General features: G+C 42.0%; 7 protein-coding genes, 1 long non-coding RNA gene and 1 other non-coding gene across 18 annotated transcripts in view; 5 read left to right on the forward strand and 4 right to left on the reverse strand.

Moving 5' to 3' along the window:
• The first annotated feature begins 3186 nt into the window (after positions 1-3186).
• Positions 3187-15777, forward strand: fgfr4 (fibroblast growth factor receptor 4). The gene is made up of 21 exons (XM_027000102.2): positions 3187-3888; positions 5024-5193; positions 7160-7341; positions 7463-7601; positions 7759-7812; positions 8284-8547; positions 8646-8729; positions 8839-9005; positions 9165-9288; positions 10110-10300; positions 10451-10589; positions 10701-10894; positions 11001-11146; positions 11235-11356; positions 11468-11578; positions 11794-11984; positions 12667-12789; positions 13097-13167; positions 13451-13588; positions 13705-13810; positions 13913-15777. The coding sequence occupies exons 2-21, from the start codon at positions 5124-5126 to the stop codon at positions 14084-14086; spliced, it is 2790 nt and encodes a 929-aa protein (XP_026855903.1). The 5' UTR covers positions 3187-3888; positions 5024-5123; the 3' UTR covers positions 14087-15777.
• Positions 15778-32685: 16908 nt separating this feature from the next.
• znf346 (zinc finger protein 346) lies at positions 32686-37046 on the reverse strand. The gene is made up of 7 exons (XM_027000090.2): positions 36911-37046; positions 36329-36432; positions 36066-36161; positions 35823-35970; positions 35412-35627; positions 35169-35268; positions 32686-35066 (listed from the first exon to the last, which is right to left on the reverse strand). The coding sequence occupies exons 1-7, from the start codon at positions 36966-36968 to the stop codon at positions 34934-34936; spliced, it is 855 nt and encodes a 284-aa protein (XP_026855891.2). The 5' UTR covers positions 36969-37046; the 3' UTR covers positions 32686-34933.
• A 506-nt stretch (positions 37047-37552) lies between these two features.
• uimc1 (ubiquitin interaction motif containing 1) lies at positions 37553-45552 on the forward strand. 3 transcript variants are annotated; one of them, XM_035527040.1, is made up of 18 exons: positions 37553-37954; positions 38111-38186; positions 38384-38508; positions 39527-39820; positions 40069-40536; positions 40970-41036; positions 41475-41581; positions 41718-42182; positions 42465-42716; positions 43062-43117; positions 43310-43407; positions 43621-43676; positions 43837-44074; positions 44201-44264; positions 44350-44458; positions 44729-44777; positions 45007-45052; positions 45135-45552. In XM_035527040.1, exons 1-18 carry the CDS (start codon positions 37847-37849, stop codon positions 45331-45333), a joined length of 2877 nt encoding a protein of 958 aa, XP_035382933.1. In that variant the 5' UTR covers positions 37553-37846; the 3' UTR covers positions 45334-45552. The 3 variants fall into 3 exon arrangements, with proteins under 3 accessions (XP_035382933.1, XP_035382932.1, XP_035382934.1); XM_035527039.1 differs by having other exon boundaries at positions 37554-37954; positions 43304-43407; XM_035527041.1 differs by lacking the exons at positions 37553-37954; positions 38111-38186; positions 38384-38508 and adding an exon at positions 38515-39150 and having other exon boundaries at positions 43304-43407.
• LOC113571317 lies at positions 41121-41250 on the forward strand. Its single transcript, XR_003409991.1, has one exon.
• A 4705-nt stretch (positions 45553-50257) lies between the features above and the next one.
• Positions 50258-59631, forward strand: zgc:77151 (uncharacterized protein LOC337153 homolog). The gene is made up of 10 exons (XM_027000075.2): positions 50258-50341; positions 52840-53100; positions 54254-54422; positions 54561-54797; positions 55112-55224; positions 55427-55574; positions 55760-55812; positions 55942-56039; positions 56143-56293; positions 56629-59631. Exons 1-10 carry the CDS (start codon positions 50321-50323, stop codon positions 57958-57960), a joined length of 2583 nt encoding a protein of 860 aa, XP_026855876.2. The 5' UTR covers positions 50258-50320; the 3' UTR covers positions 57961-59631.
• On the reverse strand, positions 55825-56806 carry LOC113571248. Its single transcript, XR_003409975.2, has 3 exons — positions 56732-56806; positions 56134-56266; positions 55825-56015 (listed from the first exon to the last, which is right to left on the reverse strand). It is a non-coding gene; the product is annotated as an uncharacterized LOC113571248 (long non-coding RNA).
• A 2782-nt stretch (positions 59632-62413) lies between the features above and the next one.
• dbn1 (drebrin 1) lies at positions 62414-111831 on the forward strand. 5 transcript variants are annotated; one of them, XR_004776171.1, is made up of 16 exons: positions 62414-63006; positions 95794-95849; positions 97013-97125; positions 98004-98078; positions 99237-99383; positions 100094-100171; positions 100655-100806; positions 100898-100961; positions 102841-102906; positions 104224-104338; positions 105249-105353; positions 107330-107422; positions 108464-108939; positions 109423-109528; positions 109699-109802; positions 110066-111831. XR_004776171.1 is itself a non-coding variant. In XM_027000097.2 (15 exons), the coding sequence occupies exons 1-15, from the start codon at positions 62924-62926 to the stop codon at positions 109749-109751; spliced, it is 1782 nt and encodes a 593-aa protein (XP_026855898.2). In that variant the 5' UTR covers positions 62414-62923; the 3' UTR covers positions 109752-111831. The 5 variants fall into 5 exon arrangements, 4 of the variants coding, with proteins under 4 accessions (XP_026855898.2, XP_035383058.1, XP_026855900.2 ...); XM_027000097.2 differs by having other exon boundaries at positions 109699-111831; XM_035527165.1 differs by having other exon boundaries at positions 102841-102894; positions 109699-111831.
• A 996-nt stretch (positions 111832-112827) lies between these two features.
• Positions 112828-120821, reverse strand: LOC113571251 (proline-rich protein 7). Of its 2 annotated transcripts, none has more exons than XM_027000078.2 (3): positions 120699-120821; positions 118141-119060; positions 112828-115644 (listed from the first exon to the last, which is right to left on the reverse strand). In XM_027000078.2, exons 2-3 carry the CDS (start codon positions 118595-118597, stop codon positions 115205-115207), a joined length of 897 nt encoding a protein of 298 aa, XP_026855879.1. In that variant the 5' UTR covers positions 118598-119060; positions 120699-120821; the 3' UTR covers positions 112828-115204. The 2 variants fall into 2 exon arrangements, with proteins under 2 accessions (XP_026855879.1, XP_026855880.1); XM_027000079.2 differs by lacking the exon at positions 120699-120821 and adding an exon at positions 119745-119824.
• A 7076-nt stretch (positions 120822-127897) lies between these two features.
• grk6 (G protein-coupled receptor kinase 6) overlaps positions 127898-133575 on the reverse strand; it is a 22555-nt gene continuing 16877 nt past the window's right edge. For all 3 annotated transcript variants that reach the window (XM_027000083.2, XM_027000084.2, XM_027000086.2), the window contains 6 exons: positions 133037-133126; positions 132360-132568; positions 131711-131845; positions 131316-131453; positions 130422-130556; positions 127898-129677 (listed from right to left, as the gene is read on the reverse strand). In XM_027000083.2, the coding sequence (XP_026855884.2) occupies positions 129627-129677; positions 130422-130556; positions 131316-131453; positions 131711-131845; positions 132360-132568; positions 133037-133126 (758 nt within the window). In that variant the 3' untranslated portion in view covers positions 127898-129626. The remainder of the gene's footprint in view (positions 129678-130421; positions 130557-131315; positions 131454-131710; positions 131846-132359; positions 132569-133036; positions 133127-133575) is intronic.

A 133575-nucleotide genomic window follows, 5' to 3' on the forward strand; every position in this document is an offset into this window, starting at 1 on the left:
TGCGAAGTATTGCCTCCAGTCTTACTGTGCATACCAAGCGGTTTTCCTGTTTTGACCATTTGTGTACCAGATCTTATTTTGCGTCTTCTACCTACCTACTTGCCTGCCCCTTCAGTTTAGTCTGCCTGTTTTTTGGATTACTTTTTGGTTTTCGACTTGGACTGTATTTTCTCTATGATTGTGCTTATCCCTGAACTTGTTTTTCTGGCTCTGACTAGGACTTTAGATCACAATAAAACCCAAACCTTTTATCCACAAGCATCTGACTTTGTCTGCCCCGTTACAGCTATGGCATGTCTTATTCCATATAATCTGTATATCATACCACATAATCAAATTATAGTGGAAACAGTGGGTGTATTTCTGATTTCAAAACCCAATGGTAAAGGCGTACGTGCTAGTGTATAGCATGTTAAAATTCTATCTGTGAAATACCTCCTTTGCCTCTTTTTACCACAACAATGTAAAATAAGGCCAGCCCATCACACAACCACCTGCTTATATGTGCCGCCTGTTGCCCCAGTCCTGCAACACTGCATTGCTGTTTCATCTTATGAGAGCCCCAGCTGCGTCCCATTAACCCAAATGACTAGGTAGAATAACCTTATATCAGCTACACTATTTGCAAAATCAACATCTGCAAGACCAGGTAGCTACGAGCAAGCACACAGAATAGTGCACAGTTTCTTCTGAGGTAACAGTGAATATTGGACTTCGGGAACATTGCTTTCTCAAACGGTGAATTCCTCACATAGTTGACAGCGATGTCAAATTATCAATGGCCAAAGGCTTGGGTGTTTATCCTAGCATGTTGTTCTATTGGCTGTCAGCGTACGCCCATCTATCAGAGCCTTATCTTCTTTTACAACTTCCATTTTCCCCTCATTTATTTGCGTACTTTGACTTGGGCTAAGGATGCTGTAAACTCTGACCCGGATGATTATAAAACTCTCCTTTCAGAAAACCAGCAGGGAAAAAATAATTTGTGTTACATGATGCATAGCAACCCTGTCGCCTCAGTAAACCACTGACGTGGTCTGAAATAACCCACCTGACATGGCTGAAGTCATCCCACTGTACACACTGAAAGGCTGCTAAAATCACTCTTCTGTCCTTTTCAGCAAAATTGCTCCATTTTCTGTGGTTGCTATAAGTTTGCCTGGAGAGAGAAAAAAGTGGGAAAGAATGCCAAAATAATATGTGTACCTGATTAGGCAGACCAAGCAAAGCTTTGGGTACAGAGTTCTTTTGAGAGGGGCGGTTAGGAGAGGATCTGCAGGGCAACAGAGGAGCTTCAGATAATAGGCTTTAATGGGGCATTCGCATTCAGCTGGCCTCAACAAAGGCCAGGCGGAGGGATTTGCGAGGGCCGATTGTTGCTCCAGTGTGCTTTAATGCCAGGCCCCGGAGACTGAGGCTGAGGATGACCATGGGGGGGAAATCTGCCATTGTCGAGCGGAATGTCACCGGTTTTCAAGGAGGCCAAAGAGGACCGGAGAGAGGCAAAAAAGAAAAAAGAGTGTGTGGGTATAGAGAGATATATAGAGAGATAGAGTGAAGTGGACAGGAGCAGGAGAGGAAGAGCGGGGATAGGAGTGGAGGGGAGAGAGTGCTTCACTGCCTCAAACATTGCCCCTCTCTCTCTCTCTCTCTCTCTCTCTCTCTATCTCTCTCTGTGTGATGTACAGAGTAATGTCAAGATGCACTCAAGCTGCCGTTGAGAGAGAACCACAGTGTGGAGTGCCTAAGTGTATTCATAGAGAACAAGGAGAGGTGGGCACTGTCTGGGCAATGAGTAACATGACAGCAGGGCACTTGCTGTTGGCTGGCACTAACACTGGCACTGTCTGCAAAAGGTCACTGATGTGCAGAATTTGACTTTTAGACACAGCATACAAATGTATTCCTATTGACTTTCTTTACTCACACCGATGTTCTAGACTGGGGTTTGTTGTAAAAAGGATTTTGACTAAAATTCCATGCTGGCCTTTTTGACCTGGTGAAGTTACAACTTCAGATAAGACTGAATGACGTGTTGTTACAGAATCTGTGTCTTTATTATATTTATGCCTCTTGACAGCTACATGTGTGCAAGCGTTGGCGGTTTCTCCCACCATTGTCTTCCACATGAAAAGTGTAACGCCCCATACCCACCTCCAATCCCCCGCCACAGGAGAAAAGCAGTAGAGCGCTGCTTCAGTCGTAGATGCTGAACTGGACATAAAAGCAGAAATCGTGCTACTGCAAAACTGGGGCGGAAGAAATATTTCTCTAAGATAACTTCCAATGTTGCGTTTCTTTGTCATCTGCGTTAAGGTATTTTGTTCTCCTTGGCAATAAGTAGCTTTCTGAAGTGTCTAGCAAAAAAAATAAATAAATACGAACGTTTAAGCCTCCGCTAATAAATCAATTAGGGGACGATGTGACGCCTCACAACCTAAAAGGATTATTGGGAGTATGCAGTCCGCCAATGATGTAATTACGGAAGGAGCAATTCACAGCTATTGAATACAGTACACAAGTACCCCACAAGTGCGCGCGATTCAATAGAACTTTATGCCTTATTTATTTCCCCTCTAATTTACCATGTAAATTCTAAGCATGTATAATGGAAGACGCCTAATGTTAAGTAAACTGTTTATTTGGGATCAATTAATTAGCGTGTGGTGTAACAATGTAATTACTCCCTTTTAGGATTATAACCCTAATACTTTATTAAATACTAGCTGCTGTGGAATGCCTTTTTTCATCTTCACATTTTATAGTTAAATTGTCTACTTACAAATTGTCTACTTAGAAATACAGTGGCTTGTATTTGTCTTTATATTAAATGTATGCCTAAAACTATTATGTTATATGCCTATCGCAATAAAATTCTCAGTAACAATCTAGACAAGATTTGAATGAAACTACGCAATATTTGGAAATGCATTCGTTGTCGGGGTCTACCTCGAGGAATTTGATGTTAAACTTTGCCTATTATGCCTAGAATCCTCAGTCATATAGTCATCGTAAACAAAGTACTCAGTAACAGCTTTAAGTGAGGAAAGCTATGCAATATCTTTAAATATATTGGTTGCTGGGGGTCTACCTCAGGGCATTTGTTTTGGGGGTGGGGGATTCAGAATCTCACCCCTCCTCCGCCTTTCTCTCCCTCGTTTTAGTCCATTGTTGTGAACCTTCCACTCAGAGTAGTATCCACGGCTGCTATAGACACGCTGCTCCTTCAGTGTAACCAGAGACTTAAGAGATTTTTGGGTCGCTCGCTTGAAACTCATCTGGGTTTGCGTGGAGCGAATCATTCATGAGCGCAATGCTGGCGTGAGTGGAACACGGCGCGTGAAGCTTTCACAGCTGTTTCGTTGTCAGCGCACAGAAACTGAATTATTGAGTCACAGCGAACGAAAAGGAGATGAACGTTACAATGACTCCACTGCTCTTGCTGGACACTGTCTCCTTTTAAAACTGAAGACTGGATTTTTTCTCCAAGGGAAGTAAAGTGAATTGTTAAAACTTGTCCCCGTGGTGCCTTTTCTGTGGATTTAGTGGTTTTGGCTTCGCAAGGGACCGCATCACAACTCGAACACTCTGCGAAGCACTGAGAATCTAATCAGGACAGCTGGACTTTGTGCATTGTATCGAGCAAGGAGAGCCTCTTACTCAGAGGTCATCGTACAGCCAAACATGTTTTATTTTTGATGGATTTCTAAGGCTATCGCCTAAATCATTACTTAGTAGCCATAGAAAGGTGGCTAAGGAGCGCTTTTGGGATATTTAGATATACGCACGACTAATGCGAACTTCTAAGACCAACTCATTCGAAGGAAACTAAATACCACTGGTTCCTTATCGCCCAATTCGGGGATTGGACAAAGTGCACGGGAAAAGGTAAATTATGTGGAATACAAGCCAAAGGGTATTTTATCGCTTATATTTTAGTATGTTATGGGAGTTTTATTTAAGCTTTATATATTACTGTCACCACTCTTATTTATCCTCGTATATGTTTAATTGCATGTTGCCCTGGGTATTTTGCCTAGGGAAATGCACTGCTCACGTTTGTTAATCCATATAGTATATCCATAAGCAGTGACATGGCTGTGTGCAGAAATGAAAGGTGCAAAGCAAGTGTAATTAATTTGCCTCAAACGCAATTCTATGAAGGTGTTGCCAGCGTTGTCTGTTTATTTTCCCCTCTCTAATTTAGTCTATCAAGTGCTTTCACACTTGTAAATGGATTTATTTATCCTAAAACAATTTCTCACTCTGATGCGAAAACCTCACCATATTTGAAGCGAAGTATGGCCATCCCTTCGCCTTAGTTTATCTTGTAATAGAAGGCTACTTTCTGTGTGGTACAGGTTTTATTCTGAGTAGAAGTGATTGAAATACTGTACTGGCACATGTCCTTCTATGGACACAAGGATCGTGGCGCTGCGAATTGTATCAGTTATGTGCACGGAAAGTTTAATCTAATCTATGCCAACGATTTCACTTTCTCGTCTTTGTTGTCAAGTGTAAAATATAAAATAAATAAATCTTTTAAATAAATCGTTTAAATAAATCAGAATATACATAAGAAGCAAACGGCTTGTGCAGAAATGAAACGTGTGGACAATCTAGTGTATGACCAATAAACACAAACGTTTCATTATTATCAGTATGTCCATACTGAGAGTATTTTATATATAACTATTACGCGTGCAATTATACCTCTATGTACGTTTCAAATGTATTTGTGCAGGGGAGCCACTTTGCGTGTTGTGTCTTTTCTGTTTACAAATAGCACCCCATAACTGCTCTGTTTTGTACGTCTAATTATTCATGTCATGGAGAGTGGTGCACAGTGTCCAGCGATGCTGACAGTGTCAGTGCGTCTGTTACTTAGCACCAGTGAACTGCTGAGCATTGATACACAAATGTGCTTTTGAGGGTAAAGTAATTTTTAGATTGTAACGTTAGCGTGTGCATTAGGTTCTGTTTTAAAAATTCACTAATTCCATCATTCTTGTCTTTTTTCCAGGTTTGCAACAACAGAGGAACACACAGAGGTTGCCAATGCCTAGAGTCAGCATTTGAAGCTATCACTCTCTCCCTCACACAAGACATATTACCTCAGCAAAATGTCAAGCATCTATAAGGTCTTCATTATCCTGTGCCTGGCAGAATTAGCAATATCAAGAGGCTCTAAAGGTAGAGAAACCAAACTGGATAAAGTACTTTAATTTCTATAATTTTCATATCTAAACTAACTTTTTAAAAAAAGCTACCAATCCTATTGTATACTTTACAAGGTCCTGCAACAGACAATCTCCTCTTTCAATCTTAATGTGTTCTTTTAGAATAAACACTTGTCAGGGAAAGAGTACAACCTTTAAGAGTTTAACTTTCCCTGTGTATGTCAACTCAAAAATGATACATTTCTGACTGTTTACCATATGGTTCTGTCAGTCCGGTGTATGATTCGCTCTTTGGTCTGATTGTGTGGTCACTGCATGTTGTAGAAGCTTTATTCACAAATGTAGAGAAGCATGTTCTTGGGGAGCTTAAGTCCAAAGTAACCAGAGCAGGATGTAATCGTGTGGAGGGTAAAAGAATCCCAGTATTTTCTTGAGTTGTAAACAATGCTACCTGATCCTGCCAAAGCCCTGAGGCTCGGAAGTGTAAATCTGCCTGGCCCGGTGCCAGTGACAGGGGATTGTAGGGCGGTCTGGGGAGGGGTGTGGGTCTGCTATTGATCCTTTACAAATGTAGGGCTGTCTTGGTTTTGTACCTGCCAGAAAGGTATTTGATTATCTTCAAGTGCTATTATGATATTCACTAAGTACTTGCTGTCTCAGGTAATCTAAGCAGCCTAAAGTGCACCATTCACTTGCATGAACGCTCATTGTCAGAGCCTTATTGTAGTGTAAACCAGGGAACTATTTAGCCTTGTAGGCAGCAGCATTGGTGCTATACTTGAAACAGCAGTCTTACCCTGTTTATGCTCATCACATCCCTTGTGTTTCACTGCCATTGTATGTATATGAATTGTTGTTAGACCAAACATGAACGAGGCAAGGATTGTTTGTTAAAAACAGTGGTGTACATTTCATATCAACTTGGGGGGGAGGGGGGGGCACTGTTCACACCACCCAACCTAACACATTATATGAGTAGTATGAGCAGGAATTATTGTGGGGGGATTATACCCCCCCACACACAAACCTACACCTAAGGTTAAAAACTACCTTCATGAGCTAAGTCCCATGCTGAGGAAGTGGTGAAGGTTGACACGCCCTCTGGTGCAACCATTAACTTCTTGCCAAAGTGATTCGACAACTGTAATAGTGTAATTTACAAAACTGCTCAGGCAAGCTACTGTTACCAGCAAAAAAAAAATACTGGAAATAGGGTTGACAATAATAATATTAATATAATGATAATATTTTCAATGAGTAGTTTCAATTCAGAAGAGGCCAAGGAACACCAGCATAGAAAGTGACCCAGATCCGCTTCACAGAAGAGACGTCAGGGCTTCTGTGGCTGTAGAAATGTTTTAGTTACTACACAGTTGGCAGATCATAACTGGAGATAGTCAGTCTCAGAATTTTCTCCATCAAGAGCACACCACATCAGCCATCGAGCCTATTTTTAGTATGTTTGTGTATAGGTGTTTGTGTGGGTGTGTGTATTTTGTTTAGCATGCCTTTTATTTTTATGCTGACCATTCACACCCTCTCTTAGGGTCAGATACAGGCCAGGCTCCAGCTTCATTCAATGAAGTTCATTAGTGGTGTGGTGGGGAGAATGCTGGAACATTAGAGGTGACATCATTGGGTTGGGGGTTCTTTACACAAATGCTTATCACCCTCATGGCTATGTTAGCAGGAACACTGCTGTGAAGTCAAACCTAGGTCATCTTTCAATGAAAACCATTTTCTCACTTGTATTGGTTGCCTAGCCTGCGATTCACCCGAAAAGCAGGTCAGATTAATGAGAGAAGGGGCTCTTGATATGAATGCACTGTTCAGTAAATAGGGGCGAGTTCTGCTCTGAACAATCGCAGCAGTCTTGCTGTGAGGAAATGCAGCCACACTCTCAGAAATAGATGGGGGAGGTAAACACCTGTGGCTCAGATACAGGTCCCGTTTCAGTTTCTACTCTACTGTACACCCAGATCCCAGAGTGTCCCGGCCTGCTTTCCAGCCAGGCTTCCCCATGAACACCACCGTACCGGTCGGGGGGCAGGTGAAGCTGGTGTGCAAAGTCCACAGGCCAGCCAAGACATGTCTCCAGTGGCTGAAGAAGGAGAGTGATCGGCTGGGTCCCAATGGCTCTCCGCATCTTAAGGCCCTCACGGTAAGGAAGTAAAAGCTGCACTAGATAAGAACATCTGCTAAATGCTATAAACATTAGGAACTCCTCTGGAAGATGTCATACCATGAGAGCAGGAGTAATTGTAGATTTTTTCCCTCCATAGCCTCTACAAAAGAACATCAGCAAAGTCAACACTCTTGCCCTAGTGAATGTCTCCTTGGAGGATGCAGGAGAGTATATATGTATGGCAGAGAACGCTGCTGGACAGACGTCTCGCTCAGCCTGGGTGGAGGTCTTATCAGGTGAGTCACTCCTGCCAATATTTTACAACTAGTATATGTTCTTATTGATATGTTAAATTACTGTCTACTGTGTAAGTTTGGGGAAAAAATTGATTCTGATGCTGAATTTTATCAGAAAAAAAGGTTGGTCATTGTTAGTGTGCACTTCTCTTTGTAGAAACCCTTCCCGTTAATCCAATGGCTCCACTTACTGCGCCAGAAACAGCATCAGGTAAGGTAGAAACTCTCTCTCTCTCTCTGTGTCTGTGTGTGTGTGTGTCTGTGGGTGTGTATGTGTGTGTGTGTGTGTGTGTGTGTGTGTGTGTGCGTATATATGTGGGTGTGGGTGTGTGTGTGTGTGTGTGTGTGGGTGTATCAGAAATACGCATATGGATGGCCATCATACCAAAATAACTTCATTAACTGGAGTCTTTGTTGAGTTCAACATCAAGATCAGCTCTAGTGCCCTCACTGATATCTACTAACCAAACTAGAAACTGCATGGGGAAAGAGGGAGGGCACCACATTGTCATGAGAACTGCTTTGTGCGTGGCTGGGGAGGGACAATTCTAGGGGCAAAAGTCATAATATTGGAACTGCGCTCTGAGCTTCCTCTTTTAGTGCCATTATAATGAAGGGATAAATGAAGGAAACATTCATTGGTTTTATTTGGTTTTTATTCTTTTGATTGCTTCTTTCCTAGACATATCTGAAGAGCTAAGTGAAGAGAAATCAGAACACCTTCACCTAGAGCCAGGCGAAGTGCTGAAGCTGCGCTGTGACACAAATTGCCCTGGAGCTGTCCACTGGTACAAAGGCGGCATGCGGGTGCAGCATACCTCTCGTATCCAGATTAGAGCAAGAGTCATGGAGATCGCAGATGTTACGTATGATGACTCTGGGGTATATGTGTGCATGCTCCATGCTACCCAGGAGGCTCTGCACAACTTCACCATCACAGTGACAGGTATGTTCATGTATATAACACCAAGGAATGGTTAGCATGTGTGAATATATTGAGTTGTCACTAATAAAGGTGTAATCGCATTACTGTTAACCTTGCAGATGCCCCGGGATCTGGAGATGATGATGAGGACAATGGTTTAGAAGACTCTGTTACTGAGATAGAAAATGACCAGGTCTATTTAGGTTTGTGTTGTGTTCATTGTATCTGCACAAAAGAAATCAGATTGAACGTGTGTCAGTGTCTTGTGACTTGGAAATTGCCTTCAGTTTCATGACTGTGCTCCACCTTTAGGGCCCTACTGGACTCACACTCAACGGATGGACAAAAAGCTCTATGCAGTCCCTGCTGGAAACACAGTTAAATTTCGCTGTCCTGCTACAGGAAGCCCTATTCCCACAATCAGCTGGCTAAAGAATGGTAGAGAATTCCGAGGGGAGCACAGGATTGGGGGGATCAAGGTGAGATGTCGAAAGCTGTGCTCTTATAGCAGTAATCAGTCAAGTAAGATGTCAGTCTTACCAATGGAAGCAGTCCACTGACAAAACGATTATATTATTCTGCTTACCATTTATAAGTATGTTTTCCCATTTTGCTTATATGTAATTTTTTGTCTACAGCTCCGACAACAGCACTGGAGCCTGGTCATGGAGAGCGTGGTACCATCAGACCGTGGGAACTACACTTGCGTGGTGGAGAACAAATATGGCTCCATCTCTCACAGCTACCTCCTGGACGTGCTGGGTAAGAAGGCTGGCATACGTCAGAGCATACGTCAAAGAGAGTAGGCATATGTCAGAGAGAGTAGGCATGAAACAGGGGAGATCTGGTGCTGGCAGCTCGATGGCATCTCGAAGGCACCAAGTGTACCTAGGAGAGAGCCACTGAGCTCAGGTGTCTGCTGAGATGTGGAAGAGCTGCGCAGGAAAGGCGCAAACGAATAATAAGCACAAAAGGGGAAGAAGGGTGTTTGTGTGTATGAATACAGGGGAAGTGGGGTCAGGGGATGTGCTGGCATTGTATTGTATAGTATCTGCCTCACAGTGCAGTGGGCCAGGCATCCAAAATAGTTTTCTACCTTAGCTGTGACAGACTCATGTGTTCAGAATCCGGCATAGGGTCAACTTCTGTCTCAGAGCAAGGAGAGGGGGAAAAAAGCAGGCATGGGGGGACTCAATCCAGGGGGCTGGCTCTGAAATCCTCTAATGGAACCAATTAGTTCATGTTTGGCGAGCTTTTGGAAGCACCACTTATCTATTTCCCTGCTTTGGACTATATTATCAGATTAGCACTTGTAATGAATATGTTTAGTTGTATACTTTGTAAATAATTATGTGACGTTATATGACATGTTTAAGCCAACAGCAAACAGCAGTAAGCACCGTTTGTACTTTAAAACTTTATCAGTGGAACACCTGTCTGTGTAACCAGTGGATGGCTAGAGGTTGGGAAAGGTGCTGGGAGGTGCTAAAAAAGATTTTTGGACTCGTTTTACAGAACAGTCAATCTGTTGTTTTGGTACATGAACTACATATATGAACACCTTCCTAATCTTTCCTTTTCAGAGCGCTCCCCACATAGGCCTATTCTGCAGGCTGGGTTACCAACCAATGCTACAGCAGTAGTGGGAGGCGATGCCCAGTTCCATTGTAAGGTCTACAGTGATGCCCAGCCTCATATTCAGTGGCTGAAGCACATTGAGATGAATGGCAGTCGTTATGGTCCTGATGGCTTTCCCTACGTCAAGGTCATCAAGGTACCATACACTAGATTGTAACACCTCCTCAATGGAGACAAAAGTCATACTACTAGGCAAGAGCTGAAACCACATTTACAACTAATGGCAAGGTGCTGAGTGTAAAAGATTATGTGACACTTATGTGACATTTTGTTTTTAACTGCACAGACAGGCAGCCTGAATATGTCTGAGGTGGAGGTCCTGTATCTGACAAATATCACAATGGAGGATGCTGGGGAGTACACCTGTTTGGCTGGAAACTCTATTGGCATCTCTTACCAGTCTGCATGGCTTACTGTCTTAACAGGTAGATTTAAAAGTGCTTTAAGGATAAAAGAATTGCCACTTGGTGAGAGAACTTTGACATTTTGGTCCTTCATTATATAGAAAAATTAAAAACTCAGTTGTGTATTTACAGAAGAAGAAGTGGCCAAAGAGATGGATCTTATGGAGACCAAGTACACCGACATCATCATCTATGCCTCAGGATTCATCGCATTGGTGATGGCCATTGTGATTGTGGTCTTGTGCCGAATGCAGGTTCACCCCAGCCGAGAACCCTTTGATGCCCTCCCAGTGCAGAAACTTTCTAAGTTTCCTCTGCGCAGACAGGTGAGAAGTAACTCATGTTAGAACAGACTCACAATAGTGCCTCTACAATACATATTTATTATGAATATATGGATACTGATGATGTGTGTCTTGGAAACATTCACAGTATTCTGTGGAGTCCAACTCCTCTGGGAAGTCCAGCGCTTCTCTAATGAGGGTGGCCCGTCTGTCCTCCAGCTGTTCGCCAATGCTTGCTGGAGTCATGGAGTTCGAACTGCCCTATGATCCTGACTGGGAGTTCCCAAGAGAGAAGTACATACCATTTTCAAGCCAAGTCATACAGTCCTCCCTGATCATATTATTTGATAATGAACTGATAATTTTTTACCTCTTTCTCTAGTCTGACTTTGGGGAAACCTCTCGGAGAAGGCTGTTTCGGTCAGGTTGTAAGAGCAGAGGCTTATGGGATAAACAAAGACAATTCAGATCAATTAACCACCGTGGCAGTCAAAATGCTGAAAGGTAGATTTTTCCAAAACTGATTGATATGGCATTGTAGAATATATTTCATATAAACCTAAAATAGATTTACTTGACTTGAGCTGAATGAACATGGCGTGTCTTTTTTTTCAGATGATGCAACTGACAAAGACTTGGCTGACCTTATCTCTGAGATGGAGCTTATGAAAGGCATGGACAAACACAAGAACATTATAAATCTTCTTGGTGTTTGCACTCAAGATGGTGAGTTCACCTTAGAGGCATCTCCTGGTTGGTCGTGCACAGTCAGCTTTCACTTTTTGAGCAAGAGCTATTTTAACCGCAAGAGCCTGTCAGTAGTGAGCTATATAATGGTAGATAATGACTGCATGATCTGAGATTCAGATACTTTGTAAAAAGCCCCATCCTTCCCCCAGTGAGTCACGCTGATTTGAACATGAGTCTGTGTGGTTCTTCAGGTCCACTCTATGTCCTGGTTGAGTATGCATCCAAAGGCAGCCTGCGGGAGTACCTGCGAGCACGTCGTCCTCCCGGCATGGACTACACCTTCGACGTGACCAAGGTTCCAGAAGAACAGCTCACATTTAAGGACCTGCTCTCCTGCGCCTACCAAGTGGCACGTGGCATGGAGTACCTGGCCTCTAAAAGGGTGAGCTGTTGGCCCTTGAGTGGCAACGCAGCTCATTTATCTGCCTGCTAAAGACCAGGCCTCCTTCGTTTTCTTATCAACACGTCCCTTTGTCTGACACATGATGCCAGGCATTCCGCAGTGAAGTGGTGGTGTGCTGTGTTTACCGCTGCGTCCCATCCCGTCTCTGTGGGCTTTGTCCTTTTTAGCACTGCCATAAATCTGTTAGCAAGCAGGCGCACAGAGCCGCCTGTGCACAGGATCATATTACTAGGTCTTTGTGGTCTGCAAAGAATGCAGCTGTCTGAAACCCTTCCATTAAGGGCCACAAACCAGGGGCCTTTTCGGCCCCTTTTTCAGTCCCCAAATACCACTTCTATTTAAAATGAAAACCAAAATAAACTTAATAACATGCGTTCAATTCGACAAACAGATTGGTGGTGTTTTTCCATGAACCCCACGTCTATTTCAAGTGATGTTTGCTTTTGAATGCATGATAAATGTTCTTACTGCATGTTGATTCAGAATGTACTTCATATAGAAAAATACAAATAATCTCTTGTGGTTTATGGAGCGAAAAATATAGAGAAATAATAATGTGATAACCAGATACACCAAAATGACCCCAACATTGTATTTTTTTGCCATGTTACCTTTTATTGCCATTTCACATGACTAAGCCTCACTTTCTGTTTTTCAACAGTGCATTCACAGAGATTTAGCAGCAAGGAATGTTCTTGTGACAGAGGACAATGTCATGAAAATAGCAGATTTTGGCCTAGCCAGAGGAGTGCATCAGATCGACTACTACAAGAAAACCACCAATGTAAGCAGCTAACAAAATCTACATTTTGCCACCTTCCCATTGATTTAAAGCAGTTTTTGAATGTGTGTGGTTTAATCAATGAGCAGTATCATAATCATGTAATGATCTGGACTGTCAGCTTCTTATATAGAGCCTGGGCCTGTTTGCAGCCGTTCACAGTGTTTATAAAGACCGATGTTTCATGTGTCCCGGCTAACTGGCAGGCTACTTAATGGGACATAATTGGACAGTGGGGGGAGGATTAGGGAAGGAGCGACCGTGTTTCAGCCGACTGTCTCACTCACTGCCCCATTGTGTCTGCTTTTAGGGACGTCTACCAGTGAAATGGATGGCACCAGAGGCCTTGTTTGACAGAGTCTATACACACCAGAGTGATGTGTAAGTCTATCTAATCATTCCAGCTATGCCATAGTATCAGCTGATCAGTGATCCCCCAAGGCAGGACTGCTGGCTTGTTCAAATTAATTCTTTGGACTCAGGAAAATACCAGTAAAATGTAACCCTGATTTGTCTAAGGACATTTTGTTATGACTGACAATAAGTATTAATGAATGGAATTCTGTTCTGCATAAAGATTAAATTAGCACACTGCAAACCTGTGGTGATCCCTAATTCCTTTTAAATGTTGTGTTGACTTACCTTTGGTTTCCTGCTTGCACAGTTGGTCCTTTGGTGTCTTGATGTGGGAGATTTTCACATTGGGAGGTTCACCATACCCTGGAATCCCAGTAGAGGAGCTCTTTAAGCTGCTGAAGGAAGGCCATCGTATGGACAAACCCTCAAACTGCACACATGAACTGTAAGTATTGCCTCATTCCTTGCCATGTTTCCTGGCCTAGTAAGGCATGTAAGTTCTACTCAGCCTATGAGCTCAAATAAAGTTATTAATTTTATTCCATTTATCTAATTTTTCAGCTACATGAAGATGAGAGAATGCTGGCATGCAGTTCCGACACAAAGGCCAACCTTCAAACAGCTGGTGGAGGAGTTGGACAGAGTGCTGCTTTCCATTTCAGATGAGGTAAGTCCCTGATCACAGTATTCATTTGGGTTATGTAGCTTAAAAGCAAGCTAGTAGGTGTTGTTAAGGTCATTTACTAAAAGATTTTACTTTAATTTTCAGTACCTGGACCTGTCTACCCCCTTTGAACAGTACTCCCCATCTTGTGAGGACACTTCCAGCTCTTGCTCCTCAGACAATGATTCAGTGTTTACCCATGATGCTTTGTCAACCGATCCATGTTTGCTTGGTTATGACGTGCGTTCCCGGATAGACATGAAGACAACACTACGGTAGAGTCTTAGCCAGCGTTGGACTTCAGCTTGTGGATATCATTGGGAAGTGGTACAGGGACTTGTCCTTCGATTCTCTGCCCAAGAACATTGTAACAATGCTTGGCACTACAAAACCTGGTGAAGACAAAGGCAGCCTCAAATAATCAGGTTCCTAATACAGTAACTGGACTGCTTGGTCATAAAGCTATTTAGTCTCAGTTTCCATTGAGGAGGATGGATGCTGCTTATTATGTATAAAGTCCTGAGTATCTGAGCGGCATAGAAACTGGAATGTTCTGAAACCAGATTTTTTTAAAAGAGAGAACATTTATTTTGATATAAAAGCTAATATCATTGGTAAATATAAAATTTTCTCTATATAAAATTATTGTACTTTTTCTATTTAAAGAGTTGTCTTAAATCTCAGGATCTCGCAAGGTAAAGTTGCTGTAGTTGCAGCAAGGTGCCTGAATTTTGATTTCCTGTGAATATCTAAAAATATTTTATGTACATATCATTAAATAAGACAATTACATTTTATAAATTATTCTAAAACATATGAAGTGAAGGTGCTGGGTGCAGAACTTATGTAAATCTGCATTGGACTCCAAAAAGAATCTATTCCTGATTTTTTTTTCTTCCTGTGCAGCACAATTGCAATAGCTTTTGTACACTGCTCAGGCCATTGTATGCATTCACGGACTGGTCAGGATCCAATTCACTATGGTTTAGTTTATATGTAGATGGTTTGCAAGCACGGTGTGGTGAGACTGCTCCCACCACAAAGCTGAGTACTATTCACACTAAGAGGCTGTAGGGACCAGGAACGCTGCCACTGTCAGTACTGTACAGAGAGAAAAGGTTTGGGTTGAATGTGAAAACTACCCTTGAGATTGATTGATTTAAAATGGGTGAATCCTCTTTTGTTTCACCGTAACCTTTTACCTAGCACAGTTTGTTTGCGGGGTCCAAGCACAGGCCATGGGTGGACAATGGACCCATGCAGCTGTAATGGGTGTGACTTGTGGGGCAGGGTGATTTGGGGGCTGTCTCAGCCTGTGTGCAAATGAGGGAGTCCCTTATTATGGTAATGATTCCAGCTGCCCATCTTTCTCCTGCACCGTCTTTTTAATATACAAATGCTAATGCTGGCCTTTCTCAGTAAACTCTGCTATGTTCTTCAGGCTTCATCCATAAGCTGATAAGGGTGCTTTTTTATATATATATTGGGTCACCCTACTGCTTCTTTGCATTCGCTGCCAGGGATGCTCCTGCAATCCCCCGCCCCTGGCCTGGCGACACTTTGGCCCAGCATATGCGTGATAACTGACCAGAGGGTCCCTGTTTTGTCACGAGGGTGAAATTTACCCGGTGTGTCACCATTTCAGAAGTGGAACATTTCAATACCTACCGCTAGAACTCAAACTTATACTTATCTAATAAGACAACTACAGCAAGGTTTGGCCTGACCACACACCAAACTCTTCCGCTCAGTGTGTTTCTTCATACAGCCCTACAAAGTCCAAAGTTATTTTCCTAAGATGAAGAAAGCAGAAAAAAACTTGTGCTGCATGACATTCCATTTATGTATTCCTCATTGAATCTGTAACAATCAATGTTCTTATGCATTTTCCCTTGAGAGAATTATTTTAGAAATATCTAATTTATTTGTTTATTGTGTTGTTTTTATTAAATAAAATATAATTTAAACTACTGACAGGTACATGTGTGTTCTATCTTTATTATGAGAAATACACCTGTACTGAATAAATTATTTAAATAACCAGTTTATGAGCACAGACATCCTAACCTTTGATGACTTGATATATTCAAACCCTAACTTTAATACAAAACAATCAAAACAACAACATCCACATACTTGAAAATACATGAAAACCATTTGTTAAATGTGTTGCTAGCACTAACACATGCTTATTCAGTGCAATTACTGCCCTTATGCTGGAAGTCATCATTTAAGTATATACTTATCAGCAACACCTAATATAAAGAATGACTCAGTATCTGTGAATATATTTGTATTGAAAACAGACAGAGACCTATCTTGGACTTAGCAGGCCTGATCACACTTAAATGTTACCTTCTAAATCTTAGGTATGTCCCGCACATCCCTGACTTATCTCTCATGTGCAACAAATCACAGTGGGGTTGGCTGACTCTCATTGGAGCCTGATAAGTGTCTCTGTGTTAGAAGCGACTTCAACAACCAGCTGGACAAAAAGTGATAAGAGCAGGTCCTCCATGGCTGGGTTTTTCTCATCTTCACAGTCCCTGCATGTCTGGCCAGGGTGAAAGGGCCAAGCTAGCTTACCAAATGGCTCACCGCATGCCCCTAGCTAGATCCCTCCCTCTCTGCCTCTCAGATGATAATGCTGAGACCTGATCTTATCTGTGACTGAAAGGTCATTTTTACTTTTAAGGTACTTCAAAAGGATATTTGGTTTGTCTCAATTGCATGGAAAGTACAAAATAGTAAAATGTCTATGTAAATGAGCCATTGTCTTCTATAATGTGCTATAAATAATTGAATTTAAAAATGAATTTCACATAATCAAATGATTCAAATATTAAATTTCACAACATTTTGTTTTGGCACTGTAGGTTTGTCAAAAGGGCCATTATGCAAACATTCTATTTTAAGGCACTGCACTGATGTAAGAAGTATCCATTATGCAACACTGGAAGAATGATTTTTTGTATTAATTGTTTTGCTGAAGTATATAAGCAGAGGAAGCACAGAACTGTATTTACTAATCATTGGTGTCCTCTGTAAGTCTCAAACCAGAAACCTAATAGTTCATCTTGTGAAAGTTCTTGCCCACAGAAACTAATTTCCTCGCATATTCAGCATTTTTCCCTCTTTTGATATAAACCAACTTTCAGAATTTTACCCATCAGCGTCCTCTGAGAAACAGTCTGGTCAACCTCTCACAGACCACCAATTATTTCACCATTATTAAGAAGCCAGTAATGGCTGATAAAGTGGTTAGCGTTTAGCATCTGAGGTTGACTCAGATTTATCTTCCTCTGGCCGGTTTTCTGAGAACAGGCAGGTTTTGGCTTTAGCAACGCGTTTTTTTCAGTGATCTGGCATCTCTGGTCACAGGGAATGGGTGAGTGGAGCTGTGGCCACAGTTAACTCACTGGTCCACATGTGCTGATCGGGCTCCTGGCTCAGGACTGCTCATGCTGATTGAGGTTTACATTTTCAGCACTGCCTCCCAAAAAGGATAGGCCATATTAGCATTAGCACAGGCTTAACTTAATATGGTGTGTTTTTGAGGTGCTAGGACAATGATGAATGACTTGCTATAGCAAACCTGAGCATGTTTAATAATAGAGGATTGCAGTCCCCTATGCAATCTGCTATTCGGTTTAAGAAGTCACTCTCATTTTGGTTCGTTTATGGCTCATGTACTGTAAATTGTGCCACAATTGCTGCAGTTCTGGTGCCACAACTGCTGCAACCAATATCAAATGATATGATATTTCTAAGTACAGAATCTGTGCAACAAACAGTTCCTAATATCCACATTTCTCTTACCCTTACCCTGCACTTACCCTGTTTGAGGAGAAAAGGTTATCTGAATTACATCAACTGTTGACTTTCCTATTCCTTTGCATGATTAGTTATGATCTAGTCTTACTCTGTGAGCTCCTAAAGCAGGAAGAATTATAACATACACACACACACACACACACACACACACACACACACACACACACACACACACACACACTGCAGAAGATTCGCACTTCATCATCTGCCTGTGCTGAGACAGTTGAGTCATGCCAACTGCTCAGCAGTTTATCACGGTTAATGTTCAACTGCTTAGCCTTCGGACCCCCTGCTCCGGATGAGAGCACAATGGCTTATCTGTGTGTGTTTTCTCTTTCTCTCTATCTGCTGATCACGGGAAGTATTTGAACACTTGTCTATACACAGAACCTTTGTGGATAATGTCTGTGGGCCCAGGAAGTGTGAAGGGTAAACACCCCAAAGAAAAATTGAACTATTTTATTATGACTTATTCCCACCCACAGGTGTGTGACTACATATCCCAGACCTGTTCCCTATTACACTGGATGGCTGAGCTTACTACACCTCCTCTGTCAAGCTTCTGAAGTTGTCACACTATGAACAATATGATAAAATAAAAAAAATATTTTAAATTAATTGTTAAATTGCTATACTACTTAATTTATTTTCTGTCTTAACATGCTTATAAACATTAACAAAGGAAGCTGTAACGAGCTGGGATAACATACTGCAAGAAAAAAGTTTTATTTACAGTATAATTCCTTGAATAACAGATCTTCACTAGATCATTAGAAAGAAAGAATCAAACAATAGATGTATTTGAACTATGTCAATCACAGACCTGTAGCAAATGAAAAAGCCAAATACGCAGACAGACACACGATTTAAGAGAAAGGAGATGAATATGTGGCTTTGCCACTGGAGAGGCAGGGAGCCTGCTACACATTGGATCGCATATCCAGAGGCTAGGCCCAGGGTCATGGACAATAGCGCACACTGAAACCAGAGAGCAGGGAAGAAAGCAAGCCGCAGGAGAGAGGGCGGTGGAGGAGGGATCCTTCGCCCTCGGCAGGCCCTTGTAAGTCCTTCACAGTGTTCATGGAGGTTATTTACTGCTCCGTAATTTCAGAGGTGTCAGGCAGCTGTAATTGATTAGGCTCGGATTTCAGCACAAGAGGAGTGGGAAGGACCCGTGCAGTGGGAGCGTGGAATCTGGGCCTCTCTTGACTGCCTCTCTCCCCTCTGCCATGTTTTCCCTGCAGCCACCACTTCATTGGGGTTCACACGGAACGATACAGTTCCTCCACTGGCCCTCCCGAGCAAAGCGAATGGTGAGGAGGTTTTCTTTTTTCTTTTAATGGCCTTGTTTTCTAATGAGGTGTCCAAAAGGAGCAGTGGAGTGCAGCATTGTTTGTGAAATGAGGCTGAGCTGCTCTGATATGATCTCACACGCAGGCAATCTTGATAGAGGGGAGGGGCTCTGCATATGATGAAGGAATGGAGGCAGAATCCAGCCTAAGTCTTTGGAAACTTTGGAAAATGGCTACTTCCAGCCTGGAGTCAATGGTGGCCCGTGAGTGAATGTACTGAGGAGTGTTTATGGGTAAATGTTTTTACAAAGGCAAATGCAAAAAAAAAAAAAAAAAAAAAAAAAAAAACCACTCTCATTATCTTGAAATGCATATGAAACGGATATGGTGTTATCAAGAGTTTTTAGTCTGGAGCCAGACTGCCGCAAATGTGTTTAGGCATGAAAAAAAGAGAAAGAGTAAAAGACAAGGCCAGAATATACAGCATCAATATCACCTTAACCGTTTTAAAGCATCTAGCCTAATCCCGACATTGGGCATGGGGTCACTTAGACTGGTAACTGTGCTCAGACCATAGCCCTGAGTAGGTGAGGGGGAGGGATACCAAAACTAGAGACACCTCACCCCTGAATGCCATTTAGCCAAGGTGTTGAGACAAAACAAACAGCAAATGTCAGGCTGCTACTGAGTTCCTCTTGAACAGCTGACAGTACATAACTTCCTCTACAGAGTAATTTAGCTGAGTGCAAATTCAGCTGAGTGAAATATATGTGTTTATTGTCTAACAAAAACTCCGTCTGACTGTGTGGAATTTCTCACCCTCCATGCTAGGCTGCTTAAGTAGAACGGCCCTAAACTTCACACTTTCACACATTGTGACCTAGATGTTCTTCTCTTTCTAAAATTAGAAAAAATCAAACATACCTTAAAAACTCTGCAGAAAAAACACAAGGACAGCATGCTCTTTATACCCTATATCAGTGAACATGTTCTGCTGTCTGGCTCATAAAAATGCATTATTTGTTAGCTCCAACCTTATTTATTTATCCATGTTTTATTTAATACACCATATATAAGACTACCTGTCCTTACATTTAAGTAACATAAAAGACAAATAGGCTACAGAACTTGTTGTCAGTGGGTAATCAAAGTTTGAACATACTGTGTCAATTATTGTTGTTCTGTCTGTTTATATAATAAAAAATGTTAATTTATTAAAATTCTATATATTAAAAAGATGCTTGCACAGCTGATGACCTCTGTCTGAAACATTCTGTTTCTCTGGAAACTGTGTAGTTCACTGCAATTTTTAATATCACTACTATCTTACTACAGTACACTGCACTTACTCACCTGCATATATATATAGAGGTTATCAAAACATATGAAGTACATGGTTTCCAGAGAAACAGAACATTTTAGACAGAGGTCCTTCATCAGCTGTGCAAGCAAAGTGCTTCTGCACATGGGTAAATATTTATGGGTAAATGTTTTTACAAAGGCAAATGCAAAAAAAAAAACAAAAAAACACCTTTATTATCTTGAAGTGAATATGAATCAGATATGGTATTATCAAGAGTTTTTAGTCTGGAGGCAGACTGCACATATGTGTTTAGGTATTCTATTTTAATTAGGTATTAGGAAACCTTGCGTACTTCACTACAATGTTTTATTTTTTACAATTTCTCTCTCTCTCTCTCTCTCTCTCTCTCTCTCGCTCTCATATATATGATGACAATGTAGATCCTGTAGATTTCAATGCAGAACCTCAGTGCATTAATGTAAAAACTGTTTTTCCACTGGAAGAAGTGTGTAGTAAATGTGTGTACATGATTGTGTAGTAAATGTGTCCCTTCACAGTCTAAAAGGTCTTTCTGTGGTCTGCATGTGGAAGCAGAGGCCCAGTGCTGACACCAGTCTGTGAGGCAGGTTTCTGCTCCCTGCTCATCTGTGCCTATAGTGAAGGTAAGGGAAGGCTGGAATCATGGGGGCACTATCGTGGAGAACTCTGTGCAGCATTCTGAAGCCACAATCTCTTCCAGACTCCAGCGCTGTTTTGTGGACAGCATTCCAGTAGATGTCTAATTAATTTCCAGACACAATGGCAGTGTTAGTCCAGCGGCGAAGGTTGCAGCACTCTACCTCAAAGCCAGCACTCTCAGGCTGCACTGGTGAGATTAGGCTTTGCAAAATGAGGATTCACCCATAAACACACATCACTTTCAGGGCATATAGGCATACAGGCTCATGTACACAGACTCACATTCAAACATACATTCATACATACACATGGAGCCAACCCACTCAGTATAAGTGCGCGTGCACACACCCACACAAACACACACACATACACACCTACACACTTACACACACACAAATACACAAGTACACACACACACACACACAAACACACACACATGCACACATGCACACATACACACACACACACACACACACACACACACACACACACACACACACACACACACACACACATACATACATACACAAATACACAAGTATACACCCCCCCACACACACACACGCAGACACACACACACAGACACACACACAAACACGCTTACACTCACTTCCCCTCCTTTCACCATCTCAGGTAATTGGCTGTAAGGTATTATCTGCCTAATTATCAAATAAATCCCGCTCTTCCTTTGCAGGCCTGCATTTACACAGAGCAGGAAGAGGGGATTAGTGAGACGTGCTGTGCTCAGATCCGGAGTCCTGCAACTCACTGCAGGAAATCTACTCAGCATTCAGCACACCAGACACACACACACACACACATGCCTGCCAGCACACGCACACACACACAGACCATTTCTGATATAGCTGGAGTGATTCAGAAGTCCAGAGAAAAGATCTTAACCACAATTATAATCTTGTCTGTACTTACAACTAAGAACCAAACATTTCACCCAGTTTTACTCATTTCTTATTTTGCAAAAATATAAATGTTGGTCTATACATCAGCAGAGCCAAAATGTTGAACATCCCACCTCACAACACCCAAATATCACACAAACGTTTACTGTTGTGCCAGGAAGAGTCAACATGGGTCATGAGACCAGTGAAGCGTTTATAGAGTGTAGCTATATAGGTTCAGAGCAAAGAAAATAAGTGCCACGTCAAGCATACCAAAAATAGTTATAGCACACAAACTTTATACATGGTAATATGTGAGCATGCACCTTTTAAAGATCTTTTCTTTCACCCAATATGGGCTTGAAGCACCATAGTGATGTGCATAATCACATCCTGAGCAAGGTGATTAGAAGAATATTGTTTAGTATTTTGGTTAATATTAATAATATTGATTAGAATTATATTGATCTTTGGATAGGATTAGCTTTAATACAGAACAGAAGGTTTAGAAATGATTAATTAATTGGATGCATTTTTTTAGTTGCTATAGGACCTCATCTGTCCCATCAAACCATCTGCAAAAATCGAAGCTAAAATACCCTTCCCATGAAGTGTCTATTTGACATGGACTTGGTGATGGACAGGAGCACAGCTTTCTAAAGATATTGACCTTGCTGGTGAATGAGAGGATGTCGAACATCTGTTGGAAATTGCACAGGGTTAACAGCAGTAAAAGGGGGTTGTTCATGGGCCGGGGAGAAGGAGGCTCAGTGGCTGGGGTGGGGTGGAGGGGTTTACCCTGGCTCTCTTTCCTCTCCCAGGCATTATCTCATCCCCAGAACAATCCCGCTCCATCCTCGCCAGCCGACTGCACGCACAGAAGCATTACTCACATCTGTCACCCATTAATCGGCAAATTACGCAAGAATTGTGCGTCAAAAGCCATTACTAGGGCTGCATCCCCAGGGCTCTGCCTTTTCTCTTCTGCTCCCACAAGCTCCCTATCGCAGTGGCCCCGTTGTCTTCTCACTACGAAAAAGAAAACCCCCGCTTGCTCCCGGTTAAAAATAATGAACAACTGTATATGGGTCAGTATAAAAACCTAACCCTTCCACTCCCATTTTTATTAAGGTTTCTCCTATTTTTGGTAAAGGAATACATTTAAACAGCTTCAGTGAGAGGCGAGCTGTGTATAGCAGATCTAGGTTATAGGAAAACTGTACCAGGTTCCAACCTAAAGGCCCTTCCAGGGATGAGGACACACAGTGTGCTCCACCAGTACACCTTTCTACACTTCCATGTTAGAGTACATAGACATTCTGGATATTGTGTACTTTTGTTCATTTACTTTTTACTTTTAACTCCATTACAGGGTATTTAGCAATCTTTACTCTGGAGAGTTCATAAACTCTTTAATATTTAAACTTTGTTTAACATTTCCTTACATATATTTAAACCATAGAGCATTTAGTGATTCTTAAGTACACTTAACAACAGTTGTTGGGGATTTGATTTTAACAGGAAAAATCAATGCTTCCTCAAATTTCATTTACATAAATGTACTGTATCTTACATATATTACATTTCAGCTTACTTTTTACTTTTAACACTAGCTTCTATTATGAGTCATCAGTCGACAAGCAAACATCCAAAACAGAGAAAATATTATATTACAAATGTTTAAAACAGGTAAGAAGTAAATAGATTTACCCTTTGGTAACAGAACCCACCTGAAATATGGAAAACTCCCAAAACCCCTATATATCATACGGGAATAAGAGAAATGTTTATACCAGTTAAGACATAAGTATGACACTGTGTGAGGCTGAAAACTCTTATATTGTGGATTTAAATTTAATATCAGCTAAATTAAGCATTCTCATGGACTTCTGAATCAGAATATAGCACTCCAAAATACATCATTCCATACATAATCCCTTATACAGTATGTTCTTATGACCAAAGAACTCCAAACAGTATAATGCTTTTTACCTTTACAATGAAGTTCAGCAGGACACAAAAGATACAAGACACAAAGAACTGTTTTTGAACCCCAGCCTTCTGAAACCAAGAATACTTTTGTGCGCAGCATAGCTCTGAGAGGGATATTTTCTGTCATTAATAAATCAGTGTGGTCCTAAGTCTAAGCACTAAATCTCCTGGGTTTCATTCATTGGAGTGCCTTTATTCTTAATGTTGTACAGCAGTGACTGTGTCTTACACTGTCTCAGAATTTGTGAGATTTACTCAGAAATTTACTTTCCTTGACAGCATTTGAAAGAAATGCTTATCCAGAATGACTAACATGTTCATGAGTATAACTGTATATGTGCTCCCTAGAAACAAACTTGGCATTATTAACACTAGACTACTGCTTTATCAGATAAACTATTCATGTAAAAATAACTAGCTATGACTTGGGACACATTACACACTAACACTAATAGTTTTCACACTAATAGTTTTCTTGCCACAAATATTACAGCTCTTATAGCTGACATTACTTTTTTGAAGACTTGTTAAACAGACTGGTTGTACTATTTGTTTTTGAAAGTAAAGTGGTAAAGTTTGTGACAAAATGACCTAGCAAAGCAGGTTATCTAATTTGTGGTATTTGTTCATTCACTGCATATGCAGCTGTTGTAGATACATACCCTCAGCTCTAAAATCTTTCATTCTATATTTCACTGTCCTGGGAGAGGCACTCTAAAATGTACTGCTTACAGTTTTGCTTACAATTCATGTAGTGCACTGAGAGCAGAAACATTGTAACATGCATGTTGACTAAAGTAAAAGACAACTAAAAAACAAAGTTTCAGATGCTTGAAGTACCAAACTGAAACTGAAATGGCAAGGTGATTATGTTTTACCACTGTCCATGTAATTCTGGTGGGAATACTTGAACAAAACGAAAGAAAAAAAGTGCGTTGATGAACACTCCTAGATAAGGACACACCATGAGGAACATAGAGACTAAACCTCATTTCTGCAGCCTGTACTTCTGCACAGTAATGTAGTCCCAGTGAGAAGCAGGCCAGCCATAAATGGTCCCTTGACAAGAGGCAGCAGAGACTTAAATAGTGCTTGCACTGCCATATCACCATAAGACCGGGGGGGGGGGGGGGGGGGGGGGGGTACTTTGCCGCTTCACTCTCTCAAGTGCTGTGTTGACAGGGAAAACAGTCTCCCGGAATACATGCCGGAGGAACTTTGAGATCTAGTTGCAGGCCTCCCTCTGTGTGCTGGTGAGGTAGTGGAACCTAGCAACGGCCAAGGATTCAGGTAGGGGAGAGTGAGGTGCACATGTCACTGCACAGTAGGACTGGGAGGGAGCAGGATGGAAAGGCCAGCAGGGGGTGGCTCAAGTTGGCCCTTCACGGTACCCAGGGAACAAAGGCCCACTTATACTGCCAGTGCTGACAGCTGAAAACATCTTTAAGCCTAGGCTACGGCAATGACTGTCTCCATGTGTGTGCGAGAGAGTGGGAAAGGAAGAGAAGAAAAACAAGATAACAGTTAACTTTAAGATTGACCTTTCTGTTGGGAATCAGGCCATTATTCAAAAATGATCAAACCAAACCATTATCCTATGTCATCAAATATTAGTCGCTGCTGAAACATAATTGTCCCTATTTGTAACTTAGTGCAGATGCATGCAGATGCAATCAATTACTAAAACAAATTCATGCATATTTTATTAGAGACACGAGAGTAAATACGTTCACAAACAAATACTCCAGAGCTTCTTATGACCAACTCTTAACAAGCCAGCCGTCACCTCCTGTTGCAAGTGGACGGCCGTGACCAGCCTGCCTGAGGAGCGGTAGGCCCCCCCAGGCCTATGCGTGGCCTGCGGCCCGGGCTTTACCCCTCCTCCAGCGCAGCTGTTGTTTTCCAGGCTCGAGGCTGCGCAAGACAGAGACGAGTGCCAAACTCAATGCAGCCCTTTGTCTCGTTCACAGGGCCGACGGCAAGGTGCGCCTTTCAGCCTAACACCCTGGATGGTGAAGAAGGGAGCCCCACACTGTGATGGTCTGCAGGCATTTTGAAAGAAGATTTCCTCTATGATCCAGATGGGGGTTTACATAAGGATACCTAGATTTTGCATAAACAAGTCATAAGCAATATATTGGCAATCCATCACATTTTTGGATTGCTATTAACAAATCATCACTTTTCTATTTTATTCTGAAACACTGTCTTTTGCTTAAACCGAAGAATTTAATCATGCATACTTGGAGATAAATGAATTTACAGAAAATATGTGGGATCAGATAAATTAGCTAATTTGTCTGCCTTATTGTAATGGCCTTTGTTTTTTTAAACAGTACTCAGAGAAACCAGCTGGCTGAAGACACTGGATTCTCTGAATGCTTTCTTGAACAGACAGAGGCATTCTAAAACCACATTTTCTTTTTTGGCCTCTGCCATTTCTTAGACTTTTTGTAAAGCTGATCTGTACGTTTAGAAAACTAGATCATCCTGCCAGCTCTTTTTCTCTCTCCTGGCTTGTGCAAGATAAAGATTATGTGGCAAATCACTTCCTGAGGAAACGTCCTCACCACCGACGGCACTCCAGGAGTGCCTGTTATGCTAATCTGGCTGTGTTTAACACCGCAGAATGTCTGTGGCCCAAGCAGGCAAATTCACCATGAAATGCAATAGCTCTGAGCGGGAAGCCAGGATCCAGCAGAGGAAGTGGGAGGAAGCAATCATGGCAAACACAGCACAGCTCTGGTCCCCATGCCTCCACCACCTATGCCTACACCTTTGGCTGGGCCTGACTCAAACGAATGGGGCAGTATTTTTGTTTTTTGGAGGGGGTCTCGTCCCTACCCAATTTTACAGCTGGATGGAGCGGTTCAATGGAGTCAGTGAAGCCAGGGCTAGACAAAAGACTTTTAGCCAAGTGAGCACGTCAACCCAGGATTTCCTGGCTTATGGCACATAAAAAAGACTTCCAGGGACAATTGTTACACCATGGAATGAAACTCTGGAGCTGGAAAGTAGCACATCAATGGCAGGATCGCAGTCCACGTCCAAGTTCGGAATTTCACTATGGCTTTGTATATTGGCATTTATGTTGGCGCATACAAATTCAGGGCTTTCTCTCTGATGTAGCCAGTCACTGGAATCCAGCAGAGTCCCATCACTGCACATAACGGGACATGAAAAGCAAACAGAGGTGCGTGGGTGGGTAGTTCAAACACAGCTCTCAAGATCAAACACACAGGCAAAGCGGGCCAGTAAAGCTCACCCACCATATGGTGCTCAACAGTACTGGGCTTGCATGGTAGCTGCCGGACCTTGTTAATGACATTGTGCCAGCCTGCCATACTGACCTCCCTTTTTGGTGTTCGTTGCCAGCCCTTTCCCCAGATTAAGTACCTATTTCAAAGCAGAATCCCAACGGTTTGCCTCTGTGAAAGGGAATACTCTTGTATTCATCTGTGTGGAGCTATTCATCCTCCCAATCTCATCCATCTATTGAATGAGATCTTATTTAATAGACCCACTCCCCGGCTCTGTACTAATGTAGACAGCACTTCCTCCTGAATTACTAGCAATAATGGCATATTTTACTGCCAAATACCCTGAGAGCATAGTTCATTATAAAAAGAATCTGAACATAACCTATTACCTACAAATGCATAATAGCTCAGCTTGACACCAGCAGCATTCTGCTATTTTGTAGTGTATTTCACCACCAGTAATTGGGTGCTGCATTAAAACTCCAAAATCTCTGCCAAATAGTCAGACTGAGGGGAGTATGAATGAGTTTATGATATTTACCAGCAGAGCAACAGGGGGGGTGTGGATGGGAAAAGGCTCATTTGCATGTGCACTTCATTTGGCTCTATTCCTTATCCCTCTCTCTGTCCATTAGAATTTTGATTTGATTTTTCCTTTCCGGTCACTCCTTAGCTCTTCTGATCTCAGCAGTAACGGTTGGTTGGGCTGCTGCCCTCATCCTTCCTGCCCCTCCCACGACGTCGTCCAATTCATCCAGCGCTTCCTACCGGCCCTAGAAGAGGACATAAGCCTCTTAAAAGCAGAGCCGGAGCTGAAAGGCAGCAGCGGAGGGTGGCTCTGTTTGTCTTGTGCCTGGTGTCTGGGTGGCTAAGCAAATGCTCTGGAGGAGCTGCTGAACCAGACAGGCTCAGCGCCTTCAGAAAGAGCCCAACAGAGTGGCCATTGTGTGAGCAGAACAGGAGAAGCCACTGATTACAAGCACCAAAGTGAAAGATCCCTTCCTCCTTAAATCTTGAGGCTGGCTAAGAAGTCAAAGGCAGCTCAATTATTTTACCTTATTCCACATACAAAGGCACTACATGATCGCAACATGCAGCTGAGGTGTTGTGTAAGGTGGCTAAGAGGCAAAGGTTTAATGACCACTGACTCCACTAATATGAAAAGTGTGATTGACTTCAGTCATGAATTCTGAACCATTTCATAATAACATCATGCAGTTAGCTATAGGCTTATCTAAACAGTCATCTGTTACTTTCTCAGTTCCTTCGCTGCCGTATATATATATATATATATATATATATATATATATATATATATATATATATATATATATATATATATATATATATATATATATATATATATATGCCAGATATGCCATTGCACTTACATATACAAGTGACCCTTAACCCAACCTTAAGCTCAAATCAGTGTTTTCTTAGTCATCCTTAACTCACTGTGCTATGCCAAATGGCAAATAAGCCAACTGAAGGTGCTGGACCACTCACGCAGCTGTAGTGCAAGTACCTAGCAGATTCTGCCAGCACCCTGAAAGAAGGTTATTGTCCCAAACTGCGGTAGGACCAGCTCTCTCTATGCCCTTCTCCTAGTCAGCCTGCTTTCATTAGCTCCCCTGTTCATGCCACAGCCACAGATCTGCTTCACATTCAGTGGATCAAAGCACAGGGAAAGGGTTCTGTAATGCAATAATGGGTGTCCACGGGGGAGCCCCTCTCTGGGAAAGTGCAATAGGTTAGAATATCAGTGATATTTGCCGTCCAACCGTAACCGTTCACCTGTTGTCTGGTCTGGCAGGCCACTCAGAGAAGCACTATGATTCCACTTCCTTGGACACTTAAATGCTGGAAATGATATCCATCTGTTGGCTGGCAGTGTATGTAAGACACTTCCTCTTCAGGGCAAAGTTGAAAAATTGTGTCTTCTCAAGCAACCTGGTGTGTTATCAGAGATGTGTTGGGTTTCAAATATTATAAGCGTTAGCTAGTACTAGGGGGAGTTTTAATACACATGAAATTAATCTCAAACCCCATACTGTAAAAACTTAAATTAAATTAATATTGGAAAATTCATTAAAGAATTCAGAAAATGATTTTCCAGCAATTTGCTTTAACAAACCTTATTTGTTTATATTTCATGGCTTTTTGGTCTTGTTTATGGCTTTATTTTTATTTTTATTTATTTAAACTAATCAAAAAAGAATCTGAACTTGTTTTTCTTTAAAAGTCTGGTTGTGGTGCTTTGCGTATCATGTGACAGAGGTCCTGACAGGTGGCTGTCCAAACTGCACGTTCACAGGTTGTAGCACTTACTCCCAGTTTGACTGCTGCAGATTAAGTGTGTCCATCTGTCAGAAGAATTAGATGTAATCTGTAGGAATTTTCAGATTGTGGCAGGGTTTGCTCTGGTAGGGAAACGGGAGTAATCTGAACCCTATAGCCACCTGCACTGGACTCGGAGCTCTCAGGAAATGCAGAGCATGAGGTTTTCTTTCTGCCCTCAGAGTGGGCGAGTCCCCAGTTGAGAGTTATGCAGACATATATACTGGCATATTATGGGAGCCATGCAATGCATGATTTGATTATAAGAAATATTAAATGAACTCTAGGAACTAGTGCATTTGCATCTATGGCATTTAGCAGATACCCTTATCCAGAGCGACTTACAAAAGTGCTTTTGTTGTCTACTCAGAAAAGTATCCTTTTCTAGCACAAACAGGTTAGAGTCCAAAAATACCCCTAAACTGAGATACCACCAGTGCTGAAACCTAGACTGAGAGATACAGTAGAATACAATACAATGCAATACATGACAAGACAATTCAAGGGCTACTAGACAAGGCAGTTTGAGTGCACAACTCTTCTTACAAGGGTATGATTAGATTAACTTAAGTGCTGTATGGAACTAGCATGCTTTTCAAGGCTCATTTAGTTCCAGTGATTTGGGGCAAAGGAAGTTGGGAGATATACTTGGATGGTTGTTTGTGCTGAACTGAAGTCAAATCTTGAATATAAAAAAAAAAAAGCAATTTTACTTATTGAATCCTGCTTTTGAGCTTGTATCCTCAATGTACACTTCACAAGCTGCTTCATAAAGCAACAAAAGGCCTTACACTTACACGGTAATTGAATTTGCATTGGATACATGATTGTCCAACCACCTGTGGAACACTAGCATTCATGTAATAACATTAGTTTCCCGCGGTACAATGCCACTCTTCTGTCTCTGCCACATCATTCCATGCACCTAGTTGAAAGAATGGCACAGTCCATTCAGAAATGGGCTCCTTTTACTCCCTGTTCCCCCAGCCCACTGCTGGCAGTTCCTGTGGTTTCATCGACAGGGTGAAGTAGACCTCGGCCACCAGGCAAACAAGCGTTTGACCTTCCCTTATCTCTGGTTCGAAGTTCTTCCCCATGCTTGTTGGATTAGGTCAGCCCAACATCCGATTTGGGTTATGAAACAGGATTGCTGCAACCGCCGCCAAACAACCCCCCCCCCCCCCCCCCCAAAAAAAAAAGGTTTGGCAATGTTAAATCTTAGAATAACACTTTAGAGGACACATATGTTTAATCTGAAACTGAACATGCAGGCCACAGCGTGTTTGTTTTTGAAGGATAGGTTTTTCAAAGATATTGCAAAACCTCAAGAGAAAGGTTTGTTCCTTTTGGAGGCAGAATCATGGCTAGCACAGCCACAGAGGAAAACATGGACAAACAGCTGTGTTGTTCTTTTGATACCCTTGCATATCTAATGAGACTCTGAAAAGGGAACTTTCTAGACAGTTTGGTGACAGAAACATATTTCATGGAAATCCCCAAGGTTAAACATTTATTCATCCCACCCAAGGAAACTATAATTTACATCTATTGTACTGTCTCTGCACACATACTTGAGTTAACGCTGACTTTTAATGCTGTTCAAAGCAAAGTTAGTTAATCAGCTATGTAAATTACATCATTAAATAAATCTAGAGGCTTTTCTGGTTACTGACAACCTGAAATTCATTTTCAAGCATCCAACAGTGAAAAGACTATTAAACTGGTACAGCTGCAAATGACAATGAGCTCAGTCAGTTCATTTCCATGTGGCCCAATCTTACCACCTGTGATTCCCATTTGGTCTGTGTTCACATAGGCTTTGAGGCATTGACTTAAGAATGTCTCCTTCCCAGAATCTGTCCAAAGGAAAACAGCGAATGCTCTTCTCCCACTTCCTATCATATCTCCAGTTTCTCGCTCATTGTGTACTGAAGGATAATGCAGGCTTGCGCATATAGGACCCCATGCTTTTCATGGCGCAGCCAGTCAGTTATAATAGAAGCTTGTGTGGAACATCCTTGTTTCCTATAAGACTGTTTACATTAGGTCTGCACTCAATCGGACCATGTGGCTAAGAATATAATCACTGAATTAGCGATGCCATTTAAGGGAAACTTCCACATAAACATGGAAGGAAAAGTATAAAAAAAAAAAAAAAAACTGCACACAACAGAACTTTTTTGTATATGCTCCAATCTAAGAATTATGTACCCTCACAGAAAAAAAGCAACATTTTTCAAAATGGTGTTGGAGTAAAGGTTTTGTATAGTGAGTTCACTCCAGATAGGACATCTAGCAGGAGAGTAAACAAACAAAAAGGACATGGACCAAACATGTGTTTAGTAAACAGCTTAATCAATTGCCCAAGTGGAGATCCAGAAGTGAGGGCACGATGCATAAGAGGAGTCTGAATCAAAATAAGTGTGCCAGGAACCAAGAGTCATTTATTATGAGTGTTATTAAACCTGGCAAAATGCTATTGGCAAAAAAAAAGGCAAATTATTTAATACAAAACAACAAAAGTTTAAATTAAACGCTAGCCTATTATTAAATATTGATTGCCTCCTGTACACATCCTATTTACCTACTGTACAAATTTTATTTTATGTATCTTACTAAATTATATGTTAACAACAGGTTTCCTCAGTTATCATGGCAACAATGGGTCAGCAGCAAAATTATTCCTAGATATTAGTCATTTCATGAAGACCTATAGAAAATTTACTATTGGATGAATAGCAGCAAAACATATATGACAGTATTCAAGTTACTGTACTATTACTATAATATTTCTGTTATTTTATTAAAGTTGCATTTTCAACTGAGGAGCTACCTAAATCATTTTTCCAATATGAATAAAGTAAGAACAGGGATTGTGTGAGACTATATTCAGGAGCACATTAAACCTCTACATTTGGAGCAACTTATGGCCTCTGTAGTCAGTTAACGATTTTTTTCAATCATGACAAGTCACTGGAGAGAGCTACTCAACAAGGCTAATCTCTCAGCAGCGAACATGCATGCTTATGGAAAAACTAATGAGAGTGCATTTGGCTGGTTGGAGGCACACAGGAGGAATCTGTGTGCCGTCTGCATATGGAGCAGGGCTGTTTATACACCATGGCGCCTCAGCAGAGGGGGCAGCGTGCCTCATGCACTGTGAATGGAGGGGCCTGGGACGCCTCCCCTCACTGAGTAAATAGATCTTATCAATGAAAACAGTGAACACTCCACCTACTTCCCGTTTTTTTTATGAATGGAAGACCACCTATGCCAAAACTAGGCCTCATTCACCTTTATTGCTTAAAAGGAATGTACCAGTGGGCCGTAGAATAGGGAAAAACATAAACAAATTAATAATGACGGCATTGCTATCTAGCTGGGGAGCTGGTCAATTTAATAAGCATTTAGACACAAGTGTTTATTACCAGTTCAGTGTCAAATGCAAGGTAAGCTTCATGGTAATGATTCTAAATGGGTTTCATATTTTCAACGGCAGTGACCTTTTATGTGCAGCACTCTAAGTTTGAAAAGCCATGTTTCTGCAATACCACCGCAGCAACTTGAGCAATATACAATATGGCCAATATATGGTAAAGAGTATATGATAAGGGCGCCATCTAGAGGACAGTAGGTAAAACTGGAATGACAAGAAAAAACTGCCAGTCACATATTTGATCTAGTTTCCTAACAAGCATTTTCAGATAAGTATGTCTTTCATAACCTAACAAACATTTTATAATAAATAACCCCCCACCCCGCCAAAAAAAAAAAAACTTTACTAAATGAAAATCAATGTGTATAATTGAGGCCCACATTGTCTAGTTTAAAAAAAGAAATGAATCATTCACATCACAAAAGCTACTATGCTACTAATTAGGTTAAGTCAGTAGACCACATTTCAGCATTTCTATTTTTACACTGCTTTAAAGCACCAATATTTTATGAGTATACTTCATAAGTTGTGAAAAAAACAAAACAAAAAAAAAACAGCTTTGAGAGCTCAGCAAAAAGAACAATACTGAAATTAAGTATTCAACTTGCTATACATGACTCCATTTTACAGTGTAACAGTTTCATGACTATAATTTTGCTTTTATCATTTGCTGGAGTGTGCAATAGCAAAAATTAAAAAACTGTCATTTTGTAATGGATCGACTGCCAAGACTACACACACGTTTCATAAAAAATACGCAACAGCTGATGTAATTAGTTGCTACATCTAATGATTTCAAATGACATTCAATACCCAACTGTTCATTATGCAATTACCCTTCTAGTTGGCTTAAGCATTTTAGTCAGCAACAACTACTAACTTGGGGCCTACAGTAATGCACTTCAGCATTAATAAAGTCATACCAAAAGTAAGTCTTACTAGATCTGTCCCCAGGAATCCCCCATTGTATTCTTTAATTCAAAAGGTTATTGCATGATTGGTCAATGCAGGCATTACAACAGTTTAGAGCTGGAATTTAAGACAATGCGACTCTCACAATTTATGCTTAAGATTAGGTTCTTATAAACTCATATTACTGACATTGCACATTCTACATCTGAAGTTTTTTTCCATGTTTTTTGTGTGCGCGTTTTTATAGGGTTAATTAATAGGATTTAGCTGGGCACCCATACTCTAATATTTACTTTAAATATGTCCAAGTGCAGTGATCTGTTTAAGCATTTTGCTTACTGGCAGGTGGCGAGGCCGTAGTCACCGAAAATAGACCATGCTGCTCAACAGGGAGAATTAGTCAATTTGAATCATGTCCGACAAAATATAATTTAGCAGACAGATGTAAACGTCACCCAGCGCAAAATGGTTCCTTCTTTAACATCAGGTTGATGTGCCATCATGGTTTCTTAGCCAGGCAGGTGCAATGGTGAAACACGAAAACAGAAATGCAGAATTTTAAAATGATTCCTACTGCCCTCCAATGGCCAAATGAAGTAACTGGTGTAATGAATTCACATTAAATACAATTCAGCCATGAAAATTAAAATATAAAACAATCATGACCTGTATTTAACTAAAAACATACATTTATAGCAACAAACATCGCTCCTGAAATTACTCCAAAATGTCACTCATATTGACAATCCTTTCAGAAAAAAAGTCAGAAAACAAATCTATGTAAACAAAATTTCGAACTAAAATACAAACTTGGACTAAATAGAACCAGGAACCTATGTAGTGTTGCTCTATTAATGTAATATATTGTGAAATTACAGACTGAATTACTTAAACTGCAATGAAATGAGAGACATGGTACAAATGCCCTATATGTGGAAAAAAACAGCACTCCGTTAATGTGTTTTGCCTTCCTTCATGTTTCAACAGGATGAATACAGTATGGAGGTTAGATGTCACCACTCGCCTATGCCCGAGTGAGAAAGATACACCAAACAGAAAGAGGAGCTGGGAAGAGCAGAAGCTGGCATTAGGAGGTGCGCAGACCAGACGCTGTGTGCGCCTCAACACAAGCAGCTTGCCCCAAATGCGCGAAAGGGCAGTGACAGCTAAAAGAATCCCCTCACTCATAGTCCTGCTTAAAACTGCCCCAGTCCTCTTGTGCTGGCTCCTCTTGGTTAGAGCCATACTGGTACTCTGGCTGGTCATTCTCTGAGGGGCTGACAAGTGAGTTGTCCCCTCTCTTGAGTTTAACACTGACAAAGGAATGGAATATGCCATCAGAAACAGCACAATTCTGAGACAGACATGACATCATCAAGATCGTCTATGTGGATGAGAACTGATGCAATACTTACTGATTCTTGTGTTTAGAGCCGCTGATATGAGCCTGGTATTGTTCCACTGAATTGAGCTCAAGATTGCACACAGTGCACGGATAGCCCTTTACTGTAGAGGCTTATGGGAAGATGTTAATGATCATTTCTGTTGTATCTGAGCAATATCATGCACAGAATGAATTAATTTTTAAAAAATAAATAAATAAATACCAGAAGAAAAAAAAAAATCTCACATACACAACAGCTGTGTTACTTTCTCACCTGGGGCAGGAGAAGGCCCATAGGTCTCCATGAGTTTCTGCTTAGTCAACTGTTTTCTGTGCTTCTTGCCAACATAGTGCTGCTGGGCCATCAGAGGGTTATTGAAAGAGGCTTGGCAGATGGAGCAGAAGCGGTTAGGGTCTTGGTCTGCGGGATCCTGTTCTCCTGCAGCCTGCCCATCCTCCCTCTTCGCCTGAGCTTTGGGCTGAGGTAAAGCTGTCATAAGTGCCAAAAAGAAAAAAAAAAAAGTTTAAAAAAATTTCACACACCAAGAAACCATGGCTGACTGTTTTGCATATATCACATAAAGCAAGCAATAACCTAATAATACACAATGAAACATACTAAGCAAAAATTATTGCATTATGATTCATCTACTTTACAGGAGTCAAACCAAGGGGAATGGCATACCTTGTGTATGTGGACCAATGTTTTTTAACCTAAGATTCTTGGCATGAACCTTGCCTTGGTAGTGGGACTCTGCCACTACTGCAGAGGAGAAAGTCATGTTGCAGACGTGGCAAGCTTTGTATTTGTCGTCTTGACTGACCTCACTAGTCTGCAATAAATAAGATGCAGGCTAAACATGAACAGAATCATACAGGTGGCGTCTTAAACTTTGACGCCCTGTTTAATTGCTAGTATCTTACTTACAGAATAATCTGACGACGCTTTAAATCTCTTGGCAATGGGCTCATCATTTCCGTGGACGGTCATATATCGTCGTACTTTATTTGCATGCTTTTTGCTCTGTAATAAGCGAAATCGCATCATAATTATATAACAATGTTAGCTACAAAGTTGGAGAAGATGCGTTAATGTGGTGGATACACATTGTATTTAGCGACGTATTTCCACGTTCAGAGTAGTTAGCTAGCTGGCTAGCTACTCTCAACAAATACACAAAGCCAACTAACCTGGTAATGAGCTAGTTTTTGAGATTCTGAAATTAGGACAGCACTGCACACTTTACACTGCGAGTCTGAAAACATGTCGCCATGTTCCTGGATCATTCGGTTAACTGTAAAGAGAAAAAAAATATTTAGCAGGTCAGCTCGCTACTTGTGAAGCTCAATATACCTGGATATGAGGTACATTTCACATTAGTGAAAACAAAAGCCCGTTTTGCCTTGTAGTATGCAGAGGTAGCGGTTAGAGGCAGAATTTCAGCGTTAAATCAGTGAGGCTTAGCTTAGTCAGTTAGGACAGGTAGCTAGCTCGTTCAGTTAGATGCCCTCTTCACAGCCACAAATCGACCTTGGGATACACAATCTCGATGAGACCAGCTAGTGTTAGCATTAGCATCCTGCAGCTACAGGAACATTGCTGCCAATGTGCTAACGCTAGCTAGGTTTTTGTTGTGGATAGACGGTTGGTTAGCTAGCAACACCAGAACGTTTGGCCTACATTTCCTTTAGCTAGTTTACATTTTACTTTGGTATATGTAGTGCCTGGAGCTCAGCGTAATTTCTTGCGGACGATCGAACGTGTGCGCTTACCCTCCGCTGTCCCCGAAGGTAAATATGGAAAATCTCCATTCGGTTCTTCGGACGCCATGTTTGCAGAAGGCGGTGCGCTCAGGCGCAGACACGAGTACCGTTTCAACCAGCAGGCTGTACTGAACGAACTGAGAGTCCCAAGTTGCAGCCCTAGAGTGAACACGTTTCATTGCATAAACCCCCACTTTCCGTAGTTTTGAAATGAAACCTAGGGCACATCGTGCTACCTAGCTGTTTGTTTTAAACAGAAGAATCACCTGGTAAAGACTTGTCACGCCTAAGTGCTAACTACGAAACTAGCTAGTTGCTTGTTCAGACAGCGACTAATCGTAACTTATTTTGTTTCATTGTCTGATTAGTTAACCGTCTGTCTAACGTAGCTTGTTCACTTCAGGAAAATGTATTTTGTCAGTTCGCTATTTCTATGTAATCAACCTGTCCATTTACCTGTGCTTTAATATATTTGATGTAGAGCAAAAATGTTTGCGTACTGTAAAACAAATAATACATTATTTTACGACTTTATCTGATTTGTGGGTGTGATTGCTTGCAAGCTAAAACATTTTACGCGCGGATGTTGTTAAACTCTTTCCCATCGGTCTCGCGCGAGTTGTAGATGTTTTGAGCTCGGGGTAGCTCGTGCACTCCCTGATATCCGCCAGGTCTGTTCTGATAGCAGTTAGCTAGTTAGCTAGCTAATTTAGCTAGATAATCAACACCATAATTTTAGATAGGTGCGGTGCATATGAAAATAATATAGCTAGCAGCTTAGCTAATGCACCTTGGCTAGAATTTCCGCGTAGCTTTTAGGTTGTCTCGTAGGCTCATCTCTTAACAGCTAACTAGCCAGCGTTTGCTAACTAGGCACGTCTGTGAATGTAAACTAGCGAGCTAGCTTGTTAGCTAGGCAGCTAGTTGGCGAGCCGTTCTCGCAGTATGCCTCGGAGGAAACGAACCACAGCTCAAAATGAAAGACAGAGAAAAGTTCGCCGCACAGATAATAATGAGGATGCATTGGTCATCTCTGATTCCGAAAACGAGGAGGTACGTGCTAGTCAGCTAGCTAACTTCTCCGAAGTCAGTGAAATCCAACTAATCCTACATGTATTTAGGTTAGAACTCAAAATGCATCTTAAAACGTATGTTTTCATTTTATTGTTGTTGTTGTTCGTGTTGTAATAACGAGCTGAACTTCAACAGGAAGAAGACTGTGCCATCAAGCTGTCACCAAGGGCCGCTCGTTGGCGAGAGAGGGGAAACAAAGTACAGATACAAGGTAAGTGATACGGCCACCACTGACAGGGCAATGTCAGAATATCTTTTGCAAAGACATCTAATTATGACAGAAGACGTTGGGCGCATAAGAAGTAAACTAAACGGACGCATAAACTAAACGGACGTTGGCGATCTTTTCATGAATATTAAAGGAAATAAACAGTGATCATGTATGAAATGACGTTTGTGTGCAACAAGATATGACAGAGGAAGAAATGCTGGACCTGGCTATGAGACTCAGTAAACAAGAGGCAAACACTGCTGCTCACAGACAACAGCTGGAGGATGACGACATGAAAAAAGCCATTGCGGAAAGTCTTCATGTAAGGTTAAATATCTATGTAAGGCTATGTTTAGACAGCAGGACAAAGTGTTAAAGTCAGTTTTATGCACTTTTCAAATATGTTACATCATTTGTATAAATCTGGCTCAAATAGAACTTTAACTGACCAAATATCTGGTTTGAGATGTGACTGACTATACAAAAAACTAGTCCTGCCTTGTTCTGTTTCGTATTGATTCTAGCGTCTTTGATTACACATATTTAGTAAAGCTGGTTTTCTAATGATACAGGTAGGGTTTGCAGGCTTACTTTAAAAATGTATTCCGTTACAGATTTCTGATTAATTACTTATTAAAATTGTATTTTTAGCCTAATCCAATGGATTACATTATTTATGTAATGTAGGATTACTTTAATTTGGATTGCTTTAACTCGTTAACTGCCAAAGAGTTTCAGAACACTCCCCTACCATGTCAGGTAGTATGGATATCAGCAAGCTCCAATGAGCTGTTGGATTTCTCATTGCAGATTCATTAACACCTTGGTAGATGTGTAAAAGTTGTCAATATTAACATTTCCCTTCCCCAGCAGTCTGGCATTGGTGAGAAGGCACTTTGCTGCAGAATGTTCAATCTCTACAACCCTGTCAAATTTGGTCCACCAGTGTAAACATCCTAGATAGGTATAGAATGTTTTGTCATTGGTGAAAACAAAGCTCTTTGTACCAAATCTGTGTTTGGAATATATCTTGTTGGAATAGACATCTTAATATCACTCTTTCACAGCAGGTGATCATGCACTCATTAGAGGACAGTATTTCAGTTAGAAACAGTATAGCGCTTGGTTTAGGGAGTTTATAGAAGAAAAAGATTAACAAGCAATCCATGTTAAATTGTAATGTAATCTTTTTGGTAATCACTATAATTTAAAAACATACCAGTGATGTAACTGGCTTTTTCTGTAACTGTAATGGAATAGTTAGGACCCTTAATTTGTTTTGGTGTGCTGAATATGTAATATTGTTACATGTATTTCTTACTATGCAACGCTGATTATAGGTCAGCCAATGCCAAGATACAGAAGGAGACTCGGAGCCAATCAGCCTTACACCAAAGCCTTGTCAAGACCCACACATTGTGATGGGACCTTTGAGGCGCAAGCTTTCTTTCCCCAACAAGAATGAGATGCACAGTGCAAACAGTGGTGATGCTGTTGCTGTAGCAGTGAGCAGCGTAGACAGTATGCAAGAGGTCAGCCCACTGCCGCCCATGCCTGACCTGTCACAGAGGACCTTGTCTCAGCTCCCACCTCTGTCCCCCTCTCTGCCCTCGGTGCCTTCTACATCTTCTCAAGTGTGTTTCTCTGCATGAAATTGACTTTTCCTGCATTTATTTATAAGTTCTGCATATCTTATTTAACGTTTATTGACCATAACACTGGCATCAGACTAAAAAGGGTTTCAGTAGTGCTTTTAATTGTTCTTTACTTGAATAATGTTGTTTGTTTGGTTTGGTTTTCTGCATGATGAGTGTGGCAGGGAAGTGGCTTTTCAGTGGTAGCATCGGTGTTTTCTAAACAACATTAATATCCCTCCTCACAGTGGAAGGATGAAGTCCTTGATGCGGGCTCTCCAGAACAGAAGCCTTCCCAGAACAATTCTCAGCTTCGGTGTTCACCTGCCTTCCTTCGGCAATGCAGTGTCCGACTGGGCCAGGATGTGCTGAGAGCCTCACAGAATGCCCAGAGTACACATGACTGCTCTACCAACTTAACCAGCAGCTTCCAGCTTGACCTGCCACAAAGCCCACTCAAAAGCCCTGTCTTTGCAAAGACAGATCCTAAAGGAGGCACTGAATTGTCTGGTATCAAAGACGGTGACAGTTTTACAGACAGTGTATGTTCACCAAATGAAGAAGAAAACTTTCAGAAATCTTCAAGCCATAAAAATCTACTTTCTGAGAGAACGGATTGCCCAAAACGCCTTTCACTCTGCAGAAAAGCTCAGCCGTTAAACCGCGTTACAGTGCCTGATGGGGAAGATGGTGGCGGGGACATCTGTCTGAAACAGGTTTGTGCTGTTGTAATACCTGTAAGCGCTGGTCATATTTTTTTGTTTACAGTGGCATCATTAGCTGTCACTTTTGCATATGTAATTAAGACTATAGTTGTAAATTGTGATTCGATTGTAATTTGATAACTTTAACGTCTTTTAAATATTTGTAGAAATGTTACTTATGAGTACTTCTCATACTTCTTTTCCTAGTATGAGATGGCCTAAAAAATCATTAGTTAATCATCATTTTGGCCTTTGTCACACTGAAACTGTGTACACCTTAAATATGGAAATAATCCAGCAATCTATTTTGGTCAAAATCTTTCAAACTAGTCTATGAATTGGGGTTAGGGATGCAATATTGTATGTTTAATATACTGCAAGGCTTACTGTAATTGAAAAATGTAACAGTTTAATTCAAAACAATTTCTAACGTCTCCTCTAACAGGAACCTCTCGAGCCAAATCAGATGAAGGATGAATATACTCACGGAACCAGCTTAACCTCTGTGTTTGGTAGGACCTTACCTGCTACCATAATGCTTTGTAAATTTACACTACTATATATTTTTCTCTTTTGACTAGGCTGTGTGTGCACACGTGGTGTTTCCACTGAGGCTGCAGAACTGAGCAGTGTGCTGCAGTCTATGGCACCACGCAGAGTGACACTGGTTCCTGCCGACAGGGCCTGACAAGTTATTAGGTTCCCTGTGCGATGGTTCCATACAAACGAGCTTCTGCTTTCAGCTGTCAAAGTTTGATATGCCATACACTGAAAGCATGTGATATTTTATCAACATTAAACCTCAGCAATGTATTTGCTTTTTCTTTACGTAAAATTGTAAACTTTTTAATATTATTTGAAGTTAGAAATCATGTGATGTTGGGTGAAGGGTGAGCCTGAATCATCAGTGCTGAGTACTAACAGAGCTTTGTTGTCTTTGGCCATTGCAGAGAAATCAGCAAAATCAGAGAAAACGCCATTGGCTGAAGAGACTTTTAAGGAGTTCACCAGTCACATGCTTCTACACTTGTCAGATGAAGAGGAAGAGGAAGAGAAAGTATACATTTTTTTTTTTTTTGTTCACATGTTTTTCAGTGCACTGTTTTAAAGCTCCTTTCCCTGGGGTGTAAAAACATTCAACATGCAAGTGTATGTGCATCTGCTTGTCTTGAGTGTTTTACTGTATTTTCCAGGTGGCTGTTCAAAGCCCTGTATTCCACCAAGAGTCTGTTTCACGTGCTCGCCACCTGAGCCTCTTCCCTACACAGCCCTGCTGCTCTCTCCGTGCTGCCGCCACCACCACCACTACTACTACTACCACCACCACCATCCACACACTGAGCCATTCCAATCAAGAGTCCAACTCTCAGGATGTACTTCAAAGGAAAATCATCCCCAAGACTGCTTACCCAGCAGAGTCCGACCAACCAGAAGTTCCTAGAAAGTGGGGCATCCAAGATACCTCTGCGTGTGATTCTCAATTCACGGAGGGAAATGGCGAAGGCCTTGTGTCATATTACTGGGGTGTTCCGTTCTGCCCCAAGGGCCAAAACCCAGATGATTACACCAGTGTCATTCTCAGCCAGTTGGAGGTGTATGAAAAGAGCCTGAAAACAGCCCAGCGAGGACTCCTACGCAAAGTGGATTGGGGTCTTCCGGTGAGTTACGCCTAGTAGAAAACCCACAGCTAATGTGAAAGAAGGATTCCTTCTGGAATTTAGTTGATGCCTGTTGCTTAATGTATTATATGGATTAATAAATCACTGTTGTAATGGTCTTAGAAATCTTTGAGGTACTGCTGAAAATAAACCTTTACTACATAAAGCATGTAGCGTTCATGATTAAAGCTGCTTAAGTTTGGGTTTTTGTTTACACATTTAATGCTTGAATTCCTAAAAGAAAAAAATCTCCAAGCCTTGGTGCTGGTGTTCTGGGTGCAGGTGTGTCCTTGCCCACTGGAAAGGTCATTCGGCAGAAGATTTAAGCGTCATAGAGCCCCTCGTCTTATGGGCGAGGATGACGAAGAAAATGACGAAGAACCAGAACAACAGCAACAGGAAGAGCAAAAGAAGGCGGAGGAGGCAGGGGAAGAGAGGGCGGAGTCCCAGGCAGGTCCGGATGAAAGAACAAGGAATGGACAGGGCGAACCGTATGTGGTGGTGTCGTCTCCTGAGGCACAGGAGGAGCTGACGGTGCGTGCTGTTCACTGCAGAGGAACCCCTGGGCTTCCTGTTGCATGTTCTGTCTGCAGAAGCAGTGTGGCATTGCCGCATGCCACTTTTTGTGACATCTTTTGAAGTGGATTTCCATTTGACTTACTTTATTCAAATCTTATTTGTGTATGTTGTTGTTGTTGCCACAAGGAGGCACTCTAAAACCTCTTCTGTTCCATATCTGTCAGTAGAGTAGAGAAGGTTACCCTTACACACACAGAGACACACACACCTTTTTTGCACTCCTCACATATTACAACATATGAATTCTTCTTTAGCAATAATTGTGAGTTTTTTTGTTTTGTTTTTTTCTCCATTTCACAGCAAAAATCTTTGCTGTTTGGGCAACAGGAGTCCATGGATGCACTCAAATCTTCCAGGTAAAATGGTGTCCAGAATTTGAAACTTTTAGAAAGATAAGCTACAGTTTCACTAATGAAATTCTTAATCAGATAGGTGATTTTAAGGCTCCTAGATGTAAGTTTACTCAACACACCATTGGCTTGAAATAAAACTAAATGGTGCCAGTTTCCTTAAAGCTCTATTTATAAAAGCTGCTTTTGCAGTTTTAGGAAATCTAGTCATCGGGACTGTTCTCCGATACAGCAGCGTGATGAATATGAAGAAGGTCAACATGAACAGTGTGATGTTGCGAACACTGTGTGTCCAGGTATGAACAGGGCCAGGCCAATCCAGTGTGCATTTACTTCAGTGGTTCATACTTAATGGAGCATTGTAGGGTTTAGTAGATTGCCATTGCACTTTTAGATCTATAATCATTCCAACTCCCTTGTGCCCATAAGGCTAGAGTGGTCTGCCATAAGACTCTTGTGTTTGGCATGCTGAAGTGCTTCTCTGCCCTCACCCATCTCTCTGAACACAGAAACTCAGCTGAGTAAAGACAGTACACCAGATCTGATGGTGACCAGTCCTGTGCAGGTACATCTGTCAGTAAGGTTTCCAAATTATCCAAATAAGTATGTCTACATTCATGTGTACAAAACCATTATAGTATAAACTGGACACAAATTTTCAAGCAAGGCAATATTTTTTTCTGTCTTTTTTTCTCTCTTAACCCTGTCTCACCATTATCTTTTAGCCACAGTCACGGGCAGACAGTGAGGTCATGGAGGTGGATGAAGAAGGGACTCCCCCTGCCATAGATGAGGAAAGGATGGAGCAGGAGCAGGGTGAGGAGGAGGAGGAGCAGAGGGAGCCACATTCTCCTCTGAGCCAGACGGTGGCATGCCCCATGTGCTGTTGCTTCTTCACCCGCAACAAGATTGAGATGCACGCAGCCTACTGCGACGGCACCACAGAGCTGCACAAGCAGCGAGGTCAGCAGTAAAGCGAGCCAAGCACACTCCACCACACATTCGCTGGATTTGCACTTCAGATGTTTGATTTATTGCAGTGGTTTTGTACATGATTTCTGCATGACCATGATTTTGCTGTGTATGTAGTGCCAGCGCTACGGAAGAGGACAGGAAGAATAGCGATGGGTGAGGCCTCGCCAAGATCTGAGAAGTAAGTAGGCACCATAGTCCTAAGACTATGGATTAGCATTGTGTCTTAATAAATATTAAATCAGGCTTTGATGGTTCTTCAACAGATCAGAGGAGCAAGAGAAATGCTACTTGTGTTTTAAGTTTTTCTCCCGTGACAAGTACACTCAACATGTTCCCCAGTGCCTTCAGCAGAAAACACTCAGACCCAATCAGGTAAACCCTGAATGAGATATCATCAGTGCCCTTCTGTTTTATTGTAAGATCATATGGTGGTATTTAAAATGTGTATATATGAGCCTATGGAAATTTGCAAAGGGTGGGTAAAGAAAAACCTTGTCTTAACTGTGAATGTGGCCAGATGTTTTTGGACAACACATGCCATTGTGGGGGCTTAAAGCTGAATGCCGGTTATAGTTCTCTGTTATTAAGGCACACAGCATTAGGTTTTTTTGTATTATTTCTTCTTAATTCTTCTCCTTAAAGGGAAATGGCTTACTGGCCGCCCTGGATCAGACAGAAAAGGGGCATATAGGTATGTACAATTCTCCTGGGATGTCTGTTATCTTTTATTCACATCAAATTAGGAAACGAACAAATATTGTGTTTGATAACTCTCAGAGAAGGTTCAAAGTTCATATTGTGATCTTAACAATGAAATACCACTGTGCATCTTAACAATGTAATATTGTGATCTTAACAATGTAATACCATTGTGCATCTGCATGCAAGTTATTAATGTATCTAAAACATTTTTTTTCTAGATGATTATGAAGCCGGACCATCTGATATTACGATCCAAAGCAACCGGTAGGTTCGGAACTATTTAGTCTGCCTTTAAAAGACTAATATGACTTTAAATATGATACCTTTTCTGTTTATCTATGGCTAGTGGCCTTGCAGACCCTTCAGCAATGGCTGAAGATGTTGGAAGCGGAAGCTGTTCAGCATCTGACTTCTGTGTCAGCTCCTCTCCCATCAAATCCTTCACACCCATATCTGAAGCTAAAGACTGTTTCATAGACTTCAAACACCAGTATTCATCCAAGCCCAGTCAGAGACTAGGGAGGAAAAGAAAATTCAAGAGATAGCATAACATGCTTAAAAACACTGGGCTATTTTTATTGTGTTTTGTTTGTTTTTTCTGATTTGTATACCTTTTTGCAATGTTATGCCTTTTATAATTACTATGTACAAATGCTACTAAATGCTGTCACCTTATTTAAGTTCCTTTTGAAATTTTTTGTTTTTGTATATTATTGTGGTATGTTCCATGATTTAAAAAAAAATTATTGCCAGAATTGACAATAAAATAATCATAATATTCTTACATTGAGTTTGAATTTCTCATATACAAAATAGAATTTGGGTTTTGAGAGGGGGTACTTCTCTCTTCTCTGTTGCAATTTGAATGTAGTTCAGACCTATAGTGGGTGAGGGCTCTAGCTGCTGAAGAAACAGGCACTGCAGGCCTGGTTACAGAAATAGAACACATTAACCTTGGTATCCAGCATATCTGGTTTTTTGGCTTCTAGTTCAGGCTAACTTTTTTTTTTTTTCCTTCCCCTTTTGGACAGACCCAATTTAAAACAGCAATATTTTTAATTCAGATTTTGATTTTGGTTTCCTTTTGTTAATTATAACTTTATGGTTGTCTATTATATTGGCTTCAAACTAAGTTGATGATGCGTAAAAATGTAATGCAAATAGAGGTGAAAATATGTTAATCTTAGATTAAATCCGTAGACGCCGTTTCTCTAAAGATCAACTTCTGTATTTCTCTTGCACCCAACAGTGACTTTACTACTGACTCTGGCATTGACACGAGTTGCACTATACATCACAATATGTTCTTATTCCATGAACCACAGATGTATTCAAATAATACATAATCTATATTAAATTTTTCCATGATCAATTAATATGGACTAAATTAACTATTGGCTGACTTGAGGGACTGAGGTGTTTGATATGAATAATGTTACCCTCACGTGGCACTTCAGGGCAAATCTTACTCCCTATCTAAACATCTTGGCAGTTGTCATTCTCAGGTAGGACACATTCCTTCTTATGAGAAACCAAAGAAGTTGATGATGGGTATGAATTAGGAGGTGGTAAAGAACAAGCACATGCACAAATTTTTGACCATAATGTCAAATTTATAAAAGTTCAGGAAGTGCTTGATACTTGCACTAGAGGCATTAGAGACATGTGCTGTTAGTAGTCTTCTTATGAGACTAAATGTCCTAATATCTTCTCTTTGGTTTCAACTGGCTGTTTGAATAGATGTTCTACAATGAAAGTATTTGTTTAAACTTGTTTAATCTTGGCTATGTATTTTAAGGCACACTAAGTAAGGGTCTTATAATCACATGAAAATCTTTTTTCAACACAAAGCTGGATGCTACATTTGCTTAGTTGTGCTGTCATATTAACATTTCTTAACTGGTTCCCATGGAGAGGGGTGATGTCCCACTTTTGGGTCCGGGTCCACTGGATGTGTGTATGTGGACGACCTGGGACTAGATGATAGGCAGCAAAGCCTATGCCATCCCCTTAGATAAGACACTAGGTCAGGGAGGGAGAGAGATAGAGATAGATAGATAGATAGAGAGAGAGAGAGAGAGAGAGAGAGAGAGAGAGAGAGAAAAAAAGAAAAAGAATGAATGAATGTGTATGCATACACCCATTTGTGAAGGTCTTTATACATCTGACAGTTAGAGCTATAATAATTTTTACACAAACTCAAGGTTGCTTTACAACATACAATATTTAAAAATACAGTTGAAAGAGAATAATCTTCAGAAGACACTTAAAGGAGGAAAGACAAGTACAAGTACAGTTTAGGTGCTAAAGCACTGAAAAGACTGCCACCCATTGAAGAGTACAGAGTGAGGGAATGTAAGTAGACAGTTGTTGGAGGGTCTGAGCGAGGAGTTCCCCAAGATAAGATGGAGCCAGTCCATTGAAGGGCTTTGAAGGTAGTGTGGAGTATTTTATACTGGATACATGATGCAATGGGTAAACAATGTAAATCACGAAGAAGAGGGATGATATGATTTTTTTGTTCAGATTATTTTGGTGGAAGCGATCACTCCAGCTACTGAGTTTTGAGTAACTTTAAGTATGTTAATGGTTTTACCAGGAAGACCAATAAAAATGGAATTACAACATCATTGCAAGAAAATATGAACATACATTATGGTATCACTAATTGAGTAATGGTTACAGGTATGCCATGTTATGAAAATGAAGGGGGAAAAATGACTTAATGTGTGTCTCAAAAGTGAGTGATGAATTGGAACAGTATGCCAAGATGAGTGCAGGCCACAATACATTATAACAGTGTCAAGAGACATTTCAGCTAAACGTTTTCTGGGCCTAAATAGCAGTACCTTTGATTTTTTTCTGTGTTCACTGTACAAAGTTTTTGTTCATCCAGAGTTTTAAATCATATATTCATATTCTATAAGGGGCTAGAATGGAAAGTCTAATGCTAATTCTGTTTATGAGATGAGATGAGCAAAAGCTAAGTCTGCCACTGCTAATCGCAGTTTATGTAATAGTTATACGATATATCAATGCAAGCTTTAATAAAAGGTATTAGTGTTAGCTGATTTTTTACATGCAAACTGAAGTGATCAGTTTTTTTGTACATCTTTTTTCTCTTTCATGTGATAATGACAACATTTTAGTTTCCATAATGAACCATAGGGTAGTTTCCATGATACACTCCTGCAGCAGACATGTCAGAGTGGCTTGTTATTAGTGAGACACCATTCATACTGTTGAGGAGTGATATGACACAAGATGCATTTTGATCATGATTGGATATAAAAAAAATAATGCAAGTAAAAATAGCATCACCCATGAATGGTGTATTGCAAATTAGATGATCAGTCACTGGCACTGTTTCTGTTTTGTCGTATTGCATGCAGGAGGCTGGAAATGTGAGGGATTATGTGCATTAACACAGGCTGCAGATGTTCTAGTTAATTCAGGAACATCCCTCTCTAAAAGCAAATTTGATGAGCAGGTCGGCCACTGCCCTCTAACCCAGAGTGTGCCAGCACGCCCCTGCTTCTGCTATGTTTTACAGGCAGCACCATATTCAATATTAATTGAAGTAGAGACACACAAGGAAGTGTGTCTTACAAATCTGTACAACATTACTAAGTAGGCCTCAGTGAATGGTGTTTTGTGTATTATTATGTTTCGGCATAATAGCCCAGTCATATTCATAATGAATGTTTTGCTAAGATGTACATTTTGTCAACATTACATAGTTCTTGTAGTATGTCCCTGTATTTTGCACCATACATTCATCACTTTTAACAAGACGTCCAGCCTAAAGTGAGGAAAGCATCCCCCATAACATGATACAGCAACCCCATATTTAATTGTTTGGATGGTGTTTGTTGAAAAACTGTGTTGGGTTTGCACCTCACACGGCATTCTTAATTTTCACCAAAAGACTCAATTTTTGTCTCATCTGATCACAAAATCTTATCTTGCCTGTCTGATGCTTTTTGGGGAAACTCCAGATATACTTTGAGGTGACTTTTCTACAGTAATGATTTCTTAGCCTCCCATACAGGAAAACTGTCAAAATAAAGACCAAAGATCTGCCCGGTACAACAGTATATATGTTACTGTTCACTTAATGTTCACAGCACCCATCAGAATGGGAAAAATGTGAAATAGGTGACTGACTGTGGCATGGTTCTTGGTACCAGACAGGATGGTTTGAGTATTTAGAAACTGCTGGCGTGCTGGATTTTTGCACACAACAGTCTGTAGAGTTTACACTGAATGCAAAAACAAAAAGCATGCAGTAAGTGGCAGGTCTGAGGGTGGAATGGCTTTGTTGATGAGAGAAGTCATAGGAAAATGGCAGGATCGAACTGATAGGAAGTCAAGGTTAACTCAAATAACCACTCTTTACAACTACAGTGAAGAAAAAAGCATATCAGAACATACACCACAATAAACCTCTAGGCTACAACAGCAGAAGAACACATTGGACTCCACACCTGTCAGCAAAGATCAGGATTATGAGGCTACGGCAACATAGACCCTTTGAAACCAAAAAACTGAATATTGGAAAACTGTTACCTGTTCTAATATATTTTAGCTTCTGCTGCAAAATTCACAATTTTATAACTGCTATTTCCAGCATCATAAAGCTCCATAACACAAAGCACAAGTCATCTCAAACTGGCTCCATAATCATATTTCTTCGTTAGGTTGTATGCTGTTAAGGTTTTAAAAATAAAGAAAGAAAGAAACGACAAGCACTCCCCCTGCTGGAAAAAAAAAAGTTTTCGAACAAATTAATTATTGAAACATAAAATAGAAATAATCGGTGTTTGGACGGTAAAGCATCTATAGGGTTCTGAGATTTTTAGTTAAAGTTGACGAGGTGATTGCACCATTCTACTTAATTTACATAATGAATTCCGAGGGACACTGGATACAATGTCGCCCTTAATGTGCCAAGTCACGTGAGTGACAACAGGCATTGCTGCATTTGAAAACAATTAAAATCTCTCTTCCTCAAAGTGAGCAGAAAGTATACAGATTCGTCCTTGTTATACTCAGTCTGACATACACTTTAAATTATATATATATATATATATATATATATATATATATATATATATATATATATATGTATGTATGTGCGTGTGTGTGTGTATTTTATATATATATATATATATATATATATATATATATATATATATATATATATATATATATATATATAAAATTAAACAATCTTATCTCAAAATATCATAGTCGCTTTACTTGTTAATTGTCTTTGTTTTTATCTAAATAAACATTGTTGTTTTTTATTATTATTGTTAAAGGCTACGATACGCACGCGAATCAAACATTAAATCAACTTCTTATTATAAGTTCTTTGGAAAATCGAGCTTGGCCACACCTATATCCTGCCCTATTTTCACAAAAAACACAAGCTTTTCCTCTGTTGCATTTATATGTGTGCCGGTGAGTACCCGGCTGTGTAACTTGATAGGGGGCAGTAAGAGGGGGATAAGGGAATGTTGAACGGCAATGGAGCAGAATACGATACAGGTAATGCAAATTCCAACTTTATATTTATTTTAAATAAACTACTTGCGCCGTTCACGCGTGCAAATAATTAACTTACCTGAACGCAAATAATTTTAGTCTTAATATCTGTTTTATTTTAATTTTTCACGAAGTATAGCTATATTTTAGATTTTGTTAAAAGACTGATTTGATTCTCATCCTATCAAGGCAACCCAACAAGACTTGAAAATTTCGACTCATCTGAACGAGTCGAAACTTATGTGATTGTACTAAAGTTACACGAACTGATATAATTTTGTATGTATTTACATACCTTATCTAAGAGACGCGTTGCACTGTTGTATCGAAAACAACTGAATTTACTTCAATTTAAATATTTCGATATTTTTGTTAATGATTAATTTCTTTGTGTGTCGTGTCGGCTACCTAGGTCCTCTTTCCACCCCCACCCCCACATTTTCACATTTGCTTAACAGAATTTGTTTTATTTCATTTATGTGGACTTCGAGTTGATATTAAGATTCTTGGGACGATTCCTTATTTCATAAATGCCAATAGAAGCTGTTAGTCGACCGTCTAAAGCTAAAAAATAAATATGAATTTTCCTTTGAAATGACGTTGATAATGAGGCTTGGAAATATTGTTGCAGAGATATGAACTAGGCGGAGCAATTGATTTATTCTAAACTACGGATATCATTTTGTTAATTTGTGTCACGTTCATTTTTACAATTATTTCACGTAGTTAGGATAAGGCAAACATGAAGTACCTATTATCGTTGGCGAATATACCGTGTAACAAGACATAAACAGAATGAAAAATAGGCGAGGGAATGCCAGTTTTAATGTATAGCTGTTAGATTTTGTCACGTAGAATTACACATTCGGAAGTAAGTTGACCAAAGCACTTCTATAGACCCCTTACTTTTGAATGTAGGAAGTCAATCTCGTTGAATGAATGTGACACTATACAAATAGCCAAACAGATCACGAGCCTATACTTGTTGGTTGTTTTTAATATTGAGTTGTTTTCGACTGTAACTCTTTTTCGGCGTAGCCATTCGTATCCTTTCCCCGCAATCTTTAGGGCAAACAATATTGCATAGTAATAAATGTAGCCTAAACAATTGGGTTCTGCATAAAGCTCCAAGGTCACATAACGCGTATCTCATTTCCTTCTAAATGCCGCTCCGTCTCTGTTTGATTTTTTTTACACGAAGTTTTCACTTGCGTTGATATTACCTGGGTGTGTTTCCAGTTCAAATACACTGTGCATAAAATTCTAGCCCAGACTTATATTTTGTAGTTGTAGCCTAGCCTAATGTAAGACTAGCAGACTGTAAGTCCTTCCCACCACTAGGTGCTCGACATATGGACGCTGAAGTTTTGGTCTTGTGGGATACAGGCTGAAGTGGGTCTGTAGGGGTGGTTGCCTAACCCTCTGGGTTTAACAGTGGGTAATCATACAAAATATGTGTCAGCGATTCCATGTAGTGTGTCCAGTTTAACAATTAAATGGCTGTATTACTGCTTCCTTTTTTTCTTTGTTGTAACCCTCTCCAAGAAACTATTTTTTATGTCAAACCTAGTGAATATTCAGCCGAATGTCTTTAACATACTTGTTTTGAACTGAGAACTGAATTGTGATTTTGCAGTTGATGACCACAAACATCGATGGTGGACCTGTACATGTGCAATTTTCTTTTTTAAATTCACGACTTAAAATTCACAATTTTTTTTTTTTGTCTGAGAGCTAAAAAATTTATATATATATATAATGCGCATGTTTCCTATCAAGGCTGTTCCTAAGTGGCTTAATACATTGGAATGTGTTTTCCGCAATAGAAACATTACCAGTGACGACCAAGGAAATCTTAGTAGTTTATAGATCCAGTTTAATTTGCCCACATTTAGAATGTACTGTTGCTTCTTTGAAAGTTGTTTCCTCAGATGGGAGGAGATCACTGCTTGCATGATCCTCAGTGAACTGAAGCAAGAGAATGGCAGCTTTTGTCAGTGCCGTCGAATTGCTTTGAGAAATGTGGAATGGGTATTGCAGAAATGGATCATTTGTATCATGTGAGGGATTGGCTGTATGTACTTGTCAGTCTTGTATGCATAATATTATGCTCTGAATCCCAGCAGTCTTGAATCATGTAAAGGTAGTTTTCCCCTTTTTAGTTTTTATTTTATTTTCTTTTTTTCTTGCTTACTTAAAAAGAAAGAAAGAAGGGCACCTACCAATTCTATAGCACTGTGCTGGCTCCATCGCCCTAACATTTGAGCACAACAGTTAGATACCACGTGAAATGTATTTTTGTTACTAAATTACTGTTTATTGGCATTTGAAGCTATTCTAAAGCTTTCATTTCAAGATTTTCTAGCACTGATGATAAAAACTGCTCTTTCATTTATTATTGTTATTGAACAATGGCTATCCTCCCGGCATGTCGTTATTACCAGTCTACTGTGGATGAAGTCAGTAATGGTTGAACTGTGTTGTGCTTTCATCTTCATCAGTGGCTGGGCCCTCCCTGCTGCCTCCGAGGTGCCTTTGCCTTCTATAAGGCCGTGTGCTACAAGCCAGAACCTGGGGCTTCTGCTAAGGTGTGGAGACTGGGCGAGTTCTACTATGTGCGCTGTGGCTCCCAGGAGCCAGTGAGCATTGCAGAAGTCACGCTGCTGTGGGAAGATCAAAGACAGCGCCACCTTTTGGCAAGCTCCAGACTCTATTTCCCACCAGAGGACACACCAAAAGGCAGGACTGGGGAACATGGAGAGGTAACAGAGCCGGAGACATAGAGGGTTTTAAAATCCAGTCATGTATTAAAGTAGAGCAGCGAGAGAGATTTGAAATTTTGTTTTGGAGTTAAGCCTGGGAGCAAATTGCCTCAACATGCTTGTTGTATCAGAATTTCCAGATTAATCACTATAATGTGTGCAAATATGTTGTGTATTTGCATGTTGCTAGGTGAGGTGATTTAAAGCAGTTTCATATCTAAATATCACAGTAATGTTCAACCTGAAAAAATAATTAAGGGCTTGTAATTTTGAAATATAATTAAATACATTCTGATTTCAGTAAATGTGTCTGTAGACATGTTTGGAGGACCATGTAAGATTTGAAAACGTGGGCCTAGAAAATATTAGTACCAAAAAAAATCTCTTTGAAGCCTTTTTCATGAACGTTACTAATGTGAAATCTCAACATAAGGAGAGTTCATGTTAACCGAACCGTCTGACTTGGTGCCATGTTCTGGGCTTGGCTCATAGTTTATTACTGACTGTTGGAATGGTCAAAGTGAAATGGGTTGATGAACTGTGCCAGAGCTTTTGTAGTGTGTTACTGGGTTTAATATTTCAGTGAAATGAGATGGCAGACCTAGACCTTAAAACCCTGCCCCCAGATAGTTTCTTTTTTTTTCTTTTTTTTTACTGGAAAAATGGAGTTGTCAGAACAGCAGTTCCATGTGTATATTAGATTGAGTCATGACAAAACTACTCATAGTATTTATAATCTGGCCACAGATTTTTCTTGCCCTTTACTTAAATGCAGTGAATTCAAAAGCTAGTAATAAATAATGGGCTCTTAATTTGAGATGCCTTTTTGTCACTATTTTATATCCTAATAATTTCAAAGTGAATTCCAATGTTAGTCATCCTTTTGCTCTGCTTTTCAGCAGTCAGGATAGATTCTTTGTCTGGTGCTGGGGGCCAATTGTTAAAACTTGCCACAAAGAGTAGCATCTCCTTTGTTGCTTGGGTGTGAAAAGATACTAAACCACCAACCAAGGGAACCTGATGCAGTCTTTGTAAACTTTACAGTAGGGGAAAAAACTAACTCTGAAAGAGGCTACCAGTGAGGTTGATGCAGTACATGCCTATATCTATGTATGATACAGGAACAAACTGTGTGTCTGTATCTGTGTGTCAGGATGAAGTCCTCGCCGTGTCAAAAAAAGTTGTGCTCCGAGTTGAGGATCTGGTGAATTGGACGTGTACAGAGTCACCCCAGTGGAAACATAGCTGCCTGAACTCCAGTATCCTTAATGTACCTGACACTTCCCCATGTGCAACAGACTCTCAGGGATTAAAAACAGAGGGTAAGAGTAACTTGTGCTCTTGTATGTACTTTCAATGCTCTGACCTAATCCAAAATGTGCAAAATTTGGGTTAACTGCTTGCATATTCCTGCTAAGGTCTACAGACTGAAACCCCATCCCCACCTGCTATTTCTCTAGATGGTTTCATGGGAGTGCAGCAGAGGGTCAAGGTGCTGAGCTACCCGCAGTACTGCCGTTTTCGCTCCCTGCAGAGGCGCCTCCAGGACCAGAGCGGTTCCCCTGGCCTGCACAACCCTCACCTGCTGGCTCTTGGGGGGCTAAAGATGACCCTGCACAACACACGAGTGCTGTACTGCAGGGATACTTTCAACCACCCAAATCTGGGCAACAACCTCAGCTTAATGTCTCATTTTGGTGAGTCGCGCCTGCGTGGCTGTAACACTAGCTCACGCATGACTGAGCAGGCTCAGAAACAAGACGTAATCTAAAGGCTTGTTTTTACAGTTAAGCAAAATGGTCATCATTTTACATTGTACATAAAAAAATAATAGTAATCTTAGTTCTTGCTCATTCATATAGAGAATAGTAACTCACTCTCTCTCATTTTAGAGAAGAAGCATGAGAATGATCACTGAAGGTTGCTGTGCATATTCCCACAAAAGCATTTTGTTGTTTTAAAAGGTAGGCATTGTTTTAAAACAACTCTGTAACTCATGCCCGCTTCCCAGGTTGCCCTTCTCTAAGCCTGAAGGGGCGACCACGAAAAAGAAAGGGTAGAGAGAGCAGTGGCAGTGACCAGCAGCACCTCAGCAAGTCTGAGCCATGGGGAGAGAGGATGAAGGTAACGCTTCCTGATTCAGCAGAAAATCCCCCTCTCTCGCCCTCCCGCCCTTCCTCTCTCCATGTCACCCTGTCCCGTTCAGAGTGCACACAGGTACACGTGTCCGACCTGGCTGGCTGAGCACGGCGTTTAAGAGTTATGAATGATGGGCCATTGGCAGTTAATGAATTGCAACTGAGCATGTGTGAACGGTTGGGTACAGGAAAATGTGATGGGCGGCACTGAGGAGAGTTGGGAGGGCAGCTGGCTCCCACACCCTGAGGAACAGCTGTTCCTGGATCAGCTCTATGTCTTCATGGAGCGCAGGGGGTCCCCTATCAGCAAGGTCCCCAACTTGGGCTTCAAGAAGAGTGAGTATCATCCCACTGGCACAAATGTATGCACTTGCTGATCCTGTAAATTAGCCCCACAGTAGACTGAAATTAGAGGTCTAAAAATCCCTTCATGACTTCAGAATTTCTCCATGACTCGTGCTGCTTTTTTTTTCTCCAGTTCCTTAATTCCATCTGTAAATGGTTTATTCATTTGTTCACAGTTGATCTCTTCCTCATGTACTCTATTGTCAAAAAGCTGGGTGGCTATGAGAGTGTAAGTTTTGAATCAGATATTTCTGTTTTATTTTTTAAGACTGGGCAGGGTCACTATATTAGAAACTGATATAAATGAGGTAATTGATGCTGCTATGGACGGCTCACTTGACCTGTGTCTTGTCTAAAGGTGACGTCGCAGCGATTGTGGAAGACGGTGTATAATGAGCTGGGTGGTAGCCCAGGCAGCACCAGCGCTGCCACCTGTACCAGGAGACATTACGAAAAGTGAGTCAGAGTCTCCAATTACAGCAGCTACAGTGACTACCCTGTTACAAAGTGCTTTGCCTCAGTAGCAATGGACTGTTTTATTCTGTTGTACCTTTCCCAGGCTTATGCTCCCATATGAGCAGCACGTGAAGGGGGCAGATCAAGAGCAGAGCAGGGCCAAGGCAACGGTAGCCTCAGCGGTGTCCATCAGAAGGCCTGCACGTGGGCGTGGAGCCCAGACCACCCTGAAGAAGAACGGGGTCACTAATCAGGTAAAAGTGTCCACCCTCCACTCATAATGAATGTTGCTCTTTGACGCAATGCTTTTGTATTACTCTTTGTCACGAACATAGTGAAACACCTTTTGAAGTGTAGTGCTCATTACTGGAATAAACCATATGGAAGGAAAGAAGTGGTTTTATCAGAACAAAGGTTGGCTTTTCAACACTTTAGCCATGAACATAAATATCAAACAACTAGACTCTAACAACTGGAAAATGCAAGAAAGGTCAAATTGAAGATTGTTGATCGTTGAAGAGGGCTATCACCATAATGTGGCTCTAGAGGATGTTGGAAATGAAGTGAATTTTCTGATCTGTTTCTCTAGGCAACACCACCAGATGGTGTAGTTGTGCGAAAAAGAGGAAGACCTCCTGGCAAACGGAATGCTAAAGCATTGGCTAGGGGCAGAGTTGGGAGACCACCTTTACATGCTAAAACGTGCGGTGAACAGGGAGCAAGTGACGAGTCGCAAGCTTTGCCCATCTTCCAGGAACCAAGGCTTTCTCAGGCACCAGCGTCCACCACTCCTCTCCCCCACCAGCCTAAAGTGGACAAAGAAGTAAAAACTGAGCTGGAACCTTCAGCTCCTTCATTGTCTGGTCAGTCTAAGCTTCAGATTGGCACCTCACTGGAAGGGTTTAGCCCCACCAATGGCATGTGTCCTTTGGACTTTGTCAGGGCTCGTCTTGGTTTTAATTCAGTGGGCATTCCGCATGTAATGTCCCAAGACCCTCTAGCCCCTAACCAGCCAGCACCGCTCAGCCAAACCAAAGCCTGCAGCCCGGAGACATCGGAGAATCTCCAGCACCAGTGCTCTGGGTGTAGCTTGGAGGATCCGTCCTGGACTGGAGGCCCCAAAGAGGGCCGGACTACTAGGCCGCCACTGCCTCCTCTCAAGATCCTCCCTCTGGATATTGATTGCAGTCTGCAGCTACGGCAGCTGATGCGTACGCGCCTTGGCACAGCGCACATGAACTCCTTCACCAAGCGTCTGTCTGAGGCCTTGTCTCAGGACCTTAGCAAGACCTACGAGCCCAATGGCCACTCCATTTCCACCTCTCCAGAGCAAGCAGTCCCACTGAACCTGAGCAAGAAGAACACCAGCAAGAGGTCCTCTGATGAAGCAGAGATCGGGGACTTGCAATGTCAAGAATTCGAAGGTTCCAAGGCCAAGACAGCGAAGATGGAACCTGAGGATCTCCGTCTGCCTCAAAAGCAGAATGGAGTTTCTTTGGGGGTTCCAGTGGTCCAGGAGGAACCAGCTGATCTGAGTTCTCCATGCAGGGTCAGGGCTCTTCCACAAGATCGGACTAGCTTAGCCTCCACTTGCCCTGAGGCTGGAGATTTATCTTCTAAACTTGAACCTGATGCCTCCTCAGACAGTGTTTTCCCCACCAGTGTTGTCCCCTCTACTCTCAGTGCTCTAAAACAGAAAGAAAGTGAATTGATCCCAGTGGATGCCAAGTTGGGGGAGACCCATGTTTGGAAGTCAGAACCCGAGAGGGCACTGGTTCCTCAGAGTCCAGAACCTTGCCTTAAGGATGAGCTTGTTTCCCAGCGTATGCCTTATAAGGATTCTAAAATGCAAAACTATAAAGTTCCCTCTCTCAAAGAACTCTCCAGTTCCCATTTATCTAAGCCATCACAAAGCTGTTGAACTGCAGACATTAAAGAATGCCTGCCTGAAAACCTCTTACTGCTAACACTTGTCTACTTCAACACTCCTTTCTACTCTTCATACTTGTATTGCGCAGTGCTATGTCTACGGTTTATTGGTAATCTGCTCAGCATCTGTAAAACACTACTGCTGTACATCTAGTATTGGTTTCTCCCCTCTCTTTACCTAAAGATAGTGTCTTTTTTTTTTTTTTTTTTTTTTTTTTTAAAGTGCTTCTTAATTTAAAACACATTGCATTTGTCCCAGGCTTAGCCAAGAAAAATCATGAAATGTGACTCAAGGAACATTTGGCTCATCCTTTGAAATGTCCAAGGTGCTGTTACATTTTGCTTAGAATGCAGGAATTCTAAATCACTTTATACGATGTTCATTCACTAACTTAAAAACCTAGTTCCACAGGAATTGGAAGTCTACTGTATTTTTCTGTCATATTTTAATAGTAAAAATATGCTATTTAATGCTGAGTAGTTATTGCTTGATATATTGTAAGCCAGCTGTGCCACATTGAGGGCATATAATTTTTATTTTCATGTATAATGTATTAATGGTTTAATCATTCTATGTTCTTATTTTTCTTCTCTTGATCTTTCTAGTTAGAACCTAACTAAAGAGAGCTATTGCAGTAGACATCCTTTGTGCTGCATTATACATTAAAATATAGGTGGCTGTTCATTTTAAAGTTTGTTCTTTCTGCAACAAAGTTTAAAGATCTTAAATTTTATGAATTCTAATCACTGAGAGCTTAGTTCTTTTTAAGGGCATTGTTTTATTGTTAAACTCTGTAAAACAGTTGTTTTTAGCCATCCGTGTGGTCATTTTTAGCCATTCACACTTCAGTATAAACTTTACAAATATGTTTACAGTGAAATGGAAATGGAGATTGTAAATGGATCACACAACTAAACCATGTTACCTTTTTGTTTCTCAATCTCCATTACTGGTTTACAGCATTAATTACTCACAGATTATTGTGATTTTATTCAGCATCACTGTAGAATGCATCTGGCATTTAATCCATTATTGTATTGCATCCAACAGAGTTGGACACTTACTGTTTTTTTTTGTTTTGTTTTGTTTTTCTTCTCTTGAGTAACAACCAAATTTTAAAACTGCTTATTGTTTAGTCACAGGGGCTATGAAAATGAATAGTCCTTACATCTTCTTAGATTAATATCCAGGCTAGTTCATTATTCTTCCTTCATACCTGTTTAACAAGAATGACTGACAAAATATTTGCCAGGGTGGAACTACTTTCAGAAACAAAAGCCTACAGTGATTTTAATGTGGGCAGTGACCCAAGTTTGATTTTCCCCCCCCCCCCCCCCTCTATTATATTTTATGATATTTTAAAGGAACCAGACTGTATGACCATGTCATTACAACACTGAATATTTATAATAAAAAGTTTTTGTGACCGTGGGTTATGTTGTTGAAATGATTGCTCTTAAAATTGCAGTTTTCACGTTCGGCCGCTTGGTGGGGACATTTTCTCAGATTCGTGTATGGAGTCTTTGTTGGGAAAAGCTTTTCTAAAGTATGTGATATCCATGTCCCCATTTTGAAATGCATGTCTTATTTTTCCCCAGCACATTAGAATTAAAGAACTTTTCCAAAATGGCTGTCGAGATCATTTTTAGGATATTTTCAATACTGACAGAATGAGCCTGAATTGTTGCAAAATAAATTTGGCATGGACAATTTACTACATTTATTCATTATTTACTGGGGATTTTACTGAACATCTGCTGCAGAGCTAAAGACTATAACTATTTTGCACGATAAAGGTCCCCTTTAATCAAATTTTCCCAATTCAGTTCTGCAGAGTCAGGCCTGACACACAACACATGCCTTCAAACAAAACTTTCTCCCTGACTCATGCCACTCAGAGCTGACCCTGTCAGCCCAAACAAAGAAACAACAAAAATAGGATGGAAATGAACACCTTCTAGGTTTCCCTAACCCAGCACTGTGAAACACAAGCTATGGCTACACAGTGGAGATGTACCTCATCTTAGAAAAACTTTTTTTTTCCCCTTCCCTTTATCCTTTGTGTTGGAGCCAATTAATTAATGGCATTTTATGGTGCTAATGTGTATGAGATCCCTATTTTTCGGGTGGTATGCCACAATCTATGCAATTATGTATACTGACCATCTGTTTCAACTGTTGTTTTGTTGTTGTTTTTGTTCATTTGTTTCAAGGAAATTGGATGTCAGGAAGGAGTTTACAAGCACAGGGCAACATAGTTTCTTGACTGTGCCTGTAGATATCGTTGAACCCTTTTATTTCAAGTCAATTTGACAATACTGATTTCTTGAGTTTATAGATAAAGTATTTTTCTGAAATTTAATTTTGGCACACAGCATTAATCTGTTAATCCCATTAATCTCAACAGCCCAAGGAAGGGTACGGATATGGTGTCCATTTCCATAATACTTTGTGTTGGTGAGAGTGTTTTAATGTTAGAAAGTCTATGGATCCTACTTCAATGTATCTGTTGTTTGTACCATATGCAATCTCTCACCGTGCTCCATTGACCCTGCGAAGCCATGGGAAAACTGCAGCTCCCTAAGCTCTGAAGTGTTGCTTAGAGATGTTGAAATGCTGATACAACTGACATCACGCATGGCACGCTCCTTACAGGTGTGCAGGGCTAGACACGATGCATGTTCTTATTGCACTTTCTTTCCTCTTGTCCTGCTTCTGTTTTTCTCTTCTGGGTTTTAGCATGAGTCTATTTTCCATACAAAATAAAGTTCCTATACTGGGCCTAAGATTTCAAGTTCAAAATCACCATTTGGCTACCAGCATTTGGTCCTGTTTGCTTCATCTGCTTGCTTTTGTCTTGGTCATAGAAAGAGTGTTTCTTTATGTGGGTGTGCTTGACCTGTACACCAGGATCTCATAGAGCCCTACAATCTATTTTCTTTTTACTTTAATAAGTAAAACTAGGGTTTCATGCAGGAAAGGGGATGTTTTTGATTGTAATTACAGAGCGTTTGACTGCTTTTCGTTCACCATGCTTACAGCTGAAACTTGATGTAAGAACCTGAGCCTTCCTTTAATCATTAGCCAATGTAGATTTCATTACAGAACTGCGACAGGTGAAAGGATCAAGGCCTGAACAATGTCAAACACTGACTGAACACAATTTTATCATGCACATATCATATTTATGTTACCAAGCTCCATCTGTCAAAAGAGGTCAGTGAATGAAACTCAATAACTGTCTGTCAAATGTTCCTCCTTCACAAAATGTAAATTTTTTATCTATATAATAATACAAAACATGGTAAACAAACAAAATACCTTTGGTGAGAATAAAAAGTCTGTGTTGTATTTGGCCTCCTTGGCAGAGCCAGCATCTAATGTAGTCAGGAAGTTTAAACGCTGCAGCGTGTTTCCCACTTAGCCTCCCTGTTGTATCCAGGTGTGGTGTGAATACAGACCAGCATTTGCCAGCTGTCCTTTGGATGACTGCCTGGTTTCTGCCAGACAGACGTCTTCCCAGAGAACAATCCACATCAACACAGAATATAATTGCTACCTTTTGGAGGCAGTAGGAAACAGCAATGACTGGATGGGTGAAAAGAATTAATTAAAGCTAACCCACTTATTGGGCAGTGGAGAGGAGGGTGAGGGGAGGGACTATTCTGTGGTGAAGGGAGATTCTTATTGGATCAGACAGCCAGCAAGGAGCGTGTGTGTGCATGGGTAGGATAGTGGGTCACTGATGTAGAGGCAGGGCTTCATTTCCAGAGGGTGATGCATTGATAAATAGCTAAGAGTATGTTTGCGTATGTTGTACTCTACACATGGCTGTATGGATGGTGTTTGAGATTAAGCAAAATTGGCGGGTATTGTAGGAAAAATTCTTTGTCTCACTTCTGATTAAATGATAATCACATATTGTCCAATAGGGTGACCGACAGGCCTTGGGCTTAAGATTTGGAGGAGAATGTGTTACCATGGTTACTGAGAAAGCACAGCTATAACCATGTTTTAACCAAGTTTCTGCCTTTTGTTTGTACAGGTTCATTTTAGGCCTTGGAGAATCCTTGGGGAACGGGACAGGATTGTACATGAAATCAGCAATCTCCTCAGTTATATTTTTCTCTGTAGCTCAAAAGTGATCTCTCTGATCTTTCAGACATTCCTTCATTTACTAGCCTTCTAGTAGTAAACAGGACCCATCTGATTTGGATGTGTGACCACTGTAATTAGCTCTCTCTTTATATATATATATATATATATATATATATATATATATATATATATCCCTTCAATTTACAAAAGGGCTTGATGATCCAGTTTCTACATCAAATCTCTGACGGCTCAGGCTTATCGTCTTCTGGTAATTATTTTATTTTCAGTGAAAGATACACATGAAAATTCAGTGGATTCAGGTAAGTGGCTTTCCTTTTGACAATGATTACACAACTGGGGATAGAGTAAAGATTTAAAATGTCACTTGGTTCAGTTCCAAAACTGCAGAAATCATAGTCTAAAAACTACCGTAAAAAAAGGTGAGTCGAGTATCTCCTACCGTATCATATTGCTCGCAGTTAATTTCCGATGCTATAGATCATAGGGGAAATATTATTCTTAAGCTCTTAAGCGTCTTATCTCCGAGACATCCAATGTCTACAGCGCACGCAGCCAAATTATTCGACTATGCTGTTGGCTCTGGTTTTTGTGCTGACGAAGCTTGTACTGGTTTTCCAGTGACGCGCTAGGACCCAGCAGTTTGGTTTTCAGAGCCCATTGAAAATTTGGCACTAGGACCACGGAGCTTGTCTGGCTGCCTCGCAGAAAGAGAGCGAGCAGCACCGTTTCTTTGTTCCAGCCACAATATCGTTTCCCCTCCACCAGTGCGCAGTGATTCTCTCCGCTCTCCCCACAACAGTGCTATACGGGTCTGGATGATTGCAGAGGCTGCGACATGGCTGTGAATCTCAGCAAGAACAGACTGGCCCTCCTAACAGCTTATCAGGATGTTATCGATGAGACGTCTGCCGTCGACTGGTAAGATAATTGACGTAAATTATGACTGTGGCTCATTGGTTTTTACCGTTTAATGGCACCACGAAAGGGTTGGACTGTAACGGTGCTGATGCTCGGAACGGGGCGCGTGCTTGCTCCTGGAATGGATGCAACATCCCGGGGGGGGGGGGGGGGTGTCAGTCTAGCGGGGGGAGGGGGGTTGCGGGTGATGGTGGTAAAAGTGTTAAAACGATTGCTTGGCTATTTCTGGGACAAAATATTGCATTAGATAGTTATTTAATGGCGAAAGTAAATAAAAAAATTATATATATATATATATAGTTCGAATGAAATGTCGATAAATGTCAGAAAATAAGAGCAGAGTGCTTACAAGTATTTCAGTTTCTACAAAATGTATATTTTCGATGTAGTGTAGCATTACCACTGCGGATAGCAATTCGTGGCACCCATTGAAGAGCTGTGCAAGTTTTTCCCTTGATTCAACGACCGTACTTCATTGTACCTATTCTTCTCGGGTCGCGTAAAACATTTCGAGCATTTTAGAAATCTGTTTAAACGTTTGCTGCTGTACGACAGAGGCGCTCATCGTCGTTTTCGTCCCGGCACGGGGCGGAGGTGGGCGAGGCAAGAAGTGTCAGTCTGACATCCCTGTATTGTGATGTTTTAGTTTCCTTTCATGTTGAACGTTTCAGTTAGGTTGCCGCACATTTCACCTGTACCGCAAGTATTTGATAAAAACGGAATTCAGTGTTTAGTTCCCATTTTCTTTTTTTTCCTTCGCCATGCGCTTCACGATGACTTACATGTTCAGCCGTGTTTCGCTTCTCTTTGTGTAAAATACTCATTGCGGCCTGTGGATGTTGGTGCAGATGTAAAGGCCCCGAAGCACATGGTTAGTATATTTGAATGCGTTTTTGGTCTATCTTTGTCTCAAGGGTTGACGGCCTGTTTTAGTTTTGCTTGTTTGTTTGTTTTTTTTTGTTGTTTTTGTTTTTATACTAAAACGTGTTTTAAAGACCAGACAGATCGCTTTACCATAGTTTATGGGTTATAGCCTGAATTCCATATTCATAATTACAGGGGCAGCATTTAATAGCAGATTAACAGATTGTCTTTCACAACCATGCAATAGGTTTGATTTGTAATGGACCTTTAGACAGTTTGTATAAACCACCTAGGGACTTTATCCACCTCCAAATATAACACCCCTTACATTATATTTGAGCATCTCTAACAGCAGTGAGTGAGAAATCTGGAAGATTAAAAAATGTTCACCATGTTATGTTTTGGCCCAGCTCCTTCATGTTTGCTTGTTTCTTTAATTACTCTTCCACTTCCACTGATATTACAAATGCTCCAGACTTGCCCCCGTTACTCACACTTGAAGCAATGCGAATAAAGATGAGAGTTTACACTGACCCTTCAAACAACTGTCTGCCTCATATAAATCCCCCTTGAACTCAGGACCAAAGAATGCGTCTGCCCTATATCAAACCAACACAGTCTCCCTCTGAGCCATGCGCGACTATGTCAACACCAGCAGCATGCGGGGCTCATCTTGGTTGTAAGCGAGACTCACCGCGTTCTTTTATATCCACATAACTGACCTTCTCGATGAGTGCGGCTGTCCTTGTCCGAGATTATTCCTTTCCTCCTTTTTCTGTCTGGCATCCACTGCTTTCTGCTGTAGCAATCAACACACACACTCATCAGTAAGCCCAACAGCCATGTAACCTGAATACAAAGCAAACGCCATGCAAGCTACTGTAAAACACCCAGGGCTAACCACCATCTGAACAGTAATCACCACTCTGAAGGTAAGCAGACCATATGATTGTCTTCTCAAGCTAGGCAAGGGAAGTAGGTCATGATGGCTTAAGATGATGGACAATAATGTTTGTTCTCCAAGCTAATGTCACAAAGAAACATCAGTATTTTCAATCTGATGGGTCCCAAACAGAATCAGATAAGGACGGCACGTAGTTTAAAAGATGGTAGTGCAGAACATCAGTTTTACTGAATCTCAAACGGGCATAGACACAGGGAATAGACAGAAGGCTGTAACTAGGCTGTGTGGAATGTGACTTCCACTTCAAGTCTAAGTGTTCTAATGAGCAGTCGTATCTGGATGCTCAGTTTGTTTCAGGACTGTTGCATTACAGGGCTGGATGAATTCTTGATTATGGGGAGAGCGTCTTATTTTGAAAGTGGAATAATAAAACACACCAGGGAAGAATAGAAATGTTTCTGTATGTCACAAACACATGAGCCCAATTTCTAGCAGTACCACTTCATATTTATTGTTGTGACTGCATGGAGATCAAAGTATTAGTATGGACTGTTAAAAAAGGAGATTGCTGCCCTGTCACCTTAATTAACCTCTTAAATAAGTGATCTTCAATCCCCAGGTTTTCAGTCTTCAAATATACATATTAAGTTCTTCACTACTCAGAAGAACAGTGCAGTGGTGTTGAGTAATTGAGGAGCTGGACTCTCATTTGAGAACATTGGTAATATGCAAAACTTAATATTCTATGGACTAATACACACTTTCTTTTCAGCTCAGTGATCAAAATGTTTCTTCAGCCAGTGCAGTGCAGGATGTCTTGTATAACACCATCATTATATGAATGTGTTTATGGGCTATTTATATGTTTTAATGTAGTTTATGGTTCTCGTGTGCAAAAAAAGGGAAATCAAGTAAAATGGACAAGAAGACGCTTCAAGAACTCTTTTTTTAAATTTCAAACTGAAAAGAACATAACTCTCACTTTGGCTCCTGCACAATAACCACCTTCTCTGAATGCAGGGATCGTTTCTCCCTGCAGAGCGACGTTAGAAAGCAGATGGGCTGAATCCTCTGTAATTCTTGTCTTGGTCGTCTGAGTGGCACACAAACAGAGAAATTTCAGAGTCAGCACAGAGGCCCCTGGAGACATCTCTCTTATTTGCATTTGATACTGCCAAGAAAGCCGTGAGAGCAAAGGGATTTCTCAACTCGAGTGACGTGCCATTCCCTTAAGTGTAACCATTTTGTGAAAAGTTCTGAATTAAGGCCGGGCCATGAAATCACCTGGGGGAGTTGCCCCCCCCTTGCGCCCACCCTCCTTACCCGCCATACAACCTTGGATCAGGTCAATATCCTAATCCTGTTCTGCCCTCTGCAGTTTTTCAGTGACTTTCTGCTGTTAGAACATTGTGAAACAGGAATATAAATGCCACGTTTATTTTTCTTTGGAATGTGCCCTTGTAAATTTCAATGACCAAAATCCAGACCAACTGCTTGGCGATAAGCAGAAAGATTCATCATCCCACAGCAAATGCAATAATGATGTATGGGGGGAAAATGCAGATATGACATGGCATAACTGATGAGGGCTTCTGTACCATGCTTCCTCAGACATAAGGGTGCATTGTGCTTGTAGTTGCTGCTTTGGCCTCTCTTCGGATGGAATTGAGGTCGTCTATGGAAGATGGCTGATGTAGAAATCGGGTAATATGGAGTAAACAGTCTTCATCTCACAGAAATTACCAAGGGGCCCGGCTCTTGAACTCTGCCATTAATGCAGAATAAACATGTCGACCTCCTAGTTGAGATAACAGCCGGACCACAGAGGCTTTGTGAATAGGCTTGAGTAGAGTATGAATTGAGATTTCAGAGCAGCTGATGCAGCTGCTACTAATAAACATATATTAATTTTCAATTTGTTTTTACCAAACCTGTGCTTGGTTTTTATTTATCTGTGGTGGTTGATAAAAGATGGCTTCAGATGGCAGCTTGCCTATATCAGTGTCTGTGAACAAGCCTCTCCAAGTATAATGAACTTCAGTTCATTTTCACCCTGAGTCATAGAGTCTAGTGTGGGTGTCGATTTAAAAGCAAAGAGTTTTCAACCAAGGGAGAAATGCATGTGTAACTAAGAACACTCGCTGACACCTCATATGAAGGAAGAGGAAAATTCTGAGATAAATGGGAGCTCTTCAAGAAGCTTCCGCCAGCACTCGCTGTTCCCTGTTAAAGTCCTGCATAACCTTAGGTCAAAGATGATGAAAAGGGAAGAGATTAATAATAGTTGGACATCAGTGATGGTTTAGAAATATTAGAATGCTGATTTGAACCTGAACAGCATCTGCAAGTTGACACAGAGCTATGTTAGTCACTGCCAGACTTTGTACCGTCATCATTTTTGTGTGGTTTTTGGCACAAAGCGCTGGAGCTGTGGGATTTTGTTATAAATTTTCTGACTCCTGTCTTTGAGTGTCCAAGAACACACCCTTGTAGGAGGAAGAGTAAAAAAGTCATATGGAAATGTCACATTGCCATGTTCGGGACTATAACCCAGACAGAAGTAGCACCTCACTTCTGATATGGTGGGGTGAAAATTTGTGTTATTGAAATTTGGAATCATGTACGCGTGGCAGTAGTTTGAAACAGTTAGGCTTTGAAAACATATTTAAGATTAAATTCCTGGTGATTGAGCAAAAATTATTTTCCATTCTCAAAACATGGATGAAACAGACAGTAGGCTAAGAGAAATTCTTACTGGTTATAATATATTCTAATTTGAGCCTAACTTGCAGTCCTTGAAATTTTCAAAAGCCTGTTGTACGTCAATTTTTCTATTAGCCATATTTTAAAATCTAAAAGTACTCAAATTAACTGGTATGTTATGTTACATTAGACTTTCATTCACAGGCTACACATGAACTGAAAGGACAACTTTTTTCTTTTTAAAATGTGTGTTCTTATTGGTGCTAAAAATAACAAAAAATAAAAAATTAGGCATGCACTGGTGCAAAATCTGCAGTGGAAATCTAATAATCCAGCTAACATACCTGTCCAGACCGTGATGGGAGGTGGGTTTATCATCACTTTTTTTTTTTCTTTTCTTTCTCTGAAACCCCCCCCCCCCCCATCTGGTTCATTGTCTATAGTACTTACTGTTGGTGCCTAAAGGTCAGTGCTCCAAGCAAAGTGGAGATATTTTACTTCTCCAAATATAACAAGCTAAAAGTCCTGGCATGTCGCATCAGTACTTTGAAAAGGTGTTGGGTCAAATACCTGCTCACCCACATGGTTCTGGCAGGCTTGTCTCTGGCTAAGGGTTCAGGCTCTGCACCTATTTAATGGTACCTGTATGTGAAAGCAGAAAGAATGCCTTTCACATCACAAAACCTTACTTTTATATTACCCTTCTGCATGGATTACCAAATCTTATGAGCCTTTTAAGGGAATGCTTATGGGAGGTCTGTGCCAGGCTGAATTATTCCTCTCAAGTGGGAGTACTAGCAGGCTTCTCATGCCTGGATGGGTCAGAACTTCTGGCAGTATCATCCCACACCACCACTTTGCTGTTGTGACTCTGATGATAATAAGGCAGCTTCCCAACATCTGGCTGGGGTGATAAGCCACTGTGTGGTCATGCTATCATGTTGGGATGATACTCTTGAGTCTGTAAGTGGAGACTTTCAGAAAAACACAAAAACAGTTTGTAGAAGGTGAAGCCCTTTTTTAATGTTCCAATCAGTTAGTGATAAATTTTCAACCCATGTTCCCTAGATATGTTGCACTCATCATATTAAGAGTACATTGCATATCTACCTAAGGAATGGTTTGCAGGACTATAAGTATATAAACCTCTTTAGAATAAATCATGCCTGGCTCTGAGAAATGGCAGAATTGGCAGCAGTAGAGGACATTTTTGACGAATGCTGGATGTACTAGGATGAAGCCATGTGCTGTGGGACTTGGATGTTCTCTGCTCATGCTGGGCTAACTGGGTTTGCTGGGTATACTAATTTTACTAATTTCCTCCAGGTGCTAGTTCTTGACTTGAACGTCCTCCACCGCAGACAGTTCTTTTGTGTGTTCCTAGGGCCTTTCCATTCATCCTTTACACTATTGTCCTTTTAAGGAAGGAAGGACACTGCAGTGTACCACTGTTTCTACAAAAGCTTCCAGTCGTCAGACTAGTCAGATTTATTCTTGTGGGTACTTTTTTTGTGCCAGATGTTCAATATAAGCTTATAAAGATCTTTTATATGTTTTTTTTTTTGGCTGAGCATAGCCATATTCATATTTTGATCATTTAACATCTATCATCTAAATAATATTCACACACACACTACAGGACCTTGATACCTCTTTTTAGACTGCCAGTTCATTTTTAGCATCCAGATGAATCTAATGCAATACAAGTTTATTACAAGGCAGTATAGAGGCTTGAAAAGAAGCATGTTTTGAGTTACCTTTCATGCTTGAGAGAGCAGTCCTAACAAGGATCAACTATAAGCTACAAATAATCAGTGCTCATCAAGCTGAGCCTCATAAAAAGGAATCTAAAAATAATAACCATTAAATTACTCATGCTGTTTGCAGATGAAGAAGTCTATCTTTCATTTGGTTAATTGATTGTGATTCAAGCGTTTTTGGTCCACGGTTCTGTTGCTGTAATGTTGTTTACTCTCCACGGTTAGTTGGATGGCTATAGCATCGCTTGTGCTGACGCCTCCTGGGTGCACTTACAGTTTTAACCCTTGGAACGGTTTGGAATACAGCCCAGACTGACTACAGGAATTTACCCTGCTGTTTATTTGCTGAAAATGTTACTCTTCCTGTTTGTGGTGCCTTGCACGATTGAGATATTGCAGAAAGTAAAGGTGTATGGTGTGTTAGTAAAAACACAAATTCCATCTTTGGCTAAGGAACTGTGGTTATATAATTAGTCTATCTGATTATATTCACATGTTTTTTACAAAACAATTATAAGAAAGATATGGAAGATGGGAAGGATGAATAATATGTCTCTGGGTCTTGCATGTGAAAATCTGTGAAATCATTTTCAGGGGACTGTAAGTCTTTTCTAGAATGTTCCAGAATAGCTTAGTTGGCATGTCAGTCAATAAAATCCTTGTGGAAAAATGTGATCTAATCCCGTTTGAACATTGGTATTTATATCCTCCAATATGGTTGACAAGAACCAGACTCCTATTCGTGGATGAAGCTCAGAGATTTTTGGGAAATGATTTACTCAGTGTGGGTGTTGGTTGAAAGCACCAAGCTTTCAGAAAGCGGAAGGGGAAGTGGATTTAGAACCAAAAACTCATCATCATAAACCATTCATCTTGAAGGACATGTTCATGTGGGAGTGACGCTTTGTAAATTAAATGAGACGCACATTTTAGAGGGTCCTTTCTACTTCCTAAACGTTTCACTCACTTTTCATTTTAATACTAGCAACATATGAGTCCTGTATATTCAGTCTTTCTGCATCTGTACCTGTTTTCAGGTTGGTTACATGTTCACACACTCTTCCAAAAGCTCCTTTCGATTTGACTCTGTCTGATGTCGTTGCTCAAAGTCTGTCTTCTCAGTACTGGTTACCGTGTGTTTTAGTGGGCTGCAGCTGATGCTCTGGGTCATATGCAGCGGGTCTCTGTGGGCGGGTGGCGTTGTGGCTGTGGGGCCTCGGTGCTCCTGTGAAGTCCATCTGGCTGCCCGCTCAGCTGTGCTCTCATCCAGAATAATGCCATTCGCTCGGAATCATGCCCAGCTCTAGGAATAAAGGAGTTTGCCCTCGACTGATGCATAGGAATTTAGAGATGAGAACACCAAACATAAATGGCACTAGTAGTGCATCTCCACAGAAAGGCGCACAATGCCTTTGCAAGCCTGCTATCTGTTTTTGTTTTTGTTTTAATCAGTTAATTTCTGATTCTTTTGACTATGCTTTGAGTATATTGATGAAATGCTGCATGTTTAGGCTGCATATGTGCAATAAAAGACTTGCCAGGAGCACTTTTTTTTTTCTTTCTTTCTCACAATAATCATAGTAAATTATTAATTCAGTCATCATGTTTGAGACCTTTGAGATTTTGTTAGGGGAGAGGCTTCCAGTCAGCATGAACACTCAAATGTATGTAATTTGCTGTAATGGTTTAAATGTGCCCTGTAACATGTGCTTCCTCTTACATTCACTAGATCATGCATATTACCGTTTGAAAATGGCTGTCTTTGTGCAAAGAAATTTCTCTCACTTCACTAACATCCATATTACAGATTCCAGAGAGACAGATTGCTGAAATAATGACTTTGATGTCAATTGTATGCTCACAGCACCCTGAGTGCTGCTAAAAGAACCATAGATACGACAGGATTTTTTTTGTGGATTATATTGTATCTTTATGAATCCCACTGTAATTTAACATGGGGAATCAGGATTTTATGCTCTTATTATATTTAATGGAAAGACTTCTCAGAGCCCAGTTTAGCATGGTTGTACTCAAATAAGAGGCCAGGCTCCTCCAGCCTGAAGGAATCAGAGAGAGGCTACAGAATTAGAATTAGGTAATTTATATGTATGGCACTCTGATTGAGGCACTACCTGTTGGCACAGAGACTATGTGCCCCCGCAGTCGAAGTCCAGATCTTTTCAATTCCCAAGGTGCTATAATCTGACTCATAGAGTATTACTACCGCTGATTTAAGGGTCACAGCAAGTGTGAGTATGACATCCCGGAAAAAGTGTCATGTGAAATATACTTCTGTATATTTGCCATGTATACTTCTGTAACTTGTCATGTAATTCGTCTCCCTCAGAGCCTCCTGGGAATTAGCCAGCCTATCCAAATTTGCTTAAACATTTTTTTTCTCTTTTTTTTTCATACCAGGATTTTTTTTCACAGCTGAAACATTAACCTTATTACATACATCCATGTTCCTGTTTTCTTGTCTGTATGGTAAAATGAGCTTATTGGATTGCAGCTAAAACCATGTTGACTGTATTTTACTACTAGTCACCAAAAGCTAACAATTTAAGGTACTCACTAGTAGGGAGGGCATTCTGAATTAGGAGCCTGAGAGAAAAGTGTGTTGATGAATCAGGGTATTCATATGATCCACAAATGTAAATCATTTAGTCTCAGAGGCCAGATTTGCATGGATCCTTGCCATGTCACCTCAAGGCTTCATCAGTGTTTTATTGCAAGGCACAACACAATTGCAATATGTATTAATGTAATTGCAACATGCTATTTTGGTTCTCATTGGTGCATCACTACTATTGAGCAGAGGAACATGCAAATCATGATTTTGGGTAATCCATAAACTAAATCTAGAAATGAAATTGAGGAAGAGCTGTATATAGAATCAGCCATTGTTTCTTTTGGGGCTTAAGATCACGGAAGTAGGGGTGAAAGCAGTGATTCCTTACACTGTTGCCTCTGGGCAATGATCTCATCTCTTTCATTCTGAAATGATGGGGGCGTGGGGCAGTTGGGGATTCGGAGCCAGCCTGACCTGCAAAAAAGCCTGGAAAATTACTGATGTACAACTACATTTCATATAGGCTCAGCTGAGCCCACTGAGCAGGACTGCAGTGGTCTAAACATACTGTGCAGAATGAATGAATATGCATGAGCATTTAAGTGTGAATGAAGGGTTAGGCTAGAAGTTAGGCTGTTTGAAAATGGCCACCAATGAAGTCCAAGGGCAGGACTTGACTTAAGGATTGCTATCTCATCACAAATTGGTGGAATTTTTACATTCTATGATGATGATCATGTTCATGCAGTAGCACTTGTCAGTTGCTGATTTTACTCTTATCAGCTTCATGCAAATTTTCCAAATGGTGTTCTCACAGGGGTCACTTCTCATTTAGCTGGGGAGTAGGGAGTGTCAAACGCTGATGGGTATGAAAGAAATGTGTATGGTTACATACACATGCTGTAATAAGACATTCAGGACCAGTAATACCACATCTAAATTTCACAATAAGTATTTTCGATGAACTCTTTCTGTTGGGTTTGGGAAGAGAAGAAATTTATAATGGACATACCTGTGTTGGAAGTGCTGTGTTAACGTGTGAAGTTAAAAGCAAAATAATGTTAACGGGATCAATTACAGGTATTGATGACTTGTTCTTTTGCTGGGCAAATGACTCAGGGCCAGCGGGATATCTGCAGTACCTTGTCGATTCTTGATGTGTCTCTATTTCTGGCCTTGGTCTCAAGTGCAGGTTATGGTGACTGTGTGTTGTATTAGGAAAGAAGGAAGGTAGGACAAAGCAATGGTTAAAGGGGTCTGGTGGAGGAAAGGAAACGAGAGATTTGAGATTGAGATCTTGATCTAGAGCAAGTGAGTGAGAGAGAAGGGAGGGTGAGAGTCTGTTAGGCCCAGCTGCAGTTTGCTGAGGTAAGCATGCCTATGGTGGAGTGCTCTGGCTAAGTGCAGCTGAGGATTGGTAGTTAAGCTCTTAGAACAGTCTGTTCAGGCATTCTGGGAAGTTGTGTCTCAGATCCACCCTTTCTGCCCGAATACAAGGATGATGGCTGTTCATTTTATGCCAGGTAGTCTTTATGCGCCACTTTGTGAATCACACTTGTTTTGACTGTCTTTCACAGGGTGTGCAGAGTAAGAGGACAGTGGAGTCTAACATCGTTGGCTGTTGCTTTGTGTTGCTGATTACCTTGTAGAATGGAGATGAGGGCGGAAAAATACAGACTGCACCGGGCCTCGTCATTCTTGGCAAGGCTTCTCTCATTTCTGCTCTAAAGTAGAAGGGGGGGGGGGGTCTGCTGGACCACTGCAGTGGAATTTTAATACCCTGCAGGCATCAATCAATGTGAACGAGGTCAGGTTCAGTTCTCCACTGTTTCCTGAGTGTTCTACATCCATCTGTCTTCCTGCTTGTGCATGTAAGGGACTATTTGACAATGAAAGCTGAGCTAATGTAGGGGAATACCAGCATGTAATTAACAAAATGCCAGCAACGTACTAAGCCTTCAAATTTACATTACATTGTTGTATGTTCTAGGCATGGCTAATATTTTGGACAACTTACTGATGCTGCCAATAAGATTTGATAAGTTTGGTAACTGTAGTCTTGTATGTACAAGCCTCATCAGGATACAGTAGCTCACAATTGTGATTAATTATTTATGGGACTTAAAGAAGAGGTGCAGCTAAATTAAAATCCCTCTCTGTCTGGAATGGAAAAAAGACAAAGATGTTGCCTTCTTTGTGTAAATTAAGATCCATGATTGATGCTGTACCAGGACTGGTAGATAACCACTGTGGCTAAATTTAGCGGATTGGGGACAGTTTCTGTAATAGAGAACAAAAGAGGTAATGGAAGGGGATGTCATTGGCTTTTGTACTCTGCACTCATTTTCTGATCTGTCTTCAAGGTGAAAGTACGTAATGTGGGGTTGAAGCATGATGCCAATAACAAAACTGATGGTAAAAATGTTGTTAGGTTGCTGTGCAGCTAGCAGCATCTTTTCATTGAGAGAGGGAAAACATGTGTGGACTGTTTGACAACCTTCCTGAGTACAGGAACACTTTGTGTTGTAGATTTTAAAAAAGCTGAACATGGAACAAGAGCATGAAGGTGCATGTGGAGCATGAAATAGGCTGTGGTAACTCAATGGTTAATGTACTCGACTAGTAATTAGAAGGATGCCAGTTCAAGCCCCACCACTACCCCTGAACAAGGCCCTAAGCCCTCAATTGCTCAAGTTGTATTCAGTCAGAATTGTAAGTTGCTTTGAATAAAATCATCAACCAAATGCTGTAAATATAAAGTGGAATATGACTATGTGAAGAGAGTGGTTCATAATTAGCAATGCTGGTACCAGCATCTCCAAAGTAGTATTTCTTATTCTGCTGTTTTGTTTATATAAAATATTTTATATAGAGATGCAATAGAGATGGCCATGCCGTGGAATAACCTCACTGATTGGTGTTCATTTATGGCTAGCCACACTAAAACATAAAGCTTTAAGAAAGATGTCAAAGATAAACTTGTGGTATTTTTTGCTTTTGAAAATGTATATCAAATTTGATATATAAAGCAGCAATTATTTAGAATATTTCGATAGCCAATTAATTAAATAATTGATTAGTCATTAATAGTAGGACTAGTGTTTGGATGAGATTATTTGAAAATTGACCGATGTTTAGTGTTGATGTTTTGTGGAGAGAAATGTATTGTTTTTACCTTCTGACTTCAAACAAAGTTGCTTTCTTTGTTACTGAAGGTAACAACTGCTAGTGTTTCAAAAGCTGCTCATGCTTGCAGTCTGGCATTGGGCGACATATCTGAGACGAATTAGTTAAGATGAAAAGTCCTGCACACTGCTGACTCATGAACTATTGCACAATAGCCTTGGCTCTGTCCTCCAAGCATTTTACATTTAATTGACATGTAATTATGATAAAGTGGTGGGAAACACAAAATTAACTACAGGCAGTCGGTTATTGAATCCACCCTCATCATATCTCTCAGCTGTGCACTCTGTTGAGCATTTTACATGGATAGTGAGATTTGCCCCTGAGGGAGGAGGGTGCTTTGCAGGAATGGTGTCAATACTGCACCACAATTGCTGCAGCGTGTTGTTGAACATCATGTGAAAATCAAATCATAGCATCTCCTTTTGATGAACACACCATGGTGCAGACGTTTAATGCATTACAACCAAATGAAACAAAAAAACCTTCACTGCGTCAGAGCGAGTTGTTTCAGATTAATCTTAATTAAGCTTGTCTGCCACACTGCAGATATACTGCCTTGTACTACAGAACAACATTGCTGTGTGGTTTTCTTTACCAAATGTGTTGGACACTTTAGTATTCATCTTATTTTCCTGAACTCAGTTTGCTTTTTGAAAAAATATATTATGACCATTATAGACCTAATTAAAAGAGGATGGGCTACAGGCCAGTGATAAAATGCACTTGGTAGACATTTTGGGAGCATTGTGTGCTTTTATCAGCTTTTCTTATTTCTTGTTCATTTCTTCTTCTCCATTCCTGGACACAGGTAATAGGAGATGTCGTCAGCTCATTAATTCTTTCTTAAAGTTCAGTATGCTCAAAAAGCTTTAGAATGTAATATTCTTCTTGTTGATAAATTCTAAATTCAGATCCAGCATCCTTTCTGCCATTCTCTCATTATTAAATATACATGTGCCTGTCATTAGTACATTAGCCTTGGTAGGCCGAGAATGTCTCACGTATTGTAAAATTGTCAACAAAATCAGTCAAAATCAGAACACTTAGACCCAAGCCATGCCTGATGCCAACTTCCCCCAAGCTTCCTCTCTAAAAGTGCCTCTGTAGCCGAGAGAAGTGTGCCATGAATCCCTTGCATAATATTGCTTAACCAAAAGGTTTCTGTGTGCTGTGTTGCTTATGCAAACACAATGTGATGAGATTTATGTTCTTGAGTTATATAACCATGGCAGTGTAGAGCCAGGGGCCCACGACCACAACCACAAAGGCCTACGAGAGTGGGCCGTGGCGTTGCTCATGAATTTGTGTCAGACTGAGATTTGCTTTAAATAGGCTCATATATTGTCCACCTGCTTATATGCTTGGCGGCAGCCCCTTTAATCTGGCAGTGCGAACACGTCATGTGCTGTACTGTGCATTCCAAGAACAGTGGAGTAGTGTCGTATGGTTCCACAATCATTAACAGGTTCTCGCGAAACACATGGAGGCCATTTTTAGGACATATTCCACTGCTACAATACATAATGACTACTGTGCCGGTGACCAAGAAACAAATCTATGCCAGGGCCCAGTAGGAGAAGGCTGCTGAGTCAAACAGTGGCACCTCCTCCCTCAGGACAGACCGTGCTCTGCTCTTACCCACAGTTCCTCCCTCACATCCTCAGAGGAGAAGCAGTGCTGGGCCTTTTTTCCCACTCTTTTCTGCAGCTGTTATCCATATGTATTTCAGCATGTATTTCCTATTAGCTAGCTAATACACACAGGTTTTAGCTACAATCCAAGTCGTCTGTGGCTCCAACATGTTTTCTGCCACAGACAGATGGCTAGTCAGTATTCAGTGCGAAATGGCAGCCCAAATTGTGTTTGTTTGTCATTGTGTGCCATGCCGTTTCGATTGCTGGTAATGGAGGAGATGCATATTAAACGCGTCTGCATGTGAAATCTCGAATTCATCCATATATCTATATGAAGGGAGGTCGCTGCTGTTGCAGTCACCGTGACTTTTCCTGTACAAGTGCAGACATGTATTTAGAATAGAAATATGGATCAATAACTGCAAGTTTTTGACACTGAGAACATTTGCTCCATCAGAATAATAAGATGTAACTAAAGGGTGGAGTAGCGTATATTCCTATATGTCTGTTTTCTTACTCAAAATAGCCGCTTGTGACATAAATCTATGAATTGCTGCATTATTTGATTCATTTGGTTTTTGTTTGGAGGGCTTGTTTAGCTTAATTGGCAGCAATAGCACTTTTTTGCCATTATTTTAAGTTTTGTTTATATTTATATTGGACTAAATGACTAAACCTGGGTAGACAAATACTATAAAATACTTTATAATCTGTTCTCAATGTAAGACTGGAATCCCAGTTATCTTGGAAAGATAAATACCGTCTGAGGAAAATACTATAAAATATATACTCTCAACATAAGTTTGAAATTGCAGTTGTCTTGCAAAGACAAATGAAATCCAATCTTGTTAAGCTCTCTGGGTGTTCTTAGTGGAAATACCATGTGTAATTTGATTTGGTTAACCATTTCTGAGGTTCTTTATTGAAAACATTGACGATTTCTGTCCTTGTTAACTGGTGTAGCAGTGGCCTATGTTTTTGAGGTCATTGCCAGTGGATAAATATACCTGAGGCAGGATAATTTTACACTTGAGGCAAATGTCAACTTTATGCAGACAGCGTGCTTGTGGTATTCAAAGGTGGCCTTAATTACTCATTCGCTAAGAGCTATTTTTATACTTTCGCATATTAGGCCGTTTAAGTCAATCACTAATTAAATGTTCTCATGGGCAAGGCTGAAATGCGTGGTAACTTCACCATGCAGAAGCCACAGTGAAACAGAGGGCAGACCTTTTTGTTTTATGGCATCTCACTCAATCAAACCTATCATTACTGTCCCTTCATTTCAGTGGGGTCCTGTAAACAGTTAGCACAGTAGGTAGGCAGATGTATCCTGTGCCTGATTTATGGTTTCTTTCACTGGGCCTGACAGGGGGCATGTGGGGGCCTGAGCAGTCCTCTGGAGAGCACCAGTGTATTCTGCATTCTGCTTTTGGCTCCTCTCTTTCACTCTGACCCTGTGTAACTGCCATGTCCTCCTTATTGTCTTCCCATTGAATCTGAATTTGAAACTGGGAACGGCCAGCACTGACCTCTGTTCTGCCAGCTCAGCACCGGACATCTGGACACACCTGCCTCCACACAGATGGTCCCTTTGTAACGCCCAACTGAAAATGTGGCAGTATTTTTGACCAGGTGGCCCATCAGTAGAACATTGGTCAGTGAAAATGTGATTGTTCTAGCAAGACCGATTTAAAGAAATGGGTTTCAAGCCTTAATGAGATCAAGTCTTTGTCAGAGATCCTTGACATGGGGGCTTAATGGTTTTAACTGTTGACAATTTATAGTTATTCTTAGATGATTTTCTTGGACTAATGATTATTACTGAGGCCCTACAGAGGTGGGGATATCCATGGTTTGTAAGAGCATTGGAAAAACTGGCGCACTATATCAAATGTTGTGGGATGTTGCCATTGTTGAAGGGGTGGGCCTCTCTCTGCTTGCCTCCTCACATGCAATGGCATATCGCAAATGTGATTGTGTGTAGCCGTGAGCCGACCCATACCTGCTTCCACAGACAACATGGCTGATAAGTCGCAACCTGCCAAAAGGATACCCGACATCTCACCCCCTCCCTGACCTAACATCATGCCTGTTATCAATGGTGCAGAAAAATGGCCTGCACCATGGGCTGTGAAGTCCAACATGGTCCATTTCATCTTTTGGTGGGGATTAATTTTGATTTCGTGGTTAAATATGGCCTCTGTCAAATTGTCCCAAGCTTGGTTCTTTTGGCCCTTGCTCCTGGACACTGTCCATGAGATAGAAGATGCCGTCTCTACTGTTCTGTGGCCTTGCTGCGGAAACACTTGGCAGGTTCTGCTCATATGAGAAGCTTGCAGGATGCCTGTTGGACATTTTGGCCCAGGGTCTGTGCAACCAATGCATCCTCCAGAGTTAGCAGGCTGACTCCTCAGTTACAGTTGCCTTTTTCTACATGGTTGTAATATTGTCCCTTATGTCAATGAATGTGCGTGTCAATGTTTTGTTTGACAGTGCAATGAAACAATGTGCTATGTGCCATTGGAGTACAAACTTTATTTAATCAAAACCCCTTTGTCTACTGCTGAGGCACAAGCTTTTATTAGCTTGCTAAGAAGATTGACTGATGGTGACTTTTCAGTTTGGAAGTGCCTGACAGATTGGAAATTTCATTGTGAGCTTGTTTGACATGTTGACCAACAACCCACTGTTTGGAGAGCACATATGTTTATTGTCTAGTTCTTTGAAGATGCAGCATCGAATAAATAATGCTCTGAAGGATTCAGTAACATTGACATGCGTAGTAATAAAACTGTCCAGTGTCTGTATGTTTGACAGGGTTCTGCAGTCAAATAGAAAAGATGCAGCTACCCCTATTGTACAGAGTCTGCTGTCAGTATGCAAACTTGCCAACAATTCTGTGGAGGTTTGCCACCACTGCAGAGTGTACTAATTAGGATATGCAGGATCAAATGTCCCTGGATATTGGATCCACATATTTACTTGTCCACCAGTTAGCCGCAGTAGAACATTACTCTACTATACTTGCTTCCTTTCCGTTTTCAAGCACACTGCATAAAGATGAAGCCATAAGGGAAATTCAAGATTCTCCAAAGCCAAGGGATTCTGACCACTCTTGCAAAACATAAGGGCAGGACGGCAGTGACCCCAGTCTTTCAAATCCTGACTACACTTACCAACACAACCGAGCAAAGTGTGAAAACTGCATGTCTGTCAGGTTAATTTAAAACGCTAGAAGACTGTTCCCCCAGTTTGAGTTTCTGAGAACCCCTTTGACAGGTGTTTCAACCACGTGAGTGGATCATTAAGTTGAGGGTGGTGGGGAGTAGTGTGGACAGCGTGTGCAGACCCCTGTGGTTTGTCCTGGGACTATGCTCTTAGGTGACATTTTGGTTCAGGTGGAAATTGGGCAGCTGAGGACCAGTGGGTGTGTGATTGCGATTGTCAAAGCTGCTGCATTTCGTATTCTGAACTCAGTGGGAAAATTTGACCTCAGCCAGAGCTGAAGTGATTACCCTGAAATGGAGGCTGGTGTTCAAACTGTCTGGTGTGATGGCTTAAGAGGAGTATCAGGAAAGAAGCGCGAGGAGGGGAGGTTTAGGATCAAATGCTGAAGTCGACTCATACTCGTTAGAAGCAGATGAAGGAAGGTTTTTTTTGAGCTTCCACATATGCAGTCGCTTCTTTTGGCACATTTGGGGTTTCAGTGAGAATCTCTTTGGACAAGAGACTTTTACTTTGATCTCGGCAGTTGCTTCGGCTGAGATCAGCGCTTGCATTTCTAAAGATGTTCCTCTTCAAAATGAATAAATAAAAGGAAATGGTGACTTCCTTAATGTGATATTAAGACACATTGTGACCATCTTTGCACATAACATTACATGTTAACGAGTCAAATTTTGCTACATATAACTTTGCTTGTCTTGGAACAATGCAAATAAGATGTCTCTACCAATTAATTGGGTGAAACATGCTGAATACAATTAGCAGTATGCGCTTGTAGCTATTAACAAATAAGGGGTAGGAGCCTTGATGGCTCATGATTTGATGGGGTTTTTTTTTCAAAACATTCTGGGAATTTGTAGATGGTTCACCCTGTATTGCATTTGAGATCATTCCTAAGCAGCATATTGGAGCTGAGTGCAGCTATTTGTGCTCTATGTGCAGTGCTCTTCTCCTCTATCCCTTTGAGGGACTCTTAAGTGGAATGGACTCATTGCCATTTCGAACAGAAGTGCACCAGCCAGGTTCTCGCTTCTTGCCTAAATGTCACTCTGCAAGAGTTCGTCTTGGAGGCTTTTGCTGGCCATATGGAGCAGGGCCTGTCATTAATGCTTTTTCTCCTCCTTCCTGGAGCTCGGTACAGACTCCTTCTCAGAGAAGAAGAACAGGGAGTCTCTGCAAGCTTCTACTGCTTTCCCCTGCCTTTTTACGTGCCTGCACTCCAGGAGGGGAAGTGGAGAGCACAATGGCTTTGCTTAGAGCGAAACCAAAATAAAAAAAAAAAAAAAAAGTTGACGTCGTTCCTTCCCTGTCCATTCTTTTCCTGTCTCAAACACATGTACCCTGCACCTTTTAATGCACTCCATGCTGAAAAGGACTGCTTGCATTATTGTAAAACAGTAAATAAGTCATTTAATGCATGAGGCAGATTTCAAGTGCTTTCTCGAGTGCTGTAAGTGTAACTGAATATAGATTTCTGTGCTTAAGAGGATCCAGTGGTGAGGGTGGTCATTGCGGATGTAAAACTCTGCAATATGCATATTGATAATGACCTGTTCACACCTGGCATTGATTTGCACCTTGGGTGATCTGATCATAGGGGACTGCCAGAATACATCGACATTTACATCTGGCATTTGAATGCCTATCAAATGAACACTTGTGATTGGATTTCTTACTTAACTGAAGGAAGTACCTTCATTTACTATCAGTCTTCCACTGTTTTAGGCAGAAATGTCCCATTAATCCCTTCTTACATTTCAGTATGGGCTATTACAAACTTTTCGATTGCATGGTCTGCTGGGCCAACTTATGAATGAACAGGAGGACATGAAATTCGTCCTACATTTGTCTGTGCTCTTAACTTGCTTTATTTCCAAATATCTCACAATCAGGTATGTATTTCATAACTACAGCAATGATACAGTACTTCATTGTTCTTGAGACACACCAGGATGTATTACTGTTTACACTACAGATAATGTAGCCTGATGCATCACAGATCCTTTCTGAAAGTGGTTTAAATGATTGGATTCCACTGCATCTCTGAACCCATTGTACCCTATTCACACTTATATTTACTGCCACTTATGATCGGATCAACCAAGACTCATGATAATGCCAGGTGTGAACAGGGCCAGAGTCAGGGCATGTATTTAGCATATCACTTCATCACCCAGATCTGCCAACCTGGCTTCTTAAATCCTTCCATGTCCCTCAAACAGTATAGACTGACATATGACAGCTGACTACCAGGGAAAGGTTTCTGGCTCCCAGACTTCAGAGTAGAGGTTCTCTGGTTCCCGGAGAGCCCAGTTTTTCCTCAGGCTGGCCGACATTTCTGAGCCGTCCACCACCCCTCCTGCTGAAGGCTCTAATTGCATGTGCAGGAGAGCAGGAGGCATCGCCCTGCCCTCCAATAAGGTGAATATCGTGGCAGCCAGGCTTCACTCAGTAATTACACACCATCACTGATGAGGAGTTTGGCACTGCTGTGGAGACCCACTGTCCATGTGGGTATCAAGTTTTCTTAGACCAGGTCCACAGAGGAGGAAGTCTAGCTCAGATAGGATCTGTTGCACAATATTACCATGGCCTACATTTCTTGTCGATGACTTCCACCTTGCATGTTGCTGAAGCCCTAGGGTATATTTGGGATTGGATTAACTTTCCTGACAGTCTACGTTAGTATTAGTGTATGCTATTTTCTCTAAAACATCAGGTTTAGGGGATTAGATGAGGCTAGGTAGTATTTTAGAATTGGTCATTTAGGTTAATTCTTTGCATAACTGCATCTGAATTACTTTTTTTCTGACTAGTTATAGGTAGATAGTTACTGAGATAGTTCTGCTACCTGACTAGTATATAACATGTAACCATTCTTCTGATCTGGTGAAAATAAATACACAGCTGAAAACCTCCTGGACAGCATGTTTTATACTTCTACATATCAGCATTCATCCCTGTATTCTACAGTTTTCTGGTTCATTGGTATGTTTGATTCTAACCTACTGTACTAGGATATATTCTATGAGTAAATGACAGCACTTTTGTAAGTCGCTCTGGATAAGAGCGTCTGCTAAATGCCGTAAATGGAAATGTAGGTCTGTATAATATTCTAGATTCAATATTTGTCGCTTCTGTTTTCAGAAACATAAATGGTTTGGCTGAGGAACTCTTAAATTGACTTTAGATATATTCCAGTAAGTCCAATATGCAAAAGGTTTGTAAAAAAAAATAAAACTTTTAGGAATCCAACATGTGGTAAAATGTGGTGTAGAGTTAGTACGTACAAAACCAAAACAAAAAACTTTCAATGGTATTCAATATAACATATGTTGTAGGTATAGAAATAAGAAATACAAAGATAAAAATGTGTCTAAAATGTAGCACATTTTTTTCATTATAATCAACATTATTAACATTTAAATATTTTTGCAGACCTTTTGAATAAGGCAGTGACTGATATAATGGTTCATAACTGATTTATGAGCCTTTAATTCCTTTTGTGTTTTGCCTGCACTTTTAAGTCCCTCTGTGCAGAGTATTTATGCTTAAAGGTCAGTCGCTGAGAGAAAATTTTGAAAACATAATACTTGCCTTTATTAACAGCAAGTGATGTGATTAGGATTATTCTGATTGCATTGTGGATCACTCACCAGTTATGAGTGCTGGACAGCTTGTCCTGATCTGCCTGGGATCAACAGCCATACTGTTTGTTCCAAACACTTCAAATGAAGGAGCTAAAATGTGCTGTTAAGAGGCTAAGCTTGGGACATCTGGTCACTGTTTGAAAACACTTTAATGTTATTGAAGGGAAAAAGAGAGTGCTTTTCTCAAGAAGATCCAAGTACAAAGCAAAAAGAAAGCCAAATGCAAATGCCCTCTGTGTTATGACTAAACACAAAATGGTTGAAGGTTAATGGCTGTCTGGCCTCAGCAACCACAGGGCAGTATGGGTAGTGAACATGACTACTTAGGGGATGACATCACCACCACCACATTACACAGACTGTCTCTGGATCACGTCTCAAAAATGAGTGGCCAAGGGGCGAAACATGATGCGAGTTTACTGACGTCATTTAACCTGGAGGTCACTGTGGTGAACCCACCACTGACTTGCTGTGGATTCTGAATGCAATACCGGTCCACTTTAATATATGGCTTCATTAGAAGTACAGTTTTAAAAAAAATCTTTCTTGTATTGCTTCACTCCTAAGTGTTCTCATGCAGCTAGCTGGGTTTGGTGAATGGCCAGCATTTCTGGTCTGGCATTCTGGCACGACACCCATTCCAAATCAGGGGGGCTTGTTCAGCATCTTTTACTCCCTTGAAGCATTTACCGTTTAGGCATTCAAATCAAGGAAGACTTTGATTATATTGGCTCAGGTGTTTTATATATCGAAGATGTAAAATATGTATTAGAATCAGTCATTCCCTCCATCAGATGACTGTCTGTCTGTTATTTATATTGCCTTCCAAAGTGTGAAATCGGGCCTGAGGCACACTGAAATGAAACCTAGTGAAAAGATTAGGCTTTTGCGTCATGCACAATACCATCGTGTGTAATTGGGTCGAACTTGAATGCGAGCTCTCAGAACCAGGGCATTGTGTATTCCCAATTTACATGGAAGGCTGGGGCGTTTACCGCCTTGGAACTTGATAATCCTCCCAAAGCAGTCAGTAATTTTGTACAAAGCCTTGCACGGGGAGTCCACTTTTGCCATGGCTGGCAGCGAGGTCACTGTTTAACCACCACAACAGAACCTTTGGCAACAGGCATGTAGACGAGCTCGCTGACTCGGTCTTGTTTGCCTGAACCCGTCCTCCAGACTTTGTTTACGGCTGACCATCTGCTCCTGGCACACTTGTGCCATATTGTGTACATTTCGGCGGTCAGTTCTAGTGAGGTCATTGATGCTGGGAAAGGGAAAAAAAAAATACGTGAAGGAGAGCAGTTGCGCTATCTCCAGGGCCTCAGGAAATCAAGGGTATAAACACCTCCCGCGGTGTACAGTGTACTGCAGTGAAATAAGCACCTGAAGAAAATAAGCACTTACTTCATCAGACAAGATGGAATAGGGGATTTACTGCACTTAGGGGAGTAGGTTAGCGCACACGAGCTGGGAAAGGTATGCAGGGAACATTGCATACATCTGTGAAAGTCCTCCATGTTCTGAAAACTGTAGACACTGAAGGAGATCTACTGATTCAGGGTCAAGGTAAACTTGAGCACTGTGTTCAGTATTACTTGACATTCTCCCCAAATTCATGAGTCTAACAAGACTGGCATCTGTCCAGTTTTGCCTTGCACACGTATCGGTCTATGAACCCGCTGAGTGAGGAGTCGAAAAGGGCCCTCATTGGATAAATCTGAAGGAAGAATTATGATCAGGATTTAAAGAGATAAAAAAAAATCCCCAGCATAATGGATGCAGCAGAACTATCTCCATGTATGAATGTAATCTGTCCTTGGAAGGGGATAATGGACTTTGGATGGACGATACTGCAGACGATACTTGGGGAGAGGATGTGGGGTGGGGGGAGGTGCTCCTGCTGATGGAACAGTTCTGGCAGACAAGGGTCCTGAAGCACCCTCGTCGGGGAAGAGCTCTCTCTTGGATGTGTCTCTGCATCCCGTGCTCTTAGCGTAACGAGCCAAGCAGACAAGAGCAGTAATTGTAACGGCGAAGACTGGCTCTGCAATCAGCACTAAAAGGCAGATTTAAGTCATCATCTTTGTGAGTGGTTCCTTCTTATTCTACTGCAGCAAGAATTTTTTTAATGATGTAAAGCAAAGAAGCCAAACTTCTTTTCTTTTCCTCTAGACAGTGATATTAGGACACTCTTTATACCAACTATAGGCAAGTATGAGCCAACATTCCAAGGTCCAACATTCCTCTTTGATGATTCTTGCAGCCGTTAGAGGTGGAAAACTTTAGCTAAGAATTCCTTGCTTCAGGGATCAGAGTCGTTTCTCTGTCGGCTCCTTCGATCAGAAAAGGAGAGGAGCACCTGTGTATAATGCAGCAACACATGGCGAAGCCAAATGCACGTCACTCGGAAAAGGACATCTGGGGCGGCTGTCTGACCCCTTCGGCTGGCCGACCCTTGTAGTGAAGTGACAGGATGCAGGAAGTAAAGTGGCTGGAGACAGACTCCAGAGTGAGCTGCTCCTCCTGCCCCTGGATCCTCCTGGAGGGTTTTAGATTCTGGAAACAGGGTGCATTAGTGGCTCAACCTCAAGCCAAGCAGGCAGATATAGCACCACCTAGGAAGAGCCTTTGGTCCATTCAGCCTGGTTCGCTAGGGTTACATGTGTGAGTTGCTAGGTTTGGCTAAAGCTGATGGGCAGTGCTATGCTAAACTGCACTCTTAATTTAATGGAAATGCACATTGGTCAGCATATAAATAGAGATATGCGGATTAGCTTGAAATAATTTCAAGTTTAAATGATGGTTTTTAATTTTTTTTGTGCTCATCATTGTCTGTTTCTTTCATTTTTAGAAGGCAGCTAAAGCTGACAAGCTGTTTCCAGATTGTGTTTCACCCTTTTTATGGCCACAGCTGCAGCGATGTAATGGGACTCAGGAAAAGAGAAAAGATATTCATCTTCAGTCCTGATGACTCCACATAGGACTCTTGACATGAAATGATCTCGAGTAGCTTGCTGTTCTTGTCCTTACTTTCTAGTTCAAATTGATTTGATTTTCCTGCTGGTGTGGAGTGCAGGCCCCACTGAGTGGAGAGGGACATGGGAGTCTAATTACAAAAACCCACGTAGAGTGATTTTTAAAATTTTTTAATTTTTAATTTTTTTTAATTTATTTTGAATCTTGAAGCTGAAGCAGATAGATGTTGCCTGTGAAAGACCTAACATGATGTTTGCGGCCGTTTGGACGTTGAGTGCTAAAGGTGCAGCTTCTGCTAGCTGGAGTGGCTGCTGGAGCTTTTGAGCAGCAAACCCCGAGTGCTGGAGCCTGGTTCTCGTGAGGGAGTGTGTGTTTTATGGTGTGTGTTTTTATGTTGGGTTTTTTTTTTGTGTGAGTCTGTGTGTGTGTGTGCGCGCATCCATATGCATGTATGTGTGTGAATGTTGTTCCTCAGAGCCACGGATGTCCTGGTTGCACACTGCCCACAAAGTCCCTGGAGAGCCCTGGCATGGCTGAGATCCACTTACAGCTGTGCCACTTAATGTTGTATAAAATCTACACACTGCCCACTGATGCCCTGTCTATGCCTGCCTGGGTCACCTCACCCCCTTCCTCCTGCTTTCTCATCAATCTCTCTCTCTCTCACTCTCAAATCCAGAGCCCAATGCCACCGGTGCAGCATAATCACTGCAATTAGAAGGAATTACTCCTGAACCAGGCACAAACTTGCTTGGGAGGTAATGATGGTGGGCATCACAGCATGGGGTACATCCATACTCAAACTTATTGACCCACCAAAATGCATCTACACAGTCCCACCATTTTCTTCTTGGATCCCGCTTGAGGCTTGTTCTGTGACTATATATGGATATTTTCCCAACTCTGGTCTAGCCCTATGAATCCTCTTACTCATAGCACATTCCCAGACCGAAGAAATGCGTTCGGCACTCCCCACCACTCCTGCGTGCCCCGAAATCATGCAGCAGATGCTGGCTGGAGGAACGCGACCTCACAGCACACTCACTGAGCATGTGGCCCCATCAGCTCTCGCCCGAAGGGGATGGCGTAACCCAAGCCTCTCTCCTTCCCTCCCTCCCTCCCTCCCTCTCAGGACGAGAGGCTCCATGCTGACTGCGTTGCCGAAGAACTGGCCTCCCTGGCGGGGTTTGGAGAGGTGTCCGTTAGGCTTCAGGAGGCATCAGAAGTGGCGATCAGCCACTGTGCTGGGGCCTAGCATTCTTCTTTCAAGCCAGTTCCTCTTTTCAAGCTGTCTTTCGATGCCATCCAGTCCTCTAAGCCTCCTCAGTTTAAATTGATGTGGATTTTGAGTCGCAAAGTTTGAGTCTATCGACCAACTGCAGTGCCATGGGAAATGTATACTAAGTAAATGTAACACACAATTAAAATATGTTAGAATTACGACTGCTTCGTCTGGATGTACCAGGCATACTAATGGAATACAGCAATTGTGGACTTTCACAATTCTCATTTATTAGAGATCAATACTGCGATTATTATAAAAAAAAATTATACTGCCCTAATGTACAGTGTTGTGGTCCAACAGAAACTCAGCCTGGAACAGAGCAGCAGAAGCTGCTTCAATTCCAATAAAGCCTTGCTACATGTTAGAAGCTTTGTCTTGGGGAAAGACAGGCGAGAAATTTCCCCAAGTTGAGATCGTCTTATATGTGTTGGGAAAGTAACATGGGCGTCTGCCTAACCTTTAACTTTGCCTCTGGAGGCACATGTGTTCTCAGCTTGGAAGATGTGTCTGCATCTGAATCACAGCGGCTGCTGGTAGGCGTTGGTTTGGAGTCCAGATTTGGGCCTGGTCGTTTTCCAGTTAAACTAAGAGCAAGCTAACTCCTCTTGTCAGCTGGTCAGGGTTCCCTTTGGACCGCACCGGGTCATGATTGCAATCGATCAAATCCACGTGACATTAAAACTGAAAGGAAGCAGTGTAGATGAAACACTTTGACACATATCAGGGAGAGACTGCTCCCTTCTTTACGTTCTTCCATTTCCCCAGCCTCTTCCCCTCTTTGTTTGCTTTACTTAATGGCACCTGAATCTCCAAACAGGTTTTGTGATAGATAATTCTTCAAGGAAGATCATCACAGAAGGAATCAAACCCCTTGGAGAGATTGTGTGTGTTACTGGGGATTGGGGGGAGGGGTGTTCCTAACTGCTCCACCATATGTGTGGCCAGTAAGATTAGGGTACGGTAGAACAGGCACAGATATGTTAATGACATTTTGTCAGAAGTGCTTGTCAGCAGCTAACGTGACGATGAGCCGAGCCAAGTTGTCTGAAATGATGCCGCTGAAAATTGTGATTTTTAGGCATGTGCTCTCTGATAGCTGCTTCTCCACAGCTGCCCGACAGCTGCCTGGCTTCTGAAGCACCCACCGCGTCCCTTTCAACAATAGGTGAGTGGCTGCGTGTAATTGTGTCGCAGCCATTTTAGGTGCACTGCTGTGTGAAGAAACACCTCCCACCCCCTCCTGCCCCCGCCTCCCCCCCAGTATAATGTGGGGATTCTCCGTTGCTATGACAACACTAAGGTAGCTCTCCCTTAGGTAGCTCTAAATGGCTGGTCATATGCCGTCGCACATCTGTGTCGTCGTGGAGGGCTGACAGAATCCCTGCTTAGTGAAAGGCTTCTTTGTCATGTATTTATAAAATGGCTTCCTCTGTTTTCTAGCTTAAAGGACATGGTGTGAGGGGGTGGGTGTCTTCCTTTTTGGGTTGCCTGAAGGGGGTTGGTTGGTAGTTTGGGGGTACTATGTGAAGTTTTGGGGCAGTTCTTGGCTCTTAGATCAGTGCCACACTGTTCCAGATGTGTCCAATGCATCCTTGTTGAGCTTTCCCCCTTCGCAGCATATGAATCTGGACATAGAAGACCACATCTGAATGTCCACACACACAAGTTGCAGAGCTGAATTCAGGTTTGCTAGTGTTGGCAACGAGGGCAGTGGTTCAGTTTGTAAATAGGCCAAACTGCTGTGCACTCTCCCCTGTTCTCAGGAGACAGTGGCTGGCATTTTAATTAATTACTGCCATGTTTGTATTGACAGGATTCAGTCTAAAGAGGGGATTGTGTTTTATTAGTTTTCTGGGTCTTTTATTCTTCCTTTATGTCTTTCTGAATTAGCTTACAACTGACTTCGTTATCACAAGCTATTTTTGGCTGTTCAGTGTAGACTGCACTCTCATAGTCATGAAGCAGCCTGAGCTCAGACAGTACAATTTCACCCCACGTTCACCAGAGGATGGAAATGGTTTAAAGTTGACCTCCTTTTGAACACAAAGCTGGAAAGCGAGACAGATGTTTTTGTAAGCCAGGCTTTTGAAGCGATGTGTGTCCATCCTCTGGAGGCTCTCTTATCTAGTAAAACACACTGCACTCTCTCTGTGTGTGTGTGTGTGTGTGTGTGTGTGTGTGTGTCGGCCTGTCTGAATCAACATGGCTGAATAATCACAGTGAGCTACATGAACCAACTTCTCTTTCCTGTGTTCTGTTACCCCTGGACTAGCATCACCATGGTAACGGCAGGGATGCTGTTGGTTGTCCTGGTGATGCACCATGGGGAATGGAGGAGAGTGCTTGTCCTAACATGTGATGTGAGCGATGAGCAGGAAGGAAGGAAGAGTGTGTTTGCTTGTGCGTTTGTGTGATCGTGCTAAATCAGAAGCTCAGGCTGTATTGAATATTCTGCATGGTACGTGTACACATTTGTTTGCATGCTGAGTGTGCGTGGCACCCCCCTGGATTTTGGCATTGATGCTCTAACAGCAGGCTAACGGGACACTGGCACATTGAAGCAGATGTCTGTTGTAGTCCACCTCACTTTCAAGAACCTACATTTCCACTGTGTGTTTGCTCCTGCTTTCTGCCCCTCCCCCTTTTCTCTCTCTGACGTTTTTTCTTCTTTTTTTTTTTTTTTTTTCTTTTTTTTTTTTTTTGTTATGAATAGCTCAATGGCTTGCAGCACTAAATGGTTTCAGCATGAATGAGTTGCCATGAATGATTAATTTCTCAATTTTGGGATTTTGGGATAACCAGAAGGGTTCCAGTCATCAAGAAGTATGGACTAGTCAGAGAGCCTGTTTCCCAGAGGGATTTGATCTTATTCTCCCTGGATCATCCATGGATTACCCTTCAGATGATGTAACGTTGCTTGCTGCATTGATATCAGAGATCACTAGATTGTATGTTGTATATTTTACTGTATTTAACATTTGAAAAAACTGGTTGTTTGAAGCATGGATTGTGTCAAACCTTTGTCTGTCGTAGCTGCTGCTTACCAACCTGAGCTGTGGCATTCTCTTCGGCATAAGGCTGTTAAGGGCAGACAGAAGCTGGTCGACGGGCTGATGGCCCTGCTGGAAGTCCATTTGTGCTTCTTTGCTCTCCTGACAGCTGTCAGTACTGAAGCCATGTCAGTGTAACGAGCCCTTTCAGAACCTTTCTCAACCACGCAGACCCTGCAGCACCACCAGATGTCCTCTACCCCCCCTACTGCGTTTCTCTCTCTCTCCCTCCCTTACCAATGCACTTCCACTTCTTTCTCTTCCACTCACCAGTGTCTATTTCAGGATTTCATTTGTACATTTCAAAACTTTTCCCCCCCCCAAAAAAAAAGTCATGTTTCTGACAGGCAACAACAAGCTGTAATTAAAAGCCCTGCTCCCGCACCCAGGCGACAGCAGTACCCGCTCCACTCAGAGGTGCTGTGAGTAGTACCACGGCAGGCCCTGCAGGCCACTTCGACGCTCAGCCTGATTGGCCGCCTGTCAGGCACTGATTTAGTGAGACGCACGGTCGCGCTGATGTGCAGTGCCGGTGAACTGTGGGTCTGTTAGCGCTGTCTCATGTTCTCTCTAGCTCGCACACTTTAAAGTCATTTTTAGACAGCAAAGTGTTTTTTTTTTTTTTCTCTTTCTCACTTCTTGCTGTCATCTCATTGCAGTTTTTTAGTGCAGTTCTGGTGCTTTCCCCTCCCTCCCATTCAGGGTGATCTTTCTTTCTCCCTCAGATATGCCCCTCCCTCCTTCTTCTTCCATTACATCACTCTTATCAGGCAGGTTTGGCCACGATTCAGGGCAAATCAAAACATGTTTGCGAAATCAACTGACCATAAAGCCGACCTTCCATCAGGGAATAGGAAAGGGACCATTTGTATTTCTTTTTCAGTTTTTTGCCTTCATCATTAGGCAGGTCTGCATTAGTTCACCCGCAAACACCACAATGGCCTGCGCTCTAACCTTTTCTACTTTTGCTCTCTTTGGTGATCCACTGCTCCTTTCGTTCCGTTTTCCCTACTGAGTTTTCTTTTTTTCCTTCGGCACATCAAAATCAGCACGCGTGAAGCGCTTTAATTACGCCTTGCTCGCGCGTCTCTGGGCGTTAAGTCATGTCATGCGGGATGCGGTGGTTTTCACTCAGCAAGGCGGGATTGCAGGTGACTTCCCCTCTTCTCTCCATCAACACATTCACTTTCTCTCCTCCTCTCGCCAGAACAGTCTGTCACCAGAGGCATTTTACAGTCAGTGAGAAGCACTATGGTAACAGTGAACTGAAACAAAATGGACATCCTCTTAGTATGCAAGTTATACTTTGTATATTTAGGGGGTAAGGATTAATAGAATTTGTGGAAATGGAATGTATTAGAATGTATTAGTTTAATTAGTCATTGGTGCATAATTAGAAGTCAAGACTCACAGCTGTCTGTGAGTTTATACTTTTCAACTCTGGTCAAGACCAAATGTCCTTCCTATACCGATGTCAACAGCCACATGACGGCATGTGACCTGCAGCGATTCGGTAATGTGGCCTTTGTAAACTAAAGGCAAAAATGGTATTTGTGTGTCAGTGGCTGCCACGATGCAACATTGCAACATCACAAAACGCTTAGCACCAACGCTAAGAGCCCACTTACATTAAAGTGGAGGATTGGTTTGCACTCTGTTGGTAGATATCGAACGCATCCAGGGGCTTGGTAGTTATTTTGTCTATGCTCTTCCCAAATGGGACTATGAGTGTTGATTTTCATTCAGACTATCTACCTGCACCACATATAAATCAAGTTAATGCCTACAGGTTGAGAGAGATCCTTTTCCTGTTATAAGTGTATTTGCCTCTGTTAATTGAGTCTGATTGAGTCTGAACGTCAGAGATATGATTAGCTAGATTCTTTGGAGATATTCTGCTGACTTGTTTGCATAGAAGCACTTGTTTCCATAGTAAAGTAAATTACCGTATGAGGATGTGTGTGTGTGTGGGGGGGGGGGGGTGTAGTTGTGGATTTGGTAGAGAGTAGCCATGTTTGCTTGCAAGGCAATAGCTGTTTTAGGATCAATAAAACCTCATTTGTAATATAAAAACTAATAAACTCGATTAAAAAAAAGTCAATAAATGTTACATTTGATATTCTGCTACAGATGTATTTTAGATATTTTATGACTATAATATTGATATTTAAAAAATAGACTTGTTTCCAATGGGCTTCACTAGTATAATACATTTTGCCATTTTTTGATGTTTTGATATGTGAAATTGCACATAGGATGATATTCCATTATATTATTCCTGTAACAGGGTGGGCATTCATCTGGATGACCTTGAAGGGCTTTCAACATCAACTCTTTTTCTCCTTCTCGTACACTTTTACTCTAATGCTGAGTTGACTGGGCATACTGAATTACCAAAACCACAGAAACTGGTTACCAAGTGATTCATCCTAAACCCTCTCTGATTTCTGTCTTTTCTGATCTTTATGCTGTACATGTGTGTAGTATTTCAACCTTTTTATGCAAATGATAATTCTGCTTTCTCTGATTAAAAGGCATTAGTACCAACCCAGGCATTAATGGTTTCTCATCAATCCAAGATGCATTCCTGCTTCGCATATGGTTTTAGTTTCCGAGACTGTAGGCGATAGTTCGGAAATGTTTTGATAGATTTGGCTTCCGGGGGGGGGGGGGGGGGGGGGGGTGGACACTCCGTCACGGATATGGGAAAGATTGGCCACAGCGAACCTCTGAGAGACAATCGGATTAGTGGCTGATGCTTAGGCAGACAGCGAGGTAATCGTAGACGACATGGCTGGGGTGCACCGAATGGAACTCATTTCTGAGCTGCCAGTTTGTTGTGTATCTCTCCGTGTCTCCTGCTAACTGCACCTCTGTATCTGTGATGTAATTAGCTCCAAAGGAAGGTGCTGGACATGGCAGGGAAGATGCGGCATTTCATCCATGCACTCATTTCATCTCATCCTATTTTTTTTTCCTTTTAGTGAAAATAGTTTAGAATACTTGGAAAACATTAGAAAAAGTTTTTTTGCACATTTGCTTCTATTCCTCTTTGTCTCACTCTTTCTCCAATGTTCTCCCATGCGTCCCGCATTGCTCGCGGCTCTTTCAGCTCTTCGTCCTGCTGGGCGCCGGCCAGTGTGACCGCAGAGACAGGCTGGGAATGAGCTAATGGCTGACTCAGGGCGAGGGCCTGATGAGAGTGCTCATATTTGGTGGGTGAGCGAGGCTCTCCCAGGGCCATGCCTGCTGATCATTAACCAGCATTGAGAGCAGTTAGCTGGGAATAAGTGAAGGAAGAGCTGCAGGTTGATTTGGGAGTGCCAAAGGGGACAGTGTTCAGAGGCAGGGCAGGAATTCAGAGCCCTGTCCCATGACCATTTTAGGGCTGTGGAGGTTATTTTAGCACTTTATTTTTAGCATTCTTTTATCCTTTAAGTGTTTTCCAACATTTTGTTGCACTGGCAAATTACACATTGTTAATTAGTATGGTAAGAATAAGACCTTGTTAATTAATATGGTAGGGCATGAAAATAGCTGGTTTAAAATTGCTTATGGGTGTATAGGCATATGTGATCACGATCTAGATCAGAAGTCATAACATCTGTTCTGCCTGAACATATCATTTCAGTGAAAATGAAGAGGATTAGGCCTCATGTCCACCTGCTGTGCGTGTCCAGCTAAATCTCATTGACCTCCTACTGCAGCTGCCCTCCCCCAAGCCCCCGTTTTCTCTCAGGCCACCATCTGTCCGGGTGTTTGCTTCGCTGGGTGTGGCTGCATCACCCAGGTGTTTGTCCCTTTCGTTTGTCAAATCTTTTTTTTTTTTTTCCCCTTGGCTTTGGCCAGGTACACACCTACATACCTTCCCAGTGCTCCCCTGAAGCTTCTTCGTGTCACAATGGGGCTTAGTAAGGTACGTGGGCTTGCCCTGCTGGGGTGTGATCTGCCTGATGTTCCTGTGATGTCATTTTTCAAGGCTTTCGAAAACCAAGACACTGTTTGGTGTCGGTCCACTGCCCCTCCTCGCTGGAGCTTGTCTGCAGCCTGTCGGCAACCATATCTCCCACTGCCAGTTTTCTCCCTGCAGCGTCTTGGACACATGGGAACAGAGGAGGGATCTTTCTAATTCAGAAATTGCTTTACATAATTTTGCATCATGCATCGTACATCCAATGTGCAGCATTGCAGCATTAAGTAAATGTGTTCAAAGCCCTGAATATCAGTAGATCTGGGAGGTGGGAGGAGCCATTAGCATTTTACACTGCTTCATAGCATAGCTTATGGCACAGGACCTTCTGTTCCTGCATTTGTTGTGCACAGTAGTGTAGCACCACACTCCCACTCATTTGTCACTCTGCTGGGAGAATGAGATTGGCTTCACACTAGAATATGTTCGTGTTTACCTCCACACAGGACCGAAACACCAAAGCCAAGGCATGTCAGCATCATTGGGCTGTATCTGCCTGCAGCCATTGCGCTCTGTTGAATGCAAGAGATTGCAATCAGCGTGTCACACTGAGTGTCCACGCGTTTCATCAAACACCAGTTTTAGAACGCTAACAAGTGCCCACCACATACATCTTGCGGCCCACGCGCTCTCTCTGATGGCAGACGATAATGACGTTTCTCACCACCGGTGTAGAGCTTTTGTCCTGAGTGGTTAATGTATTCTTTCTTCCATCTCTTCTAACTTCTGGGCCTTATAACAGAATGCTGGGTAACTTTTTTGCTTTTGGAAACAACCTGAAAAAAGCTTAAATCAGACACTGTGCAAGTTGATTTATTGCATTAAACTGTGCTGCATTGTGTTTTTAGCAATTGGGGTTTGTGTTTTCTTCTTGCATTCTTGGTATTGCATTGGGCTATTTACTGTACCACTGCTCTGCCCTCACATGTGTTTAATTCAATAATTTGACTTTAGAAAAAATAACTAACAGCTTTTTCGTTCTCTCTTTGTACTCTGCAGGGCCTTGTACACATATGAAGACGACAGCAATGATCTGACCCTGGCATCAACAGGAGGTAGGTCATATCCAGCAGTAATCTGCTCTACTGTTGATCTGCCACTGCTCAGATTGAAATATCTCTGTCATGGTGATTGATAACCCTCATTTGCCACGCCACGATTGTCATAATGATCACTGGTGTTACGAGGCTGTTTGGCTACTGTCTGCCTGTCAACGAATTAAGGAATTAGTTTACCCTTTGAAGTGCATTCGATCCAGCTGCCATCTTGTAAAATGCCTGTAAATGCTGCCTCATTATCTGCATGATGGTTTACTGCATTGAACTGTGCGGGGCCTGTCTATCTTCTCTTGGTGCATGAAAAGTAAACCCTGCGATTTGGCGATAACGGCCCCAACAGATTAGTACCCGGAGCTGAACAAGCCAGCGTGCTCTGAGGCCGCCTTCCAGAACGGGGCATGCTGTGGTCAGCAGTAACGTCATGCAGTGAGAGCTTTGATCTGTTTGCCGTTTCATGTGTGCATGGCCAAAGACAAATACTCATTTGTTTCAGTGGAGCATAATTGTGCTGTGCTACCTGCTTCATATATAGTTCTGATCTCATTATTAATGAGGGAACAAAAGCAGCTGGGCTGCTTCCTGTTGTAATAGCCTCTTTTGTCTGAGCTAAAGGAAGGACCTCTTGTGCTAGACGAATGTCCGTTACATGTCATCTCCCCGCCATCGTCCACCATAGGCCTGTGTCTGACTGTAGGGCTGTGGCCTTTAAGCTTCCAGTATGTGATGAGAAGCATGTTACTGACCCAGCTCAGTGGGTCCTTCAGCATCACATGGTGTGAGCTGTTTAGGAGGAAAGTTCTACTGACGTACGTTAAGACTAAGTCTTGGACTGAGATACAGTGTCAGTGGGATTCTCCAAGGAATTTCTCTTTATCCTGGGAATAGGCTTGATCTATTTTCGGAAACAAAGTAATGCAGAAGCATCTGCCTGCGGGTTGGGAATGGAACCGATTCGCGTTCCCCATTAGGCAGCCCCATTCCTAGTACCACTGGGAAATCTGGTGCTCGACTGTAGGTAGAGCTCCAACTGGCGGAATACGTAGGCTACCATTGTCACACGTTCTACTTGCAAATACATTCCATGTGGCAAAGGGTGGAATTAAGGGTTCCCTTTTCATGAATGGTCCTCCCCCCTACACCGCCGCTCTTGATTTGGACAGATGGTGGTCTGGCGGAAATCACCGTCACCTTTGACAACAGCAGCATCATGTATGGCTTCTGCAGTCTGAAGGAGCCCGCGGCCGCCCTCCCTCGCTACATCCTCATCAACTGGGTGAGTCAGGCAGCCAGTGGCCATCTGTATACCGTGAGCTCTAATGCACTCCAGCCCTAAAAGCACTGGAGACGTTCCTGTGTCAAACAGAGGAATGCATTTTATGTTTCTTTACATTTTAAATTTACAGAGAAATGGTGGGTCTGTTTTTGGATTTGCTGTTGAATTTTGCTGCTGAGCCGGTGTAACATAGCCATTATGAAAGCTTTACAATGCGAAAAACTAAAATCTTGTTTTACAATAAATCATCAACCATTTTAACAATCCCAAGCCAACATTTAAGCCTAACCCCTAACACTAGTCTGATTATATCCTGGTTGAACAAGCCCTGAATAGGAGTAATGACCAAACCTTGTTTAGAGATGTTCATCAGTATTTGGTCCACTTTGTAAAACAGGTATGTACTGTAAAAAATATTTTATTATTCAATATCCCAATCTGCAAGTGTATTTTGAAACACCTCTGGGTTTTTGTCTGGTCTTAGCTATATATTGCATTTCCCCACAATTATTGCAGACTTTTTGGAGGGCTTTTTGTGCACTGTGCTAGAATCAGATGTGCTTTAGTTACTTTGAGTGCTGATCACACCAGTCAGCATTGCCAGTACATGTATTATTAGTGATGGAGATGAGCCTTGATGCATTTCACATGAATTGGTATCTTTGATTTATTTGAATGCCTTTTCCAAACCTCAGTGATGAGCAAAAACAAAGAAGCAGGTTATTTGTCGCCGAGCTTGTTGAACATGCGTTGAAGGTACAGTGCTTTTATTAAGAAGTTCCAGTTTTTGGGTTGTTGTGCTCTGGTCATGTACCTGTACGTGATGGCGTGACGGGGATGATGGGCAGGGTTTGGGCTCTGACGCTCTGTGTCTTCAGGTAGGGGAGGACGTGCCTGATGCAAGGAAGTGCGCCTGTGCCAGCCACGTAGCCACCATTGCCGAGTTTTTCCAGGTGGGTCTTGCCAAAGTAAAGCCTTCATCTCTAAAACAGGTCATAGACTAGGTACATCTCCCCACCCCACATGATATTTAATAATTTATTATTAAGTACTTCCAAATTGGATATTAGACAAGGCCTTTTCAACTTTTTAGAATCTCTTACATCAACATATTTTGGGACATACTCTATACCAGTGGTTGGTTCGCTCTGGATAAGAGCGTCTGCTAAATGTTGTAAATGTAAATGTTTAAAATAATCATTTATTTATAGTAGTCTTCTACCTTTTGTGAATCTATTGATACCGCTGGCATTTTCCTTGACATGTTTGTGGCATGAGAGTTAGGATCGGTTATGTTACAATGTTGCTCTGTGTGTGTCTGTGTAGCATCTTCCTCTTTGTTCATTTAGGGAGTGTGATTCCATTATCCCCATGCTTTGATTACACTCTGCAGCTGAGTAAATTGCTCAGGTGATTGCGTGCATGAGGAAGGGATTCTACGGAGCTTAACGGGTGATGGCGGGCATAGTGGACCGACAGTTGGCTAGCGCCACTGTGGACTGAAAGGGGAGGTTACAGAGAGCTGGAGATTGGACCGCGCCGCCTTCCATTTGCCCCATCTCTTGAGTTGTGCTGGGTGCGAGTGAGCGAGTGGGAAGAAAGAGAGAGATAATGAAGGAAAGAGTAGGGGGAACAAAGAACGGGTTCAGGGACAGGCTGCAAGAGGTGGGGGGGGGGGGTGGACACCAGGGTAAGTCTCCAGCCCTCCTTTTGTAACAAACTTTTTAATGCTTAACCGTGATTATACGTCAAATCAAGCATCACTGAAGTCAAGAGCGTCCAGTCACTCCTTAATGTGGGCTACAGCTTTTTTGCGCAAATGTGTTCTTGTCTGTTTCCCATAGATTCGACATGCACACTCATTCACATTCATGAATACCAGTTAGCAAAAAGGTTCCTGAATTCACCTGGTTTCCTTTTATCCTTTGACTGATATTTTGAAGCCCCTTCTGCAGCTTGGTGCTTTATCATTAGCCCAATCCCACTGTGCAATACACACTTGGAGTCCTCCCTTTTCAGTGGAGGGTTGCCCGGGGTTACGTGCTTTGGCGGCACTGGCATTGATGCATTTTTTGTTGTTATTTTTTTTTTCTCTCCCTCTTTCTTTTCAGGGCGTTGACGTCATCATCAATGCCAGCAGCGTGGACGACATAGATCCATCTGCCATCGGGCAGAGACTGACCAATGGGACAGGCCCAGCTGCTAGCCCAGTCCTCAGCCGCCTGAGAATGAAGGACGAAGAGAACACAGAGCACGTTGTACGTAACTGTGGAGTGTGTGTGTGTGTGTGTGTGTGTGTGTGTGTGTGTGTGTGTGTGTGTGTGTGTGTGTGTGTGCGCGCGCGCGCGCACGAGAGTGTGTGTGTAAATGCTCACAGCCAACACTGGGCAGAGGGCAAATCAAGTCGTCTTGTCAAAGGATCTCTGTGAGCCTGAAGTGAGACACACGGACTCAGCCTTGTTTCTCCTTTTAGAGGGAAGTGGCCGAGCTGGCCGCCGTTTCGAGCCATATTGTTAGCACAGAGGGAACTGAAACAATGCTCCCCTCTGTGGTCGGCCAAACACGGGATGGGAGAGTGACTCATACACTTCTAAAGAAGTTCGACTCCTTCCGCTTGTTTGCCTCACATATCAACTTGACCTCCATCACTATAGCAGCCTCGTCCTTCACATATTGAACAAACAAGCATGGATCTCACTATGGACCATTTGAGATAAAGCAGCCCAACCTTAGCAGTCCAGAGAAGTCCAGGTCATTCAGTTGCATCTTAATGTATGCAGTAGCAACGTGCAACTTAGTATTGACTCAGTAATGTGGAACTCAAGATTGTGTCCTGGATTAATTTGAGCATATTACGTAATTCCTGGCCAGCTGTTTACTTCACTTCTTGCTGTGTGTCCCCCGCGGTGTCGCCCTTGGAATGGCCCATCTGCCCATTTAGCTGTTGCTCTTGTCCCCTCCCCCGCAGGGCACCACCTACCAGAAGACAAATGCCGAGATCGAGATGAAGAAAATCAATCGCGAGGAATTCTGGGAACAAGCCAAGGTAGGCGTCAAGGTCTGCAGTGGCTCTGGCGAGGGAGTGCTACTGGTGGCCAGTGGTCATCAATTTCTCAGTTCTGGCTGTAGCACGGAGGAGGAAGGGCTTGCTCCAGAAAGCGGCTCATCACGTGTTGGTGTGCCTGTATACTCATTTTAAGAACTTTCTCAAGCACTCTGCTTCTGGCCTCATAAGCAGCCGTCATTAAAAGAGGCAGCAGATGTGACTTGGTCCTCAAATGCTACTAAAAACAAGCTGGTGGCCTATATTCCTGATTTCCACTCATTTTAAGATATTTAGGGAAAAGAATGTTTCCCCAAGGTGAGTGACACATGATTTGTGGTTAGTATGGTACTGTGGGATGTATGCTTCCATTTCTTTGACTACTTAATGGTGGAAAGACCAGTAAAAATGGCACAGATATCAACAATGCATGTAGGTAGCAATGTGGCTATAATTGTGGGCGGGTCCTCATCCCTTCCGGAACAGCGGGAAGAAGAGATGAGGAAGGAGGAGGAGAGGAAGAAGGCGGCAGAAGAGCGGCAGCGCTTTGAGGAGGAGCGCATGGAGCTGGAGAGGAAGGAGCAGGAGGAGCGGGAGAAGAGATACCAGGAGAGGGAGAGGCAGATTGAGGAGCACAGGCAAGAGCCAAGACAGTGGGCATCTTGGGCCATCCCTATGCACTGGCTTTCATTGTGACCATCTTTTGCTGTGTTTGTGTGGGCTTAACAGGAAGAAAATGCAAGAAGAAGAGCAGGCCAAAGAGAACTCAAGGCCTCAGCCTGTGATTCTAAGAGTACGTGTGACTTATTATTATTATTATTATTATTATTACTTCATTTACTATGTGGGATTGAAATTTTCTGTAGGGATATTCTGTGATATTTACATTTGCGCTATAATATTTTCTAAGACCGCCTAGCGGGTTGCCCTTGACTTCAGGTACTTTTGCTCACTGACTGAATGAGTCCTGTTGAAACACACATGCTTGGGAGGTCTCAGTGCAGCTGTGCAGTAGCTAGCTAGGGGTCATTTGAGGACATTTTTACTTGGCTTTTTTTTTTTTTGTCATAGTGATCGTCTTTACCTAAAACAGCATGCATCTGGGCCCACTTAATTTTAGAGAAAAATATGAAAAAAAAAATTTTATTATTATTTTAATATTCTTAATTTTCTAGTATAACATATGAAATCTATAATGTCTAGTATAAAGCATTTGAGATATATAGCAAAATATGTTTCCCTAAATTTTGGTAAATATTTGATAAACATTTAAACTTTCAAAAAACGTGATAAATTCTTTTAAAAGAAGTACCTTTCAGACTATTTTTATTGGCATTCCAATGCAATTCATGTATAAAATGGCATCAACCCTGTTATAAAAGAGCACTACTGGTAACAGACTTGACATTACCAGAGTTAACGATTAGCATCAGCCAGAGCTGGCCAAGTGGTGAACTTCATAGTATGGCGGTTTTGTATTCGTATAAGTTTTGAGTAACATTTTCACGCACATTCGGAGTTCACAAATATTGTATTTTGTGCTTGATTTAAGCACAACTCGGTTGACACGTTATGCTTTCCGCCACGTGTGAAATGTAATTACGTCAAACAAGGTGATCGTATCAGAACTTGATCATTCCAGTTCTGTATGTTCAAACAAAGTATGTTTAATACCCCAAAACCTAAATATGTACAATGGGCTGTTGGTAGATATTTTTGTATATTTGCAAACTGTGTATGTTTTATTTATTACAATGTCAAAGCGTCAGAGAATGTCCTTAAATGATGAAATGACCTCTACGTAGCTAGTTAAGTTAGTTATACCTTTGTCCTAGCTATCGTTAAGACAGTGGTAAGGTAGTGGTTATCAGTTAAATTGTAATAAACACCCTGCCTGTTTAGCTAGCTAATCATATAGGGTTAGCTAAGTATATTATACAAGTGGATCACATCCAAGAGCATTACTGGCTTGACGATTCTAAATTTCTGACTTGTAATGTGGGTGTTGTGGCGTTTGTAGCTAGATACAATTCCATTCTGCTTGGGCCATTGGGTTTGGTGCTCTAAGGCAGTTAGTTTAATATTTGTTAGTTTTGGCAAATAGCAAAGCTCTATGAACTGAGGCATTTTTCTTAGAAGTAAGACAAGGAAGACCATTCAAATGTATACTTCCTTTACAGATTTCTAGCTAGCTATTTACCCAAGTGTTTCAGATGTGGTTCTGTTAACAGAAATTCTGTGCAGTGATTGATGATCCGGTTACATTTACATTTTACGGCATTTAGCAGAGCGACTTACAAAGTGCTTTGTCATTTACTCATAGAATATATCCTAGTACAGTACAGTAGGTAAGAATCAAACAGCAATGAACTAGAAAACTGTAGAATACAGGGATGAATGCTAGAAGTACAAAATACATAAGGATATCATAAACAATAAGTGCAATTTAAAGCAGTTAAAGCAGGCTTGTCTGATTAACTACAAATAACTAAACATTTCAGTGGTGTAGCTAGTCCTCCAAGATACTTTTTAGAACTCCTCAGCAGTATTTACTGTTGGTTTGTATGTTATCTATGACTCATGAACAAATTGTCAAACGTGCAGTGAGGGGGGAAAGCTACACTTTGCTGCCCTCTGCAGGAACCTGATTGTGTGTTTTATTTCCCCTTCAGACAGAACCCAGTTGTGACGACCCTTCTCAAGAGAAAAAGGAATCGGAGGTCGAGGTGGGTCGATTTGTAAGTTCCACAGCCGCTGGCGTTGTCACAACCACTGAAACTGTATCTTTGCAACAAGTTTCTGGGTGGCCTCCTGTTGAATACAAGCAGTGAGAAATCTGGCTCAGATGTAGGTCAAATTGGTGTTGTGGAGGCCAAAATTCTTCTGGGCTTCGCATATGGGTCAGTGGGATTCCTCTTACTGCTTCAGGAGCGCAGCCTTGTGTGAAAGTAGCAGTCTTTCACAGTAACTGGGTTGCTTTTACATCACAAGACAATCTAGGGCAAAAATAAAGCCATTGCACATACCATGACTTTTCATCACAAGGAGCCACAGCATAGTTTTGGGCTCGACTGTGTGTATTGGTAGAAACAAATATCCTTGTGCAAAGTGCAGAAGGAACCAGCATGAGAACAATGCAGCCCTGCTTTTTACATCAAGAGTGGGCACGTTTATATGCAGCATATAATCCAGTACTAATCTGGCTCATAGCTAAATCACAATAGAACATGTCAATGTATACACTTCAGTAAGAATAGACTATTCTGATTGAACTAGGTGGGTAGTCCTTCAAATCATGATTACATTCCTGATTACATTCCTAATGGGAAATGTTGCGCATGTTCTGCGCATGTGCATTGGCATCATAGTTTAGACCTCAGCTTTACAACATTCAGCATGGTGGGAGCCAGGAACTGGTCTGCAGAGGAGACTAGGTTTGTTTCAAATGTTAAAAGCCGTAAATAGTTAGCAGGGTGGATGGCTGCAAAACCTGCAATAACAAACTGTTCCAACAAGTACATGAATAAACAAACGAGTGGGCTTACATGAATTTTAGAGCAAATTAGAAACAGATGGTAGTTGTTCACATCAGTGTAATATAAAGCTGAAAGTTTTATATTTATAAAGTGCCATAAGCAGCTCTAATCCACCCACTTCCCTGTTTTAAAAAATTATAGAAGAAAGTTGCTGTACATGACGTCACCCTCTTGCCCCTTATTCAATAAGTACATGTGAAGTAGGTTTCCGAGTCCGTCATATTTTTAAAGCAATTTAAAACACAAATGTGCCAACTGAGAACTTGCTAACGTGACGCTCATCTCACACTTCCTGGACTCTTGCACTGCTTGTTGTCATGGGAATGTGTACACTAAGTGGTACTGTAGGCATGCTTGTAATTCTGGATCTGAATACTGGTAATGTGCAGTTAGTCAGATTTTCATTAGGTTGCTGAGTAAAGTGTGTATATATACAGAGTTCACTTTTAATCTAACTGCAAGGAGTTCAATCAGGTTGGTGAAAACCGCAGTGCGTAAACATAGCCGATGTATCGACAGGAGGCGGCCGCCATAATCGCCCAGCGGACGAGCAACCCGCGGGAGTATTTCAAGCAGAGAGAGAAGGCGGTGGCCGGCAGCGTGGATGCCTCGCCCATCACCACCCACAGGACCGGTAAGGCTGCGTGTGGAGAGGGGGGCTGGTGATTAGCTGGCGAGGTGAGGGCATGTTAAACCACAACCAAGAGTTTTCGTTTGTCCTGCCGATCTTCCAGGCTTCAATCTGTCTATTTTTTGCGAATTAAACAACCAGTGAGGAGGCCATCTGCCTGCGCGTGGTGGGGAACCCTCTCTCTGGCCGCTCCAAGCGGACATTGCGGAAGGCAGTAAAGAGAGAGAGGTATTCTGGGAAGCATCAGATGGGGACAGTGTAGCTCTAGAGAAGCCATCCTTTATGTAAATAGCAGTGATGTGGCATTTCCTTGTAAGGACACCGCTACGAATGTTGGATACCACCGCATAACAACAGCAAAATCCCTCTGTGTTGTTCAGAGTGATGGGAGCATTTACTTTTATGAAACACGGACATGAACGAATTGCTGTCGGTTTGTGGTTAAAGTGGCAACCTTGTTTGAGGTAACAGAAAGAATCCTCTATCACCACAGAAGAACACGATTATCCTACTATTTCTGCAGGGTGTGAAGACATCCCACTAACAGCTTTTTTTTCTTCCCGTCTCTCCTCCTTCTCTCATATACTTTCATTATTCACTATTCATTCTGCCCCTTTGGTTGTGAATTCATTCTTTTTCGGTTTGTGTTTTTCACCTCTCCTGTTTTCATATCTCCTAATGACCCTTGACATGTTTTCTGCCTCAAACCCACTGACAACTAACGAACTGGTGCCGTTTCCTCTCTCCCTGCGTCTGTCGTCAATGACATGTCCGCATCATCTACGCGACTCTCCTATTCACCCTGGCATATTCTAACGCCTGCCCCACCTCCCTCGACTCTCTTTTGTTCTCCATGTCTGTCCTTCGTGTGTGTTCGCGTATCCCCCGCGGGGTCCTGTCTCCTGTCTCCCAGGCCGCTTGGACAGTCCATTCTTGAGGCAGATGCACAGTCCGTGCGAGACCAGCCCGCCCCCCTTTCGCACCCCGCCCACTGGGCGGCGGCAGCTGGGGACGCCCGGTAGGTACTGGGCCATAGGTGGCCTCGCCAGTACAGGAGCACCAGCCAGTAGGCTCCCCCTTCCCCAAAGCCCCCCCAGGTCCTATCTTCCACCCTGCCTCGCTCACTAAGACACTTACTAGAGTTGCACTGCACTGGAGTAGGTCTGACAGGCCATATTTTAAGGGTCACCTTTCTTCCCTGTGTGGACGGCTTCACAGCCCGTGAGCGCTGGAGTCACAAAATTGCACAGGTGGTACTAGCGGAGCCCCACACTGGCACATCCCTCCCTGCAAACGTGGGCTCTCCAGAGCAGCATTTTGAGTCATCGTTACCATTGGCGTCTCCCGAGGTAAGCGCTCGGAGGTCAGAGGGTGCAGACAGCTTTTGGAGGGACACTGTGTCAGGGACTCCACTTCTGCACTAGCTAAGCTAGGAACAGTCTCCTCGGTGTTCCCAGCCTTCTCATCTCACCACGGCGACTCCATTTATGTCCGAGTCGGTCTGCGTGTGTTATGCCTGTTGTCCTGTGTGAACTTTGTGGAGGTGTAAAGTGCGTTTACTTTTGAAGCCTTTGTGATGTGCACAGCGTACACAAAGACAGCACCGCCCTTCTGGCTTGGCCCTCGATTCCATAGAGCAGGGAGGCCAGTTTCCTGTTGAATCTCACTAATGCTCCCACCTCCCTTTCCCTTCGTGCTGACATACTTCCTGTGATCGACGGCACGGGCTGCACCCTTGCCCCACCCCCTGGGCTGCTTCCTGCTGGCCCGTGAGTGTCTGTGATGGGAGTTCGGCACGTGTGTCCTTGCCACTGTTGTCCTTTGAACCACGGTGCATGTTCTGTGACGATAAACAGCAGCCCTGTTTCCACCGCATCCCGACACATGCGTACATTCGCATCTCATTATTTAGGGCACCAAGAACACTACCTAGCACTAAGGTCTCTTACCTAGGTAAACAAGAACTTTTGGCTTTAGAGCAAAAAGTGAGAATCTTTCTCAGGAGGCTGCTGTTTCCATATGTACACAGTGTTCCATCGCCGTGGTCAGTTAGTTTATGTGTATTATCCGTTATGTAAGCTCCTCATTCCTCGGAAAATTCTCCTACATAGTAGTGTTTGGGCTTGGACGCTTGTGTGATTGACTCTTAGTTGTGAATGGTTGTGCTTGTCTTTTGAGTGCTAAAGCACATCTGTTTTTTGTCATTTCTTTCTTTAATTGTGGAGCAGACTTTAAGTATTCTTGTTAAATTTTGGATCTGTACAGATGTCACCAATTCGCCTGTTTGCATGGCTACTATGGGAAATCTTTGGCATCATTAGTTCAATATTTCAGTCCTCAGTTAAAATGTAGTACAGAATACAATGTTTCATGACAGTGTCTCAGTGATCCATCAAATACCTGTTAGAAACTGTTTTTCCCTTGCCATTCAGCTATTTTCATCCTGAAGCATGAGAGTAGCCAAATGGGAGCCGAGTTGGAGCATATTTGAGATGTGCAGTGGCTTCTTACTCCTGAGACTGAATGTACCAGATCAATTTGAATGTGTATGTCTTGGTCCTGTAGAACACTGAGATACAGTCACAGTTTTCATCTTGGTGCCAAATGTTTGCGAACACTTCACTTCTCCGCTATCCGAAGCAGCAGATGCATGCCCGGAACGGTGATTTTGTAAGTGTTTTTCTGATCTCAGTAAATCAGTGGGCTCCTCCTTTTCCCTCATTCTGAATGTAGACGGTGTTTGTCTGGGAGCACTTGCATGCGATTCGTGGTGTCCTCCTCTTACCTGCACATTTGAGTCGTGCGGTGTCCAACACGTGCACAGGCAGTGGAAGGCTCCACTAGCACGCTATGTGCGCCATCTGCATCACCTACCTTGTCGTGGTGACCTTTTATTTGCAACCGTCACCGTCGTGGCGATCTTTGGCCGTGCCCAGTCTGTCTGGCTAAAGGCTTGCTCTCACTGTGCTCTCCTAGATGACCCGGTCGACGAAGGCGGCTCCGAGTGCATCTTGGCACCCGTGTCGGTCACACCCATTCCTAAGATCGCCATTCAGGAAGACAAAGAGGAGAGCAGCCAGGAGTGGGGTAAGACCAGGAAATGGGAATTTGCCTGGTGGCTCGGTACACCACAAAACAGGGAATAATAAATAATTTTTTTAGGACAGAGAGGATTATAATGTAAATGATGATATGTTATCTTATAAACTGCCACAAAAGTTCTAGGGCATATATAGTGCTACAGTGCTTAAAATTTGGGCCAACCATAGTAAAACAGCTGTATCAACAAAATTTTATATTCCCTTCTCAGGATCTTTATTTTTGCCTGTCCCCTGATACTCACTGCCTGCTGCTTGTAGTGGTTTAATATTGCTTATTTTTACAATAAAAAGCCATAACCCAGAAAATAATCCAGCCCACACCCATTCCAAGTTGAGCAGACATTTTATTTATTATATATAGACCCTCCAGATATATACAGCACTTTTGACAAAGGCATATTTAAATACTTAATATGTTAAGTTATTTAAGTAATTCACGTAAAAGTCTCATCAGGTTCTCCCGAGGGAGGCAGTTTGATTAGTTCATGGAGGCTCCCCAGGACATATGAAGCAGCCTTCATTCGACATAATAAGCTCTACAGCTGGGAGGTTGTTATTGCTTCAGCCCTCTCCAACCCCACCCTCCCCCGTCCTGATCAGGCCTCTCCGACCCCACCCTCTCCCATCCTGATCAGGCCTCTCCAGCAAATGGGCCCTAATGACATGGCCTGGGACTCATTTGTTTGCAGAGTCTCCACTTGTCTTCACAGCTCACTGGCTCTCCACTTTTGTGTGTGTGCGCCCCGGCTGCACCGTTGGACGTCCCGTGCCAAAGTGCTCTGCTGGGACCTAATTTACTATTTGTTATCAGAACAGCAAAGACCCATGCCTACAGATGTCTTTTATTATGCCAGCACTCCCTCAGAATTGGGGTGTGGAGAGTAGCTGTTATTTTGGGTGGTGTCTCACAGACGTACAGATCAGCAGAAAGAGATTCATGGAATGTGCCGAGCAGGGCTCTTAGCCGCGAGACTGTAGAACATTCTAAACGAGTCCACGTGTGTGACTTTCTTGTGCTGCCCCCCAGTCCCCGAGTCACCCCAGCGAGCGCCGGTGCAAGAATGCGGCCCGGCAAAGCCCGTTCAGAGCGTGGCGCCGCAGGCCAGCTCCACGGATCTGTCATACGCTGGCGTGGATGACGGGCCGCTCGACCCGTGGGACAGCGGTTTGGTACCTGCCGCCGCCGCCGTCGTCGTCCCGTCCTCCCCGGCTGCCTGCCTCGTGGACCTAATGGCTGACTCCCCTGAGGCGCTCCCCGTCGGCCCGACTGCTGATGTCCCCCAGGCCTTGCTGAGTTTCGACGAGGTGCTCGATGCCCCCTTCTGCCCTGGCCCGGAGGACGACCCATCCAGCCTGGTGGATGTGGATGTGGCTGGGTCGCACCAGATGACCCTGAGCTACCAGCAGGCCCTGCAGCATGCCTCAGCCTCTGACAGCCAGGACCTGGACGACAGCCAGCTGCTGATGACCAACGGGGACACACTGCTCAAAGAGGGGACCCAGGTCAGTGCAGGGACACACTGTTAAAGCACTGCACACAGTGTGGTTTCACCTAAAAACAGAAACAGTGTCATTGTCTGACTGTCCTCAGAACTTTTATCTGTTAACTTTAATGCATTGGAATGATGGGTAGTGTAGAACTAACGTGTAGATTTTACGTTTGTATTCTTGTCAGGTCGTCTTCCATACAAGCGCAACACATGCTGTTTCTTTAAGCCTGCCGACCTGCATGAATACAGGATTAAGCAACTCACTTGTTTTGCCACTAGATGGAATCAAAGCACCCACTATAATGATGTGGATGTGCTCGTGCATACTGTCCTTGTGCCAGTGCCAGTGCCTAGCAAACACAGTAAGGTAGCTAATTGGGTACCTAATTGGCCTGTGAAAGAAGATGACACACACTAAATACAGAATCTTCTGATGCGTTTGAGTGGAGACTTTAACAGGTGGGTATCTGAGTTTCGTTTTCTTTTATCGTAACAGGCGAGTGAAGGCTACTTCAGCCAGTCACAGGAGGAGGATTTTGCCCAGTCTGATGAGTGCTCTGCAAAAGTGAACCCAACGCCAGTATTTTATAACAAACCTCCAGGTAGGCCACCATGACACCTTGCAGTTAGTCAAAATGAACACTGAACGTGAATGTTATGTTCTTGCTTCACCATCACACACATACCTTTTGGTTGGCTGTGACAGGTTTTCCCTCCTTTTCAGATTAGGTTTGTTGAAACTTTTCGTCTCCTACATTTATCTCTTCTGCAGAAATTGACATCACATGCTGGGACACAGACCCTGTGGTGGATGATGAGGACTAAGGGTGGCAGAGGGTAGAGGCCTACACCTACAACAAAGCCAATTTCACAAAGGTTATTACAATTTCTTGCATCAGAAAATTGATCTGATGTTTTAGAGAAAACAAAACAACAACAAATGCTTGCCGCTGAAAAGGATTCAGGTTATTGTTAAAGATGCTAATGGGTTTAGGCAGTCATGATTGGTTTGTGTGCATGTGTGGGCATGTGTGGATGTTTGTGGTGGTATTTATTTCTTTTCTCTTTTGCTATGCAGAGTATAGCACAGTGTGTAATTAGCGCTCACCTGTGTTGTATTGACTCCCTGTGCCTGACAGGTGTGACCAGTAGCAGATAGTGTCCTGTTTCTCGTGATGTGTCACAACCTGGAAGGACACAGGGCCTTGAAGGTTCGTAGGCCTAGCCTGTCCAGCCATGGTAGTAGCACTACCCCCCGGTTAGTCGTCCAGGCTAGTAACGCGCACCTCGCATGTTTCAATCAGTCAGCAGAGTTTATGCCCACCATGGCCTTAGCTGCGATGTCACATTTGGCCTCGGACTGTTCAAACACCGAAATCAGACTCAGAGTAGACGCAGACCACTTGCAAGCTGCTTTGGTAAAAGAATAAAGTGCTTGTTGTACTAGATTGTCCATTTTGCCAGTTCTAAATCTGTATTTCCAACTCATGCTATACAGGATGGTGCATCACGATTGGTGATGCTCAGTTCCCTTGGGTACCATTACACTCAAATTTAGTAACCATTTTTAGAAAACATTGCTTAAATGCGAAAATTTGAAGCAGTTCTTTTTCATCTTGTGCTGGATGTTTCAAATATGTTGACATTTTCACACGTTTGTGTTGGTGTAAGAGCCCTATAGGACTTAGAAGCAGGTGGCATATGTATATTTTGAGTAAGAAAAATCTATACAACAGCTTGGTATTCTGAACTTTTTTTAATGGTTGCAATAGCAGTAGCTTCAAGTTTGTCAAATAACTTAGGCAATAATTTTGGAAGACAGTTGGGGAATTTGTTTAATGCACATTTAGCTATGTGTGGGTGTATATGTACAACATGTGCTAAGATTTTATGGGGAAGTAAAATTTACTGTGGATATTTTGATTTCGTATTTGCTTTTACTTTCGTGCCCTAATCCAAAGAGAGGACATTCCCATCTTGATTTTAACCTCTAGAAACCACTCCACAAATTAGAATCACTGCAACCTCAAAAGCATACTAATGAATATTATTTAACCATCAGTTTTGCTTCGCCTCAACAAGTATTTGTCACTGGTAGTGAATCCAGTTCTTAATTGCAATCCGCAGTCCCTTCCAAGTTTAAATGGAAGTACTGAAACTCAAGTAATTTCCATGTAGAATATGTAGAATAATTTCTGCCATCACCCCTCCAAACCAGTTTGAACTGGTTGTTTATTTTAAATTGCCCTTACTGTGTGCCCTTCAGAGCGTCGACTGTCCTCAGTCTTCCATAGTTTCATATTTCCAACCCCTTTTGTACAAACCCTGTCAGTAGAGGCCCTAAAAACCCTTGATTTTAGCAGTGTGTGAAATAAGCAAGCAATAATCCTAAACCAATAGTATTGTTTTGTAAATAGTTCTAATATTAGTCATATCAACACAGTACTACCGCGATTAACATACATGTAATTGTGGCCTACAAAAACAAAGATTGGCATAGGATTGGGTGGGGATGCTTTATCTGGATGTTTCACACGAACTAGTTTTGATGAGAGCCAACCCGCATCTTTAACAGTAACCGAGGCCCTTTTGACACAACTTTTAATGTACTCTTCAACCTCCAAACTCCTGGGTAGTGGTTCTAATGCTTCTCTCTTCTTCTTACACTACTAGGAGACTACTACTATTACTATTGTTACTATTACTACGACTATACTAAGTTCCCTTTCGTCCCTGAAGCAAGGCTTAGCAACCTTTTTGGAGTCTTTTTTTAATTATTTTTTTCTATCTCTACCCTTTTTCCGTCTGCTTCTCACACGCTGTTTTTGAAACAAGCACAAGATCTTTTGTGACATGCGATGTGCTTCTGTATGTTAATAAAAGATTTCAAAAACCCTCCATTTACCACACTGGTTCAAAGCTTTTTCTTCTTTGTATTTTACACACCCCGGGTGTTTTATATTTTCAGATTCTTCTGAGTCATGTTAATGTGTAATTAAATACATGTTTCTAGAACAGATTTTTAGCTGCTATGAGTTCGGGTAACCATGTGTTCTCACACACATGTCATACAGCAGGCAGTATAAACACTGCGTGATGTACATTCACAGTCTATGAAAGCAGATAATACCTCAGATATAAACTTGTGGGTTAGAAGTAGAAGCCTCCCCAAATATTTAAATTATTTGTATGCTCAAGTAATACAGATTTAATATGATCCCTTTATTACTTATTCACTTTTCAAATAAATTTGATCTGCCTGTCAGGAAAAAAATGTATGACTGACAGATCACAAGAGGGGGGTGTCCCCTGCGATGAAGAAAGTTTATGCTAAAAGAGCTGAGAAAAGGGGTGGCAACACAGTGACTAGGACCATGGGAACACGACGTGTCTCTTATTCATTTATTTGCGGTACACAAACCACTCGTGGACACGAGGGGGTCGTGCGCTGAATGGATGGATGTCTGCTGTTCACTTTTATTATTCTATGTAAACATGCACAGGGATCTCTGTTTTGGTCGCTTAGCAACAATGTGGCAGAGGAACGACACTTTACACCTCTGTCTTTTGCCACTCTCTAGCCATGGAAACGAAAAATGAGAACTAAGAGCAAAACAAACACTTTTAAATGGGAGCAAAGAAAACTGCACCATGACCAGGATGACTACATTTCATAAACAAATTCACAAAGGGACAGAACACTTGAAAGTTGTAATTCCCACTTCACCTCCGGTGATTTTAATGCTTGGAATTCAGTTGAACATGATTATTCTCATAGACTTTTCAAGGTGTACTGATTTTTACACCAAAAGAAACTGATTCTGTCGATTGTCTTGGAGCAATATTAATATTTAAGGTTGCAAAAATATACATGATTTCTCTGAATATATATATATACAGAGCCATCTTAAGTATTAAAATATGTAATTAAATATTAATTCTCATTTTCCTTGGAACAGAGAGAGGGTCATACAGTGGCCTCCCTTCTCATGGTCTGCTTATGGCTTTACTGTCCTAGTGCCCAAATCTATAAGCCCTGGGTGCTCAGAGTTCCCTCTTATCAGTCATTTCATGAAGTCTTTCAAGGGTCTGCTACCCTTGGACAAATTTGACATTGGGTTGCAGCGATTTCAGAACCAACCTCGATGCATCATTTTTTTCCTCATTACAGTTAAAACATTGGCGGTGGGATTTTCATTATTTTTGCAGGTTTTAAATAATATACGACTCCATGCAGCCTGTGATGGAGGTTGAACTTGCACCTTACCCTGCTCAAACAAATCTCTGCCTCGGGAGTGCATGGTGCTGAGACCTCTGTGGCTCGCTGTTCTAAGGATTGTTACAATGTAGCAGACTGGCCATAGGGCAACTTCAGTGTCTAAAACGCGCAATTACTGACTTTGTGAGCCTTTTTAAAGCGTCATTCTAAATGTGCACTGCATAATTGCCCCACTAATTACTGCAGATGTGTTATCTTCATTTGTACCAGGCTTCCAAAATAGAGTGTGCCCTAATCAAATTTATTTTGAATGTGCTTGCTAGATGCGTGAAAGCAACATTCATGTGCTGTGACTGTAACAATGGGGGCCATTAGCTTGAGAGAGGGAGAAAGCAAAGAGACACAAGGAGAGACAATGGCAGTAATGGATGGCTCAGACTAGTTGAAATCAAGGCAAAGGTTGCCACACTAGAACCGTGGGCTGGGATGCCAAATCGGGTTTTGCTACCATGACTCGGAGGAGCACCATTCAAAAAGGAGATCCAAAGCCAAAGAACCAATACAGCCACTGCTGTGCTAAAGAAGGAGTAGGGGGTGGCGGGTGGAGTGAGCAATATTTCAAAGAAGATCATTCATAATAAAAATGGCAGTCTAGCATAGAATGCCTTCCAGCATCCTGAACATTCTGAACACAACCATTTGTTTCTGATCAGAGCAAATGACTTCTAGGAAATGAATGGTGACTATCTTACAAATGGTAATGATCAAAGTTCGGCCTTGATGCAGCTCGTCATGCTGGGTTTTTTTTTGTTTTGTTTTTCAGAAATGTGCCATGTGTAAAAAGAAATGCCCATAAATTTTTAATTCACATTATTTTTGAGAGGATTATTAATGAACTGTGGAACCAGTCTATGGAGAATTTAAAGGAGATGAAAAATTGCATCATTATAAAAAATTTCAAACACCAACAAATTTCTCACAATGGGGTACTGGTACTCAATCTTTAAACTTAAAAAAAAAAAGACGACAACAACTGATAAATATGTCTGCGTCCTCTTGTACCCACATAGACTAATGAATTGAAAGCTGTGGGAAACATTCTGAGCAAATGAAGACACCAGACAGTTATAAAATTGTAACTACTTGCCAGTTTCAGAACATTTTAGAGTAGAGCAGATGGTTACCCCAAAGGATAGCTTAAAAAATTCCTGGTCACTTTCAGGAGAACCGAAATCCATTTGAAGTTTGCCAGAGCAGCAAGGTGAGCTCTCACAGTTTATAAAGAATATTTTGTACAGTTGAGCAGCAAGATGAAGATAGTCTGAGAGTCAGACGGTGCCAGTACAACAGCTTTACCTTTCCAGTGAAACATCATTCCATTCAAGATGCCCATTTCCTAGATCTCCAACATCACTGACTGAACTGTATTATGTTTATTTACATGCTACCTACATAAGGAGTGACAGGACTTCTCATCAACCATAAACTAGACAGTGAATGATGGCATACACTTGGCTGAGTGTTAGTGCTTCCATGCAGCAAAGTGGCAAATAAACTGAAGTACTGGCACAGGACATGGCCCCAGGCTATGGATATGGCTACAGTATAGACCATGGATATTTTGCCATGTTGTGGCCTTGTACTATATCTAGTGTTCAAAGACAGGATTGCAGATGCCATCTGCACTGTATGAGTCTGAAGTGGAGAAGGAAGGCAGGAGAAGAGACCGTGAGGCGTTGGTGGGCTGCAGACAACTCCAGGGAGCCATGGCAACAACGCTCACATAATAGCTGCTGCTCTGCATCAGGCACGGACGCCGCAGAGAACAGGAGAGAGGAGGAGCCACAGAGGGAGAAAGCTAGAGAGAGATGCATCTGCTGTATAGTCTTCTCATAAAGGTATGAGATGGAGAAAGATGGCCATTCGTTCCCTTGAGAGTTTTAATAAGGGGGAAAAAATGAGACACTGAAAAGAAACCGAGTCTCTCGAACAGCAGTTGCCGTTGTGTGTATCGTGGGCGTCAGGACAGGAGTGGGATGCAGGGGTCCCGCCTGGAGGCTCACACTGCAGTGCTGCGGCCCAGCAGAGGGAAGGCGGTGGGCAGACCGCAGCCCTGATCCAGGCCACGCAGGCTGTGCAAGCCCAGGTCTGTGTGGGTCCGGCCCTCACGGGGCATGGTGGCGATGGCTGAAGCCTGGGGCTCTGCTGGCAGGTTGTTGTGGTTGAGGTCCATGGTGGCCAACAGGTGTCCCAGCGAGTCCCAGCGCCTGGCGGAGGGCAGGCGAATGAGCGAGGAGTAGCCGCGTTCAGGGAGAGCCGTTTTCCTGGTCTCGGACTCCTGGTGCTCCCGGGAGGAGCGCGGCGCCGGCTTGGTGTACGTCCCACCCCGGGGGTCAGCAAGGACTTCACTGTAAGGAGGTGGAGGGTCCTCCATAAGAACTGCCTCCTCATAGCAAGGGGGTTTCCCACAAGCATCACTGTCGACTGGGGGAGCAGGGGCTGGATTTGTGTGGGGATTAAAGAGACAGAAAGAGGAAGTTATAAACTTGTGAATGAAAAGCGCAAGTACTGAAAATATGTAGACAGAATAAATAATAGTAAAACATTTTTTTTAAAACCCTGACCACAATAATGTTGTATCTGAGGACTCTCCAATTGAAATTACTCAAGGAATTGGGCCCTGAAATTTAGCAGATACTCTGATTCGTTTTGACTAGGGGTATTCAGCTAGAGGGGAACATGCTGTCCCCCACTGTTTTACATTTTGATCCAGCTCAGAAATTATGAAGGGCTTCATCAATTTCTGATGAGCTAAATCAGACTTTTTATGGCAGAGAATGATTTGGGGAGAGAGCCTGAGAACCAGAGCTGAAGACCGATAGTTTAGTTAGATAGTCTCGTTGCATCCAATCACCCACCCACAAAAGCGAGTTTAACTTTCTAACAATGGAGGAAATTTGGCCAATAATCTCACAGGTTAGAAAGAGAGGTTGTATAGTTGGTTCATAAAAAAGGTGATCTATGAAGTCTGTAAAGGATAGTCTAAAAACATGATGTGCAAGAAGTTAACCTAAATCTATAAGCTGGTAAGATGGCTATATGTAAAAACAGGCTAGCAGAAGAAAAAAAAAATAGCCACCATACAGCAGGGCTTGGCATTCTTTTTATTTTAGGTGCACCATGTGGACATAGTTTTATCTGCGCCAGCAAGTTCAGCCTTCAGTCCAGCAGGTAAAAGCTGGGTTAGATTTGCCCCTGTGCAGAGACATGATAAAGCACCTCATTGAGGCCAGAGATAAAGATGTGTTGATGATCAGCTGCATCAGGCTTGCAGCTTAATTGCATAGGGTCGTGGATTTTGTGGGGTTTTTTTTCCTCTTGCAACTGTGCTTTTGCTATAGTGAATGATAAAAAGCTGATTGAAGCTCAAAGGGTACTTTTCACAACAGACCACTCTGGTTATTGGCCCTTCTCCATTATCATCAGTGCTCATGGTCTTTGTGTAGGAACTAGCCATGTGGTGGTGGGAAACTTAGGGAAAGTATGGTTTGCTCTCATTTTGTAACCTAAACACTTTTTCCTTTTTCTTTTTAAAAGGGCTCTTGAATTTGAATGCTCCTGACACTTTATATTGAGCAAGTTCAAATCAGATGTGGTTAAGCCACATTCAAAGGGCATTCACATACTGATCATAATAACGAGTACTGATCTACTCATTATCATAGACCATCTGGCTTTGATAACCCTCAGAAATCTTGAATGAGTAGGCCACTGTAATGGAATGCACCCACTTCTCAATCCCTCTAGGTTGTCATGGAAACATAATACCAAAAAACAAACAAACCCTGACTTAAATCTAAATCATATTTTTCATCAATCTCAAGGCTACACGTGGCTTTTTTCACATGAAGGAAGATTAAAAAAAAAAAAAAAAAAAAAAAAAAAAAAAAGGATATTCCATGTGATTGGTCATTTTGTTTTCTGTGTCGGCCGTGTGTCAGATGTGAACACATAGCCCATGTGCACCTTAGCCAGCTAACACAAGGATGCAGTACTGGAGACGGTGTCAGAGCCTGCTTCCTAGTGGCAGGATTACCCTTTCTCCCCGAAACTGGGCCCACTAGACCACAGCCCTTAAGACAGAATAGCTGCTGTTGCACAGCCACTAAAATTGACCTACAGTGAACATTGCTGTGATTCGCTTCATAAACCTCTCTAGTCATTGTGGGATCATTCAATGCAGTGAACAGTCAGGCCATTCAGTGAAGATGGCAAAGGCTTTAAAATATGGCTTTATGTCAGGTGGTGCTAATGAAATTATAATGGGTTTATTTAGCTGTGCATTCATGGATTTACTGCAATGAAGAATGTCTCCAATGGAAGTCACCGACTCCTCATTCTTTATTAGCTCTCGCAGAAATAACAGTATGCCTGAGGGATTCTGGACCTTCGAGACATTGCAAGCTTCATTTTACCATGGTGAAGATCTGAATTATTCCTGACTTGCTCTTTGAAGGGCTGACTTCTTATTCAGCCACGGTCTTAATGTGTGGTCATCAGTCCTGTATGTCTGGCCCTCTTTTAAAGGGATGTTTTTGCCCCAGGCCAGGGAACCTCTGTCTCTGGCAGCCTGCCCAGCTGTGAGAGCACATGACCAGGCCGTCTCTCGTTGCTCCTCACTGCCTGCTGTCCTCTCCTGCCCACTCACCACCCACACACCACTCTCTGTTACCATGTCTTGCATGAAGGAATTCGGCTCAGCTCTGTGTGAGGTGTGGATGTTTTCCGCAGCACATCCTGATTAAGCAGACTACAGGTTTGAGGCTTATAGGTCTGTTTAGTGGCCAAGAGGCTGTTGTAAGATGATTTACAATGATGTAGAACATTTATGGATGTGTCTAAGAGGATTTGAGCTTTTTAGTAGGTGTATGAATACTAAAAGTAAAGGTAAAGTGCAAAGGTTTACAAATTAAGAGCCCTATGAGAGCACCCTACCTTGAGGTGGGGTCCAGTTCCCTTGGGTGATGGTGTGAGCGACTGGTACTTGCGAAGGCATCATTTGAGGAGGCAGGCAGAATTGCGGTGGCTCCCTGGTAGGGTATCCCATTCCTGTACACTCCAGGGGCTCCCTAAGAGGGTATCTCACTCCCGTACACTCCAGGGCCTCCCTTGGAGGGTATCCCATTCCGGTACCCTCCAGGGATTCTATCGCTGGGTATCCTGTACCTGTGCACTCCAGGGGATCTCTGGAGGGGTAAGCGGCATTTGTGCACTCAAGGGGCTCGAGCTCTAGGGCCCGTAGGCACTGTTCTCTCAGCCTGTCCTCACGGCGCCGCTTTAGCTTGCGCTGCAAAAAGCTGCAGAAGCAGCACACCATGACAATGAGGGCCCAGACGAGCCAAAAACCAGCGAAGCACGCCAAGAAAGTGTAGGTGCCCTGTGACATTACCATGTCCGTTTCTTTGATAAGGCTCTTTGCACACCCCAGTAAGAGGAACAAAATGTCACACGGAACACTTTGTTCTTGTGGTGATCTGGCAAAGTTCAGTCGTTGAGTCTCAAAACGAAAACAGGATGTCTTAAAATCATATTTCTCCAAATCGGATCTAACGGATTTGAAGGGTGATTGAGAGCATTTTTTTTCAGGCTAGTTGTTAACAGAAGCCAAAAGACGTAGCCTGAGGAAAAGCTTGTCCCAAGTGTACGTCCTGTAGCGTGTGTAATGCGCCGCAAGTGTGGTGTCACCAAATGACCTCCTAAAGTGTGGCAAGAGATCCCTTCCAAGAAAAAAATTGGATTTCCACGGATACTTTTCTTGACAGCTGGTGCAACTGTAAGGCAGAGCCAAGGTCTCCTCCTGCACGGTGGTCCTCAGAACGGCCTCTTCAGATCTCCAGAGGACGCCAGCTTACATGCTGCACAACAAAAGGAAAGGACATGGATGGGGGGGCAGTCATCATTTACAAACTTGTCAAATTTTCAAAACACAGACGGCAAAAATTTGAGACAACGGCCTCTTTCATAATTAATCTCAGCTGTTCAAGCACAGCTCTCACAATGACTTTAGGGGGTGGGTATCATTTTCACATATTGGCACATATTGCTCCTCTCAAACCTCTCTCTCACTCACTCTCTCTCTCTCTCTCTCTCTCTCTCTCTCTCACACACACACACACACAAACAAACAAAATTAAACAAAACCACGGCCTTCTTAGAATCACGAGCATATGACAATACTGTCAATAGCATGAATTCTCATTGAGTAATCTAATTTAGCTCTGAATTGAACACTTGGATGTGACAGATCCTTTCAGCATGACACCTCATTGACTGTTAATGATATCTCTAAACATGCCAGTTTCCCTGCTTCCCACCTGCAAACCAAAATGCCACCACTGCCTCCCATTAAATCCAGTTATGCAACCATCTCTCTTCCGCACACGTTTACTGTCTCTGTAATCAAGTCATGACTTCCTCTGCATGCGCAACATAATTCCATCTTGGACCATTTCAGATTCTCCTCCCGCCGACCTTGGAGAGAGAGCTTACATCAATGCCTTGCTTTGTTTATCAGTTTATCATTGCTGTCGCTGACTCACCACAGTGCTTCTAAAATCCACAGAAGCTACTCGGCATTTTCTCCCCAGCACCCACATGGTTATTTTATGCCCATCGTCTGTGCATTACCAGAGCTGCTTCCCACAGGCAGGGTTATCTCTGCTTGTGTCTAAATGTCACTGTTGGGTTGATGATTCTGGGAGTCTGAGGGAGTGTCCAGCTGGCCTTAGTTACTTGGCTGCTGGTACATGAATGGATGGAATGAAAGCTGTCATCGCTCTCTACTTAAGTGAATCAGAAAAGTAACTTTGTTCCACCCTCTTAGTTCCTATGATATGCGTTAATTTACTGCAGTGAGCAGTGAATACAGTAACACGTCAATAATGAATAAACATTCAAAATAAATGCATACAAAAACTATTCAGTTTTAAGTTACAATTTCCGTGAATAATAAAAAATGAATAAATGGATAAAATAATAGCTAGGTTCTACTCTGGTTCTCTGAAAAGTAATTGTTTAAGATTAACGAGCATGTGTGTGTCCAATCAGAAATAAGCAAACGAACACTGTAATAGACTCCTAATAACTATTAAGCAGATGAACAAAATTCTCTATCACCCCCAAACAACTATTAGAAAAATGTGTCATTTAGGAGAGTATTGCTCTAACAAAACACTTTCGTTTTAATAAAAAACATTGTGAAATATAGTAAACATTAAAAAATCTAGCCTGCGCATCACCACGGAGCATAAACAGAAAGGCGAATTCCTTGCGCGTAGATGACACCTAGTTTTTGGCCGTTTTGACGACCTCGGTGTGTTTATTATCATAAAATAGTACATTTTACCTTACATGCGTCTGTGAACAAATCATTCAAATGTCCAAACGTGTGGTAGAACCGACGAGGCACAACACGACTCAATCCGCAAGTTGCTCACGTTGTTAATAACAGGTTCAAACTCATTTTACACGTGCACATTTACAATTATATTTACCTCGATAAACAAAAATCTTACGTATTCCCCGTCACTGCCCGGAGCGTGCTTTTAAATTGATCCAATACTTGCATTTCACGCGATCTTGTAATTAAAATACACCTACACTGCCACTCATCTGACGATGTGTAATCACGAGTGTTATTTCGTGCTGTGGTTCAAATGGAGCAATACGATTCTCCAAAGATACAGACTTCTGGATGCTCCACCTTTTTAACCGTTTCTAGAACGAAATAATGAAGCTGTGATGGTTTCTACTCACGAATGTTTTTTTTTTGTTGTTTATTTTGCTACGTCTTTTGCCTCTGGAATGACCTGATCGTTTTAGATCACATGGCACACTTACTGTAAATCTGCATACTGTACTCACACACCTGTGGAGTGAAGTGGGCGCATTTCTGACAACTAATAAGCAGGCAGCAGGAACATTTTTAAAAGTCTAGCATTTGATAACGGTATCACTATTGGGATAGTAATTAGAGTCGTGAGAAAGGTAGTTTAATGTAGTGTTGATTGAGTGTATGTTTAATTGAGTGTATGTTTGTTCTGTTCTTCTGAAGCAAACTGTAAGTTAATTTGTTTGTAGGGCTCACAGAATGAATGCTTTTCAACATAGGGTCCTGGTCCTGAAACCAGCACACTTCAACCAGTAAACTCTTGATCAGTTCAGACTCTGGGTTTGTTTGAGAGCTCAGAGTAGAACAAACATGTGAACCTGATAGAAGCACACAAGGACTGTTTAGACCTTCTATTCTAAACCAGTCCAGAGAAGGTCTGAGTTCACTGTAACCTCCTCAATCCCCAGTGAATATTGTTGTGTGTGCATGCAAGAAGGCACTTATTTGATGCATGTCTCACAGGGAACTTGGACTTAGTATGGGACTAAAAGGATGGACTAAGAGGATACAGCCCTCTTACATCAAATTATTTTTCAAGTGATTTTCACAAATTTACAATGTTGGAATAAAATCACAAGGGTTTTTCTACAGGTTTGTGGCATACTCCCATCATCTCAGTCATTTGGTGTAAAGTCATCAGGATAGCTGTCTTAAGTCTATCTTTTTCTCATCTTAATGTTCCGATAAAATCAACTATTTAATATCACACACACAAGGCAGCTGTGTCCAAAAGCTGATTCTGTTTCTGCTCCATTGTTCAACAGTTGCTCTTCTTTCCAACATGAGCATGATGGGAAATAATCTCAAAAGGAATCCTGTTGCAGTCTTGCAAACAGTGACCTTGAACGATCTCGTCTTTGCTAAATCATAGTCTGTGACTAAAAGTTCTATGACTAATGACACATTGTATTTAGATGTGAGAGGTTGTCGACATTTAGTATTTTAAAAGAAAGTTATTTCAGAGACTTTTCAAAGTCTACTAGTGTATGCTATAGTCAATGTAAACTATAACCTCTTGCCCCTCCAAAATGTCTTGGATAAACTGGCAATGTTACCAACATTTCTACCCAGTTTGCAAATCATGTTGGAATCCCAGCTGCTTTACGTATTACGGCCAGTGCCTGGGACCTGGAGCACATCCAAGAGCAGTCTCTTCTCTCAACTTATGCCCGGCTACTAGTGCACTGCATGGCAATAGCAGCTTGGAAACATAGCAGCATGTCACTTGAGAGGAGGCTCCTGGCCTAGGCTGTCCCCCCAACAGGTGCTATTGACTACTAAACAGTGAGGACAGCGAAAATTATAGACTGATCAACAAACTGTTGAAAGGCCATGAATAGATGTGGTGCATAGTCTGTTTTGACGATGGCTTGCTGCAGAGTACAGGGACTGATGTGTGCTGAGCACACTGGTGCTGCCTGTTGCCTTTAGCATTGCTTATCATTACAGCTACGTGGTGGCAGCATGATTACAACATGGATGTGGACATGATTGCAGTCCAGGCTTGATTTGATGAGACACTGAAAAGAAATGCATAACAATGCCGGACCTGGGCCCATGGTGACAAAAACAAGAACACAAGGAATGCTCCAGATAATGGCCCACGTCTGCTGCAAGCTGCGAAACGGGAAACAACCACCTTGCTGATGGAAGGAAGCTTAAAGCGAATTGTTCCTTTTAGCTGAGAGCAGTGTGTGGTTTCACTCTGGTCCATGTTGTGCTTACAGTAACATGGCAAAGCTCGTTTTAGGGAGCCGTGACTGAAATCTTAAAGCTGTCTTTGTTTTGAAACCTTCCACTCTGTTGAGGAATATATGAGATCAAAGACAGGGTTTTTGACATTATTTTTCAGTAGATTCTTGGAAGTGAGCCTCTTCATGTACAATCCAAGAATATTTGCTCCACCAAACCATTTTGCTCACTCTCATTGTCTGATATTTTTTATGTGCCCCTTTCTCTCTCTCTCTCTCTCTCTCTCTCTCTCTCTCTCTCTCTCTCTCTCTCTCTCTCTCTCTCTCTCTCTCTCTCACGTGCACGCACACACACACACACACACACACACACACACAGGTTTTGTAAGAGGTGGGTCAGAACCATCAGCCTTGAGTTATTGTCAGAACAAATCTTTTATGTTTGGAGTGGGGAATATGGAACATTTTGTTCCACTCCATCTTTTCCACTTAAACAAACAAATGTAAAATAAATGCATATATTTGCCATTCTGTATGCTGCAGCTTTGGGCTGGTGTTCTACCAGTCTATCAGTGATGCATAATAGGTTTTTAGTCATTGTAAAGAGAACTTATGCAGTACTGAAGGCCCATATTATTGCTTGTGTCACTAAAGGAGGCTGAAGTTGTTGATGAAAGACAATGAAATGCATCAACTTTAAACCTTACTGATGAATAGCTTTACGTGAAAGCGCTTATCTGAGCACCGTTTTAATACAACTTCTAATTTCTCTTGTGCATATGAGGCAGTATGCAGTATTCATAAATGATGGATATCCGCTTTTATCTGGACTCCAGCTCCAGATCTAGAACTTGTTTTGTTCTTCATAAATTGCACTTAGGTTTTTGACTGTGTGGGTTGATTTGTGAAGCTGAATAAAATAACCACACCCACCACTTGCATATACAAAATGCTATACTTTTTCATATCTCGCGAAATCCTGAGGCATTTTCTGAATGGTTCCTCAAGAATTGGCATATATAACCCAGTCTGAGTAAAGAACGTGCGTGAGTCAGGCAAATGTGACAGTGATCTAAGAGAAAGCACAAGACCACTCGCCTTGTGTCTGGCTAGGTCCCAGCGGCGTGCTTTCTACAGTGTAACCCCAATAGCTGAACTGACCTCCCACACGCAGTGAAACTACCGGTAAGCAGCAAACCGCTCTTTGTCGTGTACGGAGTCAAACCGATCTCTAATGTTCGGTGTGGGTGCTAGTCTCACGGTGTCGTCTTTACCATGTAGCCGCTCACAGTGACTAATGTCATACCAGCACAGTTATCGCGTTTCACAAATCCTATGACCCTGTAACGCTGATTCAATTAGTGACACAGCGTCATACGCTTGAGACAACAAGAGCCATTGTCTCTTGATGAGTAAATGCCAAACTAATATTCCCCGAGGGCTCTTTCTGCGTGTGAAAAATACGAGAACTTTTGTATCGCTCCTGAGTTCTTGGTGAGCGCAAAATGCGTCATGGGCCTGTGCTGTCCTCGGGCGTCCCTGGAACACTTTCAAGTAAATGAATATTTAGACATGCCGGCTCAACCTTATCTACATGACAACAAAACCATCCAGGCGACTCAAGAGACTCGCGCCTATAACTGAGAGCATTGTTTCAGTCTGCGCGCGAGCTGGCGTGCGATTCAGCTGTTAAGAACTCGTTGTTCGCCAGTCTTAGTTTTTAGGTCTCTTTCCAGTGTTTTTGCAGCCTGTATCAAGAATTCTCCAAAAAAGTATTTGTAACTCTAGCTTATGCTGCGGCGTGTGATTCACCTGCTGCCACCAACATATAGGCTGGATACATACTGATATAATAAAGTCATTAATAGATTAAGACTGTGTACCGATGTAAAGTATCCTTTAGCCACTACAGCCGACTGTATTTGTAATTTTTACTTGAATCTGTTTGAATAAAAAAATATTTTCGCTCCACTACTTTCTATTGTGGCCCGTTTCATTTCACTTGGTATTCTACCAACGAAACAGCAAAAAGCAATCTTAAGAAGTCGTTTCCCCACCATAGCTAAAGACCTGCCTGCGTGTCTGGAATTTGTTCTCTTCGTAGGCTTACATTGCGATTCTTTACCATTTGTTAGTTTCACCTTTTAAATATAGACTATGACTCTGGAGTTTCGATTAGTACATAAGTCTGCAGCCTACACGGTACTCCAACATGAATACAGAGGGCTACAGAGCGCTTCTCTCCACTGAGAATCCATCAGCATGAATCCAATGGGATGCTGGCTTTAGAGTGAACAGATGAAAGGAGTGATTTTTTTTAAAATCACTGTTGTCTTGTGGTCAACAAAACAAAATTACAAACAAACAACAGCAGTGTCTAGCGAGCTAAACGCTGTTCTCTTGATGACATTCCCAACTCCCTCAGCGCCGCTTTCTCTCAAGGCCGTCATGAACCCCAGGTTACAGATGTCGCGTCTACGTGCCGCAGTTCACGAAGGGCGCGCTTTCGCTCTTCCTCCGCTTCAACGTTAAAAAACCAAAAGTCTATTTGCGGTATTATTTATTTATTTTAAATCCCTCTTAAAGAGCGTTGCCCGGCAACAGAGGGGAGGACTGGAGAGCACAGCGAGGTGTGAGAGAGCGAGACAGCAGGAACGGTCTGCTGCGCCAGGGAGCAGCCGCGACTGCCGCCGAATGTCAGCCTTGTCGGCGTCAGGCATGGCGACGAAAACAGAACTCGTAATATAAAAAAGCTGAAACGGCACCCAGGCACACTGCAGTAGCCGACATACAATATATCGTGACGTGTTCTAACCCCCATTTGTTAGGGTGGGTCGGCATAACTACTATTTGTTATTGAGAGTCGGCATACTAACAGGAGCCTTCTACCGTGAAAAGGTGTTAAATATTTATTGGCATACTATAATAATGCACGTCATGATAGAAAACAGAGTGAGTCAGAAACTCTTGTTCAGTCTAATAAAGGTTCCAGAATGTACAGCACTGCAAGCTAGTTTTCACCTACCATTTACATTTTATACCATTTACCGGTCCGAAAGCAATGGTTTAAGCACAGAAAGTACATTAGACATCCGGTCCTTACAGTATGTCTAAATATGGTTGTATAAATGGTGTTCTCTTGAGACAACAGGATTTGAGACATATTTGTCAAGAGCTCTGAATTTTTTTGAAATGTCAGCATTAGGTAAGTAAAGAGGCACACTGGACTACCCAAACAAACAAACAAAAATTTATTGGAAAATACTTAGCAGAAACAAACAAAAAAGAAAGAACCCCCCCCCCCCCCCAACATTTGTGGTACAAAGAAGGCCTGCATAAGAGGCCATGCTCACTGTACAGTCTTCACAGGCACGTATGGAGGACTAACTGCCAAAGACATGAGGGAAGAAGGAAGTGAGTGAATGGGGAAACAAGAGATGACATCACTAAGCACGCTTTCTCCACACAATCATCTTTGTCATAACCATCATCACTATTTTCAGCTTTCTGTGCTCCTTAAACCATATCCTGTTAAGCCTTTGCCAATTCACAACAACCAACAAATTGATTTTTTTCCCCCCAAAGTGGCCAGACAGTGCACAGAAATGGTCGATTGTGGTACTCGATAACTGCATGGAACTGCATCACTATCTGGACATTGTATTATACTGGCCCCGCAGACTAACAATGTGTTACATAATACAAAATGAGTTGTCTATAACAGTGTGAGGATGTGTCATAATTCACTTAGCCTCCGTAAAATGTGGAGGCTACATATCTGCAAACAAAGATTAAGAAAACAATAGGTCTAATTAAAAAAAAAGAAAGAAATGATGGCCACTGTTAGAAGGAAACCTGTTTTAGTTTTATCAGAAAATCAGTTATACTCCAGATGCTAAATAAAAGGGACAGGTTTTACAGCTTCAAGTAAATATTTGTCTTTGAAACATATGTTCTTATGGTTTCATATCTAGTGCCAGATATTCAACCTACTTGTTTATATCACTTTTTAGTACTGTGACAAGACTTTCTGACATTTAGGACATTTGCACATCAACAGAGACATTTGTACTGATGTCCTGGATAGCAGAGTCAATGCTCAACTCTACTTGGCTAGTAGGTGATTTACACGGATACAATAAGCTTAAACTGAGGAGGCACAAATGATTTCTATGAGGCCTTTGTATACACTGTACAGCAGTGGTGGGCCCCTTTTACAGTGGCCATTTCTCCTCAGCAAAAGGCAACAATAAAATGGCAGCAGATTTTATATTAAATATTTAAACTGTGGCTTTAAGTCTCAAATCCATTCAATGAACACTGTTCTATCAGACTGAAACTCTGCACAAGAAAGGTGCTGACACCATTGTGTGTAAAAGACACGTTAGATGAGCACTGGTGTATCCGATTTAAGTATTGCTCTAAGCAGTACTTATTTTCAGCGCATTTGATAGATTGCACTCAGTTCCATCCCTCTGAAAATGAGGTAAAACAAACATAAAAGGGATCTGAAATGATGAATATGACTGTCAGCCCAACCTTTTCTAAAAGAAAATTAAAAGCGGGGACAACAAACCAACCAACCTGCATACATTTCACTCAGCATGTAGCATGGTGACATTCTCACTAATATAGGGCTTAAAATAATGGTATCAGCTAGTGGTTATGATGGCAATATACACATGCAATGGCAAACATAAGCACACGCACACATACCCCCCCCCACCCACAAACTTAATATGTACACGATAAAAATACATCAGTGCATTGCGTAAGAGAAACATTTTTTTTACACAATTGTGACAGAAATTAGCAAAATCTCCTCCTTCACAGTGATGAAGCCTGGCTCAGGGACACAACAAGAATCAAAACAAAGTTCAGTCTCGCGCTAGTTTTGCGGTGTGGCCGACTTTTTACATACACGTATGGTAGTTATATTTATAAAATCCCGTTATTGCTAAATAAAACAGGAAAAACAAGAAATTCAGAATCAATTTTACAACTGTACAGTACGGTAGAGACTGGAATGTACTTGAGTTTGTCGGAGAAGAACAGAAAGAGAAGTATGCTGCAGTATGGCGAGAACCAGGCTGACTGACAGGAAGTTGTCACTGATAAGGTAAAGTCCCGCCCCTCCGGACCTCCCTCAAGAGCCAGGCTGATTGACGGGTAGTTGTCACTGCTGAGGTAAAGGCCCGCCCCTCTGGCCTTCCCCCAAAGCATTCTCACGGACACGCCTTTGAATTCGATGGGTAGGTAGGTCAAGAAGTATCCAAGAGTTCAAAGTTAGGCTTTCAAGATCTCAAAGCCATTTCTCTCTTCAGAGTTAGTATCATGTCCAAATGTTTAAATAAAAAAAGACAAAGAATAAAAAGGGAACCAAGAGAATCTTGGATCAAGACTGAACATCCACAGGACCCAGATGAGGTAAAACAACAGCTAAGGGAGAGGGCATATGTGCAAAGAGCGAAGCCAACTTAAACAGTAACATGACATTTGTCATGATTCCGTATAAAAACCCTAACTACAAGAGTACCTTAAAATGTCAAAGGCACCTTCCATGGTGATGGAGGACAAAATTAAAGTGGTTTGGTCTTAAGTGCATCAAGAGGTTTTAAATCTACAGGAGGCCACCAGGGTTAAAGCCTAAAAACAAGAATGAAAGCCTTAACCAGACTGCAGCTGATGCATGTACAAAGGTGAATATGTTTTTGGCAAATTATCTTTTTGTGGTTTTCATTTCATTGACCCATCTGTGGGAAAGCAGCAATAAATCTATGGCATTTTGTATGATAAATCTACTCATATTCACAAAATCACATCTATAATGCATTAGAAGATGTTTTGATAATGCACTAATGTTTTCCATAGGTATGACTCTCAGTGGTGGCACCATATCCCCAGAGCCACACAGTTCAATAATGAAACATATCACAAAGTCATCACAAAGTCTCACACAACTAAATGGTGAATGACAAGTGATAAATGCATTATAAATGCAAAATGTTTTATGCATAGACTAACCATGCAATATATGGGTCAGAACACTAATCGTGTTTTTTTTTTTTTTTTCCTCAAATATTCAGAGAGAAATTTGCAGGAAGACACACTCAGGGCTTTACAGATGAGTGTCACTTATTTACAACATTGGCTGTAGTTGTTAACATATACATACATATATATGCACTTGGAATCACACCTATTTGGTTTACTTGGTGTCCCTAGCTAGATAACCCTACGTATACATTTGAGACTTCGGGTAGAAATGTTAGAAATTCATACATCTGAATGCAAGAAATCGATGTTCTTCAGTCACTCCACGTGTCTGCATTTTGAACATGCGCATTGGTCAAGGTCTTGTACAAATGGTATCATTTGATTGTCAAGATTACCATAAGAAAAATAAAATCAAAAATATAAATATAAAAATATTTGTGAAGATACTTCTTTCACCCTTCTTTTGAACATTTAAAACAAAAATGTCTGAGCATGTGCTCTTTATGTTTGAGAATCAAGGAAAAAAAACACAAAAGAGGAAGGAAAAGCACAAGGCAATGACACGGGCTAATAATATGGAGAGGGTTGTTTGGGTCAGTCAGGCTTCGAGTCTAAAACAGTTGTTAACTTACCTGTCATTCCAATACTTTGCAATGACGGATGTGGATGGTGTGTGACCCTTTTTGCTGTCCTTTTAGTCTTTTTGACTTTAAATAACATAGGCTGCATGGCTATATAGTGAAAATATACATTCCAATGTTTATATAGAGCTATTTTAAAAATACAAATGTGCAAAAATTGTAAACAAATGAGATCCTCAGCTGGACAAGGAGGCTGCCTCCTCACAGCCGTGTAGGCTCATCCTCACTGTCGCTGCAGTTTCCACAGCAGTCCTGAGGGGGCAGCAGAGAGACAGATATGCAGAGTCGAACACTGTATACAACATACATTAATAAATTAATACAATTGTTTAAACAAACGAAGTTTTTCAACAGTTTGACTTCCTTATTATGTTTACCTCAAAGTACATAAAATATTCTCCATCTGAAAGATTAGAATTTAGAAGAAGTTTTAATGAATGTAGCAGCCTAGGAATCAATTAACTTGACTAATCACATTTATTTTACATATAACATAACCGTGAACCTTTCTGTTCCTGCTGTCAGGTAACAGGGTCTAAAAATGTGATTACACAAGCTAGGGAAGGCATCTGTCCTCTTAAATAAAATACAAAGCAAACAAACAAAAATAAGTAGTACCATCACTGCATTTAGATAAGATAGATTAAATGGGTCCACAAATGGCTAAGTACATAAATTATCCATAAAGCTCATCAGAGAATTTATATTGATATTGAATTTATATAGTGGGGGTGTCTCAATATGCCAGTATACTGATATCTCAACATAATGGAATATTTCTGTTTTTTATCTTAGAAATCATGATGTGTATGTAATTATTGTACCATGCTGTTCTGTGGCATGTTATTGTGCTTACTTGTAAACAGTGGTTTAAACTGAGAAAGGTGTCGTGAGATAAAATGATGATGATGATGATGATAATTTTTATACATATGAATGGTGTCATGCTACGTGGACGATATATTCCTGTGATATTGGAGGAGTACGAGAACTCACCTGCCTCCCAAACAGTCTCTGGAGCAGGCCCTGTTTGGGTGGTGGTGAGGGCTGGCCCCTCCAGTCCAAGTCTGGGGGCACAGTGCCATCCAGGTTCAGCACGTTGAGTTCTTTAAAACACTCCGACTCGATCATCTGGGCGGGGTGGGGGGTGGGGTGGGTGTTAGTCGGCAAACACAGGTCACCATGTTTGGTACATCCATTATAATTAAGATTTGCCTTAACTGTCTTGGGCAAAGGAAAATCCCCATTACAAAAGCAGAGGACACCAGCCAATTTTAATGTTAAATATGAGATGCTCAAAAAAAAAAGTCGATGTACTCTTCTGAAATACAAAATAAGAACCCAGTCAGAACCCTTAGGTTAACTTCTCTCTTTTTTCATCTCTCTTGGCAGCTTGTCAAAGTTGACCTAACTGCATCCTGCATAAAAAATGGGCTTTCATTTTTACTTTTATGGCCTGTTGTTATCTTTACAGCTTCTGCAGACATCTGTCTGACCAATACTACCAAATAAAATGACAGACTGTGCGGTCCCTTTATGCCAGGTCGTTTTGGGCCAGATGACTGAAAAGCTCCTCTTTGATCTTTCACCGTGGAAATTACATGAAAACCATTACAGCTTGGTACTATATGCTGAAGCTCGTTCCAGGATAAATACTTTGGTCTTACAAAGAAAACTGTCTGATAAATTATGGATGAAATTCTCTGATTAACAGTTAAACATCCACATGTGTTTCCTTGGAAAAAGATTAAGGCTGGTATCATGCTTGATAGAATTCCCTTTTGAGACATGCAGGAATGGGGCTGGGCTAGTCCAGGATTAGGCTGAATCATCATCTAGGGACCTGGCTCTTTTCTGAACCATAAAAGAGCTCTTAAAGAGAATGCTGACCTCGTTTTGCCAGGGAATGGGAACGCTGCCCGTTGACACTTTGCTATAGAAGGAGTCATCTTTGGGCTCCAGCTCCACACCCTTCACAGTGGAGAACTGCTCAATGTCCAGCACATCCTTACAATAGATGGCCTGAGGCTGTTAAAAAACAAACAAACAAACACACGTCACAGCCCAGGTGAGTGGTCGAGTGGACACCAGAGCAGCTAAGAGTGCTGGTTCCACACCACTAGCCCAACACTGTGGTGCTGACATGTTTAAAACGCTAGCTGCCTAAGCAACTGTGACTACCCAAAGAAAAATAACATACCGCAGTGACTTCAAACATAACTTCAAGGACTCTCCCCCCAGTGTAAATGTGTCTGATGCGAGTGTCCCCTTCAGAAGGGACTTACGTCTGGAATGAAAGGGGCTTCCAGCATGCCCGCCTCCAGACGCTTGAAGTTGATAGAGCGGAAGAGGGGATGACCCTTCACCTCTGAGGCCCCGCCTTGACAGCCAAGCCTTCCGGCAGGATCTTTGGCCAGCAGCTGCAGGGGCAAAAGCCATCAGAGCTTCCAATTAACCATACTATCCTCAAACAACACATACAAGCTTTGGTTTGATTAATCCCACAATGAATAGAAACACTCATTAGCATAAATAGTGCTGCATGTCACATGTGTGACTCTCTACGTGATACTAGAGACCACGAGAAGCTCCTGGCTCTCTCAATCTGAATAAAACTGCGCGTAGACCGCTGATTAGCAGACAGCCCAGATATTTTGAGGTCACAATAATCAGTGGCATGCCAGCATGAGGGTCTGGCAATCATGCGCTAAATATGCTCGGAGCGCCTCGCTCCTTCTTAAAACAAGCCATCGGGGAGGCAAGGGGGAGGGTTGAGGGGCAGAAATTCTACAAGCTTCCTTTTCTATTTCGAACAAAAGTGGCCTCAGCGCGTCTCGGTCCGTTTGGCTGGAGCGGATCGGGACGCACTCATGCCCTGAGCGCTCGGCACGTGCGAGACACCCGAAGGGAAGAAGCGCAGTGGAGGACGCTGACCATTTTGCAGAGGGACTTGGCCTCCTCGGAGAACTTGCTGGAGTACTCCTCCACCACTTCCTTGACGAGCCGCTCCACTTCCTCCCGCTTGATTTTCTTCTTGCGCTGCTGGAATGGGGACTGGCCCTCGATCATCTCGTACAGGAGGCAACCCAGAGCCCACCAGTCCGGACTGAATGTGTACCGCTCGTTCTTGACCACTTCCGGGGCTGAAGCAGGGGGCGAGCGCACGCACGCACACACACACACACACACACACACACACACACACACACACACACACCAAATTTCTTGTTTAGGGATCTTGTTAAAGCCTGTATGCCTGTATCTGCTCATAGTGCCCAACAATCCCAGTCTGCAGTCGTGGAATGACCGTTTCACCCGGGGCCTTGCCATACTTGCCGAGTTATTCTGTCTGATTCAACTCTTCAGCTACATATTAATCTCTACTGAGCTCTCTATCAAGAGCTGGGAAACCACAGACATGCATCCCCAGGACTGCAAACAGGCTGATTTGGCTAAAGACATAACAGAAAAACCTCAGCACACTAAATGCTAAGCATGATACTAAGTATGATACTAAGCAGACGATAAGCAGAGTCCTTCAGTGGCAAAGAAGCCCATGATATTATGTGTCTTTCCAAAATCAAAAGCTCTATGTCCAAAGTCCTCCTTACCCATGTACCCGACGGTGCCCACTCGCCCTTTGATGGTCTGGCCCTCTGGCACGTGCACAGCCAGGCCCAGGTCGGATATGCGGATGTGGCCTGAAAAGAGACAATCAGTGTGATTTAATGACTTAAGGACAAATAGCATGCTTCTGCTAAGTCTTCCTTATAGTCTCTCTCCTTTCTTACAGCAGCTCTCTGTGCATACACAAGTGTTGGTAGATGCCGTCATAAATTTTGCCTGTCACTTGTAACAAAAGTATTTGCCAGATTATATGTAAATCTGTACACAAATCGTTGACATAACCGCTACATGGAGTATTATCTGGGGAGTTTTTTCCACAGAGAGTCTCCTCCTGAGAGGTCATGATTGTCTTGTTTTCAGCAGTTGGGCATTTTTTGAGGAGTGTCCGTGCTTGACTTGCTACTCGCTGAAGCCAAACAGAGGATCGGGTGTTGACAACAAAGCTTCCCTGGCGTCCCCTAAGCGGTGCCAGTTGCCACTGCCACTGGCCAAGGAAAGCTCTGACACTGCCAGTTTGGACCTG

The sequence above is a fragment of the Electrophorus electricus genome, chromosome 6 (genome assembly GCF_013358815.1).
Source record: "Electrophorus electricus isolate fEleEle1 chromosome 6, fEleEle1.pri, whole genome shotgun sequence".
Lineage (NCBI taxonomy): Eukaryota > Metazoa > Chordata > Actinopteri > Gymnotiformes > Gymnotidae > Electrophorus > Electrophorus electricus.

Coding starts and splice junctions, on each gene's coding strand:
- fgfr4 (XM_027000102.2), top strand. CDS start 5,124: ATGTCAAGCATCTATAAGGTCTTCATTATCCTGTGCCTGGCAGAATTA. Junction 8,548..8,645: donor CTTCACCATCACAGTGACAG/GTATGTTCATGT, acceptor TTAACCTTGCAG/ATGCCCCGGGATCTGGAGAT. Junction 12,790..13,096: donor ACTACAAGAAAACCACCAAT/GTAAGCAGCTAA, acceptor GTCTGCTTTTAG/GGACGTCTACCAGTGAAATG.
- znf346 (XM_027000090.2), bottom strand. CDS start 36,968: ATGGCGTCCGAAGAACCGAATGGAGATTTTCCATATTTACCTTCGGGG. Junction 36,162..36,328: donor AAAAACTAGCTCATTACCAG/GTTAGTTGGCTT, acceptor CGCTTATTACAG/AGCAAAAAGCATGCAAATAA. Junction 35,971..36,065: donor AAGCGTCGTCAGATTATTCT/GTAAGTAAGATA, acceptor TATTTATTGCAG/ACTAGTGAGGTCAGTCAAGA.
- uimc1 (XM_035527039.1), top strand. CDS start 37,847: ATGCCTCGGAGGAAACGAACCACAGCTCAAAATGAAAGACAGAGAAAA. Junction 43,118..43,303: donor GATGCACTCAAATCTTCCAG/GTAAAATGGTGT, acceptor CTGCTTTTGCAG/TTTTAGGAAATCTAGTCATC. Junction 44,265..44,349: donor GCCTCGCCAAGATCTGAGAA/GTAAGTAGGCAC, acceptor GTTCTTCAACAG/ATCAGAGGAGCAAGAGAAAT.
- zgc:77151 (XM_027000075.2), top strand. CDS start 50,321: ATGGAGCAGAATACGATACAG. Junction 54,423..54,560: donor TCAGGGATTAAAAACAGAGG/GTAAGAGTAACT, acceptor CTATTTCTCTAG/ATGGTTTCATGGGAGTGCAG. Junction 56,294..56,628: donor AGAACGGGGTCACTAATCAG/GTAAAAGTGTCC, acceptor CTGTTTCTCTAG/GCAACACCACCAGATGGTGT.
- dbn1 (XM_027000097.2), top strand. CDS start 62,924: ATGGCTGTGAATCTCAGCAAGAACAGACTGGCCCTCCTAACAGCTTAT. Junction 100,807..100,897: donor AGGCAGATTGAGGAGCACAG/GCAAGAGCCAAG, acceptor TGGGCTTAACAG/GAAGAAAATGCAAGAAGAAG. Junction 100,962..102,840: donor CTCAGCCTGTGATTCTAAGA/GTACGTGTGACT, acceptor TTTCCCCTTCAG/ACAGAACCCAGTTGTGACGA.
- LOC113571251 (XM_027000078.2), bottom strand. CDS start 118,597: ATGGTAATGTCACAGGGCACCTACACTTTCTTGGCGTGCTTCGCTGGT. Junction 115,645..118,140: donor GAACTGGACCCCACCTCAAG/GTAGGGTGCTCT, acceptor ACACAAATCCAG/CCCCTGCTCCCCCAGTCGAC.